Source organism: Callospermophilus lateralis, chromosome 4, assembly GCF_048772815.1.
Source record: "Callospermophilus lateralis isolate mCalLat2 chromosome 4, mCalLat2.hap1, whole genome shotgun sequence".
Classification (NCBI taxonomy): Eukaryota; Metazoa; Chordata; class Mammalia; order Rodentia; family Sciuridae; genus Callospermophilus; species Callospermophilus lateralis.
In genome coordinates this window covers 73876599-74020777 of record NC_135308.1, presented here as the reverse complement: position 1 = coordinate 74020777, position 144179 = coordinate 73876599, and the positions used below count along the sequence as shown (strand labels likewise).

Below are 144179 nucleotides of genomic sequence, written 5' to 3'. Positions count from 1 at the left end.
AGAATAATATCTTGTTTGCTACCTGTGTACAAATTCCAGCTGACCTCAGATCAGTCAAGCAAGATGACCTTTGAGAAAAATTAGTCACAGAGTCTGTTGGAGTCACTACTCAAACTGAATAATATTTTGACAAGAGAGCCAGGAACTCACTCAGTCTCCAGGACTGTGCCAAATAGCCTCCAATGATCTTCTCCACAAATTCTTGTGAAATATGCATGTGGAAGAGGTGTGCAGAAATTCTGGAATAACCAAAATCGATCAGAAGAAACACGTGATTTGGGGCAATTCACATAGAACCTTGTTGGAAAGAATCTCTCCATATTCTTAGCAGGCAATTGGCCCTGCCCCTAGTCCCAGTTGCTGCAAGCAGTTCAGGAGCCAACCCGTGGCAGACTGGCTGGAAGTGGCCCTGGCCCAATGGAGCAGGCTATGTTTTCACACAGTGGCCCTTTCCTAGAGGAGCTTCGTCTTCTTTTTCTCTTTAGCAAACCTCCTGGGGAAATCACACATGGGCTGGAGGTTCTGTCTGCATAATTGCCACAGTCTGGGCTGCTGGACAAATTCAGACACAGGAGGTGCAAGGCCTTCCCACCTCCTGATCACAAGGGCTGAGGCCAGGGCCAGAGCACAATAGGAATCCTGTCCCACTGAGCATGTGACTTCACCAGACAAGGACAGACTGAAGCCTCTGTGGGACCCACTTGATCTGAGTAATTGAGCTTGCTATATTCAGGGTTGGTGCCCTCTCCTGCACCAGATCTCACTGGGGCTCCAGTCCCTGAGACTGTTGGATGCCTTGAGGGGGAAGAAGTTCTGCTGAAATCCTTTGAGTTAGAAGAGGAAGAAGTTGGAGTCACAGGGACCGAATTATTGGTATTAGAACAAGTTTTTGACTTCCTTGTTTTTAGGTTTTGGTTTCCTGGTTTGAATTTCCTGTTGTTGTTTTGTTCTTGTGTGTTTGTGTTGTTGTGTTTTTTTATACTGTTGTTTTTTTGTTTTTGTTTTTGTTTTTCAGGAAGAGGTCAAGGCACCGCATGCAGTTTCTGATAGAGTCCATAGGCATTGCACACAGGTTCGCCCTCAGCACCATAAGGCTGTGGTGGTGGTGTGCAAATTGGCACAGTATATTCCTGGACACTGGGTTGAAGCGACAAGTTTGTGCTGCCTGATGAAGCACAGACTGAGGTCATTCATCTTACTGTAGAGGTTGCAGGCTTTGCACAGGTAGTGGCCGGTGCTGTCTTGCCACCACAGTGGTATCTGGATGGAACCACAGTTCATGCACTTTGTGCTCTCTGGCAGGTTCAACAATAGGTTTGCAGTGGCCAGTGGCACTGCTAACAGAGCTAAGGCTTGGTTGTTCAGATTGTGCAGGACCACAAGCTCCAAGGGTCCAGTTGACCAGGCAGGCATCAGTGGAGAACCCATATAGGGACTCACACTCAATTCCTTTTGAAAACTACAATACAATTCAGTAGTTTGACTGACTGACAGCCTTCTTTCTTGAATAGCTATGTCTCAGGCAATTACAGCAGCTGAGCTTGTTTATTGCAGAGTCGTAATGGACTAAGTTGTTGTTGTAAGCAAGGAAATGGTTTGTGTTTTACTTCAGTTCATAGATACTGACACATGGCACTGACACACTGGATCCTTGGAAATTATGTGATAGAAGGGCTTCCAGGGAATCAAATCATTCCAGTTACTGCTTCTTGATTTTTATTTTTCTGCTGGCTCAGATAAATTCTGTGGAATTGAACTTAGCTAAAGTTTTTTTTTCCTTTGAATATCAAGTATATGATATGAACTAAAAGATTATTTATTTTAAAATAATGATGAGGTTGTGATTTATATTTATATTCTCTTTCCATCATTAAAGCATACAACTGGGGGTAGGGAGAGCTGACTAGAGTTAGCACAGCTTAAACCCTGAATTCCTGTTCACTGACCAATTTGTGTGCCCTCCAGGGGGTACAAGCTGACCTCACCTAGACTAAGGGGGTCAATATCCCAGGGTCAATGCATTGGTAACCCCATCTAGTGCCCAAAACCTGATCAGATGTGGAGGGATAAGGAAGAGAACCAATGGGGCCAGCACAGGGGAAGAATCACAAATCCTCTCATGAACTGCCAGGCTACTGGTGGCAGGGCAGAGAGGGGTGACCTAGTGAACACCTGCATATGAAGAAGCCTGGTCCCTCCAACAGACATATCACAGACCTGCACCACCATGCCCTACCTTGCAGCTACATGCAGGAGACTGAGGTGGTGGAGGCTACCCAGAAAGCCTGAAAGATCTACAAGGGATTGTATTGTGAGCTGCAGTGTGTCTCTTTGCTGGTTTTGTCTGGACTTGGAGGGCTGCAGGTTATTTCCTGCCTAACCTCCAACCCCACAATCTTCACCTGTCCAAGAGATTCAGTAATGACATGTTTCTTTCCAGGATTAATTGGGATAATCCTGGTATGGTCTCATTAATCTCCCACAGTATGTTTCCAACTGCCCTCACAAGCTTTTCTAACTTTGTTAAGAATTTGTAGGAAACATGCCCGCAATCCCAGTGCCTTGGGTGGCTGAGGCAGGAGAATCATATATTCAAAGCCAGCCTCAGCAACTAAAAGAGGCCATAAGCAATGTAGGGAGGCCTTATCACAAAAAAATATAGAAAAAACAATCTGGTGATGTGGCTCAGTGTCAAAGGGCCTGTTGGGTCAATACCTGGTACAAACAAATAAAAAAACAAAAAACGTTTGAACATTGTCTATGGGTAAGGTGTTGGGTGGAGAGATTTTGACTTCAGGGTCTTGTGGGGGTCTTCTTCATAAACTATGTTAACCTACTACCTAACAACATTTTCCACACTCCAGATGCAACCAAGTTCAACGTCCAAAACCAGAAGCCTGAAGATGGTAACCACAGGACCTGATTTCATTCCAAAGGTCTAATTCTAGGGGGAATCCAGGTTTAGAAATGAGTCTAAATTTGTTCCTTCTATCACAGGATAACCTGCAAGGTTATGATAATGGAGGGTTGGTCTACTTCCATTCCACCTCAGATTCCCCAGGGCATTGATGACCTCAATTATGATATGTGACTGGGAATAAGGTTCTCCAGTTCAGGGACTTGACCTTCCACAGCAGGCTGGCCTGACTATAGCCTGATGGATGTCATTCCTCGGCAAGAGAGTCACGACAGAAGCCTCTTTGCCCTACTTGCATGTTCTTCAGTCACAGAACTGTTTTTACCAGGATTACATGGCCCCTAGATATGCAGGGTGGGATTTTAACTTGTGCCATAAAGGTGTAAATTGAGGCACATGGTCAGGGAGTGGCAGAGTCAGGGAGACACTAGACCCAGTGTAGCACCTCCAAGAGGCAGAGCCTCTTGGGCTTCAGCAGTGGGCAGTTCTTGGCATGCATTGCCCAGGAAAGCTCAGTACCCTGTGGGCTGAGTACAACATTGGAAGGGGCAGGTGCTGGCAGATGTAAAATGGGTAATGTGAGGGGTGGTCTCTGACCTCTGTGAGCTCCAGTGTCTGTGTGGGTGTCAGTAGAATCCCCCTTTTGTAGACCGATTAATAAATGCATCTTTGGGGGAGCAATATATGGGCACATCATGTAATCTGCATTGTGTAACCTGTGCCTGTTGCATGAGAGGATGCTGCTCTTCTGCCCACCACCATGTCCCAAATGTAAGCCTGATCCTGGCTCTCTCAGTACCAAGGTATGTCCAGACTCATACTCTCCTTCCCTTGATGTCCTCTTACCAGCCGCCACTGCCTGGTGGCCCTCTTGCTCTCCTGAGACCTTGCATGGGATCACAGGAGGCAGAGACTCTGCTGACTGTCATTACTTGAGATCCCAGGAATCCTGTCCTCTGCTGGCACCTACTGGGCAACTTGAGTTCCAAGATCTTGAGTCAGACAAATGCAGGGTCTCTTTACCTTCCTGCTCCCCTCCCCTACCTCTCTGTTTATTCTCTCCTCTTTCCTTCCGCTCCACCCAGGCTGCCATCTACCAGATGTGGCTGGCCTGGGGGCTGGACTATCTCCCTCCCTATCTGTCTGTAACCAGGAAAAGCCTTCATCATGGGGATGGCTAGACCTGATGATGTTGCCAAGACCTTCTGAAAGCAAGATAGCAATGGGTCTTAGAACAGGGCCTGATGCTGAGAATATAAGAACCAGACTATTGTGGTTGTTCTGAGGCAACCTTACAGAGCAGAGTGCTAGGAGTTCCCCACAGGACATGGTAGTCAGAACTGGAGGGCCAGGAGAGCCCTTGAATCAAGGACTCTCCAATTATGCTTCTAAGCTTTGTATCTCTAGGGACAGGCTCCTGTTGCAGTTAAAGGAAGAAGGGTGGGTCCACTTGGCTGGCAGTATCCCAGTGGGCACTTGGTACATAGGATTGCTGTAGTGGGGATGTTACAATTGTATTTGGGAAATCAGGGGCTGGTATGGCTAGAAGGGGCAGTGAGGCCCTCAAATCTAGTTGATACATCAGCAACCCTGCTGGGTTGGGGGATGGTGCCCTGTGTGGGGGGACCACTGGCCTTTGTCCCAGGATCAAAGCACTTCTAACCTCCTGTGCCAGTCATGTTTGGCACTGGCAGGAGTTCCATGTTTGATGGTTCATGAGCTGGTTGTGTGTTTCTGAGTTTCAGGCTTTGGGTCACCTATAGAGCTGAGTATCCCTTAAATAGGGAAGTTAACTGGGGCCAACTTTTATATATCTGGGTGTGGAGATGCTCTGCTGCTTTAACTTTTCAGATTTCTGGGAGAGACAGCCATGGTTTTCATGCCATTCTTTCGCCCACACACCCAGGACCTCTCCTACTGTTTCAGTTACCATTTTCTTGTGTCTGAAGACAGACCATTATAAGGCTCTCTGTCTTCTTATATGGGCTGACCCCCTGGTACCAGAATCACCTTCCTCTCACACATTTTATTGCTGGAGCCCAAGGGACCAAGGAAGCTGCAAAGACAAGTATGGCCAGGGTGGGTGAATCCTCTACATGCTGAAGGGGCAGCTTTGATCTGAGAGGCTGCAGAGGAATGGGATTCATTTCTGTATTTCTCTCTGAACCACCTCGATGTTCTAGAAGGCACACTTGCCTTGAAGGGAAGGGATTTATCTGTCACATTTGGATAGAGACCTGCCTGTGAACATGGAGTTCTGGAGCCACAGAGGAGGAAAAGATTGACCAGTGCTGTAGTAGGTGATTTTAACCACTGACTAGTGCTACAAAGCCTGTGGAGAGGGAAGGTCAATGGCTTGTCTGAACACTGTCCTGGGGAACTAGATGGGAGAGTTCAAGGTGAGAGGCAGGGCTGCTTGGTAACAACAGGTTCTTCTCCACATGCTGGTGTTATGCTGGCAGCTGAAGGGATAGACAGAGCACAAAGGATGATAAATGCTTTAACGATAGTGGTAGAATCTTGAGGGTCACAAGGGCTTCTTGGGCTCTATGACAACTCGCTTGTCTAAAACAGAGATGGAAAGTTATGTTATTTTTCAGGTCCCAATCTATACATGTTCCCATATCCACCCCAAGTAATGATGACCAGATGTGACCTAGTGAGCCCAGGACACACAGTGCATAGCCCAGATTCTCAGGCAGCACTGGCCCATGCTGTTTAATGGGACAAAACATTCCATACCATGGTGAAGATGAGGCTTTCCTCTAAAAAGTATGGGTTCAAATTTAAGAAATAAGGGAAAGGGACTTAAAATTATTAGTCACTCCAGGTGTGGTGGTGCATTCCTGTAATCCAAATCATTCATGGTCTGAGCCAGGAAGTTGTTGAGTTCGAGGGACGCAACCCCAAAGTAGTGAGACCCTGTCACAAAATGAACCATAAAAAGCCTTCTGTAAATCTCAGTGGGAGACCAACTTTGGATCTGTCTTCTGCACACACAACACATGTTGTTATTCCAAATTTTCATAACGTCAGGCTCCACACATTACCGTGAACATTTCATTCTCTGACATCTAATAAGAAAGCAAGGTAGATGCATGAACACAATCAAAGTAGAAACAATAAGAATTTATGTATTTTGGGGGGACCAAGAAGGCCATGGAAGCAAACATATGAGGAATTAGGAAGCCCTTCAGCTATCAGTGAATAGCATAGCCAGATTGAAGGCAAAGAAAATCACCCACTTCAGATCAAACAGGTTACCATCAAACCAGAGTGTGTGTTTTGGATGGCGTCAGGTGAGGCATACATGCACATCTCCTCTACGCTCTATAGTGAGTGTTTTAGATCCACAGTGTTAAACTCTGGGCTGCAGGCTTGGACCCCAGGTCTAGAATGGGCACTTCAAAACCAGCTTCCCCTCTAGTCCCAGCAGTGCAGGTTTCAAGACCACTGCAGGCCTGAGAGGGGAGCTGGCAAATGGGAAGTCTGGATATGATGTCCCATATCCAGTCCACCTGTGACAAAGTTCAAGCCTGTCCTGGAGACTCTAAACCCCTGCACTGCACTATAGGAAAGCCTGGCCAGCTGTTGAGTGGTGTGCACAAGGGTGTCTGGGTTGACATCATATCCACAAGAACCAAGCAGCCCATTGCTGCTATTCACGGTTGAAAAGTTGGTGAATTCAAGCCCACAGCCTGGGATGAGCTTCCTGGGTGGATTACACTAATTGAATGTGTTATACTACCACTGCCCACCAGGGCTCCTACATGAGAACTGAGAAGTGGCTCTGGAACTGCTGGGGACCTGGAGACTTACACTTATTTCCTTCACCTGCTGTGTACTCCAGCTGGTGGAGACTGGAGTTGAAGCAATGCTGCCACTCTGATGGAGGTTCCCTGAACCAGGAAGCAGCCCATGTTATGTTCCACAATTTTTCCAAGAGGCAGGAGGGGTCTGTGCTAGGACAGCCTAGGATGGAGGGGTGGTATCCAGAGGTCCCTCTGTGCTGCAGGTTAGGAGGATGATGGCAGAGACTGTGTTCCAGGTGGGAGCCAGTACATGGTCCATAACTGGGATCGCTATAAGCAGGGCAGCACTGTGAAGGCAGGCTCTCCATGGAACCCAGGGAGGCTCCCAGATGAGGGATGAGGTGTGGTTATTGAGGCAAAGGACTGGTTAACATAGGGTTTGGGGTGGAAGACTTGAGGTGTTGGGGAGCCAATGGGCTGCCTCTGCTGCCTAGGGCCATGGACCTGGGTCATTGGTGGGAGCTGTCATTGGAGGAAGGTGCAATTAGAAATATCACTGCCATAAAAGAGGGAGTAGTTTCCATGGCCATGTCCTCAGACAGCACGGTGGATGGTGAGTCAGGTGAGCAGAGGACTTGGATGTGTGAGTGGGAGAGACTCTTGTAGCAGTTAAGTTCTGGCCATGGCTATTGGGGTGCAGGTGGAAAGGACTAGAGTGGGCCTTGGAAAGGAATGAAGAGGAGCAGGAGAAGGAGGAAGATGAGAAGCAAGTGATCAGAAGCAAGTGGAGGAGTAAAAGGAGAAGGATGAAGAGAAGGAGGAAATGGAGAAGTATTAGGAGGAAGATCAGGAAGAGGATCACTGGGAGATGGAAGAGATGAATGAGGAGAAAGACAGGGAGGAAAATCAAGGCACATGGAGGTTGGGGATTGTATTCTGCATGGGGCAGGCTTGAAGGGGAGAGGGACCTGGATATGAGGTGTGGGAAAGTAAAAAATGGGAAGTGCCACAGTGCTTCTCAGGTGAGGAGGGGCATAAAACAATGTTGGGTAACGCCCTCCTTGGGACTGGGCCTCATGAAAGATCAGGGTTAGTGGGATGAAGCAGGGGAATAGAACAAGTGATTCCCCACTCATCATTACTTAGTGATGGGGAAGGAGGATAGAGAGGTTTAAATGTCCATCAGGCTGCAATTGCCACTGATTGCTGGCTGGATATCTGGGATGTGGGAGGGGTCTGTGTGTGGGATCCGTGTGTCAGTCATCTCACTATGGGCCCCAGGTGGGGCCCAAGAATAGACAGTAAGGTCTGGTTGTAGTGGCCTCCATCGCTTCTTATCTCCCCTCAAAGGCCTCTATACTATCCTCCAGCTTCTTGTTTGTACCTGTAACTCTGTGTGCAGTGTGCCTATGTCTTCTCCAGACACATTAGAGTTCTCTTAACAGGTCTCTTAACAGGCAGCAGAGTGTCTTGATGGCGGGGTCATAGGCATTGGTTTCTTTTCCTTTGGGGGACTCCAAGTAGCAGTTCTGACTTGAGGACAGCTCTCTGATGGACCACAGCAATGCTTTTCTCCATGCTTGAGCCCTAGGAGCCTGGAGAGCTGGGCAGATGGTGTTTCTCTGAATGAGGAATAGGGAGGTGGGTGGGTGTCATGATCAGCACAGTCCAATGGACTTGCTCAACTCTTGAAAGCAGGAGTACTGGTCTGCAGTGAGGAGGAGGGATCCTTACTGTTATGGATGGTCAGAAAATGCATGGGTTGGTGTAGGACAGCATTGGATCTATCAGGGAGGCACTCAGGAGGGCAGTACCTGCAGGACTAGGCCTGAGGCAGCTGATCCAGGCCTGGGAAGGTAGAGATCCTGGCAGAAGTGCCTGGAGACACATCTGATTGAAGCTGCTGGAGCATCTTGGTGATCCTACCATGGAGTGAAAGAATTGTGGGTAAGGTGTGCCTGATGGTCCAAAGGGCCTGGTAGCACAGCTCACAACCACACTTGCTCAGAAATCGACCATTCAGATAAGCTGGTGAAGTCCAATTTAACACTATTGACAAGACCAAAGGAGCTCATTTGGGACTCCTGTTCCTCTGGAGACCAAAGGAGCACTGTTGAGTTCACTATTGTGACTTCTGGTTGGAATGCATGACAGAAAAAGGACTTGTCCTCTTGGCCAGAGGAAGGCCCCCAGGATAGGGAGCAAGGCCCAGTGTCCACTGCTAGTCTGAGTGTAGAGCTCCTCAGGACTCTGTGATGCTTCTTTTCCCACCAAATGATTCTCATCTCTTAAGAGTGTTAATTGGGGCTGCTTTCCTATTGGTTATTTGACATTCATACCACATGACTCCAAATGATACCTGTATGGATTCTCTTTGACAAGAGGAGGTCATCTAGATTCATCAATTACTCAATCAAAACTGCCACCAATTACCCCTGAGCAGCTCTACTCATGGTTTCTCAATCATTTTTCGCATAGTACAATTTTAGAAAACCAATAGAATGGTGTGTGGAAGGAACAGTCCAGCAATAATGAGGACCAGTAATGGTGCCTGACTCTTTGATATTTGCGTCAGACAAAATATGGACATTTTGATTGGGATGAAGCCCTTTTTATTGTAATATATCTATCTTTATTTGTGAACCATATTGATGGGATCCAATATTCTTGCTATTGACTAGGACCACATTTCTCAGAGATTTCAGTCTATGTTGGACTGGCTGCTGTGCTGTGGCCCAAGGTGATGCAGAACACCTGATGTTTCAGAGGTCTCATTCTATGGGAAGCCAGTTCCCTTACCCTGGTCATGAGGTGAGTCTGAACATCATGGAAGAAGGCATTTTTCAGGAAGCCTCTAAACTCATGGCTGTTATGAAGCAGAAAGAAAGGACGATGAAATGACAAAATATAATCTCCAAGGACATGCCCCCAGTGACCTACTTCTTACAGACATACATCTTTATCCATTTACCACCCAATGTAGTGCTTTTTTTCAAAATTATTAATCCACCCAATGGATTAATTCATAGATTATGACACCAATCTCTAAATGTAATAATTTCACCTCTGATCATTCCCACATTATCTCACTTCAGCTTTTGAGGTAAACTGAACTCCAAAATTTCACATGCCACCCATGATGCCCAAAATGCTATGAACATCTCACCCGGGAATATACATTCAGTGTATTTCCAGGAGATGCCCAAATCTAAACACTTTCAGTGTTGCCCCAAACTGCAAGTCCAAAGTCTCTTCTGGGACTCAAATTAAACTCTTGGATTGTAGGCTTTGAAAGAATCAAAATCAACTCATGCATATCCAACATACAGTGGTACAGAGTAAGTATTTCCATTCCAAAGAGAGAATAGGCACACAGAAAAAAAAATGGCTATGAATCAAACTGAAATCCAGCTGGGCCAACAAATCTTCTATCCCCATGCTCAGCAAGTGGGGCACATGTTGTGGACAGTGGGCTCCAGGAGACTTGGGCAGCCTTATTCCATGTCCTCTCACATAGGTTGGCTCTATCCTCAGCCAGCAACATCCCCTGACATATAGTCCACATTACCAGCATCTCTTTATCACAGGGGTCAATTCTGCAGCTTCAACTTCCTTCTACAACTGCACATGTGACCCTCTCAGGGCCTACCTACATGGTTTCCCACCTCGTTATACTTTGACCTGCCAGGCCTTCCTTTCCAATCTTGTTGGAAGCCTTCATGAACACCTGATTCCAGCATCCTACATTCCTGCAGAACAAGCACCATGTAGTTGAAGCCAATGTCTGCCACCATCTCAAGCAGTAGCCACGCCTCTGAGGATCATGGAAGAGGCAACTTTTGAGTGGCTGAGTGAGCATGGAGAACAAACTTCTTAGTGGTTTCTCAGTGGAATTTGTATTTTCATATCTTGTGAACATGAGTTGTGTATGATATTGCCAAATCCTAAAATGACCTTAAGCTACCTCTCTACTGTGTCTATGTAATTTCTTTAGAATCTCTTTAGTGATTGTAATGCATTAACAACCACAATTCCTGAGGCCCAGAATTATTCCCCCTTTTCTGACCAAAATGTAAGTTTACATTCTTCCTTGTGCTCCACATTCTCACAGTAAACATGAGTAAAAGCAGCTAGTAACATCCATATCACTGCTTGAATGCTGTGCTTCCTTGACATTTCCTCCATCAGAGTAATGAGTATATCACCTCTAAGTTTAGCCACAGGAATGTGATAGGACATAAGCATAATATAGACAATATCTTTGCCAGAATGTAACATAAATGTCTTCTAGTCCCTTTTCTAGTAGAGTCCTCCTCCTGTGCAAACTCATGAGAACAGTGTTTCCTAGCAACAAACCTATCAGCATTTTGTTCTTTAGAACTTCTACCAGAATCACATGATAAGCTTCATTTACAGTGTTCAAAGTTTTTTCAGCTTACATCTCTAAACTACTCAAAGTATCTATCCCAAGTACCAAAGTCTCCAAATGTCCCTGAACCAAATAATCAGTCAAGTCACTGCAAACAGCTCACCTGTAGATACCTATTTCTATTCTAGTTGGCTTGTTTTGTCTGTATGTCCAAAAAGATGACTAGAATAATTAGAGGAGGAAAAATGTGTCTTTCACAGCTTCAGAGGTAGTCCACAGTCAGCTATATTCGTAACTCTGGGCCCAAGATGAGGCCTAACATCACGTCAGAAGAGTGTTGTTTAAGAAAGCAGCTCAGGCATGGCCACTTGGAAGCACAGAGACAGCAACTCACCAGGCACAAAATGAAAACCTCCAGGCATGTTCACATGGAACTACTTCTTCCAGCCAATACCTACCTGCTTACACTTGTCTCTCATTTAATCCTATGCATGCATTAAGGTACGGCTTGATTTAAAGTTCCTATAACTCTATAGTTTCACCTAAAAACTTTCTTGAATTGTCTCACAAAGGAGCTTCTGGGGGACACCTCATATTGAAAACTGTAACACTTTATAGTGTCCTGTTCAAATATGATTTGTCATGTGATGCAAAAACTCCATTGAAACCATGCTGAGAGCAATGAGAATGGTCCCTTGAGTGAAACTATAGGAGGCCAGACTAATGGAAAGTTTTTGGATAAAATGTTTCATTTCAGAAGTGTTGGTTTATTTTTGCTTTTTGCTGGAATCTTGTGTCACACTATATCCAAAAGCAAAGAGAGTTCAGCACCCCTGTGTTTGCCAACTAAGATAAACCAGAAAAGACACAGTTCTGACCTGACACTCATATGGGTTATTTCCACTATGGACCAGTACAGGGACATGCTCCATGGGGCCCTATTGCATGGTGTCTGTTGTGCCTGTGCAACACTTATACCCTTTCACAGCTCTTTTATATGAGATAAAAGCACAAAAAATGTACATTGGAGACAAGATATCTTCTTTGACAAATGGTGCTGTGAAAATTGGAAATCCATATGTCACAAAATAAAATTAAACCAGCGACTTCATCTACTAGAAGAAAAAATAGGCAGAAATCTCAATCATGACAGATTAGGTCCCAGCTTCCCTCATAAGGCTCTTATAGTGAAAAAATTAAAATCAAGAATCCATAAATGGGATTGATTGAACTAAAAAACTTCTCAGCAAAAGAAACAATCAGCAAGGTAAATAGAGAGCCTCCATCTTGGGAGCAAATTTTTACCACTCACACATCAGATAGAGCCCTAAACTCTAGGGTATATAGAGAACTCAAAACATGAAACATCCACAAAACCAAATAGCCCAATCAACAAATGGGCTAAGGAACTAGGCAAACACCTCTCAGAAGATGATATACAATCAATCAACACATATATTTTAAAAAGTTCTGCATCTTTATCAATTAGAGAAATGCAAATCCAAACTACTCTTAAGATTTCATCTCACTCCAGTCAGAATGGCAGCTATTAAGAATACTAACAACAATAAGTGTCAGCGAGGATGTAGGAAAAAGGCACATTCATACATTATTCATGGGACTCTGATTAGGTGTAGCCAATATGGAAAGCAATATGGACAATCCTTGGAAAACTGGGAATGGAATCACTATTTGACCCAGCACTCCCACTCCTTGGTCTATGCCCAAAGGACTTAAAAAATCATACTATAGGGATAGAGCCACATCAATGTTTCTAGCAGCACAATTCACAGTAGCTAAACTGTGGAACCAAACTCAATTCCCTTCCATAGATGAATGGATACAGAAAATGTGGTATATGTACACAATGGAATACTACTCAGCAATAGAAGAGAACATAATCATGGCATTTGCAGGTGAATGGGTGGAGTTGTAAAATATAATGATAAGTGAAGTAAACCAATCCCCAAAATACCAAATGCGAAATATATTCTCTGATATAAGGAGACTGATTCATAGTTGAGTTTGGAGGGGGAGCATGGGAGTATTAGATGAACTCAAGACTGTGCAAAGGGGTGGGAGGGGAAGAGAGGGAGCCTAGGGGTAAAAACGATGGTGTAATGAGATGGATATCATTATCCTAAGTACATGTGTGAAGACACGAATCGTGTGGATATACTTTGCATACAACCAGAGATATGAAAAAATGTGTTCTCTATATATGTGCAATATGAACTGTAATAAATTCTACTGTCATGTATAAAAAATTAGAATAAAAATAAAACCTGAAAAGTAATCAAACAAAAATTACCTTCAATTGAACCTAAGTTTATTCAGAACAAGGCCAATGGCATTATGGCAGGCATTTACATAGTGACCTCTTTCTACTCCTTGTTTTTTTTTTTATCCTTAGTTTTGCTTTTTCCTCCTCCTTTAACATATGTTATCCAGTAGTAATTTATATTATTTTTTAAGCAACCTGAAATATTAGGGTGATGAGATGAGAGATAAATATCATTCATATGTTCATAAAACTAGGTTATCATTTAGGATTTTATTTTTACTAAGAGCACTGACTTTCCAATTAGCTTTCCACCTGAAGAAATATGAGCATTTTTAATTTACAATGTTGCCTGCTGAGAGGACAGAGAGGATGCTTTAAAGTACCTGACAAATAGGAAACACACAATCATCACTAGTCAGGAACTTTTAATGACCAATTTGGTGCACTGCAAAAAATTAGAGTCTTCACAATGCATACAACAATGTACCAGTGTGACCATTCTTCCTGGGTTAGTCTGTCAGAAATTATTCACGTCTCTCAGTTTCAACTGCTTCATTGATAACCATTTTTTATTGTAAAATTTTACTTAATCCTATTTAAATTTTCCAATTTTTTTGTGGATTTTTTTTTCTAAGACGCATATGAGGTCTAGGCTCAGTGTGTAAACTAATAGTAATTGTCCTTACTCCTGAGAAGAACATGATCAGGTCAGTTAAATTCACTGAAGAAAGTCCATGTGAATTATTCAATTATTTCTTTAGTGGATAATGAAGGCTTGACCTGTATTAAAGTCCCCAGAACTCTAAGTACAGTTGAACACCACCTCCTGGGAGAAGCATCATGTCACAGGAAGGAAATAGAGTAGCAATAAAAAGTAGTGAGTGGTGGGTGGTGGTGATGTTTGCACAGTGGAAATGTACCTGAGGAACTTTGATACCAGACAGTTGAGCTAAATAGAGTCGTAAACCTATAACCAAGGTCCATGCCAATAAAAAACAGGTAGGGTACAATTTTATCTGAACATCATCCCTAACACATTTAGAAGATATCCAAAAGTGAAAAATGTGAAAGTGTAGATGAATTGGGGGTGGTTCAGATGTGGACTAGTAGTAACGCAAAATAAAACCATTCCATGAGCACCTTCAACCCTTGTCATGGTCCAAAGATCTCTGTGATTGTCTCATCTGTTTGTTAGTTCCTCACATATGACACATTAAGAGTGATAGACCTCTCTTTCACTCTTTCACAGAGGTCAACTACCTCTGAGCCAAAATCCTGAGGCACATGGATTGTGCTGCTCAGCCTGATGATCCGTACTGCTCTGCCCGTAATATACAATAGCACCCAACTCTAGTTGTCTTGTAGAGAGTTTGCCCAGCAACATAGGTGCCAGAAACCTTGACTCCTCCATTGTGGAGGAGTGTGTAGCATGAATCTGAAGTGCATGACAGCTCTTAATCTCAAATATGCAGTGACTGTCAGTTGACCTCTGAGGATGTTTGGGTTCAGTACCTGCAGTTCTCATTATTGTCCTCAGTCTAGTGTGCATCTGCAACTTGAAGGTGTAGCCCATTTACCTACAGGGTGATCTGGTTTAAAAGTGATGATGGCACTGTCACTGAGTTTACAGAAGCACTTGTTGTAGTAATTTAAAATAATTATGAGGGAGATACCAGAAGAATTCCTATGACTAGTTAACAATCGAAATATTTTTGTCTGTTTAAAAAAAATAAGTAAAGGAGAAATATTTTCCTATGAGCTACTAAATTTTAGGAATTGGGGTAGAGATTCTATGTGGTGTATTCCATCAAGTAATGCCGCAGTCTGGCTGGGCACAAATAACCAAGCTTCCACAAAGCCTTGTACATTCAAACAGCAACCTTTATTCCCAAACTCTCACCAGCACTCTACACACACTTCTGGGAACACACTCTCTCCACCAGGCTCCCAATGTCAATTCTCTCAGAACCCTGGAGAACTCAAGGGGAACTCCAAAGTAGTGGGCGTCCGAGGCAGCAGGATCTGCCCTAATCCCGGAGCAACCCTAATCCCGGAGCAGGGTCACCTTTTAACCATTCCCTCTGGCAAAAGTGCCAGGCGTCATTCTGACTAAACTGTGGCTCTCAACAAACTAAGAGAACGTCTGGCCTGCCAATGGCATTGTAGGAAAGCCTTGCCCAACTGACATGTTTTGTCTTTCATAATTAATGCTTCATGGTAGATGTCATCCAACATTGTGACATGGAACTAACTCATACATCAATGCTTGATAGAACAAAAGTCAGATCAAGGTTGTGTGGAAATCCAGTCTGGCTCTGGAATGTTCAGTCACCTTCTGGGTCATGGTAATAGAAGCTGTCCCAAGGGTTGGATCAGAATGAAAACTCCAAACCCACCCTCCATTCCCTGAGCAGGGATGGTCTTTATTTATTGGACAAGAAGGAAACAGCCAAGATGCAGAGATTGTCTGGCCTTACTAACAACAGTCTAGTAGGTGATTAGCACCACCATCAGAGGAAATGTGGCCATGTTGTGTCCACCTGTTCCCATTCACAGAAACCACACAGGGTGGCACATATATCTGGCTTGTATAGTTCTTGATCTCAGATGCAGAAAGATTCTCTTTTACACCAGTCAGCCACTGCAGGACCTGTGTGATCTCCATATGGAACACGTCTCCACCTTGAATCCTTTGTTACTTTGGGAAAGTTTGAGTTTCCTGATGGGCCAGTCCAGGTGGTGAGTTCATTGCTGTGGCAAAGGAGGTGGGGCCTGGTAATGAGAAGGAGTAGAAAAATCAGAGTAAGAAAGACACTTCCAGGGAAAAGAACATTGGTTCATAGTATTCTCTATTGGGTGCTTCCATCTTGCCCTCTGTCAGAGCTAGCTGCTCAGGTATATTTATTGGTAGTTCAAAGCTAGTTGAGGACAAGTATCAACAAATATTCAACAAGCCTTAGCCTAATTCAACAATGGTTAGCTGAGTCAAGAACCTTATTCCCTTGGTGCTGCAGTGTTCTGCTTTCAATTTGTGATGGGCTGAGTTCTCTGCTGCTTGGTACTGACCCTGAATACTGATCCTCCCCAAGGACAACTGTTATATTTGATGACAAACACCCCACCTGAGGATCACAAGGCCAGACTCAGTGCAACTACTCATGTCCCACATGTTACAAAGGTCTTCCTCCAATTGAGATTAAATGTAATGTTTTTGATAAATAGAAAGCTGCTCTACTCCAGCTTCTTCAATATAGAGAATGTGAAGCAAAGCAAAGCATAGAGTACAGAGTCATGGAAACGGGTACCTCAGGGTTCTCATGAGGACACACATCATGAAACAGTTTCATGGTCAAAGTCATGGTGCTATCAAACTGTTGCCAACTTACATAACTTCATTGCTGCCCTTTTTCTGGCCTGGTCACATTTCCTCCTGTAAAGCCCAATCCTGCTTTCTATGTAATCACAATGTACATTCATTCTTACATCAGTTCCAATCCACTGTTATTTACTCTTTATAGTCATTTTAGATGTTTTCTTTTCATTCTTCAGGAATTTCAAACTTTAGAAATATAATAAGACTGTTAATAAAATTTTTATAAGGCCTTTCCTAATTGATCTAACTGATATTGTTGAACCAATCTTGTTGAGCAACAGCTTTTAAGATTTTAACATATCATTGATGGGGGAGACATGTCTATATTATAAGAGTTGAAATATTCATTTCATACATGTGAATTATTGAAGTCAGTGTATTTGAAAATGAATGCCAAACTTTTCTTCCTAGTGGGGGAGGGAAGACCACTGAAACTGTTGGGACATGAGAGTTATTTGGAATTTCTAGGAGGAGTCACAGACTTTTCACATTTTGCCACGTGTACTTTATTTTGCCTCTTTCCCTAATTCAACATTTCTAAACAGTTTAAGAAGTGTATTTGAGTCTCATACCCCTGGACACTTAATGCCTTTACTCTATTGTGAATTGTCCAGGACAGCACATTCTCTCCCATAACCCTGGAAAATTCCTACATTCAGGAAACTAACATTGACACAATACTTTCCTCTAGTCTATTGCCCAATTTGGTAGTTGCCTGTTGTCATCCTTCATGCTTTATTTAAGTCCAGGCTCCCACAGTTCATACACTTATCACATCTCTTTAGTCTCCTTTATAGTTGTAGAAAATTTTCAATTTGCTTACTTCTTAAATTTACAGACAAAGACTGGCATTTCTATGTGTGTGTGTGTGTGTGTGTGTGTGTGTGTATGTACACATATGTGCTCCTACAATGGTGATTACATCTTCAGCTATTATGTCTAAAGCCAACATTTGAAAGCACATTTAACCTCAAAAGTAACATTGGGAAGACATAGCAAGCAGAAATCAGATCCCAAATATGTGGCACCAGACCTGCAATATAGAAATAGCTGTCGACGTGTCTGCCATGCTTACCAAATTGAATCAGTCTAAGAACTTGGAATGCAGGAGATGACTAGAATATGACAGCCTTCAAAGGAGGGGTCATATCCATGGGCTCTTCACTGGCAGCCTGGGAGGTTGATGGTGCAGAGGCCCTCTGTGTCAGGATGGAGGCCGGGGAGTGGTCCTTCACTGGCAGCATGGTAACCATGGGGGCATCGGAAAGAGAGGCTCTTTGCTGTCCAGGAGGGTTCCCAGATGCAGGCTGAGGGGTGGGTGGTGGGACAATGAGATGGGACAGATTTGGGTTGGGTTAGGATAACTGAAGGGTCGGGGGGCCTGGGAGACTGGTCCCTTTGCTGGTTGCCTGTGATGCCTATGGCCATGGACTTTGCTGTGTGGGCCAGAGCTGTCACTTGATGCAGAAGATGATAGCCATGGAAGGGGAAGTAGTGTCCATGGCCATGTCCTCAGGCAGCACAGTGGGATTCTGGGAAAGGTGAGTCAATGACATGGCTATGAGGGTTGGAGGGACACTCCTAGTGGAGAGCTGGCCCTGGGTATTTGAGTTGTGGGTAAAAGGGACAGAAGTAGGTCTTGGGAAGGAATGAGGAGAAGGAGGAAGAGGAGCAGCAGGAGGAACCGCCAAAGAAAAGGGAACATTAGGAGGAGGAAGAGGAGGAGAAGCAGGAAGAGGAGTTGGAGGAGGAGGAATAGGAGGAGGATGAGAAAGAAGAGGGAGAGGAGGGGGAGGATGAGAAGAAAAAACAGGAGGAAAAGAAGAAGGAGGAGGGGGAGGAGGAGAAGGAAGAGAAAATTGAGAATGGGGAGGATGAATAGGAGGAGGAGGTGGAGGAAGTGGAGGAAAAGGGGGAGGAAGAGAAATAGCGGAAGAGGAGGATGAGGAGAAGAAGTAAGGGTAGGAGGAATAGGAGGAGGAGAGGGAGGGAAATGAGGAGAAGGAGGGGGAGGAGGAAGAGGAGGAGAAAGAAGAATAGGGTGGGGAATGAGAGGGGGAGGGAGAGGATGGCCAGAGGGGAAGGAGGAGGAGGAGGGAAGAAGGGGAGGTGGGTGAGGAGGAAATGGAGAAGGAGGAGGATAAAAAGGAGGAGAAGGATCAATACACATGGGGATTGGGGATTCCTTTCTGGAAGAGGTAGGATTGGAGGGGAAAGGGACCTGGGTATGAGGTGTGGGGAGGTGGGAACTGGGAGGGATCACAGGTCTTGACAGTTGTGTGGTTGGGTGACACACATTAGGGGTAACTCTGACATGGAGACTGGGGCTGAAGGGAGAAGGAGGTTTAGTGGGAAGAGGCAGAGGAATAGAGGTTGGGATTTCCCCCTCATCTTTATTAGATGAGGGGGAAGGTGGAGGGATGGATAGGTTCAGGGGCCTAGCAGGCTGGAATTCCAACTGTCTGCTGGCAATAATGGTTGGGATGGGGGAGGGGGTCAATGGTGGGGGGAACGGGCCTGCATTCCAGGTAGGGCCTGCAGGTGGGGAGGATGAATGGACAGTGGTGGTACAGTCCTCCAGAGCCTCTCTTCTGCCCTGTGAGACCTCTGTCTCAGGCTCCAAATTGTTCCTTTTCCCACTCCAAACCTTCATCATCAGGGTGCTTTTTGTACAAAAAAGTGGCCACTTAGCAGGTGGGGGCAGCCCATCCTGATGCTAGGCAATCAATGATGCCAGGGCCACCGGCAATGGGCTTCTTTCTTTTATTCCACCTCCTGGTAGCAGCAGTTAATAAAGGCCAACTCTGGGATAGAACACAGGTCAGCTTTAGGCCCTGTACTCTCTAGATGGATGCTTGGGAGGCTGGAGAGATGGGCAGATCCAGTACACCTACATGCTCCTGGGCCCACTTGTCCAGCATTGAGCAGCCCTCAGCTTTAAGCAGGAGGAGCACTCCTTGAGCAGGGCAGTGGGAGCTGCAGGTGGTAGGGCTCCCAAATGACAAGTTCTTGGGAGACACCTGGGCCTTCTCTGGAATGCTGTTTCCCTCTGGGGGCCAAGAACGGGGCTCCAGGGCACTGAGGTCTCCCTGAGTGTCCTCCTCCTCATCCTCCTCCTCCTCCACCTCCTCCTCCTCCAGCTCCTCCTTCTCCTCCTCCTCCTCCTCTTCCTCCTGGGCCTTCTCCTCCTCCAGCTTCTCTTCTTTCTCCTCCTTCAGCTTCTCCTCCTCCCCCTCCTCCTCCTTCTCCTCCTCCCCCTCCTTCTGCTTCTCCTCCTCCTCCTCCTGGTGGATCTTGCCTTCTTCTCACTGTTACTGGGCCCTGAGCTCAGCTTCCTTAGAAGCACCAACAGGGCAGCGAGCAGGTGTCATGGGCCCCTCAGCTTGGTGGATGAGCTGAAGAACTGAAGGCAGGAGGAGTGGCCTGCGCCCAGGAGGGGGGATCCTTATTGCTGACGAGGGTCCAAACATCCATGAGTTCTTATGAGATAGAACTGGCGTTTTGGGGAACGACCCCCAGGACACTGGCAGCAGGATCCCCAGAGGAGCGGGCCTCTATCCCTGCCAGCAGCAGGAGGGCCCCGAGGTCTGAGATCCTGGAGGAAATGCCTGCTGGCAGGGCTGAGGGGAGAGGGAGGTGCAGCGGGGTGGTCCCTGTGAGGAGAGGGAGCCTCACGGGCCAGGCGGAGGGGAATGTGATGGCCCAAGAGGCCCTGCTGCGTGGCCTGTGACCACACTTGATCAAAAGACTACCCATGGAGGGCACCTGGGGCTCCTCACTAGGCAGAAGTCCCACACTATTCGAACGCTAGTCAGCACAGAGCAGCTTGGCTGAGAAGCAGCTCCTCCTTTGACCAAAGGCTGAACTGGAGTTTAGCCTTTGTGACATGTGGCTGGAACATGTGACGGAGAAAGGACTTGGGCCAAGATTGTTGGTCAAAGGAAGGCTCCAGTGTGAAGAGACCCCCACTCCCACTTGGTTTGAGCTCAGGGTCCTCCGGACTCTGTGCTACTTCTTCTCCCACACCCACCACACAGTTATTCTCACCCCCCAGAGGGTCATTCTGAGGCTGCTTTCCTTTGGGTTACTTAGGCAGTCATTCTACTTGGCTTCAAAAATATCTCCATGGTTCTACTGAACATAACTGTACCCATCCACAGTCATACCAACATCAGTTGCCCTCAGATAACTAGAGCTATAGTTCCCACCATACTATCAATTTAGAAAACCATTACAGTGGTCCCTGGAACTGTCCCACAGGATCCTTGAGCCAGTAATGGTGCCTGACTGTGATGTTACTTCAGGTACAATATTTACAGTTTGTTTGCGAAGAGTTCCCTTTTATCCTGACCAAAGCATATACACATCCTTCTCTCTACACCACATTGAAGGAATGCAGTGTTCTTCCTTTTGCCTAGCATTGCATTTTCCAGAGATTTCAGTCCATGTTTGGCTGACTGAAATCATGTCTCAGAGGTGTCAGTGCATCGGCAGACAGCTCCATTGCCCTGGGCCAGAGGTGAAGCAGAATACTAGAATCCAAGGATATTTTAAAGGGCAGCTGCTCACCTCATGGCAGTCACAAAGCAGAGAGTAAGAAGGACAAATGGCAAAATATTATCTCCAAGAGCAAGCTACTAGTGGCCTCCAACTTCCTGCCACACCCCAGCTTTCCACAGTTACAACCCAGTACAGTGGTCCTTTCCAATTATTAATTCACCCAAAGGACTTATCTATTGATTAGTTACCATGCTTATAATGAAATCATTCACCTCTGAACATTCCTCCATTAACTCAAATGAGCTTTTCAGGCACACCTAATCTCAAACCATCACATGCCATGCCTGATCTAGCAAAGGTTATGTCCATCTCACTGTGCATAATACACTCAGTGCATCTTAAAGAGTCCTCTTAACTTTAACAGTTCCATCATTGCCCAAGACTTCATGTCAAAAGTCTCCTTTTGGTTGTGAGTTCTTGTCAAAATCAATATATATATATATATATATATATATATATATATATATATATATATATATATATATGATCTCCAGTATACAGTGGCACAGAGTAAATATTCCCATTCCAAAAGGGAGAAACTGGTACATAGAAAGAAGAGATGGGACCAAATCAAGACTAAAACCCAGGTGGGCCAACAAGTTTATATCTCCATGGCCTGTGTGGAGCACAGGGTTGTATCTTGTGTGCTGTAAAATGTTTGGGCAGCCTGTCCCATGGCCTCTCAAATTCACTCTATCCTCAGCCAGCAACATTCCTTGGCTCATGATCCTCAGTACTGGAATCTCTTAATTCCAGGGGTCTCTATGGAAGCTTCAGCTTCCATCTCACAGTTTCCCACATTACCCCATCAGGGCCTCTTACAGGGATTCTGAACTTGGTATAAGTTGAACTTCCAGGACTTTATTTTAAATATTAGTGGAGGCATCCTTGACCTTCTACCTCAAGCAGCCTGCCTGCAGAACCATCATGTTATGGTCGAAACCAAGGTCTGCCACCAAGTTCTACAAGACCTTTAAAGAAGAATTAATACCAATTCTCTTCCATTTATTTCAGGAAATAGAAAGAGAGGCAGCAATTCCAAACTCATTCTATTAGGCCAATATCACCCTGATTCCAAAATCAGGCAAAGACACATCAAAGAAAGAAATCTTTAGGTCAATATCTGTAATGAATATAGATGCAAAATTCTCTATAAAATTCTGGCAAATCAAATACAAAAACATATCAAAAAGATCCTGTACCATGATCAAGTGGGATTCGTCCCAGGTATGCAAGGTTGGTTCAACATACAGAAATCAATAAATGTAATTCATCACATCAATAGACTCAAAGATAAGAATCATATGAAAAAGCATTTGTCAAAATATAGCACTCCTTGATGTTCAAAACACTAGAAAAATTAGGGGTAAGAGGAACATATGTCAATGTCCTAAAGGCTATCTATACTAAGCCCCAGGCCAACACCATTCTAAATGGAGAAAAATTGAAGGCATTCCCTTTTAAAACTGAAACAAGTCGGGGATGCCCTCTTTTACCACTTCTATTTTACATAGTTCTTGAAACATTGGCCAGAGCAATTAGACAGACAAACGAAATTAAAGAGATACATGTAGGAAAAGAAGAACTTAAATTAGCACTATTTGCTGACAGTATAATTCTATACCTAGAAGACTCAAAATGCTCCAACACAATACTTTTGGAACTAATAAACAAATTCAGAAAAGTAGCTGGTTATAAAATCAACACCCAGAAATCAAAGGCATTTCTGTGTATCAGTGACGAATCCTCTGAGAAGGAAATGAGGAAAACTACCCCATTTATAGTAATCTCAAAAAAAATAAGATACTTGGTAATCTACTTAATAAAAAAAGTGAAACATCTGTACAATAAAAACTATAGAATCCTAAAGAAAGAAATCAAAGGAGACCTTAGAAGATGGAAAGATCTAACTTGCTCTTGGATAGGCAGAATTAATATTATCAAAATGAGCATACTTCCAAATGCACTATACAGATTTAATGCAATTCTGATCAAAATCACAATTGCATTCCTCATAGAAATAATAAAAGCAATCATGAAATTGATCTAGAAAAATAAGAGACCCCGAATAGCTAAAGGAATTCTTAGCAGGAAGAGTGAAGCAGGTGGCTATTACAGAGTAATACTAACAAAAACAGCATGGTATTAGCACCAAAACAGACTGGTAGACCAATGGTACAGAATATAGGACACAGAGACCAATGCACAAATTATAATTATATTGGACAAAGGCACCAAAAATATGCATTGTAGAAAAGATAGCCTCTGACTCTCCTTCTGACCACCTACCAAAAGCTTTGTGCACTCTTGTAATACAGGGTGATAACCTATCATGGTCTTCTCATGATCCTTTATGAGCAGTTCTGGAACTATCAGCACCCCCCTGTTTCTTAATCTTGACCATTCATTTGGCTCCAGCCAAACTTTGTCCTGCTGCTTCCTCAACTGCAAATAAGTCAAGTTACTTCTGTCCTCAGAGAATTAACATTTTCTATGGCTTCCATTCAGACTGCTCTTACTTCAGAAATGGACTTCTTCCTCAATCTTTTTCAGTCTTGTGTCAAATGTCACCTGAGTTCTCAGCAATGGCACTGACCATCTTATCCAAATGCCCTTTCTCTCCCTTTGTCCATACCTTGCTTAACTATTTTTATAGGACTTATTAGTATCTAACATTAGATTATATCTTTGTTCATTTTCAGTCTTCTTCAGCACAAGCAGCTGATTCATAAGAGGAAAGACTGTTTCTCTGTCCCCATATGAATGATTTACTCCTGCAGGAAGAATTCAGCCTCTGTGCAAAGACAGTCAAGCAAAGGAGTCTTGCCAACAGTGCAAGGTGTTTCAGAGAAACTGAGACAGCACATAGTGCTAGCCCTTAGATCCAGGTTTTATAGAGTCCTCTTTGAGGAAACAAGTGAATATAAGTTGTTACAGATTGCCTAATGTGAGAAATACGCAAATGGGGAAAAGCCAGTTCCTGAAGTAGACCCTTGTTCTTTCACAATAAAAAATCCAGGGGTTTCACAACGAACCTCAAAATGCTTTGATTGACTCGTGAATAATACTTTCAATTTGTCATTACTTATTTCTATGCTTTTTGCCCTCATAAAAAGCTTTTAAATATAAAATGAATTCATGAATATGTGAAAGTTATTGATTATCTCTTGAATAGAAATGGACTTAATGCACTTAAATCCCTTAGAAATTTTGAAGCATCCTACAAAGCTATGTTTTGTGAGGGGATGGGGTTGGATAATTGAAAATAGGACAACCCAGAGTTTATGTAATGATCTAATGGAAACCCTCAGGTCTGGGCTTCTCCTAGCCCATCATTCTAACATACTTTTTCTCAAAAGGGTGATCTATGACCACTGAGCATCGTGAAACTTTTCAGGGAGTCCATAAGATTGCCATGGTAATTTCACGATATCACCAAAGTCTTGTTTAATTCTTTCATTATTTTTGACAAATGCTTACACTGGCATTCAGAGAAGCTACCTCGTTTGTGGTAGTGCAACAGGTTAAATGTAGAAACAGATATGAAAATGTAGCTAACTTCTACTTAGCCAAACGTTAGAGATATTTGCAAATATAAAAAACAATATCACTCTTCTCACTGAATAGTTTTGCTTGCAAAATGTAGTTTGGGTGGAGTTTGTGTAGCGTGCACTCAAGTCATTGAACCCAGAGCCTCCCCCATGCTCAGTATGTGCTCTACCACTGGCTTTTACCTTTAGCCCCAGAAAATGTACTTGTATTTAAAAAATGTTAGTTGATAGACATATAATGAATATATTATTGTCATTTTTATATGAACTAACAATTCACAAATTATTTTATATTTAATGACTTCTGAATTTTAATTTCTAATAAAATAAATATCCATAGTCTTCTCATAAGCAAACATTTGAGTGCTGAATAACTTTTAAAAGCAGAAGGAAGCTCACAAAGTTTAAGAACTACTGTTCTAAGACATTAAGCTGTCAACAGATACACTCCTAGGTGAATATTTTATAAATTAAATATTAAGTCAATGAAGACATGGTGAGACTTTGATAATTTTAAATAGCTGATTAATTTTAATTAGATATATTTCTCTGGACTCCAAGATAATTGTGATTCATTTTTGTATTCATTATGTCTTTCTTCTTCCACAAAGGTTTTTAGTATGAGACATTTGTTTCAGCTTGTCTGTACATACAGTTAAATAAACTCTTGCAGATAGGAAACCATAGAAATCAGTGGAAAGTTTCTGTCCTAGCATTGTGGCCATGAGCACAGGGTCCTGAATTGAACTGCCTAGATTTATTCAACACTTGGGTTTTCTTAAAGTATGGGTTTTATTACAGGTTCAATCAAAATTCTAGTAATATGATTATATAACTTCATACTTACAAAGAATCCAGAATAGCACTAGACAACTTAACAAATGTTAGTTACCCTTATAGCTAATTTAGTAACATTAGATATCATTATACTCCTTACTGAGAATAGTATCAAAATAAGACTGGGAATTCTGGAGTTAAAGGGCTATTAAAAACTTAGGAAGTATTGATGAATCAAAGAAATTAGAAATTGGATGGTAAATTAAATCTTCAAATGAATCAGTTTCCCTTTCTGAAAAATCCTTTATGTTTTCATCCAAGAGTGAATTTCCCCTTCTGGTACATGAACTCGAAAGTATGTAATAAGGCTTCATCATGCATTCTAAATATATGCCCCAACAAAGAAAACAAAGACTGCATGTTATGAAGACTAGTAATTATAGAAAAGGCAATCTGTTAGCTCCCAACTATATCATCTCCTAATGACATTGTTTCCCAAGCTGGGACACCATCTTTAAAATGATATTGCTAGAGGATAAAAGTCCTGACATAGCATCCTGAAAATCAACGAAAACCAGCCTTATAAAAGACAGTCTGTTGAGACCTGTTCTCATTATTTGTACTACAGAAAGGACAACAGTGGGAATCATTTTAAATAGAATACCCTAGATCTTATAAAATATTCTTATATCTGCACTGTGACTATGATGACCTGTGAAATGATAGTTTTTGTAATTTCTTTTTTTCATCATGGAAAACTGAACCTAGGGCCTCATGCATACTAGGCCAGTACTCTACCACTGAGCTATATCCCCAGCCCAGGTGATATTTAATCGTACTCAGTATATGCAGACGTTCATATTGAGTATCTCTTCATATTAAAATTAGAGTCACTAAATATATTTTTCAGAGTATCAGAATTTGGTCCAATGTAAGAGTGCCCTTTCAAATATCTGGTTTGACCCTAAGGTGGTGAGTGCCCCACCATTGGCTGCATAAAACAAAAGTCTACATATCTTCATTAGAAAGAAATTTAAAATCCCACAGATCCATTTAATTCTGCTCTTTACTCTTTGCAGTAATGTGCAGCAAACAAGCCCACTGCCCTTCTTTTGCCAGTGACAGAAATAAACCATTTTGCATAGCTACCCCTTTCATATCCTGGACAACTCTCATTAAATTATCCAACAAGTATTTATAGACCAGACATTCTTCCAGGAACTTCAATTATGGCAAGTAATAAAACATTTAAAATATATGCCTTCAAATGACATATTATTTTGGGTGAATGTAAATTAAAAATAATAAATGAATAGATATATTGACAGAAAGCAGTATGTGCTCTGGAGAAAAGCAGGACAGAGGGAGAAGGAATTTGGGGATGGAGGTGAGATGTTAGTGAGAGGGGAGTATATTCTCAGAGGAAATAGAAGAGACAGGAGTGAGGGTTTTAGAAAGATTTATATTTGTCTATTGATTGAAATTTGCCACCTGCAACCACACCAAATAAATTTATTTATAATCAGGCATATTTAGTCTTTCATCCAAATATCGTCCATTCTTTTACCATTTATCATGTGCTCAAATTCCTATTTCTTCTATGCCTTGTGTTTCTTTTCCTTTTTCAGACCCAGCCAGAAATGGGATAGTCTGAAATACAAAGTAGACGGAGAAAATGTCCCACCACCCTCATTCTTTGTTCCATTTTCTTATGTGAGCAGCACTTTCTTCAGACTTTCTTTCTGACAGCCACATCTGAATTACAAGTCTCCTCCTCACAATTATCTTAGCTTTATGATGCTACAAACACTTTAAATTTGGCAAGCTCTAGGCTGCCTTCTAACAAGCTCTATGGCAGCAGACATTCTGAATATTTCATTTCATCATTGATCTTGACATATAGTAGGTGCTCCTAGTAGGTTGAGTTAGATGAATTAATATTAAAAAGTAAGGAAGCAAGTTTTTAATGTTAATTATTTTACTATTATTGTACTTTCCACTGATACTATATGTAAACTCCAAGAGGCCAGAAAATTTTACAATGCTAATTGTTACATTGAAAGTTTCAAGCACAGGCATTGCTTGTATTAAGCATTAAAAGAACACTTGTTGAAGGATTGTACTTTATGAAACGGTCAAGTTTCATGTACAAATAGAAAATATGTAATGGTTAAAAAATTTTTGAAATTCAATCTTGTGTTAATATGTTACTTTATATTTCACAAAAGGTGTTCTAGCTTAGTCTCTGCAATTCTATGGGGTCCATAGGATAGAATGCTTTATTTCCATTTTATTAAAAGAGCAATTTTATGAAATTCTCAGAGATTAAAGAGTTTGAGGCACGGATGTCATCAGGCTTGAATCCACATCTTCCATTCAAGCTCTTACTTTCTTTATTCCACAGTGACTGCAGGGCTCTCAGGTGAAATGGACATTTCCTTGCCAAATCTGAAGTCAGAAGTTCCCCTTTGTCAGCTCTGGATCTTTCCTTCACCTTCAATGGGCTTCCATTGGCCATGTTTACAATCACCCCTGGTCCAGACACAGGTCAAGTCTGTTCACAGTGAATCATGACCATTCCTTTCTCCAGGAGGAAGAGTTCTGTATACTAATGAGCTGGATGCTCTGCCTTTTTCATTGATTTGCTAATGTATTCCAGCTAGATGAAAATTGTTTAAATTTTTTATTTTATAAAATTTTCTAGCATAATACAGAAACATATGTATTGAAGTATTATCTTCAGAAGTTTTGATTAAAAAATAGACCTTGCCCTATCTTGCCAAAGTTATCTGATGTATTTTTATTTGTAATTTCAAAACAGAAATCACTTCTATTCATTGCAATTGTGGTAATCATTTCAGATTTCAACTTTATTGCCTTGGATGTATGAATAGAGTATTTCCAGATGGATGCCTGAGGTCAGTAACTTCTTATTTTAATGAAGGGAGTGCTTCCCCTATATGACTGATGGAGAGACGTTATTTTTAGGCAGCAACAGCAACTCAGTGTGTTTAGTTTACATGGTATTACTTTCTCAGTATACAGGGCAGGCGGGAGTTGCATCTCCCTGATTCAGAGGGGCTGAAATTGTGCTAATGTTATGAGAGTTCAGACATTGATGAATAAGGTAATCTATTCCAACAAAAATTTTGGTGACAGAGAATAAAGTAAGATAGTTTCTGTGTGGCTGAGGCTTGTCAGATTGGACTTCCAAGGTGGAAAAGATGTGAATAAGACATGTGGAATACAGTGATCAAGCAGGCAAAGAATGGACACTGGGAATACAAAACGCTGGGTATAAGTCCCTGAATAGGAGCTTTTCCATGGTCTCTAAATATCTTCTAGATATGGGCTTTTCTATCTTTTGTAAAGTAACGTTATTCATACTTATGTCATAGGGTAATTCTAAAGATTAAATAGCATAATATGTATAGAATCTCTGTGCACAAGAGAACATTAGCAGTGACAGAGGCTTCTGTTTGGGAAGCTAAGGCTTTAGTGTAGAGCTTCCAGCAGCCTATCACAGCATAAAATCAGAAAATTTACAGGTGATAAGCACTGAGTCTGCACATTCCATTTTAAGAGAGTTGTTAGAACTCATAGTAATAGCAAAAGACTGATCCTTTTTTATAATTTGCAGCATGAAATTTAAGAGAAGAATAAAGAGCAATATGCATTAGACATGATTGGCAAAATCCATACTAACACGGTTAGCTGATATTTGGAAAGGATGCCAAGAAAATACAACAGGGAAAGGTCAGCATATTCACATAATGGTGTTGGGAAAACTGTATCCATATGCACTTGTGTCACACATGACAAACCAACTCAAAATTGATTAAAAATGGAAAACTAAGACTCAAAACTTAGTTAAGAAGAAAATGTAAGCTCCTTGACACTGATCTTGGCAATACTTCTTGGAAGTAACACCAAAGACACAGGCAAGAAAAACCAAAAAAGAGAAATGTGGCTATTTCAATTTAATTTGTTTCTATATATCAAGGGAAACAACCAAATAAAAAGGCAATCCAGAAAATGGAACAAAATATTTTTAAACCATGTATCTTATAAAGGATTAATATCTGAACTATATAAATAACTACTACAATTCAATAGCAAGACCAAATTTCTCTATTACAAAAATGAGCAGATGATTTGAATAGACCCTTCTTCAGTGAAGACATACAAATGGCCAACAGGTATATGAAAAGTACTCAATGTCACCACCCATCAGGGAAATGCAGATCAAAAACAAAATGTTTACGTACACCTATAGGTATGATCATTGTATATACATTAAATAACTAGAATTAACATGGATGTGGGAAAAAAAGGACCACACTTAGAATATAAACTGGTGCTGCTACTATGGAAAACAGTATGGCATTCTCTCCAAAAAATTAAAACTAGAGCTACCATAGGATCTATCAATCCTAATTGGGTAGGTATCAAAGAAACTGAAATCAAAATATGTTAATTTCAGTTTGTTCACAATGACCAAGACATAGAAGAAAATTAAATGTTCTCAGTGGATTAATGTATAAAGATAATGTGATACATACACACAATGCAGCACCATTCAGTGTGAGGATAGAAGGAACTCTGACCACTTGTGACAACGTTGGGGAACATGGAGAACAACCTAGTGAGGTAAGCCAGGTACAGATAATATAAGCGGTTATATTATGAAACTAACACAGTCAAACACAGAAGAGGTGAGTGCAGTGGTGGTTTCAGGGGATGGGAAGAGGGCAAATGTGGAGAATGAAGCAAAGGACTCAAAATTCTGGTTCTACCAGATAAATAAGTCCTAGAACACAACTGCAGAACACAGTGCCTATAGTTAAAACTGACGTATACTTAAAGTTATACTAAGATAATAGATGTTAAGTGTTCTCATCCTACAAAATAATAGTAATAATGAATAAAAAGTTAAAAGGAAATTTTTATAGGTTCTGGACAGGTTTATGACAGATCATAGTGATGGATTCATGAATATATAAATATTTCCAAACTCATCAAGTTGTATATATTAAATATGTACAGATTTTTGAACATCAAAATATCCCCAAAAAGGGTGTTTTTAAGGAGAAAATAAAGATATATATTCTCTTCAACTAATCTGTCTTTTTTCAGTTAAATTTACAGAAACACAGATACTGAATCTAAAAGGGTAGAAGAAAAAATGTTCTCCCCAGCAATGCCTTTGGCTTGTATGAAACAGAAAAGTCCTTAAATAAAAACTGGGTTCAGCAAGGACATTTTCTATGTCATATAGGAGTTTGGAGCTGTGGCAAAGTAGGAATGATTAATTGATTAATTAAATTAAATGATTAAGATTTCATCAGTCTCTCTTGAATAACTTTGGTTCTTTCCATCTTCCATACTACAATCATCAGAATGGAAACATATGTCTTCACACTGGTCCTAATTATTGACAGCAAGATGGCTGCAGCATCTTTATCACATCCTTCCACAACAACATCCAAAATCCCAAATGGAGAGAGGGCATATTCTTCTCCTTGTATCCCTAAATAAGAATGGCTAGAAATATCCCAGATGTTTCCCACCTGATTTCCCTTCATATCCTTCTTGACAAAATTCTGTCTATGCCATGCCAGTATGAATCAGTTGGCAGGGATATAGAATTATCGTAATTGGCTTGGACAAGTCAAGCTTCACCCCTGGATTTGGGTAGGAAGCCAAATTCTCCTGATGCTTAAAATCCCTGGGAAAAGCATGGTCAAAATCAGTGAATGCTTGTAGGCCACCAAACAACACTATCTTCATTGGTAAAGCTATCCCTTGTTGGTCTCATCCATTTTATTCTCTCCTATTTTTATTATAGTGTATTAAAATACAGACATTTTTTTTTAATCTTTCACAACCTCGGGTTTGTAGCACCAGTTCCCACTAGACCAGTTGGTAGCATGTCTTATAAAAAGCCTAACATTCAGTTCACAAAAGAAGAACTCATAAGCACATTAAGAAATGTAATTGTCCATTAAACTTCCAACTCTTCGAAGATCAGCAATGTAATCCCTCACTGTACCTTGGAGGTAGGAAACAGCCACAATATGTCCAGATGATTCTATTGCTTTTAGTTCCTCACAATCAGAGACTGTAAATTTTGTGGTACCTTATAAACTCTTTAGGAGCAAGACTCATCTTCTTCAGTGGTACATTATGGGCAGCTAATGTTTATTGGATGAATTAATCTATTTGTGTTATGCTGTTTGTGGCTCTACAGTCTGAATAGATGAATATTAACTTTGGGAAGCTCATTAAGCCTTTATCTATTTATGGGCTTACTCTTTTTTACCCCAGGGAATCTAGGTTCATCCTGCAAAAATGACCACTGTTTTGTGTTAGACTGAACCATGCTATTTCGCAACACTCCACAGATTTGTGTTATTACTGAACATAGTGTGCTTGAGGAGTATAATGACAGCATTATTTCTTCTGACATTTCAGAGTTAGACAGGTTCCAATGTGGGACATTCTAACATGGCCTAGTGTGCAAAGCTCTCCATGAGCTGCTCGTGGCCACACTTCAGGATCCTGTCTTTTGACGACTGCACTAGCAGCCCTTCCTTCATTTTGCAATTTGCTTAGTAGTCTCTCCTTTAAGCCCCTTTGGTGCATTGATTTGTCTAGACATTGCCTCTGCCTGAAATGCCCTTTGTGACCTGATCTCCCTTCTGAAATTATCTTCAGATTCATTCTTTTGCTAGACCCAAGGAGAAAAAAGACACCTTGATTCTTTTTTTTTTAGAGAAAGAGAGAGAGAGAGAGAGAGAGAGAGAGAGAGAGAGAGAGAGAGAATTTTTTTAATATTTATTTTTCAGTTTTCGGCGGACACAACATCTTTGTTTGTATGTGGTGCTGAGGATACAACCCAAGCCACATGCATGCCAGGCAAGAGTGCTACCGCTTGAGCCACATCCCCAGCCCCGACACCTTGATTCTTTTAACCATGTTTTACTCTAGCTTTGGTTTGGTTTGGATTGGATTTTACCATGTTTATTTTTCTGTTGAGATGGTAAATTTCTTGGAGATGGATTCTGTTTATTTTCTTAAAACTTTGTCCCGATTGCCTTTTATAGTAACTTTAATGTAGACAATACTCCATAAATATTCATTCATTAAAATTTTTAATTCCACAAAAACACAACAAGCAAGGAAAGATTTTAATATTAGCGAACTAATGTCTGTATAAATTGTAATATTTTACTTGTAATCCATTTTCAGGATTAAATCCGTTGATGGACAGAAATTTTAGAGAAAAGCACATTCTCAGAGTTAAACTCACATTAAAAACTTCAATATGTTGAAGTATTTTGTTTTATATAATGTTTACATGAACAATTCAATGTGCTATCTGGCTGTCCAAAGCACTTTCATATTTTTTCCATTTCTTTTTCTATCTCCTGTATCCCTTTTTTTTCCTTTTCTGTCTCTATCACCTCATTATAGAACATTCAAATTGATGAAGTGTAAAATGATTCTGAAATAATTTTAAGTATAAATACTCTTGAGATGCTTTACTCATTAGTTCAAATGGGATATTAATGACAAATAATATCTAACTCCAACAAGCAAATTTCTAGCCTACAGTTTTGCTTCAAAAATTTAGAAATAGCTCCACCACTTCATAATAATTTCCCCTGTCACAATCAGCACTTGTGCTGCTACAGTTGTCCTATTCACAAAGAATACCTGTGGCATCCTCTAGGAGGGAAACATCTTGGGAGTCATAGCTTTGCTTTGTTCATTGATATATTTCAGGCATCTAGAAGTGTAGTTGGCTCACAGTAAAGACAATAGTTGGAATGAATGAGGGAATTCATAGCTTTTGTAGTTAAAAGCTTCAATCTAATATTTTCCAGAAAGTATCATGAGAGGAAACAAGGTCTAAAGTCATTTTGAAAAATTAAGTCATAAAAGTATACATGTGTAAGATATGTGTGTGTGTGTGTGTGTGTGTGTGTGTGTGTTTAATTTTTTTTATACCAGTGATTGAAACTCAGAGGCACTCAATCACTGAGCCATATCCCCAGCCCTATTTTGTATTTTATTTGGATCCAGGGTCTCATTGAGTTGCCTAGTGCCTCACAGTTCCTGAGGCTAGATTTGAACTTGCAATTCTCCTGCCTCAGTCCCCCAGGCCACTGGGATCACAGTCATAGGCCATCATGCCCAACACAAAAGTCTCATTTTGGAAAAATAAAGTAAGTCATGAATTTAGCACCAAGAGGTATCTTCACATAAAGAATTGTAATATCTGAAGGGTGGAAACTGGGAACAAAGAGACAGAATGCAAAAGAGAGACCAGGAAACCTTGGAGCATAGATAAAACACTTCATAATGTCACAAAGGTCACATTTTCATTATTTGGAGAGAGACAAATGATTCCATAAAAGATAGTGGGATCATTTTGAAGATGCCTAATAATATCGGTAAGAACATGAAATCCAATCCCTATCTGATGATGTACATCAAAATAAACTTCATATGTTCTAATGAATTAAATTTATAAATCATCAAAGTCCAAGAAGAAAATAAATGAATGTTTACACAATACAGGAGGATTTCCAAACATAAATGTGGAAAGCAAGAATGCAAATTTGGTTACTAATGCATGTTTTGTATGTATATGGAGTTGTACATGTGTGTGGACATGTACACACAAACACCAGCACACATTGCTCTTGTACTTTGGTGGTGTTAAACCTTTCAAATGATCAAATTCATATAGACAGGAAGTAGAATGGTGGTTACTGGGATGAGGTACAGGGAAGAGTTGAAAGATAGTATTGAATGAGGACAGTTTGAATTCGGGAGTAAAAAAGGCCTGGAAATGGAGAAATGATGCTGATGGCTGTATAATAACATAATTCTATTTGATGCCATAGAACCATACTCCTTTTTAAATTATTAATATGTTAATTATCTCATATAATGAACATGTACAATTGCAGATTTGTTAGCTTATTTTTAAAGCACCATCTATATTCCTTTGTAAATGTTTTTTTTTCTTAGTTGTTGTTAGATATTTATTTTATTTATTTATGAATAATGCTGAGAATGGAACACAGGGCCTCAGACATGCCAGGCAAGTGTGCTATGGCTGAGCTACAGTCCCAGACCATTTGGCACCTTTTTAAAAATGTGTCTGAGATATAATTATATAGGAATATGTATACAGATATGTAAAAGTACTTTTAAGAAATAAAACACTAGAGAGGATATGGTTGTAACTCTGTGGTAGAGTGCTTGACTAGCATAGGAGAGGCCCTGGATTTGATTCTCTGCACCACATAAAAATAAATCAATAAAATAAAGGCATTGTGTCAAAATACAACCCCCCCAAAAAAAACTAGTAAAATATATTTTATATATGCATGTAAAATGATTGCAATGAACTACTTCAGGGTAAAATTTAAAAAATTGACACAGTCACAATGAATAACTTATTTAAATTGAAATTCTTGTGCTAATGGTAGGCATGCACTTTAAATTTTGGCATATTTTCTGAAACTTCCCTGCAGAAGAGTTATGGCAATTTTGTATTGCAATTATCAGAGCTTGACAATTCCATTTTCCAACACTGTTGATATTAGATTTTTCTCACTCTCTTTATTCTTTGTATTTGATAGGCAAAAACACCCATGCACTCCATGTTTCCTTTGGATTACTATATTGTGATGTGGAAAGTCACCTCAATTTTTGGTATTTATCTTTTATAAACAGCCACTATTGGGTTTTCCCATTTTTTTTTGGCTGTTTGTTTCTCCTGTTTGACTTGTATGAGCTAGATATGTGATTAAGCTTCGGTGAGCTGTGCAGCCACCCACAAGAACATCACCAAAATACTGTTTTCTAGCAACTGACAACAGTTTTGCCTCTTGTAGAGAGCCCTTTGGAAGCTAGAGAATTCTGGTTCTTCTTCTTAATTTGCAATGGAAGTCAAAATTTTCCAAGGCTCCAGCAAGTGTCTGCATGTGGACAGAAGCAGTCCTGGCAGAGCCTGGACTCAGGCTGGGTTCCGTTGTGGCAGGATGAACCCAGGCCTGTACTAAGCCCCAGCTCCATTGAAGGTTGGTAAGGCGGATCTGGGCCAAGCCTGAGCTCAGGCAGTGGTCAGCTGGTGGCAGGATGGACCTGTGGCTCTCCTGTGCCGGGCTTCTGCCCCAGGTAGTGTGGCAGATCTGGATGGATCCTGAGCTCCCAAGGTTGTCTGCTGATGAGTGGAGGCAGTCCTGGGCCAAGCCTAAGGACCTACAGATTTCAGCAGGTTGTGGGTAGAACCTGGGCCTTTCCTGGAGCCCAGCTCCTGGTCAGAGCTTCAGTTTGAGCAGGGGTCGGCTGGTGGCAGGATGGAACCGGGTATACCCTAGGCATGGTTGCCAGGCAGGAGAGAAAGGCAGTCCTGAGCCAAGCCCAAGCTACAGTGGCAATCTGGCAGGGGCAGGATGAACTCTGACCTACCCTGTGCCCAGGCTCCTGTGCACTTCAGGCCAAGTGAATCTGGGCAGTGTCTCAGCTCTGAATGGGGGTCACCAATGGTGGGATGAACCAGAGCTTACCCTGAGAAAGGGGTGGTGTGCAGTTCAGCTGGGCTGAACAGGCCTGGGCCTGACCTCCACAGGGTTCTGCGGGTGGTGAGATGAAACTTGGCTTACCCTTGCCCAGGCTCCTGCACACCTGGCCTTGGTGGATCAGACAGGAGCCTGAGCTCTGGAAGGTGTTCCCTGTGGGCAGAGGCAGTCCTGGGTCTAGCCTTAGCTCTGGTGGGGCTTGACCGGTGGTGGGACAGAACCAGGACTACCTTGGGCCAGGCTCCCATGCCTGTCAGCGAGGCTGACCTGGGCTAGGGTTGAACTCTGGCAGGTGTCTTCCAGTAGGCAGAGTCAGTGCAAGGTGGAACCTTAGCTCTGATGGGCATCTGACAATGGTTGGAGTCATTTCTGGGCTGAGTCTGAGCTCCAGCAGGGGAGATATATATATATATATATATATATGAAAATATGTGGAGTTAGGTATATATATGAAAATATGTGGAGTTATGTTTTTAAAATACTACAGTCCCCAAAAGCATGAACTAGCAACTGGGTTTTTGTTAATATTCAATAACATACCAGGTGAGCATCAGAGACTCTGGACCAGGTGAGCATCAGAGACTCTGGATTCATGGATATCTCCCTCTGGGTCAGGACCTTGCTGAGGGTTGTTTCCAAGCTGGCTTTCAAGAACTTCAATGTTGGTCATGGTGAGTATGCTCATTTGGCTCATTTTTGCATTTGTGATACAGTGAAACTATAGTTCTGATTCCTGGTGTTGGAGGGTAAGTGAGTGGATGAGCTGGAACTTTTAAGTCCCATGGGTACCAAGTAGCCAATTGGATAAGGCACCCTTGAAATAGCTGTAGCAGAAAGGTTGTGCTGCTAGCTTGAATTTAGATAAGGTGGAAATGTCTTTGATGAGTGTAAGAAAACAAAGGTTTTGCCAAAGGATGGAGTTCCACATCCTGGAGGGCTCAACTTGAATTCCCCTGGTTAATGAGATGCTTGTAACATTTTCTCTTCAGTTCACAAAACTGCAATGAGAATCCACCATGAATTAGGCGCTCTTCTGGAAGCTGAGGTAACTAAGAGGAAAAGATCCTGGTCCTGTCTTTATGTAGATTGCAGTGTGCTAACAGAGGGTGTTGCTTGCATAACCTCTATGGTACAGAAATGCTCCATAGGAGCTCCATGCTGAGGCAGTCTTCTCCTGTGGGCCTTGAGACAGGACCAGGAGCCCAGCTGTGCAGTCAAGTTGAGGACCTTGACAAAGCAAGGGGGATGGTGCTTGTCTTCAGAGATGTACTTCTATGTGGTGGCCAATGGCAACATGAGCCTTTGTAAGTTTAAATTAAAACACATTAATAATTGCACTTCTCCATCACACTAGGTACATGTCAAGTGCTCAGTGCCCATGAGTGTCTGATGGTGCCTTTAAGTTCTAAGTCATTAAACAAGTGTTTAAGACACTATGACCATGCTTATCAAATACAAATTTGCAAAATAGAAATTTTGTACTCTTATTGCTTAATTCTATTTTGAACACATGTATCTCTGTGTGGCTAAATACCAGGAGAAGGTGCAAGTTAGATTTTTTTCCATGTTACCTGTCTACACTGCCCAGTACTATGGATAAGACCCAAGGAATTATTTTTATAATTAGTTTCATTTAAAAATACTTGATTATTATGCTGTCATTTTTTAATCTTCTAAGGAAATTAAAGACCTTTAGACAGAGGTATGCATTGTGTTTGTATATGTGTCACAGCATATATGCAGATTCCAGGGCTGCTTATTTGCACTATTCAAGCACATAACTGATGTTAGTGACACAACACTGTTGCATAGAAGAAGAACCATTCCAGTCCTGAGATAGGCTCTGGAGTGAGCCTGGGCACCACATCCGTGTAAATAACTTTGTTTTTTTCACTTCAGACTTAACTTCATATAGTTTTAAAATATAAAGAATGACTTGAACTGTATATTGACACCTATGTGATACAGTTAATGTAGAATTTTGATGAATTATCCAAAAAATGTGTGGTCAGTATTGTTGGACTTCTATTGGAGTTGTTGGGGAAACATCCTTGTGGTCTCCAAGGGGTTGGAATTTGTCCATGCCTGATATTTCTCAGTACTTTTTGGTAGTAAATCTCTCATTATCCCACTCTTAAATTAACTTGACAAAAATTCCTATGTGAATTCTGTTAATTTGCCTGCCACTACATTTAAGAGTTCTCAGACCCCTAAAGTGCAAAGGATAAAGTTTGTACACCTGCTACTTTATGGCAATGGAATATTTTTAGGCCAGTGATATGTGGTGATTACTACTGTCCTAAAAGATTTCATATATGTTCTGTTTTCAAATTTTTCTTATTCCTGGCTTATGTTTATATGTGACTTGGCGATTTCTGTCATCTTAGTGGTTTCTTCTTACCACTCTTTGCAGAATCATGGCTGCTTATACTTCTGTTGGAGCTGTGGGTAGTCATGTACTCCTAGAAATGTAGCACAGGAATAGTGAGACATCCACAGAACCAGTGAGGTCTCCCAGCAGCATCAAATAGATTCAAAGTGCTTTGGGAGGGGCAGGGACCTGACTACCTGGGGGGCTTAAATGCAGATACTGTGTGACCCAACAGTGTTGGCACCTGGTGTACTCATCTACAAGACACCTAAGGATCAAAGGTGCCATCACCATTATAGCATCAGGAAAACTTGGAATGAAGGCTGTGATGGGAGTCCTGGAGTGATGGTGGGGATTTTCTCAGAACAGCTTAATTATTACTTATCTGTTGCTCAGTTTTTTGACTGTGTCAAGCAAGGAGTTTGGTCTTCCAATGGTGATTTTATTTCTCCCCCTTAGAGCACTTGGGTGAGGCAGTTCTTCTAAAGGTCTGATTGAGGAATGGACAGTTCAGCCACCCTGAGTTCCAAGGTGTGCTGAGTAGTTGGTCAGATAACCTGAGGCGCAGAGGGAGGATTTATGGCAGGAGACAGGAACCTCTCTGAATGGAGGGCTGGCTGAAAGGAGATGTTTTCCAAGGCAAGTTGCAGTTTTCTAGCTGCCAGTGTTCCCAATGTAGGCAGTGAATGTGTTGTTTGAGAAACCTATTGGGCAGCTTCTGGCATGGTTCTTAGGAGCCAAAGGCATGTCTATGAAGCAGAAGAATTTTCAGACCTTGGTCAGCTTGGTCAGCAGCTGACCTCCTCTTCTGTCTACCATTAGTCCAAACTCAGATACACAGAAAGCGCTTTGGGTTTTGTCCTCAAGAGCAGAGTATCTTCTGGAGGAATCAGTGGACAAGAAAGTGTTCAAGATGTTTCAGGTATGGCTAGAGAGATAAGGCTCTCTCGGTTGGAGAATAGAAGCACTGTAGAAAAAGAAGGAATAGTGAAAGAGGGAGGGGTGGAGGAGAGGTTACCAGGAGCAAGGAAGGGACTAGTGGAGCAGTGTAGCAGGGGAGGTGTGGACAGTACAGGGTTTCCAATGTGTGAGGGGAAAAAGAAGAGGGAGGAAATGTTGAGAGAATGAAGAAAGAAATGTGGTGGAACAGGGGTGGCACAGGCAGGAGAAGAACAGGCTTGTGAACAGGCAGGGGAGTATAAAGGCTACATAAATAGGGTGGCATCACCCAGAGGCAGTGCCTGGGAAGAAGCCTCTTAGGACTGCCTGAAGGACTGGCTGAATCTAGACAGATCTTACTGGAAGGTATTTAAGTAACTTTCAATTGGGTGTCATTGTAATAAAGCTGCAGTGAACAATTAGTACATCAGCCTTTGTCAATACCTCTGATTTTTTTTTTTTGTGAACCAACAGAAATGGAATTACTGCATACATTCTGTGTCTGTTTTATGGTTCCATAATAAGCCAGAGTAGTGGTGCAATATATAAATATTTATCAAAGAATGGTAAAGAAGAGGGCAGGTCTCATTGTATTCCCACCACCTGGACTTGAATACTAGATCTGAATCCTTGCTAAGTGGATAGGCATGAAGCACTATTTCATGCCCAATCAGATGCAAGGTCCAAATCAGATGCCATGCTCACAGGCCCATGATGACTGTGGAACAGCTGTGGAGACTGCCTTCTCTGGGTTTTGATGTGGTTGCACTAAACAGTGGATCATTTCCTGACACAGTATTATCTTGGGGGTGAAATTGGCAATGAATACCACTGAACCTGTACTTGTGTGGACATTTTCACTCTGCTCTTTGGTGACTGTTTATGGTATCACTTCTCTGAAGTGTCATTTCACAATACATAGAAATAAACTGTGAACTGTACATTCCCTTCCTCTGACTCCTGCACATTCTGATCCTTGTTCTTGTTCCTCTAGGTCCTTGGTTTGTTGCCTCCTTGTTCCTGAGAGCCTCAGTGCTGAATATGCATGCCACCAGCCATTTGCCAGTACATCTCATACATGGCTGGCCTGTGATCTTCAGCTGGTCCCAAAATGATGATCTACTCAATGGAATTTATCTGATGGACTCACACTCATAGAACTTGAACTCTGGTAGGGAGGGGTTGGGGATTAAAGGGAGGATTGAATGAGTGAGATATGGGTGTTCCTCTATCTTCCAGTTGCATTCTTATTTTCTGCCTTAATCAGCTTTCTATTGCTGTGACAGTGAAACTGGAACGTTTACACTTCTTCTGGCAGGTGGGTTCTGCACAAGTTGCAGGCCTCTAAGCTGAGAAGTGTTGCCCTTCTTAATGGTGGGCCATGCCCTCCCATGCTGCAGCAGATCACAGCCTCACACTATCCATTTCTACTGATTTCTGCATTCTTCTTTTCTGAATTGAAAAATTAAATCCACATGCAAGGATGAGTGAGAGTAAGAATAGGATTTATTGAAGAATAGAAACAAGAATGGTACTCACCATTTGTGAGAGGGGAACCAGTGAGAGGTTTTCTGTCTCCCTTTGCTAGTGTAGGGGAGTGTACAGCACATGGGTGAATGCTATGGTTCCATACTTATGCCAATTAGGGTTTGAACAAAATATCAATTCTGTTCTTCCAAACTTACAGTAACTAGTGTTAGGAAAAGTACTAATGTTATTGCATATCCCTAAATCCCATTCATGTTTTCCTTACTTCCATTTTCTCTTGGCCTCTTTCCTGGCAAGAGGTTAGGTAATAAATCCCATAGACTCAGTGGGTGGGGCAGGGGGTGCTGAGGTTCTGTATATGCAGCCCTGCCTAAAGCAGGGATCTGCCCTGGACCAGTTTGAGTTGATTGTTGCTGGGATCACAGGTCAGTGTGCCTTGGCTCTCCTGCAGGGCTAGCCAACTGTGTCTCATTCTGTACTCACCAATGATGTCCAACCCACCTGGGGCTGCATTGTATCACTGTTTCTCCATTCCACTTCTAGGCTACCACTTCCCTACCATCTCAGACTCAAAGGACAAATGCGTTGATCTCCTCTTTGCCCTTCTTACTTCAATCAAACAGGGTGAAGTCCACTCTGTGACCAGCTGAAGTGGGCTGGGAGTGTGAGATGGTAGGGTCAACACCTCAGGTGTTAAACTCATAAATGCCATGCTCATGGGCATCAGTCAGTGGAGAATTGGCCCCTCTGCCCCACAATTGGTTTTCTCCTGAGGACCACACCCACATCAGAGATGAGCTACTGTCTACCCTAGGTCTTAGTCAATCTAATCCCTCCCAAGGTGGCACCACTAAAACAAAGCCCATTAAGTCTGATCCAGCTTCACCTACTGGAACTCCTCTCACAGAGTACTATAGAAGTGGTACCCTGAGCATATCCAAACTGAGTGCCCCAAGTGTGTACCAAACTGGGGTGAACAGAGAAAATTATACTGACAGTAATACTAATGAGAAGAAAGCTGAGTCATGTATCAAAACACCTCAATCTCAAGCTGCTCCAACTGGCAACTCAGAGAGCAACACAAAGACAGAATGGTGTTAACACCTCCCACCCCTTGCTCTGACAGTACTTAACTCAAGAAGAAATGGAAAGAAAGACACTAAGGCATAAAAAAGTGACCACTGATTCCAATCAACTATTTTAACCACCTCAGTGAAGATAGTTTCTTCATTCTACACTAAGATGTTGGAATTTCTAAATTTTCATTATTTTTCATTTGTTTTTTTCTCTCTCACACACAAAAATAGTAGTGGGAACATGTGTGCATTCTCATGTGAATTCTGGCTATGCTGATTGGTTCAAGGTCATACACTTATTTCTTCCCTCATTTTTAGCATTTTTAAATGTATCTGTTTTTTCCTAGCATTCTCCGGTAGGTACCTGGGTTTTGGGATTACATATTTTGGTTTCCCTTTTTACTAGTGCTCTTTATTGGTTTTTTTCCTCTTGTTTCTGTTTGACACTTCTTATACTATGGACCAAATTCTGTTGCTCTTTGCCTCTTTCTCAATACCTTGCTTATTCTATTTCCCCTCCTTCCATAGAAAGAGAAATGCTGTATTTCTTCTGAATTCTCTGTTTATCTTTTTGAAATTGAAGACTCTTTTGTAACTTCCTAAAATGATTTATTTTTATGTAATCAACTGTATATTTGCCATCCTTCAGAACTAATGGAATTATATCACCACTGACTCCACTATTAATGATAATACAGTCATTACTAGTGTGGATAATATAGTTGAAGCCTGTGTTTTGCTTTACTAAACCCAAGTGTAGTTCATGGTGATTTTACTGTTCATAATTGCTGAATCCACCATTCCGGTATATTGTTTGCAGTTAATGTTCCAGAGTTCTCCATTTAGACAGCTGGTAGGAACTCTCAGGAATCTTTGGATGAACAGTGACAGAGAAATGAGTTCAAATTATTATGATAGAGCAGGAAAAGAATGCAGGGAGAATGATCTAAGAAAGAAAGAAGTCCAGTGGCAGGTGGCCTGAGGCAAAGCTGCATCTGGTTGCTGATGAGGTCATCAGGAGTGATCTCTCCTGAATTGCTTGCTGACTTCTAATAGGGTATCATTTTTTAGGGATATGACTTCATATTGACAGGATGGACACTAACTCCCTCTGCAACCCTCCCTGATGGTTCCACCTTGAGTCCTGACCTATAAAGCCTGACTGGTCATAGACCATCAGTGTGTCCTGGGAGAATGGTCTCTTCTGATTGGCCAGATTATAGTCATGTGACCTTCTACCTCCCAGATGCCTTTGGGACATCTCACCATTTTTCCTGGTGGAGATGCCTGTGAGCAGGGTTCAAGGTGGAGATGATGTAGTGCTGTGCCCATTCCTGCTGACATCCCATACCCCATTGTCTCCTGTTCACAGAGGAATTCATGGCAGCACTTCTTCCCTTCATATATGTGTTTCACCACCACAGTGTAGTAAGATTTCGTGTGGGAAGGTTGAATTTGGCTTTTGCTCCTGGTTCAAAGGCCTCCTCATTTTGTTATGTAACATTAGTTATTCAGTCAACAAATATTCATCGAGCACTTCTCTTTGAAAGTTCATCATTAGTTCTAGAAACCAGGACTCCTGAGAAATGATGATGTTCCTGCTCTCAAGGAACTGAGACATTAGTGGGACTACTACAAATTTTGGAAGTCAAAGGCAGATGAGTGAGTCCATGTGAGAAAAGGACATAAATAATCTAAGAGCATATACAGAAGTGCAGAGAGATGAACCAAGGCAGAGACTATGAGGCAGTCACAATGGGAAGTAAGGGACAGGTCATATGTTCATCAGAGTAAGAGTGTCCCAGGCAGAGGCCAGCTATTCCAATGCTCCTGATACCAGAACAAACACAGTGTTCCCAGAAAATATATGGTCAACTCTTTCTTTTCAAAAACCAGATGGTAAATATTGCAGCTTTTGAGGGCCATATGCTCTTTGTGACAACTGCTCAACTTTGTCACTGTCATTGAAAAACAGACATTGACAACCCCTAAGTGACCATATATGACTGTGCTACAACAATGATTTTTTTAAAGGACACTGAATTAGAAATTTGATATCATTTCTCTTGACATCATTTAGTGTTCTTTTTAGGTGAATTTTAAGTAGAAAATCTTAGCTGGAAGGCCTGAAAAAAGCAGTGGAAAGCCCTTTTTGGCCCAAAGCCTGTGATGTGCACAGTCCTGTTTTGCAGAGGTGTGGTAAAGTGGCTGGTGAAGTAGCAGGACAGTAGGGAGGAAAGAAGCTGGAGATGTTCTCAGCAAGAGAAACAGGGCAGACTCATGTGGTATTGGAGGCCATGCTGGAGCTGTTGGTATTCCAAAACCCCCTGAAAAGGCCTGCATGGATTTTCAGAATCTACAGTGATTCTGGTCAGCAGGTGTCACCCAGGGAGTTTTCCAGGAAATAAGCTGTGTCTGAGCAAGGAGCAGAAGGATGTCTCCAGACCTAATCTAAAGTTTACCATGGGCCTTGAAGGAATCCCTTTCCTTTTCTGGGCTTCTGCTTTGTCACCAAAACTGTGTCACTGCGGGAAAATGATTTCCAGTAAGCCTCTTGGCTCTGACAGGCTGTCATTTGTCTTTGCACATTTCTTTCCAGCTCAGTCTGACCTCCAGCACCCCATCATGCTGACAGTGATCTGATGCTCCCAGGATGCTGCTGTCCTAAGCTGAGTTCACAGTCAGACAATAATGGGTCTGGATCTTCCCCCTTGCTGGCTGCTGAGGACACACAGGAAGAAAATCTGAGCTGTGTCTGTGAATAACATTCAGGAGTCTGTTTTCCTGTGGGGTACCCAAATGCTACTGCTGCTCCCATCAGAAATCTCCTTTAAGATGTTTGTGACCCCAGCTCTCCCACCTCTGTCAGTTATGATTGGGCCTCTGATAGGGAAGTGCAAGAGGTTCTATGGAGGGAGGAGAGAGGGATGTGAAGGCTCATTGAGCCCATCCACCTCCTGCATTCCTCTCACACCTCTTCTCAACCTCCCTCAACCACTCTTTGCCTTCCCCAGGTGAAATGGGCAGTGGCTCTCAGGTAGCATTGACAACATGGTGTGTTGCTAGGGTACTTTGGGATCCTTTTGAAGCAGGTCCAATGGGGAGGGCTTTCATTCTCTTCAGTGAGGGTCCTGTTCCTCTTAATATGGGAACATTTGGCTTCATGAGTTCATTCCCATGGTCATCATCACTGACTTGTCAGATTATTCAGGTACTACACACCTTCTGAATTCATTTTACCTCCTTCCTCCAATATGTGATCATCAGGGAGAAGAGCTGTTCATGCACTTTCTTCCTTTGATGGCAACTCCCAAACCACCTGAGAGGCAAGCAGGGTCAAAATGATGACTTCAAAGTGGAGAAGAGATTATCAGCCTCCACTTTGTAAGTCACATCATAGCAATATTTATTGGGTTTTAATTTTCAGTAAATTTTAGTTTATACTGAATGATGGAGCCTCAAGTCTAGCATAGACTCTCTTCTTCCTCCCTGCTCAGTGAATAAACTCCTGAAATGACACCCTGCATCACACTTCATTATGTAACCATGAAAGCCTAATCATTGAGTTATCATTCAAAAAACTGGGATCTTGGTAATACTTGATCATATAAAAAGCAACAACAGTATATAAGCTTGCTTTCAAAACTAAGTTGTCTCAGTTTGAATGCTGTCTCATGGATTAAATACCTCTGAGTTTGTGTTCTGCCACATTATCATAGGGAGATATACACTGACTTCTTGAATTACTCTACTATAGTTCAGATAACACTGAAGGAAAAAAAGGGAATACAACTTTTAGTAACTCTGAAAATGGGCTCATATTTACAAATTATGAAAGTAATCATACCTTTCTCATCATCATTGTGAAGCAGCAGGTAATTATAACATGCAGTCCTGATATTACAAAAAGGAGAAGGAGGAATGAAGGATAGAGATGTATAGTGAAGTAATTCACTACTTGACATTGTTAGAAGGAAACACTTACCTAACTAGAGTTTATATTTTGATAGTAGTGTGACTTGTGATTTTAACTGATTTACCCAAAATAATTATTTTCCATTTTGTAATTGGAATGTATTTAATATTTGAAGAAACTCTCAGATCTTTGTGTCTAACTTAAAGGCAGCTCTGATACTGAAGGCAAATTGAATGACAGCATAGCAGTGTTAAAAACAAAGCTTAACAGACATGGTTTCATAGGTGCCCCCTACCTCTGCATTGTGGCTATGTTGCTAACAGTTTTATGATGACTATCGATCACATTCACAGCTCCATTCTTAGTGAAGTATAGAAAGGTCAAAAAACTTCCAGTCTTTTACTGAAATTTCAAAATGAATTTGGCTCATCATGCCAGCCATGGTAGAACATACCTATAATTTGAGTGACTCAGAAATTTGAGACAGGAGTATTACAAATTTCAGTCCAAACTGTGCAATGTAGGAAAACCCTGTTTCACAATAAGATTTAAAGGAGGCTGGGGATATAGGTTGCTCGCAGAACACTTGCCTAGCATGTGAGAGGCCCTGAAACCCCCAGGACTGGGATAGTCACTGAGATAGTGACTACCCACCAGGCTGTGAGCAGGGTGAGTGGGGCAGAGTCTGTTTGCCATCCTCACTGACAGAACTTGGTGGAGGGTTTGGGGAACACCACAAAAAGGACTTTTTGCCCCAGTTTATACCAGTATCTTACAAAGTCAACTTGATGATAGTGGTTTTGAACACCTGCTATATTTAGTGAGAACTAAAGCTCTTTACAAACACAAATCCATTAATGGATTTGATCAATACTTAATATATAGTCTCATAGCTGAATCATATATTTATTAGCGTCCATTAAAACAGAAAGATTTATTCACATTACCTTTAACATATATCTACATTTCTATGATGAACCAGCATAAATTGATTTTGAACAGTTTTGTATCAAACATAAGAATAATTCTTTATTTCAATGTTTAGGAATGCTACTTCCTGGAAGATAAAAATTCCTAGGATTTAGTTGTGATTATATACAAAGTAATCAGCAACATTAACCAACATTACAGCTAATTCATTAACAGAAAAATAAATGTCTGATTTTCAGTGCTATTCAATGTGCAATATGAGTAGAAGTTTACAACTTCAGAAGACAATGATATCTTTCTTTATGATTTTTTTTTAAGATGGACACAATATCTTTATTTATTTATTCATTTTTATGTGGTGCTGAGGGTTGAACCCAGTGCCTCTCATGTTAGGGACAAGTGCTCTACTGCTGAGCTATAACCCCAGCCCTGATAATGGTATCTTGTTGAACAAAGATTTAAAGGGTAACCTGTTGTATTGTTGTAAAGTAAACAAGCCAGTCTACCATCAATCCAAAAACTTTTTCTTGAATGTACTGACCTGAATTTAGAAAGCATCCTTGATCTTCGTAAAATTAATTAAGGATAAATATCAAATTAAGTGTTCAATGAATATTAGTATTCTCATAACATTGATCTCTTTTTTAATAAATGTAAATGCAATGACTATCATTGAAGTACAAAGAGGTACTAAGAGATCAAGTATTAGAAATTTTTTTTTCCGGTGATATGGTGTTCATAATTCTTTTTGTGCTTGACTTACAGTTTGCACTGTTTTAATTTCAAGTGGCATATTACTGAGTCACATGTGAATTCTATTTATATTAGGTATCAAACCCAGTCTCAGAAATGGCAGGGCTGAGCATGTGAATTGCAGAATCCTAGGAATGGGCTTCTATGTGACCTGGGAAGCTGTTTTCAGTCTCACTGTTCCTCTTCATCAGTGCTCCCCTGCCACATGGGAGTCATAAGTGCTGTGAAGCTGTCCCAGTCCTGAGGCTGACAAGTAAGTGAATCATTTTGTTTCCATTCTCATTTCCTTGCTTAAGAAACTCTCCTAAATGTAACATATCTAAGGAGTTTTCCTTTAACCTTAAAGTATGGGGTGGAAACTAAAAGCTTATTAATTGTCACATAATTATGAGTCTGTGATATTTACATTTAAGACGTACTCACATCTTGAGAAATCTAATATTTAAAATAAAATGGTGTATCTTATTAATGTTTGTGAATCCTAATATGCTCTCTGAGCTATGGCATGTAAAACTGTTATGAAATTTTGAACAAAAGTTAAAATACAAATACAATTGTGGGCATACTTTTGTACATAAAATGTTTCAGAGAAATAAAGTTTGCATGATGGTCTAACTCAAATTATACCAAAATTAGAAATCACACTCTTTGTCTTTGCAATTTTGAGAGGAAATGTGAGTGGAGAGAGGTGCACTTCTGCCAAGGAGTGGCACCCGATAGAAATGAAGCAGAAAGTTCTGTGCACAAAGATGAATGGGTGATCAGCCCAGAGATGAGCAGGTGCAAGGTATACAGTTACCTCTCATAGAGTTCTGAATGTATGGGTAGGAGGGCTCCAAGTGCCAGGAGGAAGGACCCCTTTAGGGTCTTGGAGAGGTTCACATAGGAAGACAATCTAGAGGGGCCCAGTTCACTGGCTGCCTACTCCTCCTTGTGCCAACATAAACCTGTCTCCTGCCTCAAAGGAATCAATTCAGAAGACTCAATCCACTCCCCTCACCAGAAAAATTGGGGTCAAAAGTGTCAAGGGCCCTACCCATACAATCAATAACTGATTGCTACATGGATGGATTAGAAGAGAATGTGCTCCTGTGCCTCTTTGGATGACATCCTCGGAAGAGACCTGTGTGGTAGCTACTTGGAGCTATGCATTTGAGGGGACTAACAGTCCATTTTGGGTTCAATGTGCCTGGGTCTCTGACCAGTCTAGATGAACATGTGCTTTGTCAAGTAGGCTGGACTAGGGTGTCCTATGTCAGAAGTGCTAATCTGACATGTGGACACAGATGGATGGGCATGAGTGCTCAACAGAAGTGGACTCCTCAGGGCCTGAGGCCCAGAGACATTCCAGCCTCTGTAACTGCAGGCTATACCTATACCTGCTGGTGGGCACTGTACAGTGAGCTGGGAAGGATGGAGAGAGCAAACCTGTTACCGAGGGGGCTTTCATGCCTTCTAATCCTGAAGAACAAATCATGAATGGGTTTTGGCAGAAAATCCTTATGTATGCTCAATATTATGATGTGCTAAGGCATCACCAAGAGTGCATGGGCATTTTTCAACAAAGAGTGCTGGGAGAACAGATACATACATAGAAAAGAATGGAATCAGACTCCCTTCCTCCCTTCATACATAAACACATACACACACACACACACACACACACACACACACACACACACCATCAAAATATATCACAGAACTCAACGCAAAATTTCAACTACAAACTCTTAGAAAAAATATAGGAATACATCGTTTTGGCCTTCCATTTACTAGTGGTCACTAATATAAGGCACCAGCTAAGCAACAAAAGAAAAAATAAGTAAGTTGAACTTAGTTGAAAATAAAAGATTTGAGCCTCAAAGTATGCACTAAGAAATTTAATTGACAACTCACAGAATGGAAGAAAGTATTTGCAAATCATAGATTATAACTCAAAAATAACTGTTACCCCAAATATAGAAAGAATTGTAACAACAACAAAGAAACTCCAATTAAAAAGATTCCAAAGACTTGAATATGTACTTCTCTAAAGATCATTATGTTTGCAGTCATCATTTATCATTTATCATTAAGGAATTGCAAATCAAAGTCATAACAAAAGACCACTTTATGGCTAGAAGGATGGCTACAATCAAAGACATGGACAATAGAATATGTTCTCAGGGATAAGGACACACAGTGACCTGGGGAAGGAAATGTAAAGGATGTGCCTGCTTTCTAGCACAGTCTGGCAACTCCTTCCATGTTAGACACAGAGTTACTAAATGACCCAGCAATTCAACTTCTAGGTGTTCACCCACGAGAAACAAAGGTAGATGTGGAGCCAAAAGTTTGTATATGAGTGTTCACAGCAATGTTACTCAAAAAGTACAAGTGACTCAGTCAACTAACAAAATAGATTAATAAATATGGCATATCCATCTAATGGAATGTTGTTTTGCAAAAGAAAGGAGTGAAGTACTGATAACATGTTATGACACAAGAGAACCTTGAAAATATTAGGCCAACTCAAATAAGCCAGTCACAAAAAGACAGGGTCTCACTAAGTTGCTTAAGGCCCTGAGTTTATCCTTGAAGAAGGAAGGGCCACTAGGCACTTTGTCCCATATGCAGACAACACACACCTCTCCAAGAACAGTTGGAGAGACAGGGTTACTGAAAAGTTCCTAGGAGAAGCCAGGTTTCACAGCATGCTTTGCATGGTTCCTTCCCTATGTTCCCTGGTGCCACAGTTCCTTTCAACACCTGTTCCTCCAGCAGGTCCTCCAGACAGAAGGCAGAATCTCCAAGAATATTCCTTGTCATGTCATACCATGCCATTGCCCTGCCCAGACTTCTCCATTCCTGCCTTCCTCTGAACCTCACCACAGAGCCACATTCAAGGTTGCTGAGGGCAGAGCTCACTGTTCTCAGGCAGCAGGCCCTGCAGCCTCCAGGAGGTGCTTTCATTAGAGGAGTGGGCTAATGGGAGAGAGAGGACTCAGGAAAAAAGTGAGTCATGTAATTTATAACCCATAATTTTCCTATGGGTTAATAAAGTATATTTATGTTTTGAATAGAGGTTTACATGTCCCAAAGGAAGTTGTCATTTCTTATTTCCAGGAATCTGTTTCTTTAAAACACTCTAAGAATAGGAGGCCACATTTGTAATAATTTTGACCTTCATAAAGTTGTATGTTAAAAAAAAACAAAAATAAAGTTGTATGTTTTTTTCTGACCCAATACTAATATAGCTAGTGGCATAATGACTCAACCAAAATTTCAGGCAAGGATTTAGGAACAGCATGCCATCACCAAACAAGCCCTCTCAAGTTAATCCTCAAATGGACACCTCACCAGACTGGATATCCCAGGATGTGGCACCATCTAAAACACCTATAGAAATTCAGCCACCTGCCATCCTCACTGAGAACCCACCTGTCTATTCCTTTAGTCGCATAGCTCCCTCACTGGCAACCCTAAGTTGTTTGTTTTCCATTTTATTGTAGTTAAAATATACATGATATCAAATTTGCCATGTTAACCAATTTTTAGTTGTAGATAGACACAATACCTTTATTAATCTATATGTGGTGTTGAGGATTGAACCTAGGACCTTGCACATTCTAGGTGAATGCTCTATTGCTGAACCACAACCCCACACCTCAATATTATTTTCAACACAATCCTTTTACTCAATAACAATATTCTCAGGTCCATAGCATATTTGATGAATATTGACATCCCTGAATATATGAATTTAATTCATTTCAGCAAAATTCTACCATACCCATTTCCTCTATTGTAGAAGCGTAGATGCTGGCCAAGTGCTAGGAAATATTTCATGCCTTTGGTAAAACCACTATAGAATCAAACAATACCTGTAATGAATAGAACATTAGAAAATAACTCAGGTCTAATTTTTGTTGGTTATTATTTTGGGCTTGTATTTCTTTGATAATGGAGATATACTAATTTCCTTTTTAGATTATTATTAGTGGTTAATAAAAAATAATCATGGGCTGGGGTTGTGACTCAATGGCAGAGCTCCTGCATAGCATGTGTGAGGCACTGGGCTTCATTCTCTGTACTACATATAAATAAATGAATAAAGGTAAATCAATCACTAAAAATGTTTTTAAATAAAACATTTAATCATGTAGCTATTAGTCTTATTCATTTATGCTATATGTAATAAAGGCTATTGCTTTAATTATAACAGCTCAAAAATCAGGAGATTTCTTCATTAGTTGTGGGAATTTTGATTTTTATAATAACAGCCCAATTACTTAGGTAAAATGCATATAAATATGTATAGAATACATGACTTATTTTTTGGACTTAATACTTCCTTATTTTTCTATAAATTGCCAATTTTTAATATTGTTTTATTTTATTTAACTGTCATTTTCAGAGCTGTAAACAAAGTTGGAATCTTATTCAATAAATGTTGTCATATTTAGAAGAACATTTCAGGTTTTTCTTCTCAAGCTATAACTTTTTATAGGACTATATCATGGTATTTAGGCATTTCAGTTCTGTTTTCAACCTGAAATTATCATATTTCCAGTTGTTTGGGGTAAAACATGAAATATACTAGCAACTATTCTTCTTTAGTAGTTATCACAGAAGAAGTTCTGGATTAATATCAGTGGGAGAACACAAGTCCATTTTATACAGACCATGGATGTAGACTGCCTTCCACTCATTTAGAGCAAGAAATGCTTTATGCTGGAAAGTAAAAATTATTTATAGGATCAATTTAACAACCAGTGTTACTCTCGAGGGAAAACAGATTCGATTTATTGAACTTGTAGAGTTTTTTTTTCAAGGCCCAACTTGTTTCTCATTCAAATTAATTGTGGGCTCAAGTATCATTGAAAGTCTTCACTGGCCATCAATTGTGATAAAGGTGTTGCTTATATTTAAGAAGAAAATTATATTACCGCATTTATTTTAGATCTAAAGGTATGTTCTTTTAGAAAAAACTGAAGAGTATATTTAACACTTGAAAAAAAGCTTTAACCACTAATTCTTAATTAGGGTATTCTTAATAAATCTTCTTTCTTGGTCACTATCAGTGAAATATTGTTCAAAGTGTCACCTCTGGACTAGTGCAGTTTTGTAAATTGTTACATATTTGCAATGATACAGAAATTGAGATTAAGAATGTCAAACATTTATAGTAGTTTAGCAGAGTCATTTCATGACTATCTAAAGTACCAATAACAAATTTGGAGTTATGTCTATGTTTCTTCATTTCAGAGTCCTCATAATTCATTTGTATTTTACAAAATGCTCCCTGAAGACAAAACAATGACTAGGACACTCTTCCTATCAGTGAACCACAGCAGAATAGGCATAAAATAAAGAAGATATTAGGGAAAATAGGGACAGAGTGAATTTAAATTATGGTCTCCAAATTCCTACAAGTTTTCTAAGAACTGGAACCTTTTTTTGAAGTCTCCTATTTCCATGACATGTTTAGTTGTGTTCTCTGGTTTACTCTTAATATGCTCTAGTTATTCTTTTTTTTTTAATAGAAAAACTAGCTGATTTTTATTATCATTATCAATAATAAACATGACTTTAAATCAACTAAAATCTTTCATTAAGCATAAAGTTACTTTCAAATTTGCTACAATCACAGTAAATACATTTCTTTGTATAAAGGAAAGTCTTTGTCTGGAGTTTAAAATATCCCCAACTGCAAAATTACATATATAAAACTTCGGTTGTTACTCCTATAATAATGCAGTATTCAAATTAAATGCTATACTCTCTAGAACAAGATAAAATGGAAATAATTTACTCATAAGATTAATATTTAAACCATCTTTATTTACAAAATATATCCTAAGAATTACCATTCAATTGAGCTTCAATTGGAAAAAATGTATAATCACTCAAAAGCAATTACTTAAATTAAAAATGAGAGATATATTACTTTTAAAGGCAGATAAAAACTATTGTCAAGTTTCTGGTTGTGCTCCTGAATGTTCAGTAGCAGGTTCATTTGAAGGTGGAATCAACCCTGAAGGGAATTCAAATATACTTTCAGAATGCTGGGGTGGGAGACCAGGGAAGAAATACAGCTCTTGGGGGGAGATTATGAAGAAAACACCATGGTCCCATTGGAAATGGAGGCGGTGATGGGCCTGGTGGAAGATACTCTTGAGATGCTCCATACATGTTTCCTGGAATAGGTGAAGGGGAAAAGGGCCTTCTCATGAACTGACTCCTTGGATCCACTGGAAACAATGAACCTCTGATTGGAGGTAAAGGTGAGAAAGCAAAGCCAGAGCCAGTTCCTTGGTTTTCAGCAGGGAGAGATGAATCAGGCAATTTGGAATCACCAAGATTGACTTCGATTTCATTTCTACTGGATTCCATTTCTGAAGATGTAGGCTCATCCATTTTATCCAAAGGCAGCATAGTGGAACTTCTGAGTTCTGCTGATCCAGGTCGTCTACCATAATTAGAATAACATCCATCTTGGCTTTGTAGAGGAAGCTGTGGATTAGAATATGGGTTGGTCTGGTGGAGGGATCATTATCCTATGGGCCTGTTCCCATGGAGGTGCCAGGGGCCCAGTGTCGAAAAGTGCTCTCTGAGGATCAGTTAACTTATCACAGTTTGATTCCCTTCTTTCATTGTTAGTCGGATGGTCCAGAGGATTCTCTGGGCCCCTTGAACCTCTATCTCCTCCCTCTTTCACCAAAGGTGAAAGTATGAGTGGACCCTTATTTTCTGAATGAGAAGGACTTGTTTCGCATGAAGCTTGACCCAAATGTGAGGGACCATTTGGGGAATTCTCTCTGCCAAAGGCTGTATTTGAAACATCAGGCACAGAAAGATCTTTTTCTACAAGTTTAAATTTGAACTCCATTTCAGTTAATTTTTCTCTGTAGTGAGCATTTTGTTGCCTTAAATCATTGAGGTATCGTTCAGCACTCTGAGCTGCCAACTCATTACCATGTGCTTTTTTCTCATAGTACATAACATGCCCCTGATAAAAATGAGTGGTTCTCTCAAATTCTTCCTCAAGATCTTTGGCTTGCTTTCTATAGGTCTCCAGCAGTTTAGTTGTATGGCTAATCTTTTTTTTTTCCACTTTGGAAAGTTTCTCCTCCTTCTCTACCCAGTAAAATTCCTCTCCTATTAATTTCCTTTGGAGTTCCATTACATTTTCTTGATATAGTTCCATCATGATTTTAACTTTCAGCTGAAGATTCTGATTCTCACTTTCAAACTGTGTATTTTTTGCTTGCAAAGATACTTGTTCTGTCTTAAGATTTTTAATATGTTGGATAACATCTTCCTTTGTTTCAATTACTTCAGATAATAAAGTAAAAAGTTGATTTCTTTCTCTAAGATTGTAAAGAGGCCTTTAACTTAGCAACATAAACCAGTTTCTTCAAAGCCCCTTTGGGCTTATCTTCTAAGTGAGCACCAATTTCTGATTCATTTTCCATTTCCAACTCCAACTTTCATCTTTTTTTTTATCTTCAGCAAGTGTTCAGTCAGAGACTTAATGTGATTTCCTTTATCTCTTAGAACTTGTTCTGCATGTATTTTAGAGTGTTCTAATATCATTTTTTTGTTTATTAAGGCCATTCACTTTTTCTATTCATACCTCAACTTCTTTTAAATGCTGTTTCTGACTTTCCTGAAGTTGGGAATTTTCATTCCAAGCCTCTTTTGTACCTACCGTAACTTCTTCATTCATTTGAAATATTCTCAACACTTTCTTAGCTTCAAGTATTTGTGATTTGAGGGATTTTGATTCATTTTCTAGGACCTTAATCTTTTTTATATATCCACCTTCAATTCATCCTGTTGACAATGTTTAGTTTTCTCTTCTTTTAGCTCTTTTTCTAGAAAGAGTATTTCATCCTCAAGTGTATATATGGACCTATCCAGATTTTCATATATTGCCTCCAAATTTTCTGCTTCTATTGACTTCTTCACCAAAATGGAATCTTTTAGTGACTCTAAGCCTTCATACTGTTTTTAAACAAGGCTAATTTTTTCAAGTAGTTCACATTTTTCTCCAAGTAGTCCAGAAAGTTTTAAAGCAAGCTTTTTTTCTCTTCTCATGTAACACCTGCTTCTCACAGACTGATAACTTTGCCACAGAAACAAGAGAACAACAAAAAATCCAATAGCTGTACATATCACCAATTCCCATGAACAGCCATAAAAACTAGTGTGTGTTTCCAAATCTTCAGACAATGCACACCACAACTCTGCTTACTTCTTCCAGGACCACCTGCAAGTAGGGCTGAGGGGCAGCCATTGCCCCTCCATCATTCTAAGTCTACTTTGACTATTCCCTCAACAACCACACCATGCTCAGCCTCACCAAAACAGGCTGTGGACACTCATGCCTTTGGTTAGAAACAAACATGCACTAGGCAACGGAGCAGACCATTGTGAACCATCAGCTGGCCGGGGGCGAGGGGAGCTGTGGGCATGCCTATCAGGAGCCCTGGTCATGGTATTCCAGGGGCCTAGCACACTCATGCTCCCTGTCAAAGAAGTCTTGGCCCCTTCATTATGCTGTGCATCCTGAAGCAGCACAGATTCAAGACTGTAGCAATCAAGCCAGAGAGGAGTCATCTCCAGGTCACTCACCCATTGGTTGGTTTAGGACAGGCCAAGGCAGAACTCTACACAGTCGTAATGTCACCCAGTTTGATATCACTAAAATTCTCAAGGTCTGTAAAAATTTTAAAGAACTAGTACTTCATATGTTTATATTTGTACCACTTGCCCTTTTGTTTTAGTGACTCATTCCTTTCCATCACCTCCTGTCCCCTCTTTTTTTCCATCCTTCCTTCCTTCTTTCTCCCTTTCCTTTGCTTGCAGTGTTGGTGGTTAAACTTCAAGGCCTGCATGCTGGGCAAGCTCTCTAGCACTCAACTACATCTCCAAGCCTCTTGAGAGTTTCTATACAAGCCATGTGAATTATTGCCAAGAAAAACCCTCACATTAGACTATTTTAAGAGTAATTTTAGAAGAGTTGTAAACATGGGCACAAATCAGTTTCAATAAGTTATTTTTAAGCAGTACAGCATATCTAATGTTTCTAAAGAAGAAGCTTAAAACTTGAGTTGGTTTTCATGTCAGTTTTTGAAAACTACTATTTATTTAAGAGTCTTCAAGATCCTTTTTCAGATGTTCTTTTCACTTCTCATAGGATGTAAACACTTCTAAGCAAGCTGGTCATTATAAATATATAGCAATGAGAAGGATAAGATAAGTGAGATCCTGCCTCAAACAAATCAAAATAAAATGTTGCATGGGATTCTCACACAGATAGGGGACACCAGGGTATTCAACATGAAGCAGTGTTTATTTGTGTCCATTCAGGCTCAGTGGATTCTTATCCAAAGGCTGAGCATTTTGTGTAGAGAGAGATCCCTTATATAGTTTTGTTAGTTTCCTTTTACATACTAAATTTGTCTTCATATGAGGTAATATACATTCTTGTTTGAGCAGTATATTTCTATTCTACAAAGTAGCAAGAATGTTCAAAACCAATTTCCCCGAGGCCTCACAATGATATAGAGGGCATCATGTTCTCTTTCCCTTCTTCTGAGAAATCTCTACCACAAAAATGGTAAAGCACCCTGGCTTCTATTCCCAGTACGAAATCAAACAAATGGCAGCTGCACTTCATTTAGAGCAGATAATTTAGCATTATAATGAGTTAGATTGAGCAAAGTTTGCCCTTTGAAGAGGAGCTTTGTATTTTTGACTGGTTTATGCTGGTTCTTCTAGGAATTTTCTAAAGAGCAGTTCTGAAACAAAGAAGCAACTTCAAGGATGTTAGCAGTGAACTTCACATGATGTTAGCAGTGACTAACTCTCTACCTGCAATCACAAGTGTTTCTAAGTACCTGCCTAGCATTTCACCATTTTTCAGACTGTTTCCTGGTGGGGAGAAAAGTCTGAAGGAGACTAGAACTTGACATCTGGATCTCTTGAGGGAACCCCTTCCTCTTAGGCTGTAGTAACCAACTCCCTGGCAGCACCTCTAGTATCTGAGATGCAAAGAGTTTGAATGGTCTCCAAAGACAGGGCTTTGAGCCCTGATTCCAGGCCTTGACCTCACTCCACATTCCTGGGTTGTGGTTGTTTTCTGGGACAACTCAAGGCCCTGATTTTGGAGGATTTTATTTACATCCCACCTCTATGCCCTCCAGTTCAGTGGGGGCTTAAGTTGTAGTACCTGGAATTGGGGAGGTTCTCCAGGAAGGTGATTCAGACTTCCTAGCAGTCTGGCTTGACCTTGACCCTACAGAAGGCAGTGCCCTTGGGGCTATCCAGTAGACCCCCTTTGGGCTGTTACTTATGGGGTTGAGCCTTAGCAGTTGTTGCCAGACAGGTGTTTCTCCCTTGTTCCCAGGATCTTCCTCCCTGAGGTAGTAGCTACTCTTTGATGGAGGCTTAATGCTATCTAGGTGCCAGCCACTCACTTTTCTCACTTACTCTGCGCACTGGTATCAGAATAAGCTTTCTCTCTCACAGCCCATTGCCCAAGGCCCAGGTGACCCAGGAGGCTTTAAAGGTTAGTTGTGTGTTAGTGGGTGGAGCCACTCTGCATTCTGCAAAGGGACACCCTTGTTCTGTGAGACTACAGTGATAGGAATCACCGGCACATTTTCTTTTAAACTATCTTGATAGTGAGGTTGTGATGGATGCAGTCAGGAATTCCTTTAAATCAGCTGTCATTTGTGGCTATAGAAGGACCCAGAAGGCTGTAGTCCTGGGCTAGAGAGGAGAAAGCATTTGGGGGCACATTGTACAGGAGAGAAATTGCTTGTTAGTTGTATAAAGGGTATGGGTAAGCTTGAAAACGCCTCTGAAGGCCTTCCTAGGACACTTGGTGAGAGGTGTCAAGAGGACAGGGAGGGCTCCTGACCCACCACTCATGAGCCATCCCTGATCAATAGCCATAGATTCAAAGACACATCTTCATGTGCTGACTGCCAAGTGGTGACTGAAGTTCAGAAGGCCAGAGCAGTTCAGGTCTTCATGGGATTAATACAGGGTCCAGCAGTGATGACAGACTTGCTGGCCAATCATTGGTATAAAGCAAGACTTGGTAGTTAAGCTCTGAGGCCCTGAATGTAGATTAGTGCAGAGATACAACCTGATACAAAGAGCTTCTTCATGTTCTGGGACTTCTGACCTGTTCTGTGTATCACAGCTAGATTCTGGCATGAGCAGAATCATATGTATTAGTATAGAAACTGTCACCGAGAGAGGACTTGTGAGTTGCCCAGGTCACACATCTTAGGTATGGCTCAACCCAGGGTAAATTCAGGCATTGTCTCTTGACTCAGTCCTTCACACACTCAGCTCAGGGAGCTGCTGTCAGTGGTGGGTCAGCAGCTCTAGGGGATGGTCCTGGTGACCAGGGCGTGCTGTCCCAGTGGCAGGATTTTGCACTCACTGTGCTCTGCCATCCTCATAAGGACTTTGGATAAATGTGATCTGCATGGCATAGGAGAGAAAATTGAAGCCTGAAGGTGTGCTGGGATTTGGCAATGAGCATGCAATTAGTAAGCAGCAAATAGGGACTAAACCAGGGCGTCTGCAAGCTCTTTGTTCATGGGCCTGGCCTCATGACTTCTTATTAATGAGGAAGCTCATGGAAATCAGGACTAGATCTGCCTGTGTGGGAGGGAGATGGAGGTGGAAGGCAGACTCTTACCCACTTTCTGTGTCTGTTGCACCTGTGAAGTTGGCTTTGACATCATGTCCTGGGGCCAGATGGGGAATCCAGTAAATGTTTTTCTTTCCCCTTTGATATTACCATAATTGGACATTGGTTAAAATTAAAGTTTTAGTAAATGTTTAAAATATTTATTAATTGGTGCTGGGTCCAGATCCAAGGTCTTTGTACATGCGATTTGCAGACTCACCACTGAGCTACTTCCATAGGTCCTGATCAGATTTAGAAGAAAGTTTTCCTATTTTCAGAGGTTAGCCAAGATGAACTTAATGAATATAGTCAATTTCTGAGACTTATGGGAAAATTTCTTGTCAAAGAGTAAGGTGTGTAAGTTTCCTCTATCACTGTCAATTTCTGTCTTCAGAAGGCTTGTATTAATATACATCATGGCAGTGTGAGTGTAAAACAAGTGCTCTTAAGTGCTGTTAATGAGCCAGAAGGAGTTTCTGTTCCTAATGTCTTGCTACAGGGAACACCCAGTTGCTGTGTAGTGATGGGACATCTAATCCAGGGCTTCTCCTGTCTCCAGGCTGAAGGGTGATTTTTTAAGCCTGCCAAACTTGTTGCACACCAACACTGGTGTCACATACAATGGAAGTGAGTAACTAAGTAAATAAAGTGAAAGAAGCCAAGGACACACTCAGACCAAGCCTGTGGGCAATCTTCTGGATGGTGTGGCCATGAAAGGTGCAATAGAGGATCCTAAGTGTTCAACATGGTCCTCTGTGCCAAGCACATATGAAGCTCTCAGTTGTGGAACAGCAGCACCTCAACCCCCATGTGGAGGAGCAGCCATCATCCTTATGAGTCCCAATATGCTGTCAGCCAGGCCTCAGACAGGTGGTTGCGCCTCCTAAGCAGCACCCTGGGCAGGTACCTGATACAAGGTTCACAGCCCTTTCCCAAAGCCGAGGGCCCCAAGAGGTCTGTTTATGTGGGTGTCCTCTTTCATATTTGCCCTGATAGAAATTAAAACTGAGAAAATTAAACAATACTATGTTCATTTATAACTTCATTTGAAGGCAATATTAACCTGTTAATATTAACATAAACAATATCTTTTTATTAATTAACACATTCATTTAATTATAATGATAACATTTCATTATCATTATATGATAGCAGAATGCATTTTGATTCCTTCTATACAATTTTAGCATAGCTTTTCATTTCTATGGTTGTACCTGATGTAGCATTGCACCATATGTGCAGTCATACCTAGGTTAATGATGTCCATCTCATTCCACTGTCTTTCCTCTCCCCATGCTCCCTCCCCACCCTCCCTCCACTTTGAGCCATCTTCCCTCCTTTGTGTTTCCTCCCGGCTCCATTATGGATCACCATCCACTTATCAGAGAGAACAGTCAGCCTTTTTTTTTTTTTTTTTTTTTTTGGGAATTGGTTTACATTGCTTAGCATAATATTCTCTGGCTCTATCCTTTTACCTACAAATGCCATAATTTTATTCTCTTTTAATGCTGAGTAATACTCCATTGTGTGTTTGTGTTTCTGTGGGTTTGATGATTCTAAATACATTTTCTACAGAATTACATACTAAGTGTCCTTCTGTGTTTCTGTGACTACACTTAACATAATGTGGGGTGAATTACATTCCATTGTGTGGGTCAACAACATGTTCATCCATTCTTCCATCAATGGATGCTTTTATTGCTTCCACTCTTCAGTTCTGGGTAACTACTACTTGGCATTTCTGGAAGCTTTAGCACTAGATGAGGTGGGGAATACACAGGAAATGAGCTGTGGTTGGGATCTCATTTGACCACGACTTCCACCTCAATGTATTCTGTAGGCAAGAGGAGATGTGAGCTGATCCAGGTGAGGGCACCTGCAGTTAGCACAGAAACTACAGGAAAGGCCAGAACAACCTCTTGACTCTAAAGAAAGAGGAAAAAATGAAACTAAAAGAAACACTTGACAAGAGGGCCCACACCTCTGGAAAGGGGAAGTGGAGCCACACAAATAACACTAAGAATTAATGATGTGAGTGAAGGATGAGCAAAGCCCAGGTACACCCTTCTTCCCAACTTCACAGGTTGCACCTGCCATCCTTGGTCGATCAGTTGATGAGAAGAAGGCTTAGTGAATACTAGGTTTAAGCATTCCAGTTTCCAAGATCACTGGTACATGCACCATTTAACAGAGCAGTACCTTTTACAGACTTTCCTTTTAAGGACTTAGATGTTCCTTGAGTACAAGAGCTGAGTCTAATCTTTGCATGTCCCAAGGGACCTGATGCATAGTCAGCACTGGGCCTTTCTGCAGTGTCAGACTGAGGCCAGGGGTCAGACCCAAGAAGCAAGATGTAGGAATCCATCTGTTGAAAGAAGATGCAAGGCACTGTGGGATTCTTGGTCATCTTTTATTCAGAGGTGGCAATAGCCCCCAGGGCCATTTGAATATTCCTTTTTATTATAAAGGACAAACTAAAAAGGCACATTATCAACAAGCTGGTGCATCCCCACAAGCAAACGTTTATGACCTTGATTACATATGCTGAATCACCATGTTTCTGACCTTGACTACACACTGACCATAAAATAACCCATTCATAGCCTCAGTCACTCACTAAAAGCATAAGAGTTCACTGGAAGTCTGGCAAGGGTACCATTTTGGCCCTGCCCCAAAACATGGCTTCAGCTTGAACACAGATCTCCTGCACACTGTTGCCCAGGTTTCAAACACAGAACCAAGGACACACTGTGCTTTCTCCCTAGGAGATGACAGCACTGACACAGCAACAACAAGTCACTGGGACCAGCACCTTGAGGGCAGTTTACCATTATGAGGAGAGAGAGGCCGGATTCCTACTCACACTGAGAGAGGAAGGGCCTTGAGAATTGTGCTGGTGGTGAGAATTAGTTTTAAAACAGGATGAAGCAATAATAAAAGAAAATGTTTTTTTGCCTGCAGAGATGGTCTGAGGTTTTGATAATATAATAACAAACAATAATTATTTAAAAAGTCAGCTGACTGTTCTCAGGTGAGATCTTTCAGGGCTTGTTCAGGGGTATTTACTATAAGCAGGCAACCTTCTTCTTCCCTGATTATTAAGTCATCTTGAAAGCAAGACAAGGAAGATCAACGAAACATAAATATTAGTTGTGTGGCATCTCTTTAGAGATGATAAAGATTTTGGGGTAAAACAGAATCATACTCATAATTCAATATAAATATTTATGTCAGAGAAATAAAGGTAAGACAGGAAGATTCTCAATTTCCTTCAGTGTCCAAAACCTCTGTTTCCTTTCTACATTTAAAGTCAATCAACAGCAGTTTGACGTAAAAACCACTTTTGTTTGATCCAGTATTCTATATCCATTTCAGTCCAAATTTTCCATTGAAGGGAAAAAATTACAATCATTTTATAAATACCACAAAGAAGTACATAGTTGCTATACAAACATAAACTAAAGGACATTTGGAGACAATGGAGTGTCCAATATGCAGGTAAGACATAATACAAAGCAATGACTTATTTTTACTCTTTAAAGATCTGCATCCCAGTCACGTGGTATGGTGAGTCACTGAAACTGGGCTGACCATAGATGATTGCACTATCCCAAATAAATATAAAATTAAAATAAACATAAAATATAAAATTACATAGTCATGGGGGAAACCTAAAACAATGTATCACACTGATAGTATAACCACAATGATGAAGGGGGGGGGAGAATTAATATAAGTAATTTTATAACCAAGCACTCTAACAGAATATTACTGGTGAGATTTATTTTTAAAATATATAAATAAGCAACCTTTAACTGAACTTAAAGACTTGTCTATGCAGAACTAAGAGTACATCCCTGCTACCAGTATGCAGTCAGGTATTGTTTTTAACCAAATTGTATCAGAAGAACAAACTGAAAAAGATGTTAACAATACAAGCAACCCTGAGGTGCAGAAGAATATAGTTAAGGCTCAAGACCAGAGAATAGAAGTTTTGGTGGGGTAGGGACCCTTCTTTTATTTTTTAATTTTTATTTTTCACTTGTAGGTGCACACAATACCTTGATTTTATTCAATTGTTTTTTATATGACCAAACCCAGTGTTTCACACATTCCAGGAAAGTGCTTTACCACTGAGCCACAACACCAGCCCAGGCTCTTCTATTTCTGAGAGCACTTTTGGAAACCAGAAGGCCAGAGTAAAAAAAGTCTAGAAAGCATTGTTTCAAGGAGACAGACAATGCATGAAAAAGAAGCCTCACAACAAACATGCCCACCTACAACTCCTCTCTAATACCTAAAGGCACACTAGCACCAGGATATGAAAATTTTGTTATTGCTGTTTTGATTTTTTAAAGCTCAATATTAAGTTAGTTATATTTAACTAAGCTAAGAAGTTCATCAACATAACTATTCATCAAGCATTCACCTATCACAACCTCATGAAAGAGTCAAACCCCAACAAGGGTCTGCAATGCTTCTTTAGCATAAAGTACTTTACATTGATCCATTATATCTTTCTACAGATTACTATCCCCCAGTTGTGTGGAAATTGAAAGGTGAGGAAGTGATCACTGGACCTGCCTTCTCAAAGCAAAATGGGAAAAGTGGAGGGCCAACCACTGAAATAGGCTAGGTCTGACACTTCCTTTCGCTTTTTGGTTATCTTGTACAATATTTTATACCAAATACAGTCCCAGCATAACAAGCTATGAGGCCTCAAGTTATTCACCTACAAAATAGGTAAAGACTCCTGGTGACAAGCAGAGTTTGATGCATCCTTTCACCCAGCATCAATTCTTAATGAGTTCAGACCCCCAAGTCATCTTTATATCTTTCCGTTCTGGTGAATACCAGTGCCCCTGCACACTTTCTGTACCAAATTCCAGAAGTTCTTTCGCTCCCATCTCTTAAGAATCATGACACCTCCCCCACACACCAGCTTTATGTGTTGAGACAGACCTGGGTCTATAGAGCCTTCCTTCTCTTCCACTTACCCTAAGTGCTGAGGAACCCACCAGGTGCAGCAGCAGCAGCAGCAGCAGCAGCAGGAACAGTCCCAGGTAGAGGTTGCAGCTGTTGGAGAAAAATTTCTCTACTGGTGGTAGTTGTACCTGTCCCTGTTGAGTGGGGCCCACATGCAAAAGCAGCTGATATCCTTGGGACACCACACCAGAGGTGTACCCTGGGGGTTCCCAGCACTCTTACAAGTTCCTTCATGCCCTTGGGCCTCACATGTTCCACTAAGGTTGCATACTGCCAATTCTGCACCTTCCTCCCCAGGACTGAAGATCCAAATGATCTTCTTTCTGTACCTATGTACTGCAGGACTGCAGCACTAGTGCCCACAGCTACTGCCAACTAACAGTGTGCCACATCCAAGGGAGTAAAGATTTTCTCCTTTTACTCTGCTATGGATGTTTAGAGGATTCTCCAAGGCTCCTCTCCATGCTCTGCCTGCACAGACCTTAAACCAAGAGGTAATTTTGTTTCTTGAGGATCCATGTTGCTCAAGAGCAAGACCTCATCCTCAGTCTGCATTTAGCCCTGGACCCCAGGGAGTCCTGCTTGTTAACGTTATTCCCTGAGGCCTCTCAGTATAAGCAGATGAGTGAAATCATACCTCCTATAGAAATGAGTGACTTAGAAAATTTATCACAGAGGTAATTCTAGCTACAGATCTTAAGTCTAGTGATCCTCATTCATAATTCTGAACAAAAAGTAAAAAATTATTAATATAATTAAGTCTGACCCCTTGTGGTGGTGCTGCCTATAATTCCATTGATTATGGAGGCTGAGGAAGGAAAATTCTAAGTTGAAAGCAAGCCTCAGAAACTTAATGAGGCCCTAAACAACTCAGTGAGACCCTGTCTCTAATAATAAAAATAGAGCAAGGGATGGGGCACATGCTTAAGTGTGCCTGGATTCAATCCCAGGAACAACAAAAAGAGTTTGAAAGCTAAAAATCCTGAGAAAATGACCCCCATGAATGATGAATAAGAAAAGAAAGAGGGATGCTTAAAAAAATTTCTATAATTTAAAGGACTGCTTCTTTGATTGAAAGTAGAATAATAGGCCATTATTACAGAGGAGCAGTTGTTAAGTGAAAGGGAATTGTGGCTCTTAACAGAGCTGTGATTCTCATCTGCAAACATATTCAGAAAATACGGAAGAAAGAACAGTTATCAACTCATTCTACAAGGTAAATATTCTCTTATACAAAATATAGAGGAAACATGACAAGAAAACCACAGACCACTTATTGTCCCTCCTGAAGAAAAGCAAAAAATTGTTAATAAAATACTGGTCATCTGAACAGAGCAACACTGACAAGGAGTATATAATATGAATAGGTAGAATTTAATATCCCCAAACCAAGTCAGGCACTGAAGATGACATTCATCTGCACCACAGAGGATACCACAGGCTGCTGCATGCCTGTCACCTTCCCTCAGAGCTGCTAGAAAGCCTGCTGCATGAGAAGGAAACAATACTTTGGGGAAGAAGAAGTCTGAGACCAAGGAGCAAGCTGTGGAAAGAGGAAAAAGAAATTTCAAAAAATTCCCTGAAAAACAACTCACAAAGAGGAGGCCTAGAGAACAACTACTCCCCAAGAAGCAAGCAGGTAGATTTGGTATTCAGTCTCTCTAATGATTTTAGCCCATTTAAATATTTATTTTGTCTTTTGGTAAATGCATTTTTTCTAGGAAATTGTCCACTTTACAGGAATTGCCTGCTGTGGTGCTACAAAAGTTTTTATAAATATATTTTTCTAGAAATTTGTCTACTTCATATGAGAGTCTTGCTGTATGGGTATAAAGTTTTCCATACTGACCGCTTGTGGACTTTTAAAATGTCTGTGAGTCAGGCAATGATGTGAGCCTTTTCATCCTCCTTCAGGCCCTTGCCCTTTTCACTCACCCGGGATCAGTCATCAGGGATTCATCCCCTGCTTAATCTTCCCCTAACAAAAACCATTGGGCTTTGTAGACCTTCTCCATCGAGGGTTGTTTTCTATTTTTTAATTTGTGTTCTTTGTGTTTCCCGACCTGCCACCATATCTGAGCTCCATTGTTCCTCTTTTTGGGACTTCTTGAGACAGGTGCTTCTCATCTGTGTTTGCTCCCTCTGTCCGCCTTGTGTACACAGGCAAACCTGTATGTTTTCCCCTAATATTGGCATTAGGTGCAGCCTGCAAATTTTGAGAGTCTTTCTTATAGTTCAGTTCAAAATAATATCTACATTCTATTAGGATTCTTTATATACCTATGTTATTTAGAAGTATATTGCTTCCAAATAGGTACAAGTACTCAGGAGCATTTTATAAAAATGTATGGTTCCTCACTGAATTACAAAGAACAAGCTCTGAGTGATTGATGAAAATCTATGATGAAGAATATGATCAGTTTTGAAAATGTGCTTAGAAACAATGGTATTTATGCCCTAAAAGGGTGCATTATTCTCTAAGTGTACATTGGTTAAATCTGCTGAAATTTGTTCCATTATTTATTTATATCAATTTTTGTTCCATATGTATGTGTGTGTGTATGTGTGTGTGTGTGTGTGTGTGTGTGTGTGTGTGCGCGCGCATGTGTGTACTGCTGCAGATGGAGCCCAGGACCCTATGCCTGCTAGAGAAATGTTCTACCACTGAGCTACATCCCTAGACCTAGCCCTAGACATCTAGGGCTGGGGTTGTGGCTCAGACATAGAGCACTTTCCTAGCAACTACAAAAGTGAGGCACTGGGTTTGATCCTCAGCACCACATAAAAATAAAATAAAAGTTATTTTTCACCTACAACTAAAAAACAAATATTTAAAAAGAAAAATTCTATGTTTTACTTGTCTGTCTCTTTTTAAGTTTTTTTCAATTCATATACATACACAAAAAAATGTTTGCAAAATATTTTCACATTAGACCATATTTTTCAACATAAATCAAGCATCAATGAATTTCAAATAAGTGAAATAATTCAGCTTTCCAGAGTATTTTCTCTAGAACAAATGAGAAATAAAATAATAATAATAATAATAAGGGCTGGGCTGTAGCTCAGTAGTAGAGTGCTTGCCTAGTATGTGTGAGGTACTGGCTTGGGTTCTCAGCACCACATAAAAATAAACAAATAAAATTAAGGCATTCTGTCCATCTACACCTTTTTGATTTTAAATTTTAAATAAGAAAAAATCATCATACCCATAATAGGTATCTATAAAAATATACACATATACATACGTGCTCACCAGGCAATTAGGTGTAACCAAATATTTTTTTTAAAGTATTCTGAAGAACCAAGCCTACTGTGATCATGTAGCATCTCTCCATAATATTTGTACTTAAATTCTATTTTGTGTGATATTAAGCAGTCACACCACTGGTTTTAGGTTAGTATTTGTATGGCTTATCTTTCTGCATCATTTTCTTTTCAATTTTTTGTGTCCTTATGTTCTAGGTTGTTTCATATAAGAAGCATGAATTTTTATTTAGTCTGATTTATGGCTTTTAATTACAATATTTACCCTACTGCATTTAGCATAGCTCTTGTAAGAATTCTGGATTTAATTATATCATCTTGTCAAATCATTCTTCTTTTTCTTTGCTCTCTTTTGGCTTCTTTTCAAATGATTATTTTTTAATTTTTCAATTTTCTTTCCATCAGCTAAATGTTAGAAATCCTGAAACTTTAGTTAAAGGATAGGGAACAGAAAGTGATGTGTTACTCATAGGCATAGAGCTGGAAGAAGATGGAAGTGTGCCACTTCTGAAGCTGCCCATAAATTTGCAGCTCCAGGGAGCTCAGGCAGGGGTCCTGCTCTCCCCCACCTGAGCTGAAGGTGAAGCAAGGATGGTGCATCATGATGTGATTCGCACAGGGACAACAGATAGAACAACTTAGAGGGAACAGGGACCCTTGGGCTAACCTCAGTCAGTAGGTATAAAGAGAAATGAAAAATAGGACAGGAAGACTGTGGGAATTCCTACTGTGTGACTAGTTTAATTTAGAAAATATTGACTTAGAAAATTATTATAGGAGAAAGGAAGAGTGTCGGGAAGAGGAATGGAGGGAATAGTTAGTGAAGTTATCCAATCCCAACAAAACAAATGCCAAATGTTTTCTCTGATATAAGGAGGCTGACTCATAGTGGGGTAGGGAGGAGAAGCATGGGAGGAATAGAAAAACTCCAGATAGGGCACAGTGGTGGGAGAGAAAGCGAGGGGGCAGGGGGTTAGTAAGGATGGTTGAATGTGAGGGACATCATTATCTAAAGTACATGTATGAAGACAAAAATTGGTGTGAACATAGTTTATATATAAACAGAGGTATGAAAACTTGTGCTCTATATATGTAATAAGAATGTAATGCATTCTGCTGTCATGTATTTAAAAAAATCAATTTAAAAAAATCAATGAAATCTGCATGGACAAGGAAGGCTACAGTCTGTGTTATACAATCAAGTTGCACATATGAGGCACTGGGTTCAATCCACAGCACCACATAAAAATAAATAGGGATATTGTGTCCAACTACAACTAAAAAAATTTAAAAATACAATGCAAAAGTGGCATCAAATACATTGATAACATCTGCAGTGTAAGTAACTTTAACTTTCCTATTACAGGCAAAAAGACTCAGTGTGGATCAGAAAGTAAAATCCAGGCATTTGTTATTTACACACTCAAGAAAGATCATCTCAGGAAGGCTAAAGATAATAGGACAGACAAAGCACACTAGCCATATGGAAAAACACAGTGGGTAGAGTGAAGCAGGCCCAGGTACTGTCACATAAAAAGCAATGAAATAATACCATTAAATGAGATATATTAGCTTAAGTTTAAAAATGAATGCCCAATACAAATTTTGGAGCTCTGAATTTCAATGTTTAAAAGAAGAGAACATAAGAGTTTATCAGTTAAAACCTTTGGAATAGAAAAAGGAGAAAGCAAAAGAAGGTTTAGTTCTCCTTTCTGTATCCATTGCAGATTACATAAGTACAAAATTATTACCTAATATTAAATAACTATACACACACACACACACACACACACATACACACACACACACTTATCAACAGTGTATCCCCTTTTTTTAAGTGTAGATGGACACAACACAATGCCTTTATTTTTATGCAGTGCAGTGGATCAAACTTGGGTCCCACCTGTGCTAGGTGAGCACTCTACCACTGAGCCACAATCCCAGCCCAACAGTGTACCCATTTATATAGGATGTTCCATCACTTCAAACATTCTCAAGGATTCACAAAATCAGGTTATACACTTCAAAAAGCAAACCTCAACTCACAAGAGAAGAAACAATACAAATACTATGTGCTGATCATAATTTAATAAAAGTAGAAGTTAATAGACCAATTATAAAATAAAACTTTTATTCAAAAAAAAATTTTTAGAGAGAGAGAGAGAGAGAGAGAGAGAGAGAGAGAGAGAGAGAGAAAGAGAGAGAGAGAGAGAGAATTTTTTTAAATTTATTTTTTAGTTTTTGGCGAACACAACATCTTTGTTTGTATGTGGTGCTGAGTATCGAACCCGGGCCACACGCATGCCAGGAGAGCATGCTACCACTTGAGCCACATCCCTAGTCCCCCCAAAATTTTTAAACTCAATAAAAACCCAGTAATTTTTAAAAAGTGCTAAAGACAAAAATAATGGAACATCTAGAAAATAAGGTATACAGTCTATCATAACAATTGAGATATAAGAAAAAAAAAGAAAAGAAAATGGTTCAAGCAAAATGTGCATCCCCAAAAGACATACACTAGTACAAGTGTGCAGAGGATAGTACTGCCTGTCCATTAAAAGTCATTGTCCCCTTTTTCATGAAGAACAGTATGGGCTATATCTCCAAGAACTTGTGGGTTGGCTGTGGTCGGTGACTAAGCTAGGGAATGCCAGTGGATGAACTTGTTGCCACTCAGGGCTGTACTGTCAGCTTCTGGGTATTCCTAAAGGTCCTTTGCTGTCTTGGTGCATGTAACAGCAGGGCAGCTTTGGAGCCCTGGGATAGGACAAGCCTGGGACTCTGATGTAGGAAGTGGCCAAAATTCCCCAACTTTCTAACTAGTCAGATTAAATTTTTATTTTTTGAGACAATATTATGCTTAGCTGTCCAGTATGCCTTATGATCTTTCTGCCCCCAGCTTCTGAGTAGCTGGTGTTATAGGCTTGTGCCACCTTGCTCTGCAGTGTTTTTCTCTTTGCTTTTCAATTTTGGGAGTTTCTATTGATATATTCTCAAGCTTACTGAAATTTACATTATTATGGCTGGTCTTCTAACAATCCCCATGAAGACATTCTTCATTTGTTTTGTTTTGGTTGTAGACTGTTTCTTTTTTTGCTTTTTCTTTGAATATGTATATCGTACTTATATAAAAGTCTGTTCTTTCATGTTGTCTGCTTTTTCTATAGTGTTGTTACCATACAAATCACAGTTGTTTTAATTTCCTGGTTTGATCATTTGACATCCTGCCTTCTCTGAATCTGGCTCTGACATTTCTCTGTCTCTGCCTTCTCTGCTTGCCTTTTAGTATTCTTGATAATGTGAGGCATGATTCCAGATCAAGGAATTCAGGCTGAGAGATATTGATGTGGTTAGTGACATAGTTGTGAGGTTTGGGTTGAGGGGAGGCAGTTCATTTCAGTGATGAAGGTATGTGCTATTACTGAACCTGTGTCCCCAAGTTTGTGTCTTAAAAAAGAAAAAACAAACTCTGTTTTGCCTGCCCTTCAACTGGAACAGGAAGGATCGAGTGGACTGGAGTTCAGAATTTCCTTCTCCAGATTGGTGTTTCCCTGATTAAACCCACTCAGGTGAGGTCAGTCCAAATACTTTCTCTTGATGGCAGGCCTCATTGAGAAGCAACAAATGTTCTAAGGAGTTTTTGAAAACAGTTGATCACCCTGATCTTCAAGAAGCATAAGTATTTTTTCTCAACACTTCACTCTGAGGACCTGGTAGGCTCCTGGAGATGACCTGAGAAGGTGTGGGACCTCTTCTCAGTGTAAGCAGTCTGAAGATTTTAACTCTGGGACTTGTCACCTTTGAGACTCCAGAAATTTGGTTATTATAGGTTGGGTTTTCCCACCCTTGTAGAAACCCTACCCAGGTTTGTGCTTATGGATTATGGCTGTGGTGTGTAGTAATTCTCCCCATCAATGTTTCTTTCTAGATTTCACCCAATTCCCCATGTATGCTAAGCACACACTCTACCACCAGCTACAGCCTCAGCCCTTGTATCCACCATTTTTTGGCCAACATTGTGCACTGAGATCTCAATTCCTTGATGGATGAAATAAGAGTGGCTAATTTTGGATTAGTTCAGTGTTTGACTTATGACAATTGTGGACAACTGACAATCTTCTGTTAGGTAGAATCAGAAGGTGAGAGTCTTCTTGTGTCTTGTTTTATTCCTTTATTTCACTGTCAAAGTTCTGTTTCTGGTTGTTTTTCATTGCATAGTGCTTATTAATTTCATTTCTCATTCAGCATATATGATTTTTTGATAATGATTTGAATTTGAGTTTGTAATTCACTCAAGTTTATTTTTTCTCTTGTCTGACACAGTTGAACAGTGAATCCATTCAATGCTTCCTGCTGTGAGAAGGACACATGGGCTGACAAGAAGATTCTTGGCTAACAGGTTTGTCTCTCATCACTTTGAATATTTCAACCTACTGTCTCCTGTGTTCCAGGGTTTCTGAGGAGAAATGTAATGAGGACCTTATGAGGAAATGATAACTAAGTACCCTTCCTCTCAGCCCCATAGATGTGAACTACATGGCCTTTGGTGCCTTAGAGAATGGAACATTTGTGCCAGTGTCAGGATGGGACTAATGCACTACCATCCTTTGGACACCAATTGTTTTGATTTGGAAGAGAATGAAATTGCACACCTTGAGTATATACGATCATTTCTTTAAAATGCAAAAGGCATTATGGATTTTCAGACTTGGAATGGAAGAGCCATTGAAGCCTCCTACAGGTCTTAATTTCTAAAGAGATAAATATCAGCCTCCATAACCCACTGAAGCCAGAAACTTCTGATGTCATTCCTTATTCTTATTATAAAGTGAAAAATGTCCTTGGGGCTAATGTGTGAGGAAACCACTGTGGGTTATACCCAGGCAAGGGATCCCCGGTTCTATAATATGTATGATATATCATGTACATAATGTATAGTCTCTTAATTATGGATTTTGGGTAAGAAAATCCTACTGGTGATATTTTCATCATTTCTTGGAGGACACATGCAGTTAACATGGCTCATCAAATGTGAGAATAAGCTTGTTCAAAGGTTTCTCCACTGTGAAGTTACTTTCCCCACTTCTTTCCACACTCCTCAGAAGCAGGTCATTCTCAAGACAGTGAGTGAAGTGAGCCACAGCTCCCCAGGGAGGGAGTAGCCACACACATAATCTGGAGTTCAGCCTCATGTATGTTTAAAACTAGCTCATCTGAAGCTCCTCGGGAGTCCTTTTCCAGCCTTTCTTTTCAGTTAGATGAATTATACAATGCAAGATGACCTGATTTTCTTTGCTTAAGCTTTGCAGGTTAATTGAGATAATAAAATAAATGGGAGATGGGTTCTTTGCCATTATAAATTTGTGACTTGTCCAAGTCACATGTGCCATCTCTGACAAGCTAGGGAGTCTTATGAAATTACGAACTGACTTCTATGTATTTTATCAATCTACAGGGAGACATTTGGATTGTGTTCAATTCCTGAACAGCCTGCATATTATTGTTTATTTGAACAGCAGTTCTGTGAATTTAAATTAAAGCTATATTTCCCAATGTATGCTAAAGTGTATGTACAAGACTCTATACTATAGGTTTATTTTCTTTGTTTTTGTAGTACTTGAGATCTAACCCATGGCTCATGCATGATAGACAAGCACCCTAATAGTAAGCTACATCCTCACCACTTTTTATTTTGAGATAAGGTCTTGCTAGCATCAAACTTGTGACCCTTCTACCTCAGTCTCCCAAGTAACTGAGAATATTGTTGTGTGCCACCAAACCTGGCTTATGGCATTGTTTCTAATGACCAAGGACCCAAACATACAAAAACATCAAAATAGACCCCTGATAAAGCATCAATGTCCATTAATATAAAATTAGTTAAATAAATAATGGAACAAGCTATATTGGATATGATGCTACTTTTTAAATACGAGTGACACAATGGAATGTTACTCTGCAATAAAAGAAAATAAAATCATGGCATTTGAAGGTAAATAAATGGAGTGGGAGAAGAGAATGCTAAGTGAAGTTAGCCAATCCCCCAAAAAACAAATGGTGAATATTTTCTCTCATATAAGGTGACTGACTCATAGTGGGGTAGGTAGGAGAGCATGGGAGGAATAGAAAAACTCTAGATAGGGCACGGTGGTGGGAGAGAAAGGGAGGGGGCAGGGGGTTAGTAAGGATGGTTGAATGTGAGGGACATCATTATCTAAAGTACATATATGAAGACACAGATTGGTATGAACATAGTTTATATACAAACAGAGATATGAATACTTGTGCTCTATATGTGCAATAAGAATTGTAATGCATTCTGCTGTCATGTATTTAAAAAATAAAATCAATTTAAAAAATCAATGACATCTGCATGGACAAGGAAGGCCACAGTCTGTGTTATACAATCAAGTAGGGGATCAAATTGTCACATGAAGTCATGGTATCCTCCTATTTGTGCAAAAGATTAAAAAGATACATGCATACATATGAATACAATGGAAGTTCATATAAAAATGCAGAATGATGTAGAAGATACACAAAGACATCAGAATATACAAAACTGGCAACAAGGGCTTCCTTTTTGGGAATGAACTGGGATTGTGGAAGTAGGTACAGTACTTCCACAATTTTGAGTTTCATGATTTTTAAATATTGTTTTCTTGTCACATACATGTTTATGTCAGAATGAAAATATGTTTTCTATAGTTCACTCTAAAAAAGTAATGAAAAGAGGAATTTCACCAGGTCCCAGCACTAGGCAGACTTATTTTGAAGTGAGCCAGGACTGTGGTCCAGGAGGCAAGGACTGACCTCCTAAGAGCTTATCAGCTGGCCCCTGCACACTCTCAGGTGCCTGCTAAGGCTCTTTCCCCTTGACATCATATTTCACACCAATCTCTACATATACATGCATTTGAAAGTAAGATCAGCCTAAAATTGCTGGTATTTTCTAATCTTTTCACATTTAGGTATGATTGTTATACTACTACATAAAAATAATGTGGAATACTTCCTTCTTTTTCTGTGCCCTGGAGAATTCAAGTACCATTGGCATTATATCCTTTGAGAATTCCAAAGAAATTTCCTATGAAATCATCTGGGCCCAGTGCAATTTTTATATGGGGATATTTCTTCAATAATTGAATCCTATTTAAAATTATGAATTTACATTTTCTATTTTTACTGAGGTCAGTTTTATAAAATCATTTCTTTTAAAGATATACAGACTTCATATAAATTTCCAAATGCTTTGCATGGAGTATTGCAAATCAATCTCCTGTGATTGATTAGTCCTGTTTCCTAATGCATAAACATAGTTTCTTATTTATTATTTTCTCTGTTCTACATTTTCCAATGTAATTTATTTTTCTATATCTATGAATTGAGCTTTTTAATTCACTTATTTTCCTTTTTGGCATATCTTCCTAAACGTGTGACTTTTCCTCTGATTAGTACTTTAATTTTATCATGTAAATTCTGACATATAGTAAGTTTTTAAAATAACTTTAAATATTCTATAATTAATTTTGTGGTTTTGTTGTTGTTGTTTCATCCATGAGTTAACAATGTTTTTATAAAATTAGAAAGAAGCCCTTTAAAAGAAAATCTGATGTTCATGTTTCTGATTTATAGTTGTATTATTTGGTTCCTATCTCTTTTATTTCTGCTCTTTCTTTCCACTTAAATATTTTTCATCTCTCTGTCAAGGAAACTATTTTTTGTCATTTTGAAAAAAAATGTTCATCTTTATATTTGGTTTCCTTCCAATATTCTATCACATCTTTGTGCAATTCTCTATTTCTATTTAGAATTTTAAAATTTGAAGTTACAGGGTTTTTTATTTGTTTGATTAAATTCAATTCATATTGGGGTACTTTCTAACTTTTTATAAATTTTTTTATTAATTGCTTTCATTAGCTGATTTAGACTCTGTGTGCGGTGTGTCAGTTTATTTCTGCTCCTGATGGGGTGTGGATTTTCTGACCAGCAGTCACAGGTGGCTCAGCCTCTGGGGCTGAGGTGGCTGATTTCAGAGTGCCCTCTTCTGTGGCTCAAGAGAAGTTCAGTTTTAAAAAACTGTGTTCCTGTGGGTGACAGATTCAGAATTCTTGGAATTCTTGATATTTTCTAGTTCTGTGGGACTCTTATTTTCAGCCCCTCTCTATTTTCCCTACCAAGCCTCCAAGAGACATTTTCCCTTTCCATGGTGTCCCTCTCTGACCTGAAAATGTCTTTCCAGCCTGAGGCCTCTGTCCCCCCAAGCTTTCCAAGTCCTCTCCTGTCTACTGTCACCCTTGCTCTAACAGCAGATCTCACAGGAGCTCATGCTGCCATTGGAAGAAGAGAGCCCTATAATTCATGCATGAATGGACTTTTTCAAAACAACTGGAAGTACTTTTATAGGTTTTTTTTCATCAAGCTAATGTTTAATATATACATTAAAGGCCATTGCTTCAAACAATTTTTCAAACAATGGATATATGAAAATGTTTAATACCACAACTCTGACCATGGCCACTGCTCCCCTTAAGGAGTACAGCAGTTCCAATGTATGTGAAGTATCCATCTCAAGGGTGACACCCTCTGTCTCCACTCTTGGGCTAAGTTGCCCAAACTGGCATCAAAATTTCAATCATCCTGCCTCATCCTCCCCAGTAGCTAGGATTATCATTGTGTGCCACTAAGGCCGGTTATTCTTGTTTTCTTAAGTGTGCAAACTCTTTAATATGATGTTCATATTCTTCTCTTGGGATGGATGGATGAGTAAATGGTTGGATAGATTTAACTCAGGGGCACTTTACCACTGATAGCTATATCCCCTGACCTTTTTATTTTGTATTTTTATTATTTTTAATTTTATTAGCACATAATAATTATACATAGTATTAGGATTCATTTTGAAAAAAATAATATGTACAAGAAATTTGATTAGAATCCCCATTCCCCTTGCTCTTTTCCTTCCCTCCTCCTTCTCCCTATTCTCCTTCTTCTCCTTTATTGATCTTCCTTTCACTCCTTTATTTAATATTGCTTGGTATTTTCTAATGTACATACAGGTGAAATATTTTGTTACATTACTATATGCATATAACATGATATTGTTGAATTCATTTCATATTTCTACCCCATTCCCTTTTTTTCTTCCATCCTTCTTATTCTTCTCCTCCACTGATCAACCCTATATCTTCATGATATCTTATCCCCTCCCCCACCATCTTCTTTCCCTTATTTGGCCCTAGCTTCCACACATGCAAGAAAGCACTGGGCTTTTGATTTTCTGAGTCTGACTTTTTTTGCTTAGTATGAATTTCAACATTTCCTTCCATTACCTGCAAATACCATTATTACATTCTTTTTTATGGCTGCGTAAAACTTCGTTGTGTGGATATATCTATCTATCTATATCTATCTATCTATATCTCTCTATCTATATATAAATATATATATATTATATCATAGGTTTTCTTGACTCATTCATTTGTTGATGAGCATCCAGGTTGATTCCATAATTTGGCTATTGTAAACTGTGCTGATCTAAACAGTGAAGTGGCTGTATAGCTATAGTGTGCTGATTTTAGTTCTTTTGGACACATATCAAGGAGTGAGATAGTTGCTTCATATTGTGCTTCCATTCCTAGGTTTTTTTTGTGTGTGTGTCTGTTTTTGTTTATTTGAGGAGTCTCCACACTTCTTTCCACAGTGGTTGTACTGATTTTTAGTTTGTATTTTAAGACACTGTCTCACTAAGTTGCTGGAGTCTCACTAAGTTCTGAGCCTGCCCTCCACCTTCTTGCCTCAGCCTCCCATGTCAGTGGGGTTACAGGTGTGCACAGCTGCATCCAGCCTCTTATTTTCAAGTCTTTTGTGTTGTTGTTCTGATACTAATTACAGCCATTCCCATTTCTTTTATTGTTATTTGCATGGTTTATCTTATCCCATTTTTGTACTTTTTCTCTGGGATTCATACTTAAAATGTGTCCCTTGTTGACAGCATGTAGATAGATTTTGCTTGGCAAGTCAGTCTAGTCATCTTTGCCTTTCAGCTGTATTATTGGAATCTATCATGTCATTTTAATTATTAATATGGTTACACTTAAGTCTACCATCTTGCAATTTGTTTTAAATTTGTCCCATGGCCTCCTGTTTCATGTCAGTGGCACTATTAACAGGAAGAGGTTCTGGGGTGTTGCTTAACTAGCTCTTTCTCGCTTGTAGCTCTTACAAACCATCCAAGGCCATTCTTTCTTGTGACTTAACATTCTTTATTGGATCCAAAGACCTAGCAAAGAATGTGGCAGGGAAAATTATGTTTATAGTTTTGGGTATCTATTAAAATGTGTGTTTTATGGTTTTCAGTAAATGTCAAATAATAGTTACTGCTGTGAATAGAAAGTTCATCCCAGTTTTATGTAGTGTAAATGGAGAGGTGCTGATCTCATGTAAAATGAGAGACCAGAAGTAATACCACTGTATACTGGTAGGTCTTAGAGAATTTAAAGATATAGGACACAAAGAACCTGATACCTTGAAAGTAACTCTACCACTCAGTATCAGCTCTCAGAGAAATGATATGTGGAAATAAGTCTTTAGTTGTACTAGTAAATATAATTTATTATCAAATAAAATTTTATTTTAGTCTGCAAAGATATAACTAATGGAAATGTTGATATTCATGTGCTGTCAGGAGATCACTTTTATCTTCTGGAACTTGACCTGAAAACTTCATCAAGAACTACATAACCAAGTGCCTAGAACTATCATTGCTTGCCAACTTTTAGGCATTTTTTTCTTTTGGCCTTACAATAGTCTTCTTGTTTATACAGATGTAGCTCAGCAGTTTTAGAATTTGGGAGTCATACATTTTCTACTATCAGGGTGATTTATTACATATGAATAAATGTGTTTCTCCATGGATTATTTATGTATCTATATAATTTCATGTACAGCATAAAATTATTTTTAAAATTAGCAATGGATCAAAAAAAAAGATCTATATTTTTTCTCCTGGGAAAGACTGGCTGCCATGTGGTTCTTTCTCTCCTGGTTCTTCTAATGTGGGTGCCTGGTGGATACCAACCTTCTGCTCCTAGGAGACTGTGATCATAGGTGGATTCTTTATGTCTCCTGGTCTCTGCTTGGGCTGATTATCCTCAGCCGGTGCTGTTCATTCCAGGTCCTGCTGTGTCTTGTCTCTGTCTCTCTGTGTCCGCTCCTTTACTTAGAAGGTTACTAATCTTTGATTTTGGGTACACCCTTAATTGTGATGATTCACCTATGATCCTTAATGAATTACATCTGCAAAGACCATGAACCTCACATTATAAACTTCAAGGTGAACATGAATTGGGGAGTACATCATCCAACTCAATATAAAGACCAAGCAAAATAAATTACTAAAGACACATGCTACAAATCTAATTTTTGCTTCAAGTAAAGGTCATGGGTTACACAGGCCACTTGAGAAAACTCTAAAATAACACTGGTTACACACACACACACACACACACACACACACACAAGCTGATTAACTTTTCCAAAACAACCAAATCAATTTGGTTGTTATCTATGTATCAACCACCCATAAATCTAAAGAGTACTGCATACCTTCATGCTTTTACACTGTTCCAGGTATAGGCACTTGTAACAGAAACTGAGCCTTCACAAGAATCAAGTTCAACAGAAAATAATCTCATTCAATTGGCAAACAAATTTTGTTATATAATGGACAAGGCATTACATAGTATTTGTAGGTATAATTATAAAATATGCTAAAGGGTACTATTCTCTTTGAAGTCATGTGTATTTCTGTGTGTGTGTGTGCGTGTTTGTGTGTGTGCATGCATGTGGGGGTGGTTAGGTGGATAGATAGATAGATACTTAGGGATGCTGGACAGGATCAAGGTGGACAGCTGGATGGGTGCACTCGAGTCCTTCCATCTCTTCCTGGCACATCTCCCTTTGAAGTTGGGCTGGGTGCATGTGACTAAGTCCTCACAGTAGGTTGGATGGATCATCTTCCTCACTTCCAGGCCTGGAGCAGACTCCTCCAGTTTCACTCTTCTGTGGATAACAGAGAGCCATGCACCACAGGTGGCTGCAGTGCCAGACAGAACCAGCATGAATCCCTGGGTCAGTATGGTCAGAGAGACCAAAGAGCCACTAGACTCACAACTGGGATGGGATTGAGAAACAGCCATGCTTGTCCATTTCATGGATCCTTTGATTATCTTTCCTTGCTATAGTTTGGGTATTGAAAGATCCTCCAATGACCATTTACTAAGGCCTTGTCTACTGGGTGGTGCTACTGGGAGGAGGTGGAACCTTTGAGAGGTGGGACTAGTGGGTGTTCCTGAGGCCCCTGGGGTGTGACCTTTAGAGGAGTGTGTGACCCTAGCCATTCCCTCCACCCCTTTGACTTCCTGACTGATGACAGGAGCAGTTCTTCTCTGCTATACCCTTTCACCATGATGGGCCACCTCACCACAGTCCCAGAGCACCAGCCCCAACCCATTGTGGACTGGCATCTCTAGAACTGTTGGGCCTAAAAAAAACCCTTTCTCTTCAAAAGCTGATTAGCTCATATATTTGTTAAAATGATTGAAAGTAGACTAACAAAATTATCAAACTTCTAGAGACTCTGAAGCAGTCACACATGCCTCCACTTTGCTCTTACAACCCAGCCTCCACAGTGTCTCCTTGCAGCAGGCCTGGGTCTGTGCATGACCTGTCTCCCCTGTAAATAGAACACTTTCATGAGGCTGGATCTTCTGTCTTGATTATAGTTATTGCCCAGCCCCAAGCATAAAGAGCACACAACTTTCTGATTTGTCTTTCTGCATGAAAGAGGAAGAATTTGTCAAAATGTCATTTATAAGCAAAATTTTAAGAATAATTTACTATAAAAGCAGACATTTCCATTATTACCACTGAAGCCTCACACCTGAGTCTTCAAAGGCCCAGCTGGGTCTTTATTCCCCAATGATGCACTGTCTGCACTGGTTTCCAGTAACCGCCTCTTTGTGCTTCCCCATCCCAACTCCAGCCTTCCCACCTCTCTGGGCAGACATCTTCCCACTTCCCAGGAATGAAGGTGATCTGGTGGGAATGGCCCTTTCCCATCTTGGCAGGAAGTCACACTACTGTTCACGTCACTTCCTACAGCTTCACAAAGAATTCAACCTCCTATCCTTACCAGTGTCCACTGCTCTGTAGAGTCTCTTGCTTGCCTGTTTCTCCATGCAGTGCATAAACATTCTCAAGATTTCCTCTTAAAGAAAAACTCCCCCTCTGATCCTCCTGGTGACAGGAAGGACAGTGGAGCTACAATTGCCCCATTTCTCAGACAATCTCATGAGTACCAGGACAGAGAGCATTCCCTTTCGGCTGGGTCTTCTTTTCCAGAAGGATGCTGTTTAGCAGATGGAGGAGGCCAGTGGACCCTCTAGAAGAGGTTTCTACCATCACTGGCTTGACTGCAGTCAGTGAGACTGACAACACCCAGAAAGTTTCTGAAGCTCACAGGCTCAGATTAATCCTTGTGTTTACAAAAACCTTCCTAATTCTGCACAGTCCATCCCCTAATGGTGGAGCTGCAAAGAGAGTAGATGGTGAGCCATGTAGCCTCCAGCCAGACCCTCTGCCAAACTGTCACAAAGACCAGCCCTGCTCTTTGTGACCCTCACTCCTATATTCAGATTGCACACAGCTCTGCTGCTGTCTGCTATCCAAGCATTCAATTCACCTCTACAGTTTAACTGGATTCAGTAGCTCCATTCCTTTTTCCTACCAGCTACATTTTGTATTTTACTCCTGGGCAATCAATTCCCCTCTTGAACCATGGCTTTGATAATCATGGTATCCCAACATGCTCTCACAACAAAAAGGCCTGGCCAAAAGCCCAAAAGCATGCCCTTCTGTGGTCTGCCTCCCTCCTTGGAGGGAGACCCCTGAGCTGGGTGTGACAATGTGCTAGGTTCCCAGTGAATTTTTGGTAAATAACTGAGTGAGTGGAAGAACAAAATTATCCCCCCTTTTTTTTCCACACAGCTTGTCACAGAGTTTTATCCATTCGATTTCCTCAACATCTCTCATGTCCATCAGCTCCTTTCCTTGCTTGCCTGGAGTGAATTCGCTGAGCCCTCATCTCTTCCTGCTGAGCTTGGAGCACAGCTCCTGCTACACCTGCCACTCAGTATCCCACCCTCCTTCTCAACACCACCCCAGATGGCCTGGGATGTAACACCCATCACACTGCTGTGCCCCTCAGAGCCACTGCACAGCTGCCCATGTCCACAGTGAGTGAAGCATGAGGCCGAGGCAGTCTATGAGGCCCTGCATGATGGGATCCACTCCTATTAACAGCGTCTCCCACATGACCTCCCACTCACTCTCCCTGCACCAGCCAAATGAAAGTATCTCCTGAGCCCCATTCCCAGGCTTCTTTTCTGAAGGTAAACTTTTAGTACAGTTTTAGTTTATTGAAAAACTGAAAATACAGTGCAGAAGGTTAATGGTACCTCTCAGCTAGTTTCCACAAAAGTTAGCATAAACATGGCTTTGAATGTCTGTCACAATCAATGAATCTATGCTGACATATTGACTAATGCCCATGTGATACTCACTCTGTAGTTCTCCCCTAACATCTTTCTTCTGTCTGAAGATCCCTCTCAAGATGCTATGTTATGGGGGGCATGGTCATGTTGTGTGGGCTCCTCTGGGCAGTCATGGTATCTCAGACATCCCTGGGTTTCGAGAACCTTCACAGAAGTATTGAGAGGTGCTGGTCAGTGATTTGTAGAACATCCTCAACTGCTTTTCTTTGAAGCCATTTTCCAGCCTATAATCTTTGGCTTTTTACTCTGTTCAGAAGAAAGGAATTAATTCACAATAAAAATAATTTCTATAGTATTGAAAAATTACTTCTAATTACAATCTTCTCAACCTAATGATCCTGGGAGTTATTTAAAAGAAAGAATGAACTTCAAGGGTAGTTTGAATTCAAGCTAACAGCTAATCCACCAACTGCCAGTTTAGAATCCAGGAAAAGTACAATTTGTAAAAGAAAAAAATACAGTAAGGAAGGAAGGAAAGAAAGTAAGCTATGAGAGGGAAGGAGAAAGAGGAGGAGGAGAGAGAAAAAGGAGGTGTACCACCTCCACTGAATGTTAGAGTTTTCAATTTTGGAAGAACAAGGACATGGTAATAATAATCCAACTGTGTCCATTATTTTAAGGAGACTTCTAAGTACAAAGAGAGACGTTTGTTATGACACAAGTGGAAATCCATCCTTAAGGGCCTTCATCCAGGGATAAACAAATAGGAGCCACAGAGGAACATGGAGCCTTTGAAAATCCATAAACATGAGTAGCAACAAAAAACGTTAAAAGTTAGTCAGAAAGACAGAAACTGCACCACTGTGACATCCCCTGGATATCAGTAAGGTACAGCCCCCTTGTGGCTGAGGGTTCAGTCTTGCATGGAGGGCGAGGGTTGGAGCTGCTGTCTAGGAGCTTACCCAGGTGGCTTCAGGAGGGCCCCAGAGGCACAGATTAACCCTGTTGTTTGACTCACTGTCACTGAGTTAAACTTTGTTCCTGCTTGACAGTTTCCTAAAGCATCAGATACCAGGCTACCTTGGAACTAAACCTGCCCTTGAGAGGACGAGGGAGTCTGTCACTGACCTACTCTCCTCCTCTTGGAACTACAGAATTTACATTCCCCAGGTCAACCATCTACCCAGCAGCTGACTTGGATGCCAAGCACAGTGAGAATGTGTGTTTTTCTGAGGCATAGGTTTTAATCACAGGCTGATCCATGGGTGTTAGGTTTGAAGATAAATGGAGAGAGGAAGGGAGTGTAATGGTCAATCCTGTATGTCTACTTGTCCTGACTATGGTGCCCACGTGATCAGTCAGCCTAGATCTTGCTGCAAAGATAGTTTAAAGATGTGATTGACACTGAATTCTGCAGACAGAGAGTCAAGCAGATTGCTTCGCATTATGTGAGTGGGCATCAGCAAATGAGAGGCCTTAAGAAATAAGACTGGGCTTCCCTCTGGAAAAGGAACCTCTGCCCGTAGACTGTTTTACTTCAGCACTTCCCTGGGCCAACAGCCTGCAATCTGCCCTGCACATCACGTTAAACTTGCTACTCTCCACAATTGGTGAGCCAGTTCCATTAAAATAAGTTTCTCTCTCTCCCTTTCCCTTTCATCATTGCAGAACCACAGTTCAGGAGGTCCATCCTGACATGTGACCATCGTGATTCTACAGGTAGGTTGGGACACACTAGTGACAGAGAATTCGCTATGTTGCAGAGGCAATGAAGCCATCAGAGGTCTCTTCTCAGGCCTGACTAGAAACCACCTTACCTTGGACTCTGGTTCCAGCAGGCCCACACTGTGCACACACTCTGGTGACATTGCACTTGCTTCTACCTGGCCAGGTTGGGATGTGCACAGGAACAAAGATTTGCTCTTCTATCATCTTCAAACCTTGGGATGCTACTTTTTGAACTTTCAATGTAAGTGATGCTTGCAATTCATCCTCTCCAGAAAGGCAGTTTTTCATTCAGGAGCACAATCAACATGGAAATGGTACTCAGAGAAAAGATAGATGCTTCAGGAAATTTATGAGAAAATCAAATAATTCCCAGATAACCCCGGGCATCTGTCAAGGTGGGATCTGTGTTGAGGAGTGTCCACAGAAATGAACTCTGGCCAGTGCTCAAGTTTCTTTTCATATGACTGAGTCTCCTGGCCAAGCAGGACAAGGAGGTCAGCAGGATTGTGTGGGGATCTCCATCTGGTCTCAGCAATATGTCCACGAGGTCACCTGTCCGCTGCAGCTTGGCAGTGGCATGTCTGTCTTATCATCCCAGCACCCAGAACTATGACTCCTGGAAGATGGAAGATGGCTTGTGGTCTTTGTAGCCACTGTTCTACTTCAAGGCAGACCCTTGCAAATGGCAAAAAGTATGGAAAAAAGGAAAGTAAAAGAGAAAGTATAGGAGAAATGTGGGGAATTGTTGGCACAGAGCAACCTGTTTTCCATGCTCCTCTGGGCATCCTACAGAACTGCCAGATGGAAAGAAGGTCTTGCAATGCCTCTGTCCCCCAGTGCCTTTATGAGGAGAGCAATTCTAACAGTGAACATTTTCCAGAAGTTAAAATCTTAGGTGTAGCCAATCTTCATTATTCACTTTCTGTATTTGCAAGTTTACTGCTTGCTAAAACTTACTTGTAACCTCCAAATCAGTGCCCACATGCACAGAGCCACCTGATCGCTATGCACTAGCTGAGGCTGAATGAGGCCCCTGCCTTCCTATTTGTTCTTACGCTGTAAAAAGTTTCCTTTTTACTCCACCTGCCCCTGGCCCTGTTTAAAACACCCTCCACACATCATGCTTAAGTGCTCTTGTGTTCCTGAGCAAAGAAAAGCTGAGATGGCCTCATGGAGAACAAACACATTACAGAATCTCCCTTCCAGCACTAGCTGGGGCACTGCTGGCCCTGTTTCATGCTAACCAACTAGCAGCATGTATCAATTACGGTGTCTTAAACAGAAACACGCACACCACAAGGTGACGTATTGGTGGGTGACTGAAAGCAAGTACAACCAGGGGCTGACAGGCACCTGGCCCTGCTGCACCTAGGATCAGCACTCCAACGTTCCCTGGCTTAGGGTTTGAAGTGAGTTTACAGAGCAGAACTTCTATGGGTAACAAGAACTATTACACAGTTGACTTCTAATTTGGGGCATCCTGATCTTGGCCTGGCACTGGATCCCATGGGCAGCAGCTCAGTGCTCATGGGGATGTGATGGAGCAGAGTCATTCTGAGTTAATGTCAAGTGCTTCCCACATTGTTCTGCATAATCCTCCCAGCAATCCTGAAAAGTACGCCCTATTGTTGCTCAGGACTTGAGTGGGGTTGCATGGGCTTAAGGGACTTGCCCAAGGTAATCACAGAACCAGTGACTACTGGGTCCAGAAGTCCAGCCCTCACAGTCAGACCATGGAGCTCTGGGAGAACCCTGAGTGATACTGCCCACTCACTTTCCCTTCCTGCCTGGGCAGAGTTGTGGTGCAGGGGACTAAGAGAGTGGGTACACTGAGACTAGACTGATGCTCCCATGCAAACAATATGTGAACCCTTGGGAACATACTCCACCCACAGCACCTGGTGTACACAGGCTCACTTCTATTTGCGTTTTGTGCTTCTGAGGTAGATTTTCACTTTGTGGTTACCACAACTTATATAAAAATCTTAGACAATTTTATGCAGATAACAACTTAATCTCAATCATATACAACGCTGTGCTTTAATTATCTCCTTAACACACACATTTTATGCTTTTGATGTCAACATTTCCATCACTTTGTACCAAGTATCTTGAAAATCTGTTTGATCTACAGTTTTCTTAAATATTTTTCTCTCTCCACATACTGGAGAGAAATATTGACTCAATGTTACTTACAGTATTGCTGTCTGTGCTTTTATATGTTTTATGTTGCAAATTAGTAATTTTGTTTGTCTTTTTCAACTTCACTCTCTTCAGCAGTTTCAGGGACAGACCTCGTGGTGGGGAACATGGCTTTTCTTTGGGAGAGTCATCACCTACTTCCTCCTCATTTCTGAAGGACAGTTTTTCTGGACAAAGTATTTTTGGCTAGTGAGTTTTTCCTTTTTTCCCCTTTATCACATTGAATTTATCCTCCTGCTCTCACCTAGCCTACAGGGCTTCTGAAGAACAAGTTTTTGAGTGCCACCTTGGGGCTCCTTTGTCTGGGATAAAGAGGGACGTTTTTAAAGCACCACAGTTTCTGTGCAGTACAAGCATAGTCTCAAAGAGTGACAGGGTTCTTCCTGTACCTGAAACCTGCCAGGTGAAAGCTGTGCCAGGAGCACAGTGTAGAGCAGGGCAGACATTATGGCTCAGCAGAGTTGAGTGGGGTGGTTGGGCTACTCTTTATACCACCAGCATGGAGGCAGGAAATGTGTTTTCTCTCTCTCTCTCCCTCTCTCTCTCTCTCTCTCTCTCTCTCTCTCTCTCTCTCTCTCTCTCTCTCTTTCTCTCTCCTTGTTTTTTAAATTGTTGTTCTGACCAAAAGACAGAAAATGATCTTAGTCTGGGATAAGTAAAAATTTTTAAAAATGTAGTTGGAAGGAATCCTATGTGATGCTATTCCTGTAGCCACTGTGAAACAGCCACAAATTTAATGGAATTAGGAACATTGCATTTGAATCAATTTAAACTTGAAATAAATTTGTAGCAGGTATCCAAGAAAATTAAGTCCTACAAGAAACTTCACACTGAGTTGCTAGTATCACCCAGCATGGACCTCAGTGATGCATTTTAAGACATCTGAAAGTCCAAAAAAGGAGAAAAGAAATCTGCCTCTGCTTCCTGCTCCAAGGTCTTGTTTTATTTAAGAAAGTGAATCAAATCTGGTCTACTGTTGTCAGTAGACAGAAATTTTAGTGAACACATAAAAAGACATCCACTGCAACCTGGTTAATTTTAAGCACACCACAAAAGCATGGTTATATAAAAATGAAGAATAATACATTTTAGAATATTAGAATATTTACCTATTTAAGCCATGTGAGTGATATGTGTCTGTGGCTTCAGGGGCTGTGGCTGATTTGAAGCAGCAGCAGAAGGGCTAAGATGTTGTGTTACAAATGTAGGGGTCACAAAGCCAAGAGTTTGCACTTTCTGGCCTTTGCAGAAGGCCTCCCTACCTCTGGAAAAGCTCCATAAGTACAGGAAACAGGTTTGCTCAATGATGTATCACAGGTGCTGAGCAAATAGTTGAGGCAGGAATGGATGAATGGTGCCTTCAGGCAGAAGGTGTTCTGTTTTGCAGCTTTAAAAGAGAGAGAGATGGGGAAACCTGAGTCAACACATCCCATGCTAGTATTGCACCTGGAACACAGAAAGTTCTGTGCACCAGCAGTGAAACCTTTATGTCTCTGCTGATTAAGAAAACACCAGATGTTCATAAGAGTTTTTCCCATTCTTCAAGTTCCAGAACCACAGGAATAAGGGGACAGTAGAGCAGGTTGATGAGGTTTGCTCTTGAGAACTGGGAAGCTGGAGAAACCATCCAAGTCCCCACATCTCCTGGAGTCCTCAGGAGTCTCAGTTTCAGTCCTCTCCCAGCCGTAGAGGTGCACTTACAGATTTCTGTAGCTTGGTTAACAGGTCATGTTTTCCAGGGGAATGAGGCTCTGGAACAGTCATGTTATTGTCCCCAGCCTCCACTGGAGGAGAAGGGGAGCTGGTGGCAATAGGCTCAAGTCTTGGTTACTCTGACTCCAAGCAGAGGAATGTCCTGATTCCATTTCTTCTAGAGGAATGGGTATATCTCTTTAATTTCTTGCTTAAGATTTCTTCCTTACAGTCCTCTTAAATAAGTTCCTTTTATCTGAAGATTATTGCTTTTATAATCAATGCATTTTCATCTTAATGCATACTGAAAAAGTTGTGAATTTGCAGGCAAGAGGATGAATCAGGAAGCAGAAGTGAGAAAAGCCATTTTAAATGGAACAAGAAATGAAAACTACAATGATCTCAGTACTATGGGCATGAAAGGTGTGTTTGCCAGAAAATGACCTGACTTCTAAAAATGAAGGATATTTTCTCCTCAGCAATCAATGGCAGCTCTAGGAATTTTGGCAAATATGGTTAAAAACAATTTGCCTTTCTTAAGAGCTAATCTTTGTGGGGGGTTTTCTTTTTTTCTGAGATATCTGTAAAATTTTTCTTTCGTTTTTCAAAATTAATTGTTAGGAATGGGGTTGTAGCCCAGTGGTATAGTGCTTGATTGCCTTGCATGTGTGAGGCCCTAGGTTTGATCCTCAGCACCACATAAAAATAAATAAAATTAATTTTAAATTTTGCTATTGATATAGGAATCCATTCTTCTTATTGCAGATTGATCATCATAATGTCTGTTATTCTGCATTTCCAAACTTCTTCCCTCAAACATGCCCAATTATTATCATTACTATGGTATCTTAAGTGGTTTTACCCACCTTAACAATACTTTTATAACCACATGGATATAAATATAGAAAATACTTTGCATTATTCCATGTTTTATCACACAGAGCAATAATAATTTATAATAATGCGCTTGCTTAATTCCACACCTTGTTTTTCAGCAGAAGGATTTTTAAGAGAGATTCATTTTGTAAAGCAGATAAAAAAGAGATTAAAATACTTTATTTAATCTTTTTGAAGCTGTTTAGTTCCCCTCCTAAGCATCTGCTATTTGTTGTCCATTCATCCTTCACCTGATGGGCCTTGGGTCTTAGGGCTTCTTGCTGTTGTAATGTAGAACATTCTTACTTGTCATATGCATGTGAGTCATATGTTCATTCTTCCAGGAATTTGAGCTGCTAGGGCATGGGGAAGCATGAACATGGTGGGTTTGGCTCTATTAACTGCCATCCCCTGGAGCCTGGTAACTCACCTCAACAGCAGTGTGCATGAGTGCTGACCCTTGGTGGCACTTTGGATTCTCCCACAGTACCTGCCTTGACATTGTGAGGCCTGTGCATCCTACCTTGCTGGTGCTGGGGTAGAGAGGCACCCAAGGCTTTGTGAGGGGGACATCACTAAGTTGATTGGCTGTTCTTATTCTCCTTTTTACCTACTGAAGGCTCACACTTCTCATTTTCCATTTCTTGTTCTTTTTACTTTTATTGTAGGAATTCTTTGTGTACCATCCTCCCAGCTTAGGGCTGGATTCCTGTCCTTTGTCATGCAAGTTCAAACTTGCTGGTATGGCTATATTTAACTTTTGATTCCCTTTTATGAATTTTGCTTTTGTATGAGTCTGTTTAAAAAGCTGGCCCTCCTCCATGCTTAGCAGATACACATCACATGCTTTTCCAAGAAATGTAACATTTCTCTCTTTTGTATGACTACTAGTTCACTGGACTGGGGGTTGTGGACAAGCACAGGCTAACCGTCAGGCAAGCCCATCTATGGAAGCATCTGATCTTTCTCAACTACGTGAAAACTGGCAATCACATTGTGTACTATTGTATCTGATGGCATAAAATCATAAGCTCTGCTCTTCAGTGACTTTGTACCACAGCCTGCCTGTGGACTGAGACCCAGCTGGACTTGATGCTACTCTCCATGACCCCTAGAAGCCCAAGTAGATTAAAAGGAACACATTAACATATGTCATCTGTCTCCTTTCCATTTCCTAAAAATATCTCCTTGCTAAAAATGGAAATTCACCATATCTCATTCTCTAATCTCACTCTTCAGTAACAGGAATCAGGACTCCCTGGTGTTACAGCTGACTGTGGGGCAAAGGCAGGAAACAAACAAGATGTCCCCAGAGCTTCTGGTGGAGCCTAAAGTCAGGAAGCACTAAAAGAAAACCAAAAACACAGAATCCTGCAAAGTGATGGAATGTGTCTAGGGACACAACAACACCCGAAAAAATGCATGGGGACAAAACTGTAGCAAAGGGGCAAGGGGACACAAAGTGTGGGTCAATAATATCCAGGTCAATATCCACTCCAAGACATGTATCCAGGAGTCATACAACATAAGCAGGTAAGTGGGTCATGTAGAGGGTCCCCTCTCCTGGAAGTACTCTGAGTGACCAGCAGACAGTCCACCCTCAAGGAGGAGGCTCCATCCCTGTTCCTTGCTCCTCCAGGATGGGCCCTGCATGGCACCTACTCCAATGTGCACAATACAAAAGGGAAAAGGATGAAGGAGAACCTGCAGAAGGCAGTGACTGGATTCAGTTCCTGTCCCATGCCTGATGAACTTCAAGCTTAAGATGTCCCATCTCTGTGGCTGACATCAGTCAGAGGAGACACCAACAGAGCAGAGGAGACTACCTGTCCTGACTACCTACTCCAGTTTCCACACACCCTGCCTGGTCACACTGCTGGGTGGACCTCTTCTGGTTCCTGGGGCTGCCTGATTTATAATCATTTTTGTTTTGCTCAAATAAACTCTGTTTAAGCTTGTCCAGGGGCTTTCCCTTTTAAGAAGAGTCACCCATGTCCTGGAGAAACCTGACTCATGCTGCCTTAGCGGGGTAATGGAGGCTGATGGCAGCAGTGTAGTCAAGGTGATGGCAGGAAGCCTCAAAACCAGAGCATGGAAAGGGTCTCTGCAGTCTTATGCCCCAAACACCAATAGGAATGTGTTCAAGAGAAAACCTTCAGGTAAAGGGGCACTCTACAATATGCCTGATCAGCATTCCTCAAAACCATCCAGTTCATCAAAAAAAAAAAAAAAAGGAAACTCCAGAACACAGTGGAGCCGGCCTATAGTCCCAGCTGAGGGTCAGGCAGGAGGATCACAAGTTCATGGCCAGCCTCAGCAACTTGGTGAGATCCTGTCTCAAAATACAAACCAGAAAGGGCTTCAAATTTAGCTTGAAGCTACAGTACACCTGGGTTCTATCCCCAGGACCAAACCAAACAAAAAACTAACAAAACACAAAAACTGAGAGACTTCCACAGTCCCAAGGAGCATAAGGGGGCATGATGGATCCTGGAGGGGGTCCTGGGACACAGAAGGACCTAAGGTAAGCAAGAACGCCTGGATTACTCGGGCACCTATCTGGATACTAATGCTTCCACATGGTTTCAGCATTGGGAAAAAATGTACCCATTCATGTATGATGGGAATCTGGTGTTGGAGATATGGGAGCTCTCTGTACTGTGTGCAGATCCAAAGAACAATTATCAAATTAAAAAGCTTCCTTAAGAAAAACAAGAAGGTGCAGGACTGTAACCTCATGCCATTAACAACTCGACAGCCAGACTGGAAGCTGCATGCAAGAAGCACAGCTGGCCCTGGGCAGTACCAGGAGGGTTTGATGAGGACAGCCAGGCAAGAAGTTGCTGGTACACCAAAACCAACAGAGGACACCACCCATGCTCACTTCCCCAAGATGAAGAACAGGAGAGTCGCTCAAGAGACTGAAAGGTGCACAGCACTGTGTAGGTTATGACATCCATCTATGGTCCTGCCTTCTTCCTTGCTGGATTCTTCTTCTGCACTGACTGGGGAAAGATTCTCTAGCTTTAGTACCTAGAAACAATTGGTTCCCAACTGTAAGACTTTCTCCAAGGTCTCAGTAACAACCCAAGAACTTCTGCTACCCTAGTCTTCTCATGTTTAAAATGAGAGTAGCATTCCCAAACCCCACCAGTGTTATGACGTCCAGAGTGAATATCTAGGCAAAGTACTTGGAGTCTTACTAAAGCACAATACAAATGAATGTGCAAGTACTCTGAGGTTTCCCTGCTGCTCCTCTTGGTCTATTACAAGTACCATCCCTCAGAAGAAACAGCTTTCACCAAGGATTGCTGTGAGGCCACAGAGAGCATGGGGCCAGCCCTCTGTGATCTTGGCTCCTTTCCATTTGCCTGTTTCTGCAAGGATGTTATTCTCTTTATTCTCCTGCTGAAGTTTCATTCCTTCTCTTTGTCTCATCATAAATTAAAGTATAAACCCCCAGGGGAATGTCATTGTCACTGTCAAGCAGTAGCACCCATTCTCCCTTGATTCAAAAAAAGAAATGACAGTCAGAGGAAGGAGATCTCACAATGAATAATAACATTATCTGGCCCAAGAGCTCCATGCCCCTCCTGGCCTGTTCCCTGCAGCTCTAACAAAGGTCCCACTGCGCAGTCTCACCCACAAGCTTGATAATATGCTAATGTAATTTTCCACTATAGAAATCAGAAACAGCTGAATTTTAAGATTTCCATTTGTAGTCAATTCAGACCCTTCTTAGCTTCTGTTCCATTACCATTTTTGGTCACAGAGCAGCACTCAAAACTTGCTTTTGTAGTTTAATCCAGAAATCAACAGCACTCCCTCTACACAGCGATAGCTTATCAAACCCTCTCTTGTGTTGTGGTGGGTGTCAGTGCATCTTTCTTAATAAGCCCTATGGCACCTCGTGCAGGGTCACACCTTCAGGATGTCTGCTAAAGACATTTCTGACAGTTCTGGTAACCAGGAATCTGTCCCCACCTCATTGCCCCAAATTGGGAACAAAAGCAGGTTGTTTTCTTAGAAATGCCAACACTGCACCTAAATCTGAAGCAAATTCAAAGTGAAGTCAACAAGGTAAATGTCACTTTAAATTATGCCTTGGGCTACAATCTTAACAAAGTCCATACATGCTAAGTGAAGCAGGAGCTATTGCTGTCTTTCACCAACAACATGAGAAACAGCCCATGTTTCCAAGTGTTAGCTTGCAGGAATAATGAGTGGGGGCTGCTCACTCCACAGTGGCCATCCTCACTTGACAAATATTTAAATGTCCTTGATACACAGAGACCTGCAATTTTGTGAAGAAGAGATACATTCTGTGGTTTTATACACAAAGGACTTCACTGGGGAAACTGCCACAGTGGGAGTTTTTAGGGGTCCTTCTCATTAGGAAATGACCTGCTGTAGAAGGACCCAGATCCTGACACTGAGAGGCTACTGTTAACTTCCTCACATGTTTTAACAAATCTTCAACTTCTGCCATGCTTGGTTTGGTGGTGCTGTGGGGACACAGATACTCAAGACACCACCCCTTTCTTCATGGGTTTTAAAGTCTAGAAAGCAAACCCCTGGACATAAGCACTCTGCAAAACAGCCAGACACAAACTCGGGCAGAAACAGGTGTGGGGGCAGTGAGGAGGCTGGGCCTTCTCCACATGGAAGCAGTGCTTGCCTGATCACTGGGGTCACAGCTCTGGGAGGAAGGATAGCCAGGAGACATGACCACCTGAACAGGGCCGGAACGGAGGATGGAGGCATTGTGGATGGGAAGGGCAACCAGCAAGAGCACTCTGTGGGGGAGCTGAGCACATGCTGGGCCCCAATGGAAAGGGCACAGGGGAGCAGGACCCCATAAGACAGAGGAAGACACTGACTGACTAGATGCACCCAGGTCCAAGAAAGTGGGTTTTTACCTCCAGGAAAGAAGGAACTCTGGAGGAGCTGGGCAGCAACACAGCAAGACCATAGCTGGGCATTGGGCAGAGGCTCCTGTGATCTGCTGAATCAAAGAGGGAGCCAGTGAGCAGCCACACATAGAGCACAAGTCCTGAAACCTTTCAAAAAGGCCAAAAGGAGCAAAATACTCAGACCATCATTCACAGTGCTAAGACATCTGGCACTCTCAGCCATTCACAGACCTATTCCAACTGGAATGTAATTACATGATGTTGTATTGTAACAAGTACAAAGAAGCATGAACCAAACAGGGCAGAGGAAGCTACCCGAGTTGGAGGAGGATGACTGCAGTATGGACTTGGGACTATGCCAAATGGGCAGCTAGAGCCAGAACTACATATTACAGGTACAGGACAGTACAGCACAACACAGCACAGCGCAGAGTGTTTGCAAAATCAGATATTGAGGGAAAAATTAAACCATGGGATAGTGTTTACATATGAACCATCAAAATGTAAATATGTGTGTTATTTGCATGCTATTTATGGATGCATATGTCTATTTAGGAGGCTTTGGTTTTTAAATAAAATACACATAAAGCAAATGAGAACCCATTGGTGTGTTCATTACCACTTGGAATATTGTATTTCTCAAAACAAAAGAAAAAAGTAAAGGAGCACAGAAAAATGGAGGGAAAGAGGATCAGTTTCATGGAGCCCAATGAAATGAGGCTCACTCAGGTAAAGAAAGAGGAAGGGGATCTTGAGGGCAGGAGGATCTAGAAAGAAAGTGGAATTTGCCCAACTTAAAAATGGAATCAGAAATGTTGCCCAGTGTCATTAACCATCAAAGACACTCAAATCACCCCAGAAGAGAGAACACCTACCTCTTAGGACAGCTGCTATCAAAGGGTTGAGAGAAGGAAACCATACCTCTGTAGCTGATGGGGATCAGGGCAAATGGCTTAAGAATCTCAAACAAAAAAAAAAAAAATCAAACAGAACTACCAGATGACCCAGCAAGCCCCCTTCTAGGCTCGTATCTACAGAAAGTGAAACCAGGACCTTATAGGACACCACACCCCACATCAGTGCAGCAGTATTTACAGGACCCTGGGCAACTGACTCACTGCTCAAAAAGGTGTCCCCATCCTCTCTGCATACTTCCACAAGCTCCATACGGCCCACCCTGGCCACCCAGGTGATTCCTTGAATGCCTCCCCAGAGACAAGTTCTTCAGCCTTGGGGAAGGGTGGGCTTTTGGGTTTCTCTGGTTTTGGTTCTCCTCCATCAGCACCCATATACCTGTGGGGTTCTCTCACTGGCATGGTCTTTCATCAGAGCTCAGTTATTTCATAGTCAACTCCTGTTCCATACACCTGGCTCTCCTGCTATCCTCTGCCCAGACTACTCTCCCCTCTAGCCTATAAACACTGGACAGAAATCCTTACTCCACCAATGGCTAGGCCTCTGTGCCTGGCTCTGCCCCATGGTAAAATGCATCCATCAGTATTTTATCAGAGAGATATCTTAGGTATGTCCCTCATGGCAAACTCTAGAAAACATTTACCCCACCTTGCCCATAACAATTATTTTGTTAGTCAGATGTCATCACCATGACCAAAATACCTGACAGAATCCACTAAGAGGATGAAGAGTTTATTTGAGCTCATGTTTCTTAGATTCTGTCCACGTTTGATGCAGTCTACTGCTCTAGGTCTGAGGTGAGGCAGAACATCATGGCAGAAGGGTGTCATGAAGAAAATTTGCTGGGCTCATGGCAGCCAGGATACAGAGGGATAGAGAGGTGGGGGGGGGGGGGGCTGGGGCATATAGCTCAGTTGGTAAAGTGCTGTCTCCTATACACCAGGTCCTACGTTCAATCACCAGCACCACCAAAAACAAAAGAGGGAGGGAGGGAGGGAGGGAGGGAGGGAGGGAGAGAGAGAGAGAGAGAGAGAGAGAGAGAGAGAGAAAGGGGACCAGGGACAGATCATCCAAGGCCACATGCATAGTGACCTATTTCCTCCAGCCACATCCACCAGTTACCACCCATTAGTTCTTTTAAATTATTAAATAATCAGACTTACTAGCCCAGCCCTCCTCATCTAAGCATCTAGCCTGTGAACCACCTGCATGGCCTCATGAAGAAAGTTGTGTGGCTGGAACTGCATGTCCTGCACACTCTCTTTACTTAATCCTCCCAAGGGCCCTCAAGATGTGCCACATTCTATTTTTACAAACATGAGATCTGAGGTTTATGGAGATTAACTTAATGATATTTGCACAGGAGGCCAATGTGCCAGAATTCAAACCTGGGCAGGCGCCCCCCATGGCCTGCAGTCTTGGTGCTGGTTTACCATATCACTTCCAATGTCTGTGTTCCCTGGGGTGGAGAGGTGATTTTTAAACCCAGAGGAACCCTATAAATTACCATTCAAGTCTTCCACTTTTGGATATGAGGAAAGGAAGCCACAGAAACCACCTGTTCCAAGGTCACCTGGAGTCCCTGTCTGAGCCTGGGCCCAACCTGGCTGCTTGAGATCCATTAAAGGCTCTCACTCCACCAGCCCCTCTGCACAGCTACCTGCCTCACCTGTGGAATGAGCACAGGAGTGCACAGAGGCCTCACAGCTCCCTGGGCTGCATGGACCCCTCAGTGAAGTCAAGCATGTCTGGCCTGAATCCAAGCTTTACAAGGCCCTGCTGTTCTGTCATATAGGCCAACCTTTCAGGGTCAGTCCACTGACACAGTCTTTGCTCAACTATCTTTATGGAGCTTCTGGAGGTCCTGTCACCAGCTGCATATAGCCAAGTCAATTGTGCATGCAGGCACACTTCATGCATGCTTGCAAGGCTGCCCTCTGGCCTATGCTTTCTCCTCCTCAGTTTTCTCATCTGGAGGATAAGGACAATAGAAGTGTGTACTTCAGAACGCTCTTGTAAAGTTTCCCAGATCACACACTGAGTGCTCACCTGCTGCCCAGCAGAGGCTCTTGAAGTTTATGTATTAATCTATCGCCACTCTTCTTCACTGTCTTGTCCACATGGGCCATGAAGAGGCAAGAGGAGTCCCTCACTGGATGTGGCAATAGCTTGTATGTGCCAGGGACTTGGCTGGTGGCTCCACTCCTCTGGTGTCATGGTGACAGTGAAATGCCTCTCCTTCAGGAACACACAGAGTCCTGTCTCTTTATGGTTCTCATACTGGTAACCAGGCAATTGGCAGTGATCACACTCAAGGAGAATGCTGCTCTGGCTCCAATGGCTCCACCTGCCATTGTAGCAGGGTCAAGGGCATAGCTCACCCTTGAAGAGCTATGCCCTTTACCTGCCACCACTCCAGAAAAATAGGTTTTATTTTCTTTCATTTGAAGTAACTTGCAGGCTTTGATGAGCTAAGAACTCCCTAAGTAATTAACAACTTGAGCATTAGGCCAGGTGCATGCATTTGAAGTGCATTTGAGTGACAGTGTGTCCCAGAAGGCTCTGTAGCAGGAGGGCAAGCATAGGCTGGATGTTTCTCAGGAGCTGCTCAGGGGACCTAAAGAGTGCCCTCTCAGGCCCCCTTTCTGCTGCCTCACCCCAGCCCCACTCCAGATGTAAGGTTAATATGCCCATGAAACCCAGGACCTGACACAGAGCCTGGAGAGAAACTATTATAAAACTACTTACACATCTGGATTTCTAAAAATGGGCTCCTATGCCAAATATAATCTTATTTACTCATTGCACTTATTCAATGTGATGGAACAGATGATCTAGAAGGAGACAAGTGGAGGAGGGGTCCCTCCTGCCCCACCCATCAGCATAGTGGTCCCACACCCTTGTCCATAGAGCACCAGGGCCCTCTGAGGCTGGAGGGTCACTCACTGTGGCTCAGGTCCTGTGTTTGCTTCCACAATATTCCCATTTCTCCTCAGTATAATGGAAGCTTTAGCAAATAGCCAACATTCAAAGAAAAAGAGAGTGATCTATCTACTAGTGAAAAAAAATCAACTGACTTACCACTTAATTTTATTCAACCTAGTACTAAAAGAAAAGTCATAGCATTTCACAAAAATATATAATTCAGTAACATAAAATTAGAAAGACAGAAATTCAGACAAATGGAAAATAATAAAAATAATGATAATGTAGTGTATCTGGAGACACTCTAACCATCAAATAATAGTCGACGGGGTTTCCAATAGACAGACCATAGAAGAAAATAGAATTAAAAGGTTCACAGAGCCTCCAGGTAGGAAACAAACTAGTGCAGCTTCTCCTTAAAGCCAGACTGAGGAGCCACCCCAGGAGGCCATATCCAGCAGAAGGTCCAGAGTTTTCTCAACAGAGAGAGCCAGCCAAGATCACAGGAGGTGCTGAGCATGCAGTGAGTAAGGGCTGTGGGTTCCAGCACTTCTTTTCACCAAGGCAGCGACATCTTGGAGAGTCACTGGGGGTTCTGAGGCTCAGTTATCAGGGAACACAGGGAGAGCCATGGCTGGCTCCATGCCCTTGCCCCCTTTCTAAGATCAGCCACCAGCATCATTTGACAGTCTGGCTTCTGCTAAGTGGAACATGGGGAGTGGAATATATAAATATTCAGCTTTAAAAAAGAGTAAAACTATAGAATTTTCCAGTAAATGTTTGAAGTTGGAAAATATCATGCTAAGCAAAATAAGCCAATCCCAATAAACAAAACACCTATTTTTTTCCTAATATGCAGATACTAATTCACAATAAGGTGGGGGGCAATGGGGAAGAATAGCATTACCTTAGATTAGGTAGAGGGAAGTGATGGGAGGAGAGGGGAAGAGATGTGGGGATAGAAAATATAGTAGAAGGAAACAGACATTTTTACTGTATGTATATATGTGAATGCATGACCAATATGATTCTACAACATGTACACTCAGAAAAATGAGATATTATTTCCCACCTATGTATGATATATCAAACTGCATAAATGCATTCTACTTTCATATATAACTGAAACAAACAACAAAAAAAAATAAAACTAGAGCAGAGCTTGCAGACTCTAATTCCATTTTCCCTTCCTGCCATAACTCTCTGAAAATGACCCTATTAGCAATATAGGAATAAATTTCTTTGTGTCCATTTTGTATTTTATGTATATGGAGTTATATAGTGAAAGAAGTAACTTCTTAACTTCAACATTGTTTGTAAGAATCCACATGTCCCACTGTCTAAAGCCCAAGACTCTTCATCTCCTTTTGATAGCTCCAATTGTGTTTTTTTCTATATTTGTGTTTTTTGACTGCAAAGATGGTTGTTCTGCGTTAAGATATTTAATATTTTCTATAAAGTTTTCCTTTACTTCATCTACTTCAGATAATAAAGTAAATATTTTATTTCTCCTTCTATTTTTTTTTAAATGGGGCATTTACCTTAGCACTGTGGACCTGTTCCTTCTAAGCTCTTTTTGGCTGGTCATCTAAGTGAACACCAATTTCTGATTCACTCTTAATTTTCAACTCCAAGTTACCATAATCTTTTAGGTCTTCTCCAAGCACAGAAGCACAATCTTTCATCTGCACCAAGTGTTCAGTCAGAGATTTAATGTGATTTTCTTTGTCTCTTTGATCTTGTTCTGCATATACAGTAGAGTTTTCCAATGTCATTTTCTGTTTAATAAGGTTATTCACTTTTCACTTTTTCTTTCAGCTTCTTGTAAAAGTTGTTTCTGACTATCCTGAAGTTGGGAATTTTCTTTCAAAATCTCTTTAATTGCTACATTAAACCCTCCTACATTCATTTGAAATATTCTCAAGGTTGTTTCAACTTTGGCTATTAGTAACTTGAGGGATTTGGATTCATCTTCTAGGGACTTAATTCTTCTTGATATATCTGGCATAAATTCATCCTTTTTGAGAATGTTTAGTTTTCTCTTCTTTTAGATCTTTTTCTATAAAGAGTATTTCATCCCCTAGTTTAGATTTAGAACTATCGAGCTTTTCATAAATTGCCTTCAAATTTTCTGCTTCTATGGACTTCTTCTCCAAAATGGCATCTTTTAAAGATGACTCTAAGCCTTCACACTCTTTTTGAACAAGGCTAACTTTCTCAAGTAGTTGACATTTTTCTTCTATTAGTCCAGCAAGTTTTAGAGCAAGCTGTTTTTACTCTTCTCACATAACACCTGCTTCTAACACACTGACAACATCTCCACAGAAACAAGAGAACAGCAAAAAATCCAATAACTGCATATATCACCAACTCCCAAGGATATCAATAATGATAAGGGCCTGGTTTTATATCAGCAGACAATAATGCCAAAGCCCTGCATACTTCTTCCAGGACCAGCCCAAAATACAGCTGAGGGGCACCCCTTGGCCACTCTATCATGCTAAGGCTGCTTTGCCTACTACTGTTGCAGCCACAGCCTGCCCAGCCACAACCAAACAGGCTGTGGACACTCAGATATTTGGTGAGGAACTCAAACCTGCACCAGGGAATGGAGCATACCATTGTGAAGCATCTGCAAGGGGGACAGGTGGAGCTGTCAGCATAGGCATGGGAAGCCAGTCATAGGCTACCAGGAGCCTAGCACACTCAAGTGCCTGTCAGGGAAGTCTTGGCCCCTTCACTATGCTGTGCATTCTGAAGCAGTGCAGGTTCCAGTCTGTCCCAACTGAGCCAGAGAAGACTCCTCTCCATGCCACCCAGCCCTTTGTTTAGTGTCAACCAGGCCAAGGTGGAGCTTATTATGTACTATTTAATTCAGTCATAATGTCACCAAGTTTGATGTAACTAAAATACTAAAACATTGTAAAATAATTTAAAGAGCTACTACATCATATATTTATATTTGTACCACTTGTTCATTTATTGTAATGATTCATTCCTTTCCCTCCCCTCCTGTCCACTTCCATTTTTTCCTTCTTTCCTTCTTTCTCCCTTCTCTCCCTTTCCTTTTCTTCCAATGTTGGTAGTTAAACTCCAAGTCATTCTCCATGCTAGGGAAGCTTTCTACTAATGAGCTACATCTGCAGCCTGTTGACACTTACTAGAAAAATAATCTGATTTATTTCTATAGAAAAACTCCCATGTTCGACTATTTCAAAAGTAATTTTAGAAGATTTGCTAACATGGACTCAAATCAGTTATGACAAGTTGCTTTTAAAAAGTTCAGCATATGTAATATTTCTAAAAAGAAGGAACTTGAAACTTGAGTTAGTATTCATGTCAGTTTTTCTAGACTACTACTTATTTAAGTCTTTAAAGTAGTTTTTCAAATGTTCTTTTGACTTCTTATAGGATGTAAAAACTTCTAAGTAACTGGGTCATTATAAATATATAGCAAAAAGAAGGATAAGATGTGACTCAATGAAATGGCTTTAGCTCCTGAAGGTGAATTATGTTGTTGTTAAGATAATAAAAGACATCTAATACATTTTTTGTTCCTAGTTATGCTTGAATTGTTGATGAGACAAATATAATATTTGAAGGAAAGCATTCAGTAGTAGTTTTTGGTTTTCTAAATGTCTCTAAAATTCAAAGGCATTATGCCACCATGTATGATTAGACCATTTCTATTTCCATGGCCAGTTTTATCAACGTAAACTAAAACACTTGTCAAGTTCCATAGAGTATAAAAGTTTAAAAACTTTTTAACAAATGTAATTATGTGAGGTTACAAATATGTTAATTACTTTTTGGTGATACATGTCTGATACATGTGTCGGAATCAAATTGTCAGCTGGAAATGGTTTCACACACCTTTAATCCTAGTAGCCACTTAGGAGGCTAAGGCAGGAATACCACAAGTTCAAGGCCAGTCTCAGCAATTTAGTCAGACCCCTTCTCAAAAAAAAAAAAAAAAAAAAAAACATGGGCCCTTCCAGATCCATTAAGCTACAACACCATGGTCTGCTGCCCTCTGCCATCTCATGACCCAGCAGGCCTCACCGGATGCCAGTAGCATGCTCTTTAACTTCCAGAGCCATAAGCTAAATAAAATGTCTTTTCTCTATAAGTTACCCAGGGTGATATTCAACTATAGCAACAAAAATCATACTAAGATTCAGAGAGATTACTGGTCAAGGAACACAACTAAAAAGCAACACTTTCGGGACTCAAACCAATTGTCTTCAGATCCATTCAATATAGAAGCACACAAAAACCATGCTGCAGATTCCTCTTTACTTGCTAGAGCTGCTTGTGTTTGAATGTAAAAGTCACTAAATGAATCACGAGTTTATTCGCATCTACAGCATCTTATGAAGATACCTACTTTAAATTGAACTTCCTGAGCATTGTCCTCATCTGAACATGGAGTCAATAACACTTTTTTCTTCATCATCATCATCATCATCATCATCATCATATTCACTATAACAGAGTTATTCCATTTATTAAAGAGAAAAACAGAACAGACATCAAATGCTGTTCCATTCCTTTCCACTCTCATTTTCCCATTTCTTAGTAGAAAGAAAAAAAGTGAGGATTCTTAAAAATCATTTTTCTTTGAAGGATTATAGGATTTTCAAATGGTATAGAAACTATAATAGCATATCAAATAATAAAAAGATACCAAACCACACCCAGCTAAAAAAGTTGAGTCTTGGTCAATTACCTTTGACTTTCCACTCTGTAACAGGAGCACCTGGTCTTACCACTTATTTAAATGTGAGAAAGTTTTGCACCATTCATGTTATCATTCCCCAGATCACCAGAGATGATTATGACAGATGCAGTACCCCATGTGCTTCCTGAACATTTCCAGAGTTCAGGAACAGCTATTTGTACACTTTCCCAAAACTTGTAATATCATTTCCTACCAAAATTCTAGTACAAATTTTTTTTCTTTGTAAGATGCAAGTATTCTATTTGAGAGAATCAGTAGCATTCTATAATTAGAAACTGCTGAACTGGGTGTGATTGTGCATGCCTGTAATCCCAGTGGCTCATGAGGCTGAGAATAAAAGGATAATGAGTTCAAAGACAGCTTCAGCAAAAACCGAGGTGCTGAGCAACTCAGTGAGACCCTGCCACTAAATAAAATGCAAACTAGGGCTAAGGGTGTGGCTCAGTGGTCAAGTGCCCTTGAGTTCAATCCCTGATAACCTCACTATCACCAAATAAAAATATTAATGTTTCCTCTCTGACACATTACCCTAGGAAATGGGAATCTTCATTCCAGAAAATCTACTGTGTATAATTTATTAACTGAGACATGTCAATTTGCTTGACAAAAGCATTCACCATCATAGTTCCATAAGGCAAGGCGTTTGAAGGAGACATCAGAAAACTCAAGGAGACATGGTATGGGCATCCAGGGAGTCCAAAAGATGATTCTGATGAGTCCCAAAAGTTTCCATGGATCAAATACAACCAGTAAATACTTTCCTGATTTAAATGATTGTTACAGTGCAAAAAAACTATCCCTCTTGGTAAACATCACTAAACCCCCTAGGGATCCTCCAGGACACCCCACAAATCACTCAGACCACCCCAACCTCCAGAACTGTGGCTGAAAGCCACTCTGATTCACTGGTACTTATGCCAAGGCAGTTGTAAAATATTTTGAATATCACTCCTGGGTATCATCAAAACTGCTTCTTAAATAAGAATCTTTCTCCCCCCTAAAATTTTAGGCACTTTTCCCTTGAGCTATTTGACAGTGTTTTCTTCCTAAAATATACTAGCAAGTAAAAGTAAGCTCCAGTTCCATGAAATTCACCTCTTTCCTATAGTGGGTTTTCATCAAAATCTGTATGTTAATATTTAATTTAGAATTCATACACAGCTTAATTAAAATTCTAAGCTGTGACACTACAATTTTTTAAACTATAGAGAAACAGGATTTTCTTGTGGATGGTGCCAAAATGTATGTTACAGCACAATTAATCACTCATTTCTTTGGAACCATGTATTATTAATCTCTTTAATCATCCCAATAAAATAATGATTCAAACATAAAAGCTATACCAAGATGGTTAATTACAGAGAAAAATTTTGGTACTATTCCTGAAAATACTCGAGTTTATAAAACTACACAACAGTGCGGCACTTAGAATACCCCTAAAGAATTATTGAGAAGACCCCAAAAAGTGACCATTTGTCATTCTGCTTAACTTTAAACTGTATGAATTGGTTACAAATGGGTATTACCCAGTCAGTAAGAGCTTGTCACATGGAAAATAATTAAAATCATCTTATATATTTTTGAAGAAAAATGTCTGCATTTGAAGACAGAAATAAAAGTCTTAATTTTCAAAAGGAGAAAATGATTAACTATGGGCAAATCTATAATTCACTAAAACCATATCACCATGATTTCATTACCTAAATTATGTAACAGTGCCATGAAATTTTACTCTCCAAACAACAGCTTAGAACATAGCCACACACTTAAACGTATTTGACAATAAATAACGGTCAATAGCAAAGTGCCATGCACAAAAAAACTGGTCAAAAGAGAAACAGTCAGAGCTCTGAAGACACAGGGATACACACAGATACCCATGTGCACAACAGGCAACCACAGAGATTCATTGCACTTGGATTTCTTTTTTCAAGTTCAAGATATGATGGGGTGCTAGGTAATGTAGAAGGTCAACCCCAAGGCAGTCACAAGATAAAAATTCATTGACTTAACTCCACAAACACGATTTCCAATCCCTGTAAGATTCACCATCCCCCAGCAGCTGAGCACACTAAAATACTCCAGTCTAAAGTGTACTTGCCCCTTCCAACTTCTCCACTGTGTTGGCCAGCATCTCTTGCCAGATCCACAACAAGAGGGACTGCTCCAGCCCAAAGGTGTTGATGGACAGGTCTTGGGGGACATTCTGCAAGCAAAGAGGGAGAGGTGTGTATATGTCACCGGTGTCAAGCATTCATGCCCCATCTACTTTGGTGTCTATCCTTCAGCTGCTTCACAGTAAGAGTGAAGGTCCTTGCTACCCCTGCACTGTCAGCTTCCCATCACCACAAGACACTGTCATTACTGCTCTTGTTTCATACATTATTAAAATCAGGGTAACAAGTCCTGCCACACCTGGAGTGTGTATCCAGACATGCACTGCATTGGAGCTTTGTCTTTAGTTCCTTTGGTTCCCCGAGACAGGGACTATTACTTCCACCAGAGAAAAAGAAAGGAGAGAAGTTAGGTCACTTTTACAAAGTCTCACAGTCACAAAATATTCAAGCCAGGATAGAAATTTGGACTATTTCATCTCTCATGTATTGGTTTCTAACCCATCAAGCATTCTGTTTATTTAAACAATAATATTTAAGGCTGCCTAAGTGGGGAAGTGGTGGCAACTGTATAGTGTGCCTGTGCAGAGAGGGGGGAAGCAGAGAGGAGTCTCCAGGGGCCACCGTGCCTGCATCACAGAATTGGATAGCAGCACGCAAGATTGGGTGGAATCTGCATTGGCCATGGCCACCACTGTGGGGACTAAGAACAAGGAGGAGAAGCCAAGGTGCAAGAGCAATGTCTGAAATGGATGTTACATGAATCATTTTAAGAACTGCACACAACTATGAATATTTCTATGGCCCTTTCTCATTAAAGTACATCGAGATGAATGAATCTGCCTCCTTGTAGCTTTTGGAGTGTCCTGGTGCTTCTGCAAAAGTCTTGCCTTGCCAGTACAGGTTTTGCAAATCATGTTTTCTGGGATTGCAGGTTCCCTCAGTTGTCCCAAGTGGAGAACTCTTGTTGGCTCCCATGATGAGATTCCAGGTAACATCCTGCTGCTCACGCTTCTGGATGACATCAAGCCGAGGCCTTGTAAACCTAGCCAATGGCGGCAGTGGGGCCATCTGCACACATGCATTAAGGGTTCAGGGCAGCACTATCTCTAATTGTAGTGCAAAATATTTGTAGAGCTCCCAGTGTGGATGGAAGCCTTGAGTGCAAGCCTGATGGCCCCAGTGAGAGGTATACTTGTTACCATGTCCTAAAGAATTACACAACTGTGAAGAAAAAGAACCTGGAGACTTTAAATTCAGCAAATGTGACATCATCGTTTTTTGACCTCACGTTGATAAAAGCTGGCTCCACAGAGTAAGTCAATGGGATCCATGGCTTTTGCCCAACCAACTTAGTGCAGATTATTAAACCATTGCCTCAGCCCCCACCCCAGTGCAAAGCATTTTATGACTTTGAAGTGAAAGACAAGGAAGCACATAATGACTGACTTCCATTTGCTAAGGATGATGTTCTGTCTGTGATCCAGAGTGGATGTAAGCTGTTCTGAAGGAATGTTGGCAGACAAAATCAGAATATTTCTGATTTCCTATGTTGAGTTTAACTTGGCTGCTAAGCATCTGACAGAATGGGATAAGCCTCCCATGGCAGGAGTTGATGCTAAAACATGTACCTCAGCAGCAGCCCAGAGCAGCACTGTTCCAAAGCACTTTTGACACCAAGAAGAACATGAAATAGTAGCACTCCTTCACTTCCTTCCTCATGGCATGCAAGTCCTTTCATGCATCCCAGAACTGCCAATCTATGGCGATCAGCCCTCTTGTCCTCATCAGCTCCAGCAATCTTCAGCTGCCACAAGGATCAGAGAAGTGTCTGGGCTTTCCTTCAGTGCCCCTTCTCAGATTCATGTGAATCTGAGAAGGGGCACTGTGACCCCACACCCAAGCAGCCCTGTGACAATTGGCCCTTTGTGACCCCACACCTAAGCAGCCCTGTGACAATTGGGCCCTTGTTCACTTTTCTGTTGAATGTCCCCTCTACAGGTGCCCGTAGAACTATGAATCCTTCCTTTCCAGCACCCCTTCTCTTGGCTACCACTATCCTCACCTCCATCCTGCCAGGTGCTGTGCTGCTTCTGCTGGAATGGGATCCAGTCTCATGGCAGAATCCACTGCTGACAGGTTAGAAGGTTGAATATTATGAAAATGTTAGTTCTCCCCAAATTTATCTACAGATTTGATGTCATCTCATTACAAATTCTAGCAGTCAATTTTGTGGAAATGTACATATTAATTCCAAATGTATATATCAATTAACATGTATTAAATCCCAAATTTAAGCAGGTATACATCATCTAAGAATCTGGGATTATAATATGGTAAAAATAATTAGGAAGGAATGAATTTTAAGTTTTAATTATCCCTGATTTTTAATATGATCTACTTAATTTTTACTAATGGTTGGGTTTAACAATTATTTGCAAAATTGATAAAAGGTACTCTCATAAAAAAATAAATGTGGGCTGACTTTAACAAACCAATGATACCAGGTATCAAGAGAAGTTTAAGTATCTATGATTTTCTTACCAGCCATTCTTAAGTACTGGAAGAATATTAGACTAATTAATAAAAAGAAAGAAAAAATAAAATGAAAGAAACTTCACCCTCCATCCCAGAATATATATTTTGATTTTCAAGAGTAAGCAGGTTTTGGAAGTTATATATAGGTCAATTTTTTTCTACTACATGGCTGGCTTTCCTTACAGATTATAAGTAAAGTCTTTGGATTTAGATCTGGAGAAAACGTCATATAATGTTCTGCAAGCCATTTAAGAAAAAGAGGGTCATGAAGTGTTCATGGTTTGTTTACAACAATATACATTTTGCTCAAAGTCATCTACTCTGGCCACAAATTGTAAGTCCACCATTGAAGTTGCAAATTGAAGACAAAGATAATTTATAATTAAGATAATCTCAAAAGACTAGAAATTTGTTTAACCATTACATAATAACAAGCCCAGAACCCTTTTATCTATCAGATAAATATTGGTTGATGAATGAAAACTAGTAAACCATTGGTTTTCAATATGCCTTCAGGAGAGCCCTAGAAATGCGACTATCCTGCATTCTTATAGGAGGTTTCCTTTCACCTGTTATTCTCTAATTTAAAGATGACACTAGCACAAATTCCTTAAATTTTAATTGATGGACAGAAGCCTGTGTCTTGTGCATTTCACAGGTGCCAGTTTATGAGGTGTCAGATTGTATATATGAAAAGAAAAGACCCCTGGCTAACACAGGAGCTTAAACAAAGGGCAGTAGGAGCTATTTTGTTCCATGAATATTTTTGGAAATGGAATATAATTAAGAATGAAGATCTGACTGAAGATGGATTTAGAAGGAGCAGTATATAAATAAGAAGAAGTCTAATGAAAAATGACTGCTCTGAACCATTGGAGAAATGAATCCTATTTTAAACTAAAGATAATACTGTGAACAGACCAGATTTTATGTTAATATGAATCTATAGTTTGCTTCTTACATGCACTTGTCTTCACCACATTTACAGAACACATCTGCTGTGTTGTGTGACCTTTCAGCTGAGTTCTGATTCCTAAATTTCCCAGATCTGACATAACTGTAACATCCCGAGTTACTGAGGTAACCTTGAGGATCATAGTCCATGAAAATAAATCTCTTCTTTACATTCTTCAATTAAACAATTTAAAAGAAAGGGACTCATAACATAGGGTAACTACTTTTTTAATAAGTCAATAGATGATGCTATATGATTTCAATTTTAAAGCATCATTTTGATAGTTTAGGGCTTTAATTTATGGAACAATCAGGCAATCTTTACAGTTAACATTAAATACCTGAATATTGTAAATCACCTTAGATGAACATTTATGGGGAATTTCAGCGAAACTTCTGAACAACCTGTCACTGTTATTGAAATTATTTGTAAAAATGATATGCTAAGTAATCCTGGAGTATAATTTAGGGACACAAAAATGACTGTCAAGAAATAGGCAGAGATTACGTTTCATCAATCTTTGCAGACTTAAAATAATAAGTATTAAATTAATCATCACAGCTTAATTGAAGCTCTATATGTAACATAATATTTATTAGACTTCCTATTAATGGACCTTTAAAGGCTACCACAATTTGAACTCTGGGTTGTTAAATGTAGATAATGAACCACTGTTGCCACACACACAAAAAAAGAACAAAAACTATTTTAATAGCCCTTTGTTTCCATGGGCCTCTTCCTGTTGTACAGAGTGAAGACACAGAGGATTCCCTCCTTCCTCCACAGGGTTATCTATGTGGTTGGCAAGATATCATGCTGAAGGCTGCTGAAATCACTAAAGCAAAATCCTGAATAAAGTAATACTGCAGTAGCTAATTCTGGAAATGATAAAAAAAATTTCTTTGTCTTCAAAGATACTTTTTTCAAATCTGTGCTTCTTGTGTTTTTTATCTGAATGTCACCATAACATACAGTCATGTGCCACCTAACATTTTGGTAAACCACAGACCACATATATAATAGCATCTACCACACAGTCCAGCATGCAGTAGACTATACCATGTAAGTTCCAAAATTGTGTACAATGAAGAAACCACCCAAGATACTTTTCTCAGAGGTATCCCTCTTGTTAAGTGCATGACTGTATATTTAAGAATGCTCCAGTTTATGGTGGTAAACACTTACCCTGAACATGTCTCCCAAACCCTTCAGCATTCCCTTCTTGGCTTTCATTTTATCTGTTTTTTTTCCTTCTATTTTCCAGTTTTGTTCATTTTCCTATCGGTATGGTCCCCTTTGTCTTGGTTCCCATTCATTTGTCTCTCCAGAGAGTGCAAAGGCTGATAATTGGCGGTGGATATAGATTCTCTTCCTGATTGTGAATTTTATTCTGTGTCTTCTTCCACTGGATAGTAAAATAAAACAAAGATAAAAATATGGTGAATCACAGTCACAAAAATAAGTAAGCAAAAATGTTTGAGACCTTTACTTTTCTACATTTTCTATAGCAGAATGGTCCTGCCCTCAACTTGGATGGCAACACTCTTTAAGGTTGAATAGAATTGGAAGGAAATATGTGATGTGGATGAGCCCCATGCACACATGTCTGCTACGTGAAGAGGATGCACCAGTAGCAAGACAGAAGCAGGTTCCTGGCTAGATAGCTAGATGCTTCTGTATGCAAAGTAACATTCTGGTTGCTACTCAACATGTATGAGGGGAGGACTCAACCCTCCTTGCAGAGCACAGACCTCTCAGGGTCTTTGCACTATAGTGACAAGATGAAAGGAAAGAAAACAAGCAAGTTTCCTTCCCTAAGTGCTTTCTTTCTTCTTGGTTAAGGCAGTGTAGACACATCCTGGTCCCTCATTCATTTGGTAAACTGTACCACTCACTATAAACACACCACTGTTAGCACAGGACTTCTTTCCTCGGGGTTCCAAATAGGTCCACTTATGATTTCTGAACACTAAGGAGTGGATTTTTTGGTTTATAACAACAACAGATCCTCAAGGACTCTATGACATTTCTTTATATTGTTAATGCCAACATCATTTGTACATGCTACTATCAGTACTACAGGTTCTAATTCTCAATAATTTTTGCATGATTATCTGCATAAGGGCAGCTTAAGAGCATGAAAATCAATAACTCTCACTTCTTCATATTTTGAAGATAAAAATTATAGTGGTTACAATGTCATTCCCATTAGTCCATACTTTAAACCTATGGAACAAGGCAGTTCAAGCTGTTTACATTTGCAAGAATGAAAAGTAACTTAATTAGGCTTCTAATTTATCTTTTAAGTAAGAAACACAATGGGGAATGATATTGCCCAAATTATATTTTTATATTTTGTGTATATGTAGAAATATGTAGTAATGAATCCCACCATTATATACATATAATTAGAATGCACCAATAAAGATATGAAATATGTAAGAAGCATAGATTGCACATTTCAACAGTCACTCTTAGCAATCTATTCTGATATTGGCTGCCTAAGTCTGTTTTATGAAGACATTAAGAACTATGGCATCTTCATTACTTCTAGAATTTCAAAATCATTTCTTTGCAGCATCAACAAATAAGGCACGAGATGGCCGCAAAGGGAGTGCAGTAACTCTGAGTAATGCGTCACTGTGAGGGAAAATGATGAGTTAGAACGGCTAAAAGCTATCTTGTTAGGAATTTCCAGCAAAATTGGGGTGCTCCAAAACCTAGTGGAAGGATTTTCATCGCACGAGGATCAGCTTCAGGGGCTCAAAAGCGAGCGATTTGTCCGTACGGAGCGCTGATTGTTCGGCAGATCGCCCTGCGGCTGGAGTCTGCGGCGCGCACTGGGAAACGACGGGCTGGTGGTGCAGAGATACAGCGATGCTGATTCTGCGGACTCCTGCCAGCTAGGCATTTGCTGAGCTCGGAGCTGAATTCTGGGTTGGAGACGGGGAAGGAAACGGTCCAGTTCGGTTCTCCACACCGGCCAGACCACGGAGGAAGCCAGCTGCCACCATCTTGGAGAGCTGACGTCACCATCCTTGTTTTTGACTGATTGCAGCTCTTTCAGCCATAGAACAGGTAATTTCAGGCTGACAATTGTCTGCGTCTCGCAGACAAATTGCTCAGACTTAGTGCTAAATAACACGCGGAAACTGCTTCTTGGAGCCTGCTCCTATCAGAACACGCACCGAGCCCGGAGCGGCGGAGCTCCGGCTACCGGAGCTGCTCTGGCCCAGGGCTATAGAACCCTCGGAAACTGCTTCTTGGAGCCTGCTCCTGTCGGAGCATGCACCAAGTCCGGAGAGGCCGAATTCTGGCTCCCGGAACTGCTCTGGCCCAGGGATAAAGAACCCGCGGAAACTGTCTCTCAGTCCGGGTCCTGCTGAATACAGTGAAGGCCAGAGGGGCGGAGCAGAGCCGCCGCCAGAGCCCGGAACAGGCCCAGTGACCCGCCGGCGTGGTGTCGCGTCGCTCCGGCTAGAGCAGGGGCCGAACAGAGCCGCCGCCTGCGCCCGGAACAGGTCCAGCGACCCGCCGGCGAGGTGTCGCGTCGCTCCGGCTAGAGCAGGGGCCGAACAGAGCCGCCGCCTGCGCCCGGAACAGGTCCAGCGACCCGCCGGCGAGGTGTCGCGTCGCTCAGGCTAGAGCAGGGGCCGATCAGAGCCGCTGCCTGCGCCCGGAACAGGTCCAGCGACCCGCAGGCATGGTGTCGCGTCGCTCTGGCTAGAGCAGGGGCCGAACAGAGCCGCCGCCAGAGCCCAGAACAGGCCCAGCGACCCGCCGGCATGGTGTCGCGTCGCTCAGGCTAGAGCAGGGGCCGATCAGAGCCGCCACCTGCGCCCGGAACAGATCCAGCGACCCGCCGGCATGCTGTCGCGTCGCTCCGGCTAGAGCAGGGGCTGAACAGAGCCGCCGCCTGCGCCCGGAACAGGTCCAGCGACCCGCCAGCGTGGTGTCGCGTCGCTCCGGCTAGAGCAGGGGCCGAACAGAGCTGCCGCCTGCGCCCGGAACAGGTCCAGCGACCTGCCGGCGTGGTTGTCAAGAATCCCCAATTGGAGTAGGGGGAAAGCAGATCCTCCACCCGCGTCCGCAAGGTAGGCAGGCCTGTGACAGTCTGGCAGAACAGCCCCAGCGGCCTGCCGGCGTGGTAGACACGTCACACCACTTGGGGGAGGGGCAGAGCAGAGCCGCCGCCCACACCTGCAAGGTAGTCAGATCCGCGACTAACTGGTGGAACAGGCCCAGGGGTTCACGGACGTGGTGACACGGTAGACACGTCACACCAATAGGAGGAAGGGCAGAGCAGAGCCGCTGCCCGCGCCTCCAAGGTAGGCAGACCTGCAACCGACCGGCAGAACAGTCCCAGCGGCCCGCCAGCGTGGTAGACAGATCACCCCAATTGGAGGAGGAGCAGAGCTGCCGCCCGCCCCTGCAAGGGAGACTTTTCAATTATACAAGAGCAATATAAATATATAGGGGGAAAAAGTTCAAAAACACAACAGTTTCACTAAGCAGAAAGAAACACGAGCAATATGAAAAGACAAGGAAAGAAAGGACCACAAGCAATGCAGGTCAACTCAACTTTAGAAGAGGTTATAGCTGCAGCAGATGGAATGTCAGATAAAGAATTCAGGATATACATGCTGCAAATGATCTGGAGTCTCAAGGAAGACATTAGACAGCAAAATCAGACAATGAAAGATCATTTCGACCACTTCGACAATGTATTACATAAACAAATCCAAGAAGCAAAAGATCAACTATACAGGGAGATAGAGGTAATAAAAAACAAACAAACAGAAATCCTAGAAATGCAGGAAGCAATAAACCAACTTAAAAACTCAATTGAGAATACTACCAGCAGAGTAGAACACTTAGAAGATAGAACATCAGAAAATGAAGACAAAGTATTTAAACTTCAAAAGAACATAGATAGCTCAGCAAAACTGTTAAGAAACCATGAGCAGAACATCCAAGAAATATGGGATAATATAAAGAGACCAAACTTAAGAGTCATTGGGATACAGGAAGGCATAGAGGTCCAAACCAAAGGAATGAACCACCTATTCAATGAAATAATACGAGAAAACTTCCCAGACTTGAAGAATGGGACAGAACCCCAAATCCTAGAAGCATACAGGACGCCGAATGTGCAAAATCATAAGAGATCCACACCTAGACACATTATAATGAAGATGCCCAACATACAGAATAAGGAGAGAATTTTAAAAGCTACAAGAGAAAGGAAGCAGATTACATTTAGGGGTAAACCAATCAGGATAACAGCTGATCTTTCAACACAGACTCTGAAAGCTAGAAGATCCTGGAATAACATATTTCAAAAATTGAAAGAAAATGGGTTCCAACCAAGAATCATGTATCCAGCAAAAATAAGCTTCAGGATGGACGATGAAATTAAAACCTTCCACGATAAACAAAAGTTAAAAGAATTTGCAGCTAGAAAACCATGTCTTCAAAACATCCTCGGCAAAACATTACAGGAAGAGGAAATGGAAAATAACAATGAAAACCAACAGTGGGAGGTAGGACAGTAAAGCGGGGGAAAATCATCAAAAAGGAAAACAAACCATGTTTAGTAACATAAATAAACAATTATGGCTGGAAGAACAACCCATATCTCAATAATAACCCTAAATGTTAATGGCTTAAACTCACCAATCAAGAGACACAGGCTAGTAGAATGGATCACAAAACAAGACCCAACAATATGCTGCCTACAGGAGACGCATTTGATAGGAAAAGACATACATAGACTGAAGGTGAAAGGTTGGGAAAAATCATATCACTCATATGGACTTAGGAAACAAGCAGGAGTGTCCATACTCATATCAAATAAAATAGATTTCAAGCCAAAGTTAATCAAAAGGGATAAAGAGGGACACTACATACTGCTCAAGGGAACCATACACCAACAAGACATAACTATCATAAATATATATGCCCCAAACAATGGTGCAGCTATGTTCATCAAACAAACTCTTCTTAAGTTTAAGAGTCTAATAGACCAACATACAATAATCATGGGAGACTTCAACACACCTATCTCACCACTAGACAGATCTTCCAAACAAAAGTTGAATAAGGAAACTATAGAACTCAATAACACAATTAATAACCTAGACTTAATTGATATATATAGAATATACCACCCAACATCAAGCAGTTACATTTTTTTCTCAGCAGCACATGGATCCTTCTCAAAAATAGATCATATATTATGTCACAGGGCAACTCTTAGACAATATAAAGGAGTGGAGATAATACCATGCATCTTATCTGATCATAATGGAATGAAACTGAAAATCAACGATAAAAGAAGGAAGGAAAAAACATGCATCACTTGGAGAATGAACAATTGGTTACTAAATGATCAATGGGTTATAGAAGACATCAAGGAGGAAATTAAAAAGTTCTTAGAGATAAATGAAAGCACAGACACAACATATCGGAATCTATGGGACACATTAAAAGCAGTTCTAAGAGGAAAATTCATTGCTTGGAGTTCATTCCTTAAAAAAAGAAAAAACCAACAAATAAATGATCTCATACTCCATCTCAAAATCCTAGAAAAAGAAGAGCAAAACAACAGCAAAAGAAGTAGAAGGCAAGAAATTATTAAAATCAGAGCTGAAATTAATGAAATCGAAACAAAAGAAACAATTGAAAAGATTGACAAAACTAAAAGTTGGTTCTTTGAAAAAATAAATAAAATCGACAGACCCTTAGCCATGCTAACGAAGAGAAGAAGAGAGAGAAATCAAATTACTAGCATACGGGATGAAAAAGGCAATATCACAACAGACACTTCAGAAATACAGGAGATAATCAGAAACTATTTTGAATCCTTATACTCCAATAAAATAGAAGATAGTGAAGGCATCGATAAATTTCTTAAGTCATATGACCTGCCCAGATTGAGTCAGGAGGATATAGACAACCTAAACAGACCAATATCAATTGAGGAAATAGAAGAAACCATCAAAAGACTACCAACTAAGAAAAGCCCAGGACCGGATGGGTATACAGCAGAGTTTTACAAAACCTTTAAAGAGGAACTAACACCAATACTTTTCAAGCTATTTCAGGAAATAGAAAAAGAGGGAGAACTTCCAAATTCTTTCTACGAGGCCAACATCACCCTGATTCCTAAACCAGACAAAGACACTTCAAAGAAAGAAAACTACAGACCAATATCTCTAATGAACCTAGATGCAAAAATCCTCAATAAAATTTTGGCAAATCGGATTCAAAAACATATCAAAAAAATTGTGCACCATGATCAAGTAGGATTCATCCCTGGGATGCAAGGCTGGTTCAATATACGGAAATCAATTAATGTTATTCACCACATCAATAGACTTAAAAATAAGAACCATATGATCATCTCGATAGATGCAGAAAAAGCATTCGACAAAGTACAGCATCCCTTTATGTTCAAAACGCTAGAAAAACTAGGGATAACAGGAACTTACCTCAACATTGTAAAAGCAATCTATGCAAAACCTCAGGCTAGCATCATTCTGAATGGAGAAAAATTGAAGGCATTCCCTCTAAAATCTGGAACAAGACAGGGATGCCCTCTCTCACCACTTCTGTTCAACATAGTTCTCGAATCACTGGCCAGAGCAATTAGACAGACGAAAGAAATTAAAGGCATAAAAATAGGAAAAGAAGAACTTAAATTATCACTATTTGCAGATGACATGATTCTATACCTAGCAGACCCAAAAGGGTCTACAAAGAAACTATTAGAGGTAATAAATGAATTCAGCAAAGTGGCAGGATATAAAATCAACACGCATAAATCAAAGGCATTCCTGTATATCAGCGACAAATCCTCTGAAATGGAAATGAGGACAACCACTCCATTCACAATATCCCCCCAAAAAATAAAATACTTAGGAATCAACCTAACAAAAGAGGTGAAAGACTTATACAATGAAAACTACAGAACCCTAAAGAGAGAAATAGAAGAGGATCTTAGAAGATGGAAAAATATACCCTGTTCATGGATAGGCAGAACTAACATCATCAAAATGACGATATTACCAAAAGTTCTCTATAGGTTTAATGCAATACCAATCAAAATCCCAATGGCATTTCTTATAGAAATAGAGAAAGCAATCATGAAATTCATATGGAAAAATAAAAGACCCAGAATAGCAAAAACAATGCTAAGCAGGAAGGGTGAATCAGGCGGTATAGCGATACCAGACTTCAAACTATACTACAGAGCAATAGTAACAAAAACAGCATGGTACTGGTACCAAAACAGGCGGGTGGACCAATGGTACAGAATAGAGGACACAGAAACCAACCCAAAAAACTACAACTATCTTATATTTGATAAAGGGGCTAAAAGCATGCAATGGAGGAAGGATAGCACTTTCAACAAATGGTGCTGGGAAAACTGGAAATCCATATGCAACAAAATGAAACTGAATCCCTTTCTCTCGCCATGCACTAAAGTTAACTCAAAATGGATCAAGGAGCTTGATATCAAATCAGAGACACGGCGTCTGATAGAAGAAAAAGTCGGCTACGATCTACATACTGTGGGGTCGGGCTCCAAATTCCTCAATAGGACACCCATAGCACAACAGTTAATAACTAGAATCAACAAATGGGACTTACTCAAACTAAAAAGTTTTTTCTCAGCAAAAGAAACAACAAGAGAGGTAAATAGGGAGCCTACATCCTGGGAACAAATCTTTACTCCTCACACTTCAGATAGAGCCCTAATATCCAGAGTATACAAAGAACTCAAAAAATTAGATAACAAGATAACAAATAACCCAATCAACAAATGGGCCAAAGACATGAACAGACACTTCTCAGAGGAGGACATACAATCAATCAACAAGTACATGAAAAAATGCTCACCATCCCTAGCAGTCAGAGAAATGCAAATCAAAACCACCCTAAGATACCATCTCACTCCAGTAAGATTGGCAGCCATTATGAAGTCAAACAACAACAAGTGCTGGCGAGGATGTGGGGAAAAGGGTACACTTGTTCATTGTTGGTGGGACTGCAAATTGGTGCAGCCAATATGGAAAGCAGTATGGAGATTTCTTGGAAAGTTGGGAATGGAACCACCATTTGACCCAGCTATCCCCCTTCTCGGTCTATTCCCTAAAGACCTAAATAGAGCATGCTACAGGGACACTGCTACATCGATGTTCATAGCAGCACAATTCACAATAGCAAGACTGTGGAACCAACCTAGATGCCCTTCAATAGACGAATGGATAAAAAAAATGTGGCATTTATACACAATGGAGTATTACTCTGCATTAAGAAATGACAAAATCATAGAATTTGGAGAGAAATGGATGGCATTAGAGCAGATTATGCTGAGTGAAGCCAGCCAATCCCTAAAAAACAAATGCCAAATGTCTTCTTTGATATAAGGAGAGTAACTAAGAACAGAGTAGGGACGAAGAGCATGAGAAGAAGATTAACATTAAACAGGGACGAGAGGTGGGAGGGAAAGGGAGGGAGAAGGGAAATTGCATGGAAACGGAAGGAGACCCTCAGGGTTATACAAAATTACATACAAGAGGTAGCGAGGGGAAAGGGAAAAATAATACAAGGGGGAGATATGAACTGCAGTAGAGTGGGTAGAGAGAGAAGAGGGGAGGGGAGGGGAGGGGAGGGGGGTAGTAACGGATAGGAAAGGCAGCAGAATACAACAAACCCTAGTATGGCAATATATAAATCAATGGAAGTGTAACTGATGTGATTCTGCAATAAAAAAAAAAAAACAAATAAGGCACAAATCACTTTGAGTTTCTAATAACACAGAATCAAATAGGACAGTGAGGACTTCATCTCAAAGTTTTGCAAAGAACTGACCTTACTATCTTATCAAGTGAAATTTGGTCTTGTCTCTCAACCAGCCAGGAGCACTTGAATTACTAAAACAAAATATTAAATGAATCAAACTAGCTAATATAGATCCAATATCTTTGTTTTCTGCTATTAAACTCTCACAAATCTCAGAAAAGTTTATCAGTAATTGCACAGTAATGGCCAAGTAATATAATTTTGTTTTTTTAAAGATGCCAGCTATTTTAGAATAACGTAAAAAACAAAGGTTCACTATTCTTTTGCTTGACACATTTGATTAAAAACATGAGCCAGTGTCTGGGGATTTAGCTTAGTTGCTAGAGTGCTTGCCTTGCATGCACAAGCCCTGAGTTAAATCCCCAGCACACACACACACACACGCACACACACACAAACATGAGTCAACATATTCTCTATCCCAGCAGGTCATGACCTGTGTACAGCCAAAGGAGCACTCCCCAAAGAAAATACAAATATAGCTTAAGCAGGGTTGCAGCATCCTGCTTAGTATCCTTGAGCAAGGTTGTGTACTATATGCCCACAGATCACTACTTCAACCCTAGTTGGATGTGACCCTAATTCAAAATAATTAACCAAATCACTATAAAGCAATTCTTAAAAGCTGAAAAACTAAGGTCAATTGCTTTATTCAAGAGAGCTAAATGTATGCCAGTCAATGTTCTACAATTCCAGCATGGAAACCACCATTTGCTTATACTCCTAGGGCTCCTTGTACAATTTTTTATTATTGCACTTCTCACCTATGTCTGTTTCCCATTCTCGAGGAACCAAAAATGAGATCTATCAGGCAGACAGCAGCTGAAAATATATGCCCAGGGAAATAAAAAAAAAAAAAAACTACTAAAACCTGGACAATACCCTGTGGTCAGATTTCTGAAGATCATCATTTCACTATCTTCAGAAAAAATGCCTACTCTTCCTTAATCAAGCCTATAGAGTATAATCCCAACCCAACAACAGCAACACCAGGAACATCCATTGTATGTGGTAAAATTCCAATTGGTTTATGGTATATTTTATGCTATTATTCTTATAATTACATATATCATATAAGGATTTTACAATCTTCTACAATGTCTGAAACTACAAACAACAACAAAACAAATGAGCTCAATAAATTTAAATGATTTAGTCTTCCACAGCATCCATTATCATAAATCATGAATGGAACTATTAGTAGCAATTCTGTTAGTTTTCTGCCTAAGATTTTAGCAGAAGTTCAAGGGCATATGCCTGCTCTTGGCTCCATGAGAGAATAAATGCAGTGCCTTTACAAATCAATATATGCTGAAGTCATGTTTCTTGCCAGTTCTTTTCATATTCACAATAATTTTCTGGTTTATGTAATGCAACTTCTTTTCTAAATTGGGTGAAATAGAAAAAGTATTAAATCATTTATTAACTTTGTGTTCTGTAACCTCGTTTTAATTGAAAACTCCTACCTCACTCTCCTGCCTGAAGCAAACAGTGGACAGTTTAAAATCATACTTGCACATTTGTGGATTCATTATGCTTGTTCAAATTTTGATAATACATTATCACAGAAATTCTACTGGGGGGATGTACTAATCTAAATACTTCCTTTGAAAGCCAACTAATAAAAATATTTAGCAATATGAAGCTTTATATGTACAAATGTAAGATTTTTTATACTATCATATTATATGTGCTTCTAACACAGAAATTATTTGATAGAGAAAAATAAGAATCTCTCACTTATGTAAAACTGCTCTGGTTTTTAAAAGCTCAAATAAATTGGTTACATGTGTTTATATTTTATATATATTTTATATTAGATAGATAGATAGATATTAAAGTCACTAATAAGATAGTTGGATTCTAAGTTTCAAAACCAACCTTTGTATATTTAATACTAGCTTTATAGTGAGGGCTATAAAATATTCTTATTCTCTTCAATGAAAAAAATAGTCATGTAAAAAATGTTTGAACTAAGAAAAGTATCAGTAATATATCAGCAGTAAATGACTTGATCTATTGTGTTCATACATTAAATTACAATGCAAAAACTAATCAAATTAACACTTGGATAATTTACTATTGTAAATGCTATGCAAATTTTTTTGTTTCCCACTTTATTTTTTTCATGTTTACAGATTATTTGCTTTCCTTTGCAGACATTCTGAACAAAGAAAGTTGATTATTTCCTTCCAAACCAGTAGAAATGTCTATTTGTGACAATATTTCTACCTGTTCAACCTGCTCTGTGCACTGAACTCTCAGCTACTTTCCCATGTGATTACGTGTAAAGCAGATATTTTCAAGTTTCTTTTTTTTACAAAAAGGTAAAGGATGTAGCTGATTATTTCTCTTTCATGTTGTGCATTCATTCTGCAATTAAGACATACATAATTATCATAAACAAAAGAAATACAAAATTACAATGGTAACCTAATATTCCTTTTACTTACTACTCAACAGGTACTCTCCTCTGAGGACAAGACCCAAGGAAGCATCAGTAAATATTTGTTGAGAAGATGACCATATACACAAAAGCTGAAAATATGAAAACCTGTCTTTTTTTGTTCCCTATTTATAAAGAACTATCCTTCAAATTTTAAAACCATAATGGTATAAACAGATTCTTTAGTAATTTAGTATTTTCATTGGAAAAGCAAAAACCAAATGTGAAGACTCTACACAGGATGACTCATAGTCTTCACAAGGACCATTTTAAAATGACACTTAAAGTGACTTAAATAAATAAGAGATTAATACTGGAAGATTTTACTAACCTCAACAAATCTCCTGACCACCACCAACTTTGATCAATTAGTGATAGTTAAATAACAATGTAATGAAAATTGATTAGCATGGCCTCTTGGGTATGCAAAGTTCTACATAGGAATTGAGTATGTTGCATACATAAATATTGTTTTTTATTTCTTATTTTATTTGATTATTTGGACTTTGGAAAAGGAAAAAAGACATAGGAAATGAACAGCCAGATGGTGTAGAATAACAGGATCTGCTGTTCTGGACACTGACTTTTAACACAGAATGTTGAACTCTTGGCAAGGGAAACAGGTTTTTCTGAAAAACAAATGTAATAATAATAATAATAATAAGATGATGAAGACAAAGATGAGAAGTAACTAGCATTAAACATGAAAACTTGAGAACCTTTTATACTAATATCATAGGATGGGAATAATAATTAATATGATGAAGAACCAAGTGCATGACTATGAATGGAGATGGAGCAGAAAAAGTCAGTTGATACTTAGTAGGGTACTACTGAAGGGGTTTCAGAATAGGAGAAAAGTTAAAATTGATAACCTCTAAGACACTCTACTCTAAAACAGATTTATTTAATTTTAAAATCATCTCTCAGTACATATGGGTAGAGAGACAAAAATACTAGTATTATTCTTACATTTTTCACTTTCACTCTGCATTCTAAACTTATCTCTAATCCAGGCTTTCATATGAATTGGGTAAAAAGATCCCAAAGGTAATGGTAGTATGTCACCTGTATTATTCCCCTCTTCCAACACAATGCTGCATAACAGGAACAAGGAGGCCACACACTCAGTTTTATAAACCCTTGCATATTTGCTTTTGGTTCCCAAATGATATTGATATTTAAATGATGGTATGTGCTGGATGTTTTCTGAAATAATGTATAATGGTATTTAAGGCTTTCCATTCAACAGTTAAGACCAGATGGAATGTTCATAATAATCAAAATGGTAGAACCCATAACCCATTACTCTATTGATGGTGTAAAAATTGTAAAATGCAGGGCTCAGTTGCAGGGCACTTGCCTAGCATGTGTGAGGACCTGGATTTGATACTCATCACCAAATAAAAATAAGTAAATAAAATAAAGGTATTATGTCCAACCACAACTAAAAAATTAAATATTAAAAACAAAAAGAAGGAACAACACTGCTGGAAGGATGGTGAGATTGAGTGTGCAGTTACAGAGCTTCCTGAGAAAATCTAGAGGCAGGAGGACAAGTCAGGAAATCCTAACACTAAATTCAGATATTAAATAATGAGGGTTCAGACTGGATTGCAAAGAAGGAGTAAAATTAGATTTCATGAGAAAAAAAAATAAGAACTGGTAATGGAGTGGTTATTCAATGAGATGAAATTTCTGACATTCTGAGCCTGGAAGTGCTAATGAGACAAATCATAATCATCCATCTTTATTTGACCAACACTAAGCATGTAAACACAGTTTCTACTTTATCTCTTGCACTGCCAACTGTCATTACTCACCTGGATTATTCCATTAATATTATATAAGTAAGGGGTTGGGGTTGTGGCTCAGTGGTAGAGTGCTCACCTATCACATACATGGTGCTGGGTTCAATCCTCAGCACCATCTAAAAATTAAATAAAGGTATTATGTCAAACTACAACTAAAACAAAACAAACAACAACAACAACAAATATATAAAATATAAGTGACTTTCTTGCCACCAACATTGCTACTTGCCTTCCCTGCCTCCAATTACCAATCTCAAATCCATGGTCACAAAAATAATTATTATTTTACTTGAAATTCTTCAAAAACTTGTAAAGGTTTTCAGAATAAAATGTAAACAATTTACCTTAGACTATGATCCTCTCTTTACATACATCTGAAACTCATTCCTCACTATGATCTTACAGATACTGTATACAACATCCTAACAGAGTTTGGATCTACAGAAATCTACAGATGGTCCCCATTACACATGCTCCATATAGCCTCTCTTCACCCAATTGAAGACTCTCAAACAGTAGTGCTGGACTGAAACAATATCTCTCGGGAAACCTTCACATCTGCATCTACTTTTTTCTCCATCTGAATTCCACACAGGCTGGGTGGGTGGCCCACACTTTGATGCCATAACAACCTGTACACTACCATTACACTCACCCACACAGCTTATCAAGAGTTGGTTACAACTGCGTTAGATTCCTCCTGGACCCTCAGGAACTTAAAGCCAAAAATCAGACTATAGGTGCCCAGTCTCATTGATACATGCTTCAATACTTAAATAGTATTTGTATAATGGGATATCTCATTTGGAAGATCTTTCAGATATTCCAGAAAATCACAGGATTTCAAATCAAAAAAGATGTATTCTAAATGTGATTTTGGTCAAATATTTAAATATTTTCTTCTTTAAAAAGTTTATAAATAAGAATTCTATAATTCGCACACTTTAGATAATATTTTCACTGCACTTTTGCTGAAGTTACTTTTAGTTTGGAGAAAAAGAAATTTAAGGAAGGGTTTTTGCTACTTCACAAGCATACACCCTGCTGCATTCAGAAACTTCCTAAATCAAATCAAAGCTCCTTTTATTAAACCAAAGTCTTAATGTTTAAAAATACAAGTGAGCAAAAAATGATTTATTTTTTGTACTGGGGATTGAACTCAAAGGTACTCAACTGCTGAGCCACATCCTAGCCCTATTTTGTATTTTATTCAGAGACAAGGTCTCACTGAATTGCTTAGTGCCTCACTGCTGCTGAGGCTGGCTTTGAACTCAGGATCCTCCTGTCTCAGCCTCCCTAGTTGCTGGGATTATAGGCATGGGCCACCTTTCTGACTCTTATATTGTACGTTTGTTATTGTTGTTGTTGTTGTTGTTGTTTTTGTGTGTGTGTGTGTGTGCGTTTGTTTTATTTTGATTTTTAGCATTGCAGAACATTCAACTAACTGTTAAATGGATTAATTAAAGGGAGAAATTCATAAGGTACTTTGACTTTGGAATGTGTATTTTGAATTCTTTCATAGTAGTTTTATCTTAATATAAATGGATTCTGGTTTTTAAAAAATTAAAATTAGTATTTATTGTTTTTCCTCAAATGCATGATGACAAAAGGGGTCAGCATACTTAGAAGTAAAAAAAAAATTCCTAAATTATCAAATGCAATGGACTATTATTTAGCTACTGATACAACAAAAATCCCCATAAGTTCTCCTATTACCAATGTAAATTTAGTTTCTTCTAACCTCATATTGCAAAGCTCAATTATTTGTGTTTTAGAGCAATGCTTTTTTACCTCCTAAGAGAACTGTATGAAAAAGAGGCAAGCTACTCAAAACAAATATGTCCATCTTGGAAAGACAAAATTTTTCACATTTAAACTTCAAAATATAATGTATCTTAAAATCAACAGTTACAATTAATAGGAGATATTTGGTTCTGTTATGTTTCATCAACTTCAATCCAAAAAATGTCACTAAATTAATAATAGGGTATATAGTTTCTGGCAATTTTTGATTATGGAAAATGATTATATATTTTTTAAAGGAAATAAATTAACATTACTGCATGCATTTTCTTGGTTGCAACAGAACTGATTTATTGTTAAGGATACAGAAGCCACTTGCTGAGAGCCAGGCTGGGTGTATTATTTGCACAGAAGCAGGAGCAGATTATACACATACAGACCAGTGAAACACAGGTAGGGCCTCAGAGTTAAGGGGTCCAAATACAAAGCTCCATTTCAGTCCAGACAGAGACACACAACATGGAGAGGCCAGATAGATTAAATGAGACACAAATTCTGGCTTCTTCAATCTCTGCAGGAAATGTCTGCTACAAAAGATGACAGATACCAGATATCACATGGATCCCACCCCAGTCTCTTGGCCCCAGTACGGTACCTCTGCCATGATTTCAACACTGTGGAGAAGAGGCAAGCCTGTTTAGCACCATAAAATGCAGTTACTGGGGACGTGCTCGATCCAGTTGATGAAAATAATCAACCATGCCTCTGTGTGCATCTCTCTAGTAAAGAGTAAACATACCAGTAGAAAATAAGAGACTGAATTATTCTGGGACTTTCTGCTCCTCACCAACTGTCCTCCACTACCTGTTACAAGCTTTTCATCAACAGTCCACTCTCCATGAGAGCATTTGTAGGATGAATTGCATTCTTGAAGACGTCTGTCTGACCAAGACTCCTCAGAAAATGGTCCTCTTTTCAGAACAGTGGTGAGACAGCATTTTAACTTCAACATGTGACCAGAACTGAGTCACAGCACAGAACAAGAACCTTCTGGCCCAGTATCTCACAGAGTGCAAACAGTGAAGGGAAAGGTGCTGAGGCATAGGCCTGAAAAATAAAATTGCAAGAGCAAGGTCCAGTGATAGAAAGGGCACAGGCCAGGTGGCAAAATCCTTAAGAGACATGAAAAGGATGGAACTTGGGAAAACAGAGGAGGAGCTAATGGAATCAGCTGGCCTTGCTCACAATCCTGAGGCATAAAAGGCATTTTTGTCTCTCATTGTCATGACCACCAGCACTGAGGGCCCCCTTCATTATTTGTTTGCTTGTTTGTTTTTAAGAAAAAGAAAGTTTGCTAAGATGCACGGCTCATTGTAGGATACAACATGGTTAGTGAAATGTCACTGATGACTTATTACAACATAGTGGAAATCTTTCTCTGTCCCCTCCCTTTCTTGCACACTGGCAGCAGTTAGCCCAGACCTCACTCACTGATTTGACAGACATTCATGATTTGTACAGACCCTCTGATTTGCACAGCCATGGGCCTGGGATTGTGGGATTACAACACATCTCAGAGATGGTATGAGGGGTTTTCAGGCAGGATGTATGTTATCATGCCAATAAGAAAATGAGTAGAGATAATCAGGGAATGTTAAAACTAGAAGCAACCTCAAAAACAATTAAACGGCCTAAGCCAGAACTTTTTAACCTTTTTACTAAAAATTCCCAAACAGGGATTTTCAAACCTAAAATTTACAAGGAACCCCAATGCATAAAAGCAAATCCAAATTAACTGTAGAGGCAGAGAAGAGTAACAGCAGGTAGTGTGATAAGGCTCAGAGCCTCCTCCAGGCCCCCAAACTATGAAGTACCTCTCCTGACCAGAGTTCACAGCACACAGTTTGAAAATCAGTGACTTTGTAATCAAACTAGATGGAGGTGATGGCTAAAACATCTGGGTCTGTGCACAGGATGCTACCCTGAGGTGGGAGAGAGGATTGCTTTAAAAGGGTGCATTTAATGATGTGTGGGCTAACTGAAAGAAAGCAAGTATCTAAGAAGGTATCATAACCTGAGTTTACAAACATGTCTTTTGTCACTTTTGTTCACTTGCCCAAGGTTAGGTATGCGAGACCTTGCTCAACAGGCTCATTATGGGTTTTCAAGGGCTGATTTGACTCCATTGGATTTCACCTTAGAGTAGCTGCAGAGACTCATGCCCCATGGATTACACCCAGCCACAGCCCTCAGATGCTGGCCAGGAAGAAGACAATCCTAGCCAATGAAGACAAACACTGATGATACATTCTGTGCAGACATGGGCTTTGATGGCTCTAGGCAGGAGCAGTTTTCTCCTCCCACCGCCCCCCCCCCCCCGCCGAAAGAAACAGATACACACATGTTATTGGCTCAGGATTCCCAGGACTACACTGGAACTTCCTCCTGATATGATCAGAAGATTTAAAGTGAATTTCATTTGAACCAGTACTGGATGCGCTGTGGCTTTGCCCATTGCTGGGTCCTGGAACCCTCCACTCATCTTGAGTACCAGCACATCCTCAGCTGCCTGAAACCCTGAAGCCAGTTCATCTGTGCATTCTGCCAAAGGAAGGACCAGCACTGGCCACCATGGCCATTGGCTAGTCAGAAGGCCAAGTAAGCATGGACCAGAAGCCCAAGAGCACCATTCCCAGCCTGTGGATGTCCACTGTGATGCTGCCCTCTGAACATCTCATGGAGAGGAAGCACTCTTGCTCTTGAAAGAGAGACTATTTTCCTACAACACGACCCACCCTAATATGATTTGGATGTGAGATGTCCTCCTAAAAGTTCATGTCAGGCAAGGTAGCAGTGCTCAGAGCTGAAATGATTACAATACAAGAACCATGACCCTAATCATGGATTAATCCATTTGATGGATTTGAAGACTACTGTACTGGATGTTAACTGTAGGCAGGTGAGGCTTGGCTGAAGAAGTTAGGAGACTGGGGACATGTCCTTGGGGATCATAATTTTGTCTCCAAAGTTCCTCCCTCTCTCTCTCTCTCTCTGCTTCCCATTTGCCATGAGCTGAACAACTCTCCTTTGCTATACCCTGCTGCATGATGTTGTGCCTCACTTTTAGGCCCAGAGCCACAGAGCTGGGGCAACCATGGACTAAGACCTGTGAACCCATGAGCCTAAATAATCTTTCCTGCTGTAAATTGTTATTTTGGGGCATTTTGTCACCTTGATGAATAGCAGATGAACACAGGTCCTTGAAAACAGCCAACTCCTTCATCTGGACTCAGCTTGGAAAGGATGATGCCTATCCCTCCCTGAGAGGTGACACACCTAGACACACCAAGCTCTACCAGTGATATGGAATAAGCCCCATTTCTGTCTTCTATGCCATCTGTAGAACATAGTCATGACTGTGCCCTAGGAAGGCTCCAGTTCTGGCTCACAGATATGGATACCCTACAGCATCCTTGCCTCCTTCCAAATGCTCTGCATCCTTCACTTGTTAATCATCAAGATGGCCCAGGGAGGAACACGTTCTCACCCGTGCTCCACACACAAAGACATGGAGGCACAGGGAAGTTAATTAAATCTCCAATGATGACACAGTTAGCAAGAGGGTCAGCCAAGATGTGAGTTCCAGGGATGCTTTTCTAAGCCATTCTGAGGACTGGCCTGCTGAGTAGACAGGACACACTGTTCCCACTGCTGCCTAAAGAGGCTCATCCTGGGTCCTAGCCTCCATGGATACAGGGAAGCCTGTATCAAATTGCAGGGACTGGAGTGAGCATAGAAGGTCCTAAGAAGCATTGGTGAGGACATGAATGATGGGAAACCACCAAGTCCATGGAGCATGTGGGTGATGTCAGGCCTATGAGAGCAGTTTGTCTAATGGAATTGAAGTTATGGAGATTCCGGATCTAAGCAATGCACTCTTGGTGTCCTCAGTAGAAATGCCATGTGACACATGTTCAAGGTCTCCACCACAGTACCATGGCATGAGGAAGAGTCCCTAGCAGCAGACATATAAGCACCTTCAATGTCCACCCAAAGGCACACTATCTACCTTGACTGACAGGATGAAGCCCCATCCAGCAAAATCAGACATGGAAAAATGTACATGAAGTCTGAATCAGGTAAAACTCAGATGTGCCTGTTAATAAAGGCATAAGGTATGTGTTCTTATAAAGGTATGTGTTCTTTCTGGATGTGTCCTCTATTGCACAATTTTAATAAACTACAGAATATTAAGGGCTCCACCAACACGAGTATCAGTGCCCTAGCCTTCCTAGTGGGATCCCTAATTTCCCTCCAACTATACATAAGACCTCCTCTATGCCCAAGTGACTCTGGGCTACTTGGTCCACAACTTCAAGTTTGCCTCTTTAGATCTGCTTCTCCATCAGATACCCGCTCTCCACCTGACCCCAGCTTTATCATCAAAATCTGCATGTGTGATGCTGGATTTGAACTTCTGCCTCAGCCTCCTTGTGAGAGGAAAACAGGCTCAAGCACACTATTCTAAACATACAAGAATCCTGACATGTTTTTCTTCATTACAGAATCAAAACGAGTCTGGTGGAGCGAGCTCTTCCTAAACGTCCTACCTTTCCTTAAACTCCTAGGGTTCTTTTACTGTTATCCTGTTCATGTGACTGTTTTACTGACAAACTGAGCCCCAGCATACCTATGGGCTTCTGCACACAATTATAAGATCTGACACTTGTAGCTGATTCTCTGGGGCTTTCTGTATACAGCAATGATCTGCTGATTCTCTGACCACATGCCTATCCTTTCTGTCCCACCAAGCATCCAACCATTTGCATTGTACTGCCCTTTGACAAGTCCCCATCACAACCCTGAATGTCACTTGGTGTCTCTTTCTGTGTATCAGTGACATGCTTATGTCTTGGCTTCACATCTCCACCTGAAGGTTCTGAGTTGCCCACAGCACAGTCAATCACTCTGATGTCATCTGATGAGAGAGATCATGGAGGGGGAAAAACCAGCAGTTGAGGTCTTCCTCTGAGGTACTAAAACACTTCTGAATCCAGATGTGCTCCTGGATATCTTTCAGAGTAGGGAGAATCTGGAATTTGGCTACAGAATCAGTGGGTCCTGGGGAAGAACAAGACTTAAATACACTCACAGTACTCCTTTAAGTACACTCATAGTGCTCCGAGTGTTGCTCCGAGGCATAACGCTCCTTGGGTCCTCAGCATGATATGATGGAATGGCACAGTTTTGCATCCATTTTTTCATATCAAGCTTCTAAACACAGTGAAGTCACTCAATCAATATATAACAGATAGAAAATGAAAGAAGCAGGATTCCAGCCGAGGGAGTGTGCAGGTCCCCAACACAGAATTACAAGTTGCTAATGATGTTGGCACAAAAGAGGAGGAAGCTTGGTATCTCTGCCTTCCTTTTTTATTTGTCTTCAGAATCCTGCTCATCTCTGCATAAAGGTGAGTGCTCCTTTAAGGAGTGCTCTTCTAAAACCTGGTAGCACAAGGTTTATTAGTCCTGATTCACCTAGTCTTGAAGAGGGACAGGATGATGACATGAGAATACCTAAGAGAGTTTAAAGGTTTTCAGGAATATCCAGTGTTAGCTTTCACATCATCCTGTTCCACAGCCCTGGAGTGGCCTAGAAGTCTCCAGTAATTGCCATGCCCCTCCAAAGAACAGCAGAACCTTGCAGCAGATATCACCTGATGACAAGGCTGGCCCCACCAAGCAGGTGCATGTGTCCAGTCTGAACCGAATTGCCCCCTTCTGGACCTACAGCCCAATAGACAAGAAGCGCTCCTAGGAGCATCAAGGAGATGACAATGACATGATCAGTTTTCTCAGAGCTGCATTCTTGATCAGCCCTCTTGCTCTGACTCAATCCCTCCTCTATTTAACCTGAAAGCTCATGAGAGCATCCCATGGACAGAACGGAGACCATGGAGCTCATTTTGCTTTCCTGACATGGCCACGGTGAAGAAAGCTCCTTCCTTGTTTTCTCCATTACTTTCCAGTTTGGTTTTGGGATGAGTGGCTATACCTGATTTTGTGGGACCACAGGGTCAGATCTCTGGCCTCAAATTTCATCAAAATTCCCAGAGTTCTGGCTCCTAGCCACCCCACCTACTGTCACATGGAAGGCTTCATGGGCAGGTGCTCCTGTTGGTGTCAGCACCCTCCTGACCTTAACCGTGTGGCTGCTGAGAGTTTGCAGTCCATCCCACAAAACTCTTCACTCTGTTCTAGTGGCCAAGTTTTTCTCTGTTCCTCAGAACAGCCCACCTGACCTGCAAAGACTGACCTCCCAATTTTCCATGGCCCTACTTCTAATGCATCAGCCTGTGATACCACAGAGCAAGTTCATCTTGTAATGTCTGCATCCTTCAATGATTGCAATAGGAATGTCAGTTCCCTGCAGTGGGAGAGGATGTTGGACAGAAAGGCTCTGGTTGTTTATGTAGGGCTTAGCTTAATGGCTGGTGGGAGAACAGATTGCAAACAGGTTTTGGGGATATAGCTGCAGAGGTGACTGGTCCCCCTGGACTGGTTTTTTGAGTAGTTCTGACTTCCTGGAGATAACACCTCCTATTGAGAAGCTTGAAGAACTGGCAGCAAACCCAGACCTCACTCCAAGAGCACCCACAGTGTCAGTCCCATGATAACCCAAGTAAACCGGATGTTCACTTACAGGAGATCAGCACTGAGGTGTGGACAGCAATCATTTGGTCAATCTGCACCAATCAGTTTGAAGACATTTCACTGCAGAATCTCAGAGCAGGACAAAAACTGCTTCAATTCACATCACATCTTTACAGTCAAGAAAAAGGCTCAAGCAATGGCATGGCTTCCCAGGATGGCCCAGGGGCCCCCACATTTGAGAAGGTTAGCATCCTCTCTCGGGAGATCTTCTGAAGCTGGAGGATTTTAACACCTCCCAGGTGCCACCACATTGATATCTCTGGCCTGAAACACATATGAACTCTTACTCATCCCCCAACTGCCCAGAAAAATTAAAATGCAACCTGTCCAAGTAAAAATCTTCATGCCTTCACTGTAGCATTAATGCTGGTTGCCCCCACACCAAAGGCTGAATCCTTACCCCAAAAGTATCAGAAGGTGCCTCTCAAAGGAGATTAGGTCACGCAGATATGTCTTTCTGAGTGAAATTAGTTTAGCGTCCTGATCAAACATGCCCAGGATCTCATTCATGTGCAGGGATGCATGCAAAATGCCTCTTCATGAGCCAGAAAGGGCAAGACATGAAATCTGATGGCACCTTGAACTCAGACTGTCCAGCCTCCATGATGGTGAGGAATGACTTTATGTCATGTATAACATACTTGGTCTATGGTATTTGGTTCTAGCAGCCTGCACAGAAGGAGACAACCTCCTTCTAAACCTGCTGCTCCTACAGCATCTTAGTCAATGGCAAGATCATGGTTTCTGTTCTCAGGACCTAAGCTGGGAGTCACCTTTGTCACATAACTTTCAACAGTCCATCTGGACAATCAACCCCATCTCTGGAACATACAAAGCCTGCCCCAAGCTTTCCTCAACTATCCCCACTGAATCTCAGCTCTATCTCTCCCAGCCTCTTACCTCTTGCCCTTCAGGCCTATAACAACTCTCGCCCTCTTCTGCTCAAGAGAGCACTCTGAATGATGTCCCCCAGCTTGGAGAAGGCCCTATGAATCATCTGCTCCAAGCCCTCTGTTTATTATTCATCTTATTCTCAGTGACAAGTAGGAAAAACAGCAAGACCAAGAAGGAGTTCTGGCGGCAATCCCAAATTGATCCCTGGTTCTAGAAAAATAGGCAACTCTGTGACTCACTTTCCTGCATCTGTTCCTGCTTTAAAGTCACTAGAGGTGGATATTTTAAAAGAAAGAGAGGTTAGCAGACCAGGGGTCCTCCCAGGCATCCTCCCCACCCTCTAACTCTGACTCACCATGAAGCCTGTGCTTCTTTATCCACAGTACTAGCCCTGCACACCACACCTCCATGCTCTCCTCCTCCTGCTTCCACAGGCTTTATTCCACCTGCAGGTCACCCTGCTGATGCACAGGTTTTCAGAGAGTGTGGCAACAGCTGCATTTGAAACATTGAAAAATGAAAAGAAAAAAAAGAATACAAAGTCACAGAAGAGGAGAAATAAAATCTCCTGTGAGGAGTGGGTGGTGGCTGTATAGTTACAAGGGATGGGGTTTATTTTTCTGGCAGGGCTTGGAAATGCAGAAACCCAGCCAGGCCTTCACCTCACCAACTCCTAACAGAAATACCTGAAAATGTGAACAATAAGTCCCTGTTTACCAAGAATCCCTGATCACTTTCTGGATTCCTCTGCTGTGACAGAACCTACAGCCTTGAGCCTGGGGTCTGCCTGCTGTAGCCTCTGTCCCAAGACCCAGAATTTCACTGTCAATATACCCCCTGGAAGATTCTAACAAATTTTTCTTTTTCTTTACCCACCCCCAGTATAGCTCCTTCCCCAGCTTCTCATACCTCTTCAGGCTCCATGGCTAGGTGGGTTGCCACCTCAGAAAGTCCAGGTGTCTCTGTCACTTCAATGGGGATGCTTTGGGCTACAAGGAACCACATTCCTAACTAAGTAAGTTCTGAAAATACTGAGAAATTTAGAACAAAACCTGGAAGGATGACACCAGGCATTACCTACCCCTGGTTTGCCCAGAACAAAGGTAAAATGGCCATTTAGGGCTCAGCCTCTTTATACTCTTAGTTTGAGAACTTATAAGACCATTCCCAGGACTCCATTAGCCGGAGTGAGGTCATGGGCAGCTTGTCTGACCAAGTGAGTGGGAGAGCCAGGACTGGTTTTGACAGCTCACCATTCCTTTTCATTTTGCCTAGAAAAAACATACAGCAGGCAGAGAAGTGGGCACGGTCCAGAGGCAGGCCTCAGTTTCCGCACTCGCTCCCTTCTCTGCCAGCTTCCTGCCTCAGCTGCAACCTCATCATTTCCTCCCCTCAGTTGCTCCTCCAGAATTGTCTCTTCCTAGACCTGCCTCAGATCATCAGTCTCCCCAAAGAATTACAGACGCTGATCCCTCAAGCATGATGCTTAGCTGAGCACTCTAGCACCAAGTGTTCTGGTGGCTCTCTTATCCACTCTGTTAGTTGGCTTTCCATCACTGTCACCAAAATACCCAACAAACTCCCTAGAGGAGGAAAACCTTATTTCAGCTCATGGTTTCAGTGCTTCAGTCCATGCCTGACCGACTCCATCACTCTTGGCCTGAAGTGAGGCAGAACATCATAATGGAAGGTGGAGGAATGCTTCTCAGCTCATGACCACCAGGAGAGACAGGGATAGAGGGAGCTTCACTGGTCAGGGGAAAAATATAAACAAAAAGGTACACCTTCAAATGACCTGCTTGCATCTTACTCACCTATAATTATCACCAATTAACCCCTTCAAATTATTAACCCACCAAATTAATTAATCCACTGATTATGTTAGAGCTCTCATGATATAATCATTTCACCTCAGAACAATTCCGTATTTTCTCATACATGAGTTTTGGGAGACACCTCCTATCTAAATATTATGTACCTTACTAGGTATAAACCTCCTCTCACTAAAACTCAAGGCCATTGGCCGTATAGTCATTGATAAAATAAAATCAGTGCTCTTTTCATCTACACCCTGAGAGGAACTGAGAAAGGGAATTGACTTTCCTGACAATAGGTGGCTCATCCATGATCTTCCCACGTCAAAACATGCACTGCTAATAGAATGAAAACCTTAGGCTGGACCACATGGTGGTCTTATTGAAAACTAGGTGGAGACTGACTCTGAGGCCAGAAAAATCACTGAGTCCATCCTTTTTCTAACATGAGTGACAGCTGCCTCTTTACCAACATGGACTGTGACTCTCCAGTAATCTTCCCAGCCCTGAGACAAAAGTAATTAAGATGCCCAATCACCAAGCTGCCTCACTTCTTGACACTGCCCTGATTCACATCTTGGAGTCATTGAATGGAAGCCAGAATCCTCTGAGGGGCACTGCTCCATGCTTCTTTCTGAGATGCTTCTGCATGGCTGTGGAGCCACCAGAAATCTAAGTAAACTGACTCTGACCACAGGTGACACCCTGGTGAGCTTCAATTGGTGGATATCAGCATTGTGTTCTTGTTTCTAATGTTATTTCCCTCAGGTCCCAATATCTAATTTAAAATTCAGAACTTTTTTCAGCATCACAGGTCACTCTGAACAGGTTTCTACATCCAGCTGACATTCTGCAAGAGACATGGAGGAAACAGAAAGGAGGGTGTGGACTATATTCTAAAAATGAATTAGCAGAGTCCAGAAATGAGAACCTCCATGGTTCACAGGGCCTGCCACTGTAACAGGAAGAGTACAAGGAAAAGACACACATGGAGGGGAACCTGCAAACTGAGACCCGCACCAAGACATGCCAAGTGGTTCATGGGGTGTCTTAGTCTTTGAGCATGTGGGTAGTGGGGCTGGTTACTTCTGGAGGGAGGAGGGACTAGGGCTAGGATGCATCCATGTGGGATGCTAGCAAGGTGCTGTTCCTGACTTAGTTCTAGGGTGTTTCATCCAATTTTTCATTATGTTACACCTTTTTCACTGTGGTCCCCTTCACTGCTTTGTTCTTGCATTGCTTTCAATTACTGTGACAAATATCTGAGGTAATCCACTTAAAAAGACAAAGGTATATTCTGGCTTACAGATGGCTTCTGTCCATGGCTGTTTGTCTTGTTGCTCTTGGACCTGGGGTGAAACCACAAAACACCCTGGGAGTGCATGGTGGCAAGTGACTCCCTGCATGATGGCTGGGAAGCAGAGTGGGAAATTAAGAGGCCAGAGTTTTTCAGTCCCCTAAAAGCAGGCCCCTAACAGGAAATTCCTCACTAGCAACCGCCCCCCCCTTAAAAGTCCCACCTCCTCCCAATAGCACCTGTGGCTGAGACAAAAGCTTTCCCACCTGGGCCTGTAGGGATCATTCCAGATTCAAACTGTAGTAGAGGTAGTGCTTAATTTAAAAGAAAAGGATGGGAAACATATGCTCCATTGGTCTTTTCCTACAGATAGGAGTCTACAGATAGGAGAAGCCAGTAGTCCACCTGGGGTCATTCCAGCAACCGGGAGAGACCACAGCTTGAACAGGGAGACCAGAGCAATGGAGGCATGGAGTGGAGGCCAGGTTCTGGATGCACTGGAAGTAAGAACCAGCACAGCTGCTGACTACTGAATGGAGCATAAAGAAAGAGAAGATGGCACCGGGGTGGAGCTCAGGGGCACAGCACTTGCGTGGCATGTGGGAGGCCCTGGATTCCATCCCCAACATAAGAGATTTTTTTTTAAAAAAAGGAAATAGGAGACACAAAGTCAAACCTGTGCTTCTCCTTCTTTTGTTGCACAACCAGACAATGACAAACTCTTTCACCTTAAGTTGGTATTGGCGCCCCCTGGGGTGAAACAGCAATATGCAGGTAGATGTCAGGGAAATCTGCTTTGCAGCAATGAGAGTTGCAGTTCCCCTGGCTTGCATTCTTGTCCCTACCAGGTGCTTATAACTTTGTTTCTGTTCTCCCATTGGCGGAGGGTTCCTGGCCAGGGCTCAGCAGGTAATATAGGCACAGGCAACATTCACCAGGCCCAGGGGCACTGTCAGTCTAGATCCCAGGAGAGTCCTGGTGTTCTGTGTCACAAGATCATCAACTAGGAAGGTGCTGTTGGCAGGAAGGCTGCCTATAGCTTCAGTTGCTACAGGGTGGGACCTGGGGAGTCTGTAGCCACCAGCCCTGGGAGTGAAAGAATTGATCCCAGTGACAAAGGCAGCTGCCTCCTCCTCCAACTCACATTGTTAGTTGATTTGTGAGCCCAGAAATCTGCTACTTTTGGAAAAGAGGGAAAGCAAAATAGTTTCTGCTTTAAGAAACCCCTGAGTACCAGTTATCTCATTTGTGAAGAAAAAGGGATTTCATTTTCCATGTATTTCCTCATTTAAATCTACACTCTGAGTCAAGGAAAAGAATACCACAGATGGGAATCCACACCTTGCCTTAACCTTTATCTCAGAAGACATGCCCCTGAGGTAGAAAATCTCCTGCCCTTCAAGGGTAGCTGTCCTGGTTTTCCCAGCTCCATATAGCATACTGTATGCACTCAATAAAAGTTAATTTTGCATGAATGAATGAAGGAGGAATCCAATAATATTTCTGAAGCATCCTTAGTGTCATATATATATATATATATATATATATATATATATATATATATATATATAGCCTGTGCCTCATGATGCTTTTCTTACACAATCACTCTTACTTGCAGGTCACTGGGCAGAATTCCTTATCTTTATTCACCAGATTCACATTTTAGAGTTGTATATAGTTTTGCATTCACTCACATAAGCATTTATACTGTACCCAGTATTTGCCAACCACTGCTTCACAGTATCTTAGAATACATCAATAAACAAGAAAAATAATCACCTGCCTTGTGGGTGTCATTCTCATTAAGAGAAGCAGACAACAAATAATAAATATAATAAATAATCCAATAATTCAGAAAAAGTAGATCTATGGGGGAGGGGCAGAGTATCACAAGGGATCTGATGCAGGGAGAGGGACTGACTGTGTCATCCTAACATCTTACCATAGGAACACAAGTTCCAGAACCTGTCTTGTATGTCTTCTGAGGAGCAACCTTGCATTTAATTTTCACTTAATAGTGTGCCAAAATATATTAAATGAGAATACCAAAACCCTGGAGAAAATAGAGAAGTATTACTGAGCCTATAGAAAATGAAATAAAAATGAGAATGCCTAGGATTCTCAGAAGTTATTGATTAGATTCTTGGTAACTTTTTATCCATTTTTTGTTTATTAAACTTCAGAAAATATAAAAATATTTTAAATTGGTAGCTACCTGATCTTTAGAATACTAAAAATGTACCTATTTATAGAGTACCATGTGATATTTTGATATACCAAAAAAGGTACAGTGTTTAAATCAGGTTAAAGAGACTGATGTCCTTCAATATTTCCCCTTTGTAAATGGTGAAAACATGTGGGCTCTTTTCTTGGATCTTGTTGAAATATATTATATCTAACTGTTATCAATACTCACTACCCTTCTGTGCAACAGCATTCCAGAAAATGTTTGCTGTTGGTTTTTATTTATTTATTAGTTTGTCAATGAGCCTTTATTTATTTATTTATTTATTTATTTATTTATTTATTTATTTAAATGTGGTTGTGAGATTTGAACTGACTACCTCCCACAAGCTAGAAAAGCCACTGAGCTACAACTCCAGACGTGTTTGCTGTTTTTCTGCTTTGCTTATTTCTGCAGCACCAGGGACTAAACCCAGGGCCTTTTGCACTGGGCAAGGGCTCCACCATAGAGCTATACTCACAACCCTGCAGAAAGCATTTCTGGATGGAGTGAGAGGATGGGCTGAATCCTATCCTGAAAGAAACAAATTTGAACTATTTCCATTCTTTTTTTCTACTTTGTCCCATGTCTTTTCAATTACAAAAGCCCTGTATACTCTTTGTAAAGAAAAAAAAAAAACAAAGAGTGATAATGAACAGAGGTTTAAAAATAAGTCTAAAGTCCTCAGAGAATTGAGAAGAATTCTCTTATTTTGATTTTCCAAAAGTATAAGTGTGTTAATATATACTTTTTTGTTTCAAATACATGGAAATGCATATCTCCTTAACAGATATTCAATTCAGCACAATGTCTTATGGGCAGGGAAGTGAAGGAAGTTTTCATTCTCTACTTTTTGTATGAATGTTGACATTGAGTACCTTACATGTATATACTTAAAATCTGATTAAAATGAGAGATATGTGGTGATATTTTATAAACTACCTAGTGCACAGTATGATAGTTAACATCCAGTAAGCTGAATAGTAAGTACTAGTTTTCCCCTCCAAACTCATGAAAGAGTAGAGTTTGAAACCTAACTTGACTATCCAACTAGTTACATGGAGATTGCCATTAGGAAAAATTCACACTTCCTCCCTCTATCAAAAGGTCAAAAAGAAAGTACTTTTTCCTGACCCTACCCACGAGGACATTGGACTAATACAACTTCCATGGCATCTCAAACAATCGTTCAACCCAACCCCAGTCAGGCTCGCCACCATCCCCAAGTCCTCACCTGTGGTGTCCTCATGCAGGCCAATGTCAAAAGCCAGCTTATCAGTTAGAGACCACCAGGTGGAGAGGCAACACAGATACTAAAAACACAGAACCAGAAGTGATCACTCAACATTTATAGTCACCGGCAAGTCCTGTTCTGACAACTGATTTGATAAGTGTCTCTCTCTTCTCCTTAGCCTTTTTCTAAGAATCTGGATCCCTCTGCACAAAGCCCAGGTCTTTAATTGCTGAGGCAGAACAGCTCTAGCACAGCCTACATTAGGAGCAATATTTAAAGGAAATGTGTAATTTTTCCCTCATAAAGGACTAAGGAAATGTGCTGTGTCACAACAAGACAAGTAACTGGAGATGTGTTTGTACATCTCTCACTTCATGTGATATTCATGATCCCCAACAAAAGAAAAGTGTGATCTGATAGTGAGAACTGGCTCCCAAGAAGAAATTCAAAAACTATTCAATTTTATCTTTTAGTTTTGCTTTCCCCTCATTTTTTTTAAACTCTCTGAAACCCATCCAGAATTGCTTGGTTTTGGTGTGCAGGATGTTGTTTTAATAAAATGAAGTTTGATTGTGCATGTGTTTCCATAGGAGGAATTGTTTTCTCTCCATACTATCATCACCTCCAACCCCTAGGTTTTCCTTACTGTATGGTCATGAAGTTTAGGGTCATTTTTCAGACCAAATCCCAGCAACTTGTTAAGTGCTATAAGGAAGAGGACATAAAATGAATGTGTACGCACTTGCAGTACACCACCAACTGCACAAAGCATGGTCAGAGCCAGTAATAACAGGAGCATTTGAAGAGAACACAGATTGTTCTGGAGATTAGAAAAGGCCAGGTGCCTCTCCAAAAGCTCTGGACAATTAATGTAATGGCTATAAAATTCACATAATGGGACAAGGCCCATCTAGTTAATGGCAGCCAGTGAGTGTGTGAAGGCAGGGAATGAACTGATGGGTGGGTGGGGGGGACTCAGCACCACAGGGATGTGTCATCTATGTGACCTGGAGACTGACTTGGCCTGCTGACTATGAAGCACTGGCTCACATGGTTATAGAAAAGGCTTCAAGGGTCTCCAAACTTGTATTGAGTAAGCACAGAACTGTGTGTTTGACCTGGAGACTGGCAACCCACAGGGAACCTGCAGTTCACAGACTTCAGATATAAACTGTGTTAAATGTATGTTTTTATTATAGAAAAAGTAACAACTTTACATTACTCAGAATTCCCAGACAAAAACAAGGTGATGCCTGATGAATCTTCTGCGAAATTCTTCAACATTATTACTGCCCTCCGCATTGCTCTTATTAACAGACAAACTGTCTTCTAAGTTTCACAGCAACATTGAGGTAGATGTAGATGCTATAATTATCCTACTAACTTAATTAAGTTCCATGGAAGCAAGGACTTGGCTTATTCACTCTGTACTCCACACCTAGTATAGTGCCTACCACACAGACGTTGATCAAGCAAAGTGATTAAAGGACCCAAAGAAATTTTCAGACACAATTAAAAGTTTAAAAATCCAGCAAATTATCCCAGGCTGTGTGATGGCAATGTGTTCCTGAACCCAGACCTCAGCACCAACATGCAGAGTAGACTCAACTCTATGACAACCTTAACACTGAAATACAAAGAGTAACCTTAGGTTAGCCACCATCAAGTGTGCAGGAGATAGAGGCTGGGTCAACAGACACCAGTGACCAGATAGCTGTTGGGTCCTTCATGAGCTGGGATTCGTTTTCATAGTTATAACTAATTTGTACTTGGTCATAAATTTTAATGCAATTCATATGAAAATTCCAAAGACAATTCTTCACAGAACAAGAAAAAGCAACCATGATATTCATGTGGAAAAATAAGAGACACAGAATATCCAAAGCAATCCTTAGCAAGAAGAATGAAGCAAGACACATCATAATAGTATGGCTTAAACTGTACTACAGAGCCACAGAAACAAAAACAGCATTGTATCGCCATCAAACTGACATATAGACCAACGAATGGTACGGAATCGAAGACACAGAGACAAACACACAAAAACACAGTTATCTCGTACTAGACAAAGGCACCAAAAACATTCACTAAAGAAAAAAAAAGCCTATTCAACAAATGGTACAGGGCGAAAATTGGAAAGCCACATAAAATAAAATGAAAGTAAAGCCCTCTGTCTCACTCTGCACAAAACTCAACTGAAAATGGATCAAAATTTAGGCACTAGAACAGAGACCCTAGGCCTAATAGAATAAAAAGTAGGCCCAAATCTTCACTATGTCAGCCTACAATCTGACTTCCTTAAGGAGACTCCTACCTTCCAAGAAGTAAATTCAAGAATGAATAAAAAGAACGGATTCAAATTAAAAAAACATCTTCTCAGCAAAAGAAACAATCAATAATGTGAAAAGAGATCCTGCAGAATGGGAGAAAATCTGCACCACATGCACCTCAGAGCGTTAATCTCCAGGATATATGTAGAACTCAAAAAACATAACACCAAAAAACCAAATAACCAAATCAATAAATGGGCTAAGACCTGAACAGATACTTCACAGAAGAAACAACAAGTACCTGAAAAAATGTTCAACATTTAGCCATTAGAGTAAAGCAAATCAAAACTACTCCAAGATTTCATCTCACCTCAGTCAAAAACATGATTTTCAAGAATACAATCATCAAGTAACAATATGTTGGCAAGGATGTGGGGAAAAGGGTGCATGCCCACATTGCTTCTGGAACTGCAAATTGATGCAACCATTATGGAAAGCAGTATGGAGATTCCTCAGAAAACATCAAATGGAACTAACATTTGAGAAAGCTATCACTTTCCTCATTTTATAACCAAAGAACTTAAAATCACATTATATTTACAGCAGCTCCACTCATAACAGCTGAACTATGGAGCTAATCTAGATGCCTTTCAACAGATAAATGAATAAAGAAAATGTGGTGTATATGAGCATATATATACAAATGTGTGTATCTGTGTGTATATATGTATATGTATATATACATATTATATGTGTATATATATGTGTGTATATATATATATATATATATATATATATATATATATATAAAAACAATTGTACACACACATATATATATGATGGAATACAACTCAGCCTTAAAGAAGAATGAAATGATGACATTTGTTGGTAAATGGATGGAGTTTATCATTCTAAGTGATAAGCCAATCCCAAGAAACCAAAATTTGAAAGTTTTCCCTGATATGCTTATGCTAATCACAGTAATCAGGTGGGGGCAGGTAGGGAAGAATATAGTCACTTTAGATTGCATAGAGGAGTGAAGTGAGAAGAAGTGATGGATCCTAGAATGAATCAGACATTATCATCCAATGTACATATACAAAGTACAAATACATGACTGGTGTAATGCTACTTCCAGCACAACCAGAAGCATGAGGGGTAATCCTACATTTATGTATGATATGTCAAAGTGCATTCTATTGCCATGTAGAATTAGAACAACTTTTTTAAAAGTAGATTAAAAAACATATCAATTTGCAGAAAAAAAAATATGACTACAATATCTGCCCATAAATGGATCCACCTGGAGGCATTTACACTAACTGAAGATAAGCCAGTTTACAAAAAAAAAAAAAAAGGACAAATGTTTTCTCTGATATATGGAATCTCACCCACAACAGGAGGGATGATGGGAACAGAAGTGCAGTAGATTAGACAATGGGAAATTGAGGGAAAGGAGGGGGGATAAGCAAATAAAGACAGTGGAAAGACTCTGATGAAGCTTTCCCATGTATATATGTGGAAACAACACAGTAAATCCCACCACCATATACATCCTAAAAATGCAACTCTAAATAGATAAGGTATAATTATACAAATATGGACTATATCAAAACAAATTTCATGGTCCAGGGTTGTGGCTCAGTGGTAGAGGACTTGTCTAGCATGTGTGAGGAACTGGGTTTAATTCTCAGTACCAAATATAAATAAAATGATATAAAGGGTCCATTTACAATTTAAAAATTTGAAAAAACGCATTTTATAACTAAAAATGACACATAAATGAAAATTAATAAAACGGAACATTTCCTAGGTTCCTTTAGACATTTTGATAGCACTGAAATCAACCTCAAATGAATGGAAAGAAAAAAGGCTTTTATGAGTGGGTTTAGTCTCTCCCACTTTTCAGCCAAATAATGACACAACTATTGGGACAGACTTTTCCCACTTCTGACCTCCAGAACGGTGGGAAATAATTTTCTATTCTTTATGAATCTCATAATTTCACTGATAGAAATTAAAATTTAAAAATTGCAAAATTTATATATTTACATATAATATACAATATATAATATTATAATATATAATAGACATATGATATATAATAGATATATCTATTACATATAATATATAAATATATATTTATATATCTAACATATAACAATACCTTTGAAACTGGAGTTCAAAGATAAAATCCATGGCTTCTGCTGGTAGGTAGGGGTCTGCATGCATGGGGCAGGGAGGCCTCTGCAGCAGAGAGGAGTCCTAGCTCCTCATGGCGGGCCATTCCATCCAGCGCTGCAGCAGACCCCAGCAGATCTTCAACCATCTCTTCTTCTTTAGCAGTCTCTTCGAAGTCGAAGAATCATCTCTGGGAACCAAACCAGGCTGCAACTTCTGTGGAACTCAGGCAGAACTCCAGCGGAACTCCAGCGCAGTACTCTTGAAGGTCCGGGTAGATTCTCTTCGTCAAAACAGCCTCCACGGGGTTTATATAGCACTTGGTCCACTGCTATTGGTCCAAACTTATGTTAATTAGGACTTGAAAGAAGTACCAATGCTATTGGCCCAAAGTTATGCTAATTGGGTTAGACACATACAAATGCCATTGGTCAGTCTTTTTTAATATTCAAACTATATTCATTCATAAAAGCAGCCCAGAATTCCCACACTGACAATGAATGAATGGGCTGGGAAGCAGCTAAATTGGAAAGCAGCAAAGCCCTTGCCTCCCATTCCCCAAGCCCTGGGTTCGATCCCCTTTCTGAAAAGAAAAAGAAAAAATAAAATTACAGGTAAGTGAATGCCAGCAAAAAGGAAATAAACAAACTTTATCAATACATAAATCCTTATTTAAAAACATTCCTGCAATATCTCTGACAAGTGACCCCTTATCCTTTACCCCTTCAAAACAATTTTTCCCAAAAGTTGAGAGCCATGAACCATGTCTTAGTCATCTCTCTTCTGCACCTTTGCCAGAGGTGATGTGGATGTGTGGAATGTAATCTCGCTGAGGATCAAGGTCTTATTTGGGGCCAGCTTGTGAAGCATTGCTGGTGATATCACATAATAGCTACTTGTTAAAATTCAAATGCATGCATGAAAAAATGCTATAGAACCAAAAGATAGTATGATTAAAGGTCAAAAAGAAGCAAATAGGGTTGGGGTTGTGACTCAGTGATAGAGCTCTTGTCTTACACGTGTGAGACATTGCTTCTATTCTCAGTACCACATACAAACAAATGAATAAAATAAAGGTCCAGAGACACCTGCCCAAGCTTAGGCCCTTCCCAGACACACTGGAGGCAGGGCCCACTGTAACCCGGTTTCATCCCACCAACAGCAGGATGCTGAGGCTCAGCCCAGGACTGCTTCCACTCACCTGCAGTCACCCGCCAGAGCTCATGTACAGTTCAGATCTTCCCCCACCAACCTGCACTGGAGGCTAGACACAAGGTAGGTCTGCATTCACTCCTCAACTGGGAGACCTGTACTGAGCTCAGGTTGGGCCCAGGACCACCTCTGCACACCAGCAGACACCCACTGGATCTCAGGCTCTGCCCAGATCAGCCTCGCCAACATGCATGGAGTCTGGGAAAGGGTTGGTCCAGGTCCATGCCAACACTGGCCAACCAGAGCTGAGACTCGGGCCAGGACTGCCTCTGTTCACCGGCAGATCACTTCAGGAGCTCTGATCCAGTCCAGAGCCACCCCAAGGACCTGAGAAGGAGAAGGGGCCCAGGGTAGCCTAAGTCCATCCACTCACCCTGAGGCTGGTCTCAGAGCTCAGGTTATGCCCAGGACTACCTCCACCCTCCAGCAGCTCCCTCCAGAGCTCAGGTTTGGACCAGGACAGACTGCCTACCAACAGACACTCCCTGGTGGCTAATCCTGGCCCATTTCAGCCTCAATGACCTGAGTGGCAGCTGAATCCCAGAGTAGACCCTGCTGCTTTCCACCACCAGCTGACCCCTGCTGGATCTCAGGCTCCCCCCAGATAAGCCTTGCAGATGTGCGCAGGAGCCTGGGCACAGGGTAGCCCTGGGAACATATGGCCACCACCAGACCTCCACCTGATTTCAGGCTGAGTCAAGGAC

General features: G+C 40.8%; 1 pseudogene; it reads right to left on the bottom strand.

The window, feature by feature from the left end:
- Positions 1-53696: 53696 nt before the first annotated feature.
- Positions 53697-105340, bottom strand: LOC143398323 (cTAGE family member 2-like; annotated as a pseudogene).
- Between the last annotated feature and the right edge of the window lie 38839 nt (positions 105341-144179).